This window comes from Typha angustifolia, chromosome 6 (genome assembly GCF_048772165.1).
Source record: "Typha angustifolia cultivar Huaian chromosome 6, ASM4877216v1, whole genome shotgun sequence".
Lineage (NCBI taxonomy): Eukaryota > Viridiplantae > Streptophyta > Magnoliopsida > Poales > Typhaceae > Typha > Typha angustifolia.
This window is the reverse complement of record NC_133244.1, coordinates 7,087,406-7,201,512: the sequence shown is the minus strand read 5'-3', so window position 1 is coordinate 7,201,512 and position 114,107 is coordinate 7,087,406. Positions and strand designations below refer to the sequence as shown.

General features: G+C 36.9%; 17 protein-coding genes and 2 non-coding genes across 30 annotated transcripts; 12 read left to right on the top strand and 7 right to left on the bottom strand.

The window, feature by feature from the left end:
* The first annotated feature begins 1,453 nt into the window (after positions 1-1,453).
* LOC140761758 (noroxomaritidine/norcraugsodine reductase-like) lies at positions 1,454-3,809 on the top strand. Its single transcript, XM_073099222.1, has 5 exons — positions 1,454-2,195; positions 2,317-2,524; positions 2,639-2,855; positions 2,959-3,065; positions 3,527-3,809. Exons 1-5 carry the CDS (start codon positions 2,116-2,118, stop codon positions 3,698-3,700), a joined length of 786 nt encoding a protein of 261 aa, XP_072955323.1. The 5' UTR covers positions 1,454-2,115; the 3' UTR covers positions 3,701-3,809.
* A 5,245-nt stretch (positions 3,810-9,054) lies between these two features.
* Positions 9,055-12,474, top strand: LOC140761755 (probable protein phosphatase 2C 24). The gene is made up of 4 exons (XM_073099219.1): positions 9,055-9,771; positions 9,847-10,185; positions 10,288-10,393; positions 11,882-12,474. The coding sequence occupies exons 1-4, from the start codon at positions 9,268-9,270 to the stop codon at positions 12,193-12,195; spliced, it is 1,263 nt and encodes a 420-aa protein (XP_072955320.1). The 5' UTR covers positions 9,055-9,267; the 3' UTR covers positions 12,196-12,474.
* Positions 12,475-15,363: 2,889 nt separating this feature from the next.
* On the bottom strand, positions 15,364-20,781 carry LOC140761756 (very-long-chain aldehyde decarbonylase GL1-8-like). The gene is made up of 7 exons (XM_073099220.1): positions 20,569-20,781; positions 19,137-19,274; positions 18,620-18,765; positions 18,226-18,345; positions 17,946-18,158; positions 17,776-17,856; positions 15,364-15,737 (listed from the first exon to the last, which is right to left on the bottom strand). Exons 1-7 carry the CDS (start codon positions 20,596-20,598, stop codon positions 15,671-15,673), a joined length of 795 nt encoding a protein of 264 aa, XP_072955321.1. The 5' UTR covers positions 20,599-20,781; the 3' UTR covers positions 15,364-15,670.
* A 4,129-nt stretch (positions 20,782-24,910) lies between these two features.
* LOC140761658 (protein HESO1) lies at positions 24,911-30,371 on the top strand. Of its 2 annotated transcripts, none has more exons than XM_073099084.1 (9): positions 24,911-25,290; positions 26,084-26,269; positions 27,698-27,859; positions 28,334-28,512; positions 28,590-28,685; positions 28,811-28,880; positions 29,140-29,270; positions 29,366-29,476; positions 29,623-30,371. In XM_073099084.1, the coding sequence occupies exons 2-9, from the start codon at positions 26,101-26,103 to the stop codon at positions 30,076-30,078; spliced, it is 1,374 nt and encodes a 457-aa protein (XP_072955185.1). In that variant the 5' UTR covers positions 24,911-25,290; positions 26,084-26,100; the 3' UTR covers positions 30,079-30,371. The 2 variants fall into 2 exon arrangements, with proteins under 2 accessions (XP_072955185.1, XP_072955184.1); XM_073099083.1 differs by having other exon boundaries at positions 24,913-25,189.
* Positions 30,372-31,310: 939 nt separating this feature from the next.
* Positions 31,311-31,471, bottom strand: LOC140761804 (U1 spliceosomal RNA). Its single transcript, XR_012104621.1, has one exon. It is a non-coding gene; the product is annotated as a U1 spliceosomal RNA (small nuclear RNA).
* Positions 31,472-31,948: 477 nt separating this feature from the next.
* On the bottom strand, positions 31,949-38,842 carry LOC140761521 (probable methyltransferase PMT11). Its single transcript, XM_073098881.1, has 9 exons — positions 38,039-38,842; positions 37,451-37,600; positions 37,089-37,359; positions 36,048-36,158; positions 35,573-35,732; positions 34,562-34,819; positions 32,979-33,101; positions 32,669-32,746; positions 31,949-32,434 (listed from the first exon to the last, which is right to left on the bottom strand). Exons 1-9 carry the CDS (start codon positions 38,732-38,734, stop codon positions 32,227-32,229), a joined length of 2,055 nt encoding a protein of 684 aa, XP_072954982.1. The 5' UTR covers positions 38,735-38,842; the 3' UTR covers positions 31,949-32,226.
* A 5,199-nt stretch (positions 38,843-44,041) lies between these two features.
* Positions 44,042-47,518, top strand: LOC140761414 (probable mannose-1-phosphate guanylyltransferase 1). The gene is made up of 5 exons (XM_073098724.1): positions 44,042-44,191; positions 45,319-45,449; positions 46,030-46,092; positions 46,204-46,443; positions 46,516-47,518. Exons 2-5 carry the CDS (start codon positions 45,339-45,341, stop codon positions 47,185-47,187), a joined length of 1,086 nt encoding a protein of 361 aa, XP_072954825.1. The 5' UTR covers positions 44,042-44,191; positions 45,319-45,338; the 3' UTR covers positions 47,188-47,518.
* A 1,871-nt stretch (positions 47,519-49,389) lies between these two features.
* Positions 49,390-56,898, top strand: LOC140761274 (NADPH-dependent aldo-keto reductase, chloroplastic-like). 3 transcript variants are annotated; one of them, XM_073098541.1, is made up of 8 exons: positions 49,390-49,578; positions 53,563-53,613; positions 54,396-54,472; positions 54,579-54,666; positions 55,540-55,648; positions 55,741-55,812; positions 55,962-56,170; positions 56,249-56,898. In XM_073098541.1, the coding sequence occupies exons 1-8, from the start codon at positions 49,468-49,470 to the stop codon at positions 56,330-56,332; spliced, it is 801 nt and encodes a 266-aa protein (XP_072954642.1). In that variant the 5' UTR covers positions 49,390-49,467; the 3' UTR covers positions 56,333-56,898. The 3 variants fall into 3 exon arrangements, with proteins under 3 accessions (XP_072954642.1, XP_072954641.1, XP_072954640.1); XM_073098540.1 differs by having other exon boundaries at positions 49,391-49,578; positions 55,878-56,170; XM_073098539.1 differs by having other exon boundaries at positions 49,392-49,578; positions 55,540-55,812; positions 55,871-56,170.
* Positions 56,899-58,045: 1,147 nt separating this feature from the next.
* LOC140760828 (NADPH-dependent aldo-keto reductase, chloroplastic-like) lies at positions 58,046-62,881 on the top strand. 2 transcript variants are annotated; one of them, XM_073097857.1, is made up of 7 exons: positions 58,046-58,387; positions 58,597-58,647; positions 59,809-59,885; positions 60,009-60,096; positions 61,118-61,390; positions 61,489-61,737; positions 62,336-62,881. In XM_073097857.1, the coding sequence occupies exons 1-7, from the start codon at positions 58,277-58,279 to the stop codon at positions 62,348-62,350; spliced, it is 864 nt and encodes a 287-aa protein (XP_072953958.1). In that variant the 5' UTR covers positions 58,046-58,276; the 3' UTR covers positions 62,351-62,881. The 2 variants fall into 2 exon arrangements, with proteins under 2 accessions (XP_072953958.1, XP_072953957.1); XM_073097856.1 differs by having other exon boundaries at positions 58,049-58,387; positions 62,331-62,875.
* A 252-nt stretch (positions 62,882-63,133) lies between these two features.
* On the bottom strand, positions 63,134-67,593 carry LOC140760829 (uncharacterized). The gene is made up of 7 exons (XM_073097858.1): positions 67,355-67,593; positions 67,132-67,171; positions 66,976-67,044; positions 66,290-66,449; positions 65,108-65,381; positions 64,128-64,372; positions 63,134-63,456 (listed from the first exon to the last, which is right to left on the bottom strand). The coding sequence occupies exons 1-6, from the start codon at positions 67,412-67,414 to the stop codon at positions 64,181-64,183; spliced, it is 795 nt and encodes a 264-aa protein (XP_072953959.1). The 5' UTR covers positions 67,415-67,593; the 3' UTR covers positions 63,134-63,456; positions 64,128-64,180.
* Positions 67,594-68,041: 448 nt separating this feature from the next.
* LOC140761118 (uracil phosphoribosyltransferase-like) lies at positions 68,042-72,342 on the top strand. Its single transcript, XM_073098316.1, has 11 exons — positions 68,042-68,373; positions 68,468-68,546; positions 68,790-68,848; positions 69,693-69,770; positions 69,865-69,946; positions 70,065-70,113; positions 71,111-71,172; positions 71,525-71,592; positions 71,674-71,729; positions 71,810-71,857; positions 72,020-72,342. Exons 1-11 carry the CDS (start codon positions 68,122-68,124, stop codon positions 72,069-72,071), a joined length of 885 nt encoding a protein of 294 aa, XP_072954417.1. The 5' UTR covers positions 68,042-68,121; the 3' UTR covers positions 72,072-72,342.
* LOC140761119 (PRA1 family protein A1-like) lies at positions 71,702-76,053 on the bottom strand. Of its 3 annotated transcripts, XR_012104544.1 has the most exons (9): positions 75,778-76,052; positions 75,494-75,534; positions 75,333-75,411; positions 74,297-74,383; positions 74,117-74,205; positions 73,948-74,019; positions 73,726-73,854; positions 72,992-73,075; positions 71,702-71,823 (listed from the first exon to the last, which is right to left on the bottom strand). XR_012104544.1 is itself a non-coding variant. In XM_073098317.1 (8 exons), exons 1-7 carry the CDS (start codon positions 75,933-75,935, stop codon positions 73,751-73,753), a joined length of 630 nt encoding a protein of 209 aa, XP_072954418.1. In that variant the 5' UTR covers positions 75,936-76,052; the 3' UTR covers positions 72,854-73,075; positions 73,726-73,750. The 3 variants fall into 3 exon arrangements, 2 of the variants coding, with proteins under 2 accessions (XP_072954418.1, XP_072954419.1); XM_073098317.1 differs by lacking the exon at positions 71,702-71,823 and having other exon boundaries at positions 72,854-73,075; XM_073098318.1 differs by lacking the exons at positions 71,702-71,823; positions 72,992-73,075 and adding an exon at positions 73,117-73,561 and having other exon boundaries at positions 75,778-76,053.
* Positions 76,054-76,509: 456 nt separating this feature from the next.
* On the bottom strand, positions 76,510-76,583 carry TRNAV-CAC (transfer RNA valine (anticodon CAC)). Its single transcript has one exon. It is a non-coding gene; the product is annotated as a tRNA-Val (tRNA).
* Positions 76,584-77,622: 1,039 nt separating this feature from the next.
* LOC140761214 (delta-1-pyrroline-5-carboxylate synthase 1-like) lies at positions 77,623-86,579 on the top strand. 2 transcript variants are annotated; one of them, XM_073098462.1, is made up of 21 exons: positions 77,623-77,914; positions 78,644-78,715; positions 78,829-78,932; positions 79,066-79,168; positions 79,284-79,445; positions 80,030-80,307; positions 81,038-81,188; positions 81,391-81,555; positions 81,737-81,814; positions 81,918-82,007; positions 82,178-82,264; positions 82,379-82,465; positions 82,541-82,637; positions 82,792-82,895; positions 83,551-83,626; positions 84,382-84,532; positions 84,718-84,786; positions 84,979-85,045; positions 85,122-85,192; positions 85,691-85,794; positions 85,912-86,256. In XM_073098462.1, exons 1-20 carry the CDS (start codon positions 77,855-77,857, stop codon positions 85,764-85,766), a joined length of 2,148 nt encoding a protein of 715 aa, XP_072954563.1. In that variant the 5' UTR covers positions 77,623-77,854; the 3' UTR covers positions 85,767-85,794; positions 85,912-86,256. The 2 variants fall into 2 exon arrangements, with proteins under 2 accessions (XP_072954563.1, XP_072954562.1); XM_073098461.1 differs by lacking the exon at positions 85,912-86,256 and adding an exon at positions 86,284-86,579 and having other exon boundaries at positions 77,625-77,914.
* Positions 86,580-86,959: 380 nt separating this feature from the next.
* Positions 86,960-89,637, bottom strand: LOC140761215 (transcription factor ILR3-like). Its single transcript, XM_073098463.1, has 5 exons — positions 89,245-89,637; positions 88,694-88,762; positions 88,192-88,269; positions 87,911-88,073; positions 86,960-87,416 (listed from the first exon to the last, which is right to left on the bottom strand). Exons 1-5 carry the CDS (start codon positions 89,355-89,357, stop codon positions 87,153-87,155), a joined length of 687 nt encoding a protein of 228 aa, XP_072954564.1. The 5' UTR covers positions 89,358-89,637; the 3' UTR covers positions 86,960-87,152.
* Positions 89,638-93,176: 3,539 nt separating this feature from the next.
* On the top strand, positions 93,177-98,450 carry LOC140761213 (putative receptor protein kinase ZmPK1). Of its 5 annotated transcripts, none has more exons than XM_073098460.1 (4): positions 93,177-93,295; positions 94,694-94,858; positions 94,949-95,601; positions 95,739-98,450. In XM_073098460.1, the coding sequence occupies exon 4, from the start codon at positions 95,739-95,741 to the stop codon at positions 98,142-98,144; it is 2,406 nt and encodes an 801-aa protein (XP_072954561.1). In that variant the 5' UTR covers positions 93,177-93,295; positions 94,694-94,858; positions 94,949-95,601; the 3' UTR covers positions 98,145-98,450. The 5 variants fall into 5 exon arrangements, with proteins under 5 accessions (XP_072954561.1, XP_072954560.1, XP_072954556.1 ...); XM_073098459.1 differs by having other exon boundaries at positions 95,733-98,450; XM_073098455.1 differs by having other exon boundaries at positions 94,949-98,450.
* A 318-nt stretch (positions 98,451-98,768) lies between these two features.
* On the top strand, positions 98,769-99,263 carry LOC140761270 (uncharacterized). Its single transcript, XM_073098534.1, has one exon. The coding sequence runs from the start codon at positions 98,769-98,771 to the stop codon at positions 99,261-99,263; it is 495 nt and encodes a 164-aa protein (XP_072954635.1).
* Positions 99,264-106,430: 7,167 nt separating this feature from the next.
* Positions 106,431-109,001, top strand: LOC140761586 (putative receptor protein kinase ZmPK1). The gene has a single exon (XM_073098982.1). The coding sequence runs from the start codon at positions 106,544-106,546 to the stop codon at positions 108,908-108,910; it is 2,367 nt and encodes a 788-aa protein (XP_072955083.1). The 5' UTR covers positions 106,431-106,543; the 3' UTR covers positions 108,911-109,001.
* Positions 109,002-110,744: 1,743 nt separating this feature from the next.
* On the top strand, positions 110,745-113,094 carry LOC140761268 (putative receptor protein kinase ZmPK1). The gene has a single exon (XM_073098529.1). It carries the CDS (start codon positions 110,745-110,747, stop codon positions 113,085-113,087), a length of 2,343 nt encoding a protein of 780 aa, XP_072954630.1. The 3' UTR covers positions 113,088-113,094.
* Positions 113,095-114,107: the final 1,013 nt, after the last annotated feature.

Below are 114,107 nucleotides of genomic sequence, written 5' to 3'. Positions count from 1 at the left end.
CCTCACCTACCCCACCCTCATTAATTACTTCACATTTCCCATCACATCACCTTCCCCATCATCAATTCCCCCACCCTCACCTTCACTCTCACCCTCATCCACCTGATCACCTTCATTCTTCCCTCCCCGTCGGTCTCCATCGGCAACGACGGCAAACCACCACCACGGCGCCACACCTTCCTCCGTCGTCGGCCTCCTCCTCCTCCTCCTCCGTCGTCGGCCTCCTCCTCCGTCGTCGGCCTCCTCCTCCGTCGTCGGCCTCCTCCTCCTCCTCCTCCTCCTCCTCCTCCGTCGTCGGCCTCCTCCATTCGTCTCCGACTCCTTCGGCAAGCCGCCGCCCACGTCACCACCGCCCACGTCGCCACCGCCTTATCCTCTAATCGAGCTCGGTTAGGCTCAGCTCGAGCTCGGCTCGGGTTGAGCTGAGCCGAGCCTGAGCAACATTGTGAGGCTCGAAACTAATTTCGAGCCGAGCCTGAGCTAGAGCCGGCTCGCTCAGGCTCGGCTCGTTTACACCCCTACCCTAGATTGAGTACCGCCAATTATTAATCTGGATATCACCATTTGGAGGCTATTGAAGATCAATTCTTAATTTTAGACAGAACATGTTGAATCATTCTCATCCATCTACATCCGATTTGTGAAAAACTACGTTTTGAGAGTCACCGAGACGAAAAAATCAACTTCAATGGTCACTGAGGTTTGAAAACCTATCACGAAAAGTAGTGTTTTGCAGTGTCTAACGAGCAAGGTCGGTACAGATTGAGTCGTGGGGATCGACGGGTGATCTATATGCTTCTTGTTAACTATTATAGGTTTTAGTGATTGATTTAGATCTGAGTTTGGATCCGTACTTTTTTTACCCAGTCGTGGGTTTTTCCAAGTAAAAACTTTTGTATTTTGCGATCGTCTTTTTCAAGCTTTATTTTTCGCATATTATTATCGATAACGTGTGATAGATCTCATATTTAAGAGCGTTTCTTACTTTTTCAATTAGTATAAGAGCATACCTAAAGATTGACGTAAATCTTAATTTTTTTCATCATTTATTAGAAAAAATATTAATACATCACTCACATTGTTATGTACATATATTTTTATTAAAGGATATGATATACATTATTAGTCGGTTATCAAACAACATCAAATTTTAAGTTATTTGATTATTTAGCATAATATTAGAGTCTAATATTAGTCTTACCATTTGAACATTATCTCAATGGCAATTTTGTGATGATAATTACTCTTATATGGATCGACTTTTAGTAATTATAACTTTAAAAATGGATACTACATCTAGACCTCTTGAACTGCAATTCGTTTCCATATACATCTTAATTTATTTTTCACGACATATTAACCCCCATAATTAGTGAAAACCTCTTACATACCCACTATGTTAGTTATCCGCTAAATATTTTTATTAAAAGCTAATGTGCGAATATTACATGATCAATTTTATGTCATGGAAAGATTATTTTACTCTAAAAAAAGGCATGACACCTTTTTTAAGGGAAAAAATAGAGAAGCTTTTAGATTAATTTTCACGAGCACAAAATGCTCCCTAAAACACGATCTAATGAATGAAGACTAAATACTAAATAAATTCAGAAAAAAGGAAAAACTTTGCTAAGACTTTAAAAGAAGAAAAGAATTCAGAGATCCTAATAATAATTCATACGGTAGAGTTCATGTGAGAAAGACAGAAGAAGAAGTCATGAGAGTTGGGCATCTACTAAAATAAGGGCAATTTACCCTAAGGGTGATTATGAACTATATCAACTATTAGGTTAAGTTAATTAGAAATAAATTCTCGCGAAATTACATTTTAAATCATTTGATTTCTTTATGTATTGAGATCCATCAACATCATTCCAAACTGGTAGGACTCCTCTCGTTATAACATTCAGCTTGAATTTTATTTCTGGTCAAAGCGGCTGGTCGTTGGTTTTGTTTGCTGACGATTTTGCACGACTCGACTGAACTTAGAAAATTTGTAGAAATGTGGGAAAACTTGGAAAAGTTTGTAGAAAAGTGGGACAAAACTTAGAAACGTACTATAAATTTTAGAGGCTAGGTAGAATAAAGTTACAGACAAAGAAGGAGGAGGAAGCCATGGAAAAGAACAGCAGAGCTCAGAGATGGTCTCTTGCCGGCATGACGGCTCTCGTCACCGGAGGCACCAAAGGAATCGGGTATTTTATTTTTCTTCTTTTTCTTTTGTCCCCCTCATTAATCTTATTATCATTCACAAGTGTTCATAGCAACATTAATCTTGTAATCGTTTATAAAAGACTAAGAGAAAAGAGATTGCAGGCATGCTATAGTTGAAGAGTTAGCAGGGCTTGGAGCTTCAGTCCACACTTGTTCACGGAACGAAGCAGAGCTGAAGAAATGTTTGCAGGAATGGGCAGATATGAATCTTGTTGTAACTGGATCAGTTTGCGATGTCTCCTCTCGAGCTGAGAGAGAGAGATTAATGGAGAGGGTCAGTTCCATTTTCCAAGGGAAGCTCACTATCCTAGTAAGTTTTTGGGTTATTAAAACTTCTTATATATTTAGATACTGTTACTAGACTCAATTTGCAAATTAGTTATAACAAGAGTGGCTCATTAAAACTTTGCCTCTCAATTTGTAGATTAATAACGCAGGAACTGGCATTGTAAAACCGGCTCTGGATTGTACTGCCGAAGAATACTCCTACTTAATGGCTACTAATTTGGAGTCTTCCTTCCATTTGAGCCAAATGGCTCATCCTCTTCTAAAGGCATCAGGAAGAGGAAGCATTGTGTTTATCTCCTCACTTGCAGGGGTAGTAGCAATAAAAAATATGTCCATTTACTCAGCAACCAAAGGCAGATACATAATTATTGATAGTATAGTTGCATTTTTTAAAATTTTTTTACAAAACATGATTAGCACAAAATTATAAGTCTCAACTTTGTGATGTTATTTCAGGAGCAATAAATCAACTCACAAAGAACTTTGCATGTGAATGGGCAGAAGATAACATTCGAACAAACTGCATAGCACCAGGTCCCATCACAACTCCGCTAATGAAGCCGGTAATATTCTCACTACAAATGTCATTAATAGAGATCGTTAATAATATTTATATTTTATATTATACACTAGTCCAATTATCAATTTATTCTTTGTATCTCTCTAATCAATCTAGTTTATATCAAATTAAAAGATATATATCATAATTTTATAAAAAAATATATATAATTTTCTCATCTTTTTTTTTACTTAATATTATATCAAAAATAATTATTGTACTCTTATTCTAAAATATTTGTGAATACAAGAATAATTATCCTAGAATAAATCTAGTATTTTGGTAAAATAAAATAGGAATTGATATTCTTATTTGAACTATATTCCATATATGAATGAAGCCTAGCTATTAGAAGAAACTGAGGGTAAAATAGTTTTAATCCAAAATAGAGTGGTTGAAACGTACTTAATCCTATAAATAAAATATCCTATGAGAATTTTAACTTTCTAACTTTTAAATTTACAGTCATTTGAAGATGAGGAGTTCAAAGCAAAAGAATTATCACGTATTCCTTTGGGGCGTGTCGGTGAAACAGAGGAGGTGGCGCCTCTTGCGGCTTTTCTTTGTATGCCGGTTGCTTCCTATATAAATGGTCAAATAATTTGCGTCGATGGTGGTCGATGCATTTTCGATTCCTAAAAAAGAAGTAATACGTGCAATTTGTAGCCTGAGTTGAGTTATCTATGACTCATAAATAAATAATGTAAGATTGAGCTATTTAATACTCTTAAATAAATTATATAAGATTATAGTATGCAAACTGTAGCCTCCACAAAGAATTAACTTAAAAATAAAATTATTACAAGAATGATTGAATTCACTGTAGTTAGATTTAGCAGATTATCACCGGTTTTTGATCAAATCGCATAGCTCGGACCGGACCCGATTTAGGCTTAGGCCCGGCCCGGCCCGTGCCCGAACTACCCATGAGCAGCACGGGCCAGTCCTTTGCTCACCTAACCCGGCTCGGAAGCCCGTCCGTTTGGCCCACAACTAGGCCCACCCGTTCTGCTATAGTATTTACCCATTCTGTTAAACTAAAAACTAAATAAAAAGTTGGTACTGTACAGTTTTATATTTTTCTTAAGCACACATTTAAATTTTTTTAATTTATTATTTTTTTTAAATGAAGGAACAGAAATATTTTTTTTAAATAAGCTAATAGTAAAAAAATTCTAAAAATGGCTAAAATGCGAGTTGGGCCAAATGATTGGTGGGTCGGGCTAGCTCGGCCTGATCGGCTAGTCCGATCTCTCACGGGCCAACGGGATAGACTATTCTAATCCGGCTTGAATCCGGCCTGACCCGAGTGATTGGTAGGTCGGGCCATGAACAAATACTTAAGCTCGATTGGCCGAAAAACCCGATCCGCCCGATGATCATATCTATCGGTTTTACTCGTCACACGTGCTACTTTTCAATATTATTCGGCTCCACCGATTAATCCGTTACTAGAGGATCTGCACGGACAATGGTATCTAAGCTCATGTCCACTTTAGAAATAATAAAAAAAATAATTCTAAAATACAATATCTTATTTCAGAATACTGGTTAAACATCATAATAGCAATCATAATATAATATAAATATTATTAATTAAAATTATATATTATACCCCGCACTAACTCATATCAATTTATCCTTGATTTGACTATAATCTCTCTTAAAAATCTTATTATAATTTATTATTTATCATTTATCTCTTTCAAATATCTTATCATAATTCATTACTCTTTTTTTCTCTCTTTTAAACATCTTATCAACATTCGATCATAGTTTATCTCTCCTCTCTACTCTCTCTCCTTTCTTATCATTTTTTAAAATTTTATACTAAATAAATAAAATCTAATTTAAACAGCATATATTAAATAATTTATTTCATAAAAATAAACACATTTTAAAAAGTATTACAATTATTAAATATTATTTTTGTAAATATAAATATTATAAAATTCTTACTATAGTATTTAATTGATATAATATTTATTTTATAAATTATCTTATTAATTAAATTATTTTATATGTATAAACTAATATTTTATCTAATTAAATATTAACTCATAGATAAAATAATGTATTTACTATTTAAACTATGTATTAATGTAATTAAATCTTTTAATAAAATAGAAAATTTGAGAAAAATATAATATAATATAATTAATAATCTCTTAAAATAAAACATATGAAAGTATAAATATTTTAATATTATTTCTGATTATTAAGAATATATGTTCCATGTTAATTAAATTTTTATATTTTTACTATTAAATATAATAATATTTAAAATATAACTTATTATTTTTGACTAGAAAATACGAATTATTAAATGTAACAAAAGACTAATATAAATAAACTAATATTTTAAAGCATTATATAGCACACAATACATAATTACGCTCTCGTATAAGAAAGAAAAGAAAGTTGTTGCTGCTCGGGTGCCATAAAGTGAACGGCAGAGAAGAGAGGTGGTAGTTTTTCCCTGAGAGAGCCTTCAAACGCCTTCAATTTTGGCAAGGAATGCCAGGCTCCATCCACGTGTTACTTGTTCAATTATTTCCTCGGACTTATTCAGACACGATATAGGCTTCCAAATTCTCATGAAAAAGCCCCAATGACTTACCAAATTACGTCCAAAATAATTTAGATGGTAGGTTCTGCAATGGGTTATCTAAATGGCAAAGATAATGCTAACAACTTTCAAATGGACATCTTTATGAAAAGAAAACATATACTTTGTAATATAATTATTAGAACCGAATCGGACCGAGCAAGTAGATTGATAAACTGATAAATGGACTATAAATTCGCCAAACCGACAGTTTAATTTGCGAAGCTTTGTTAACGATTAGATTGCTCATATTTGTAAAATTACATAATTATTGTTATTATTTGATGGGTGCTAGTATAAAAGTAAAATATGGTAATGATTGATATTGCTTGTTAAAATGTAACGCATTACATATGTACCAGCATACAATACATATGCATGTTTTTACTATAGTAATACGTGTTAGTAGATAGATAAAACATGATAATAATTTATATTGCTTGTTAAAATATAATGCATTACATACATACTAACTCCCGCCATAGTAATAAGCATGGTAGATAGATAAAGCATAATAATGATTGATATTGTTTATCATCCATTACATATGAACCAGCACATATTGCATATGTATGTTCTCACCATAGTAATAGGCGCCAGTAGATAAGTAAAACATGATAATAATTGATATTGTTTGTAAAAAATAATGCATTACATATGCATCAGCATATAATACATATAAATGCTCCTAACATAGTAATATGCGTCGATAAATAAGTAAAGCATGGTAATATTTAATATTGCTTGCCAAAAGATAATGTATTACATATGTACCAGCCTACAATGCATACTTACGCTCCGATTATAGTAATATTTGCTGGTAGGTGCGTAGAGCACAATAATGTAATATTTCACGTATGTATTGTATATTTATAATATTATAAGTTTTTCCATCATTTTATTAATTTTATATTACATCAAAAATAATTATTACATTCTTATTCCAGGTAAACATGAGAATAACTATTCCTAAAATACAATAATTATTCTAAAATAACAAATTATGTTTTGCTATTCCTATTATTTTTCCTATTCTAGATGCGAAGAGGGTCTAAAAATATTTAATATTTAGTCGTAATGAATCTCGAAAGTTCATGTACATTATCAAAACAAATCTTATATTATAAGACTATTAATTGTCAAGGGCCAATTATTAACGTAAGTGATTTGAGTTTCAATCCTTGTATGGATATGAAAACAACAGCAAAACAAAATTATTACAAGAATGATTGAATTGACTGTAGTTAGATTTAGCTATTATCGCCAGTTTTACTTGTCAAATTTAATTATGTAATATCCGGCCTGTAATTTAGGAGCTCTTGAATTATTAGAAAAAAAAACTGTGTTAACATACATGAGCTTATAATATGATGCGAACTGAGTCAGATCGGATCATATTAAAGGGAGATTAGACTCAATGGATTGAGTCTACTTATCTTATTTGGTTATTTGGTTTAGTTAGAGTCTTATCATATTAAGATTTTATTTAATTAGCTAAATACAGCGCGCAGTTTCAGAAAAATATTTAAGAATATTCTACACATATTTAAATAATATCCAAATAATATCAAACTAGTTGGATAAAGTAATCACGACTTCTCTAGATTCGGGATCTATTTTGACAAAACGAAGGGTTAATCCGAGAAGATAAGGAAGAGTAGTTTTGATGATTTGTTAGAGTTGTTTAATTTAGTTGATGAGTCCTAGGATGAGCCTCTATATATATGTGGAGGAAACCCTAACTAGAGTTGTATGAGGATGATTATCTTGTTATTAGAATTGACTTTAGCATTATCTCTTTATTTTTTAGTATCTAGCCACTGGCGCCCTCTCCCACCTCCCTTCTTTCATCGCCATTGAAGGGCTATCAAGCTAGGATATAAGTTTTAGAACCGTTGCGGATCAGATTAGACTGGTTCGTAACACAATATTTATATAAAAAGTATAAAAAGAGGAGTAGAAATTACACATAGCCCATGGTAAACAATGAAGGATCTTATTTATTTATTTTTTTATTATTTAAAAATTTGAAAGCTAGATATCGTCTAAATAAAAAGACCAACTCATTCAAATCCACTAAATTTCACTAAGTTTTAACTAAATAAGTTATGTGTATTGCTAAACTATTATTTTAAATTAAATATCGTCAAAATTTAATTTAAGACGTGGTGCTGCCGGTGAGCTATTAATTTATTAAATTATTAAATAATTTTTTCCATAATAATTAATTATAGTTAAAAGTCGATCCTATATTCACGATTAATTATTGGGTTAATTATTGGTAAGTTACCTACTATAATAGAGGTAATCAGTTTATCATTGATTTAACGCCCATACAAGTCACATGTATCGGTTCCTTTTCCTCGTGGGAGTCGGGAACGTGGCCTCCTAACCCAAAGCCACCGTCCAACTCGACTACACGCAAGCACGGGACACGTGTCGGATGCACCGTCCACCGACCGGCGACCGCTCCCTATTCCTCCAGCGTCAATGATGGCGAACTCCGCCTTTTACGTGTCCAAATTCACTTTCGCCTGACATATATATTATATAGAAAGTTTTCCTTTTGCACCCAATATTAATGTGTATATATTATTTAGATCTTATCCTTTAACTGTTTTATTTTTTTAATAATTTTTTAGATTACATTTTGTACTAATATAAAATCGTAAACTTTCTTATTTTAAACTTAACGAAAAAAAAGATAATTTCTATTAATAATAATAAATAAAGGTTCACTGGGTAATTTAATTTTAGACAAAACCAAAAACTAAAAGCAATTTATAATTCATCCTAATTAATAATATAAAAATATCATAATTTTCTCATTGTTTAAGCTATTTCTCAATTTTATGTAGATATTTAATTTTTCTACAACAAAAAGAATATTTTAGGAGATTTTATATATGTAAGAGGCCAAGTAAAGTTGCCCAAAAAGATTAATAAGAAGGTTTATATAAAAATTAAGCAATAGTTTCAGATGTAATAATTTTTTTGTTTAAATTTTTTTGTATTTCATTGAACATTCAAGGGGGTTTGAAATAAAAAATAGTGAACACAGGGTGTAGATTGAATAAGTGTGAAATGACAAATTCGCTTTAATATAAAAGCACCGCTTACAATTATCTGCAGCAATAAATGGCCACGTGTCATGAGCAGGGACTCTGATTAAGGAGGCCGTATACCTAACGCTAAAGCTTAATTAGTAGATTCCTTTCACCCATGGGCTTTCTCTAAAAAGATAATAATAGCAGATTCTTCCTCGAGGACCAGATCCACGTGTCCCGGCTCTTTGAGACGCACCTACACGTGTTGTTATATCAAGGGCGGGCAGTGGAACGGACGGCTCACTGCGATCGTGGAGCACGACATCTCACCTACTGTTCCTATCGAAGGGCTGCCCGTGACAGTGACGGGCAGCTGCCCGTTGGAGGTCCTTTCTGTTGCGTTGTCCACCTGACCATCGCTTCTCTTTCTCTCATCTCGCTTTCTCTTCCTTATTCTATCTTGGACGGCCACGAGGAGGTCTCGCCTTAACCCTAACGAAGCCATCGGCAGCGGAGGCGGAGGAATCCTAAGGTTTCTATTAGCTTCGGCGATGGCGGAAATATGTTGCGAAGGGGCGGAGACGACGGCGGCGGCCGTCACAGCGTGCGAGCTCGAACCGAGCTCGCGCTCAGGGAGGCGGCGCCGAATGGATCTCCGGCGGTTCAAGATCGCCGACAGCGTCGATGGTTCTTTGCCGGAAGTGGAACGGATTCGGAAGAGGAAGAGGGTGGAGTGTTCCGTGTCCGCTTCTCCGGCGGTGTTAGAGACGGGTCCCGTCGTCGGCGCCGGGAATGGGGGCGAGGATATTGGATCCAGGGAGGACAGATCGGGGTCTTGTCCGGATGCGAGCTCCGATTCGGAGCATCCGCAAGCGAGATCGGGTGGATCGGAAGAGTCGGATGGATGCCCGAGGTACGGAATGACATCGGTCTGCGGGCGGAGGAGGGAGATGGAGGACGCCGTCTCGATCCGACCCGATTTCCTTTGGGTCGGATCAGAGATCCCGGGGAAGCACCATTTTTTTGGCGTCTACGATGGCCACGGTTGCTCTCATGTAAGCCTTTCTTCACTCTCACTAGGTTTCTCTCTCTCCACTCCTTGCCTCTCTAACAGATGTTGGGATCTCTAGGTGGCGGTGTCGTGTCAAGATCGGATGCACGAGGTGGTGGCTGAGGAGATGGGGTCCAGTTCTCCGCCTTCGGAGCCATCGCAGGAGAGGTGGAAGGAGATGATGGAGAGAAGCTTCTTGCGGATGGACGCAGAGGCCTCGAGCTGGAATGGCACCGACGGCCGCCCAAACCCCGGCTGCCGGTGCGACCTCCGGCCGCCGACGAGGTGCGACCACGTGGGCTCCACCGCCGTCGTCGCCATCGTGGGCCCAACCCAGATTGTCGTCGCCAACTGCGGCGACTCGCGCGCCGTCCTTTCCCGCGGTGGCGCCGCCGTCCCGCTCTCGTCGGACCACAAGGTGGGCACTGGAGGGATCCAGTGGTTGCTAAAATCCAGCGCTCATATCTTATCTTTGTTTTGTTAGTTTTTTTGACTATTTTGCCCTCGGGTTTTGTCTCAGCCGGACCGGCCGGACGAGCTGGAGCGGATCCAATCGGCTGGGGGCCGAGTGATCTACTGGGACGGGCCGAGGGTTCTCGGCGTGCTCGCGATGTCGAGAGCCATCGGTGAGTTCCTCTCTTTCCAATACTGCTTAATTTGGGTTTTGTATTTGCGTAATTACTTCTCTAAAGACGATTATGCTGCGTTTGGAACTTGGAAGTGCAATTTTCCTTGTAGAATTTGTCCCATCTTATTCGTAGAAGAGGTGTGACTTGAGATAAATAGAGTGATAAAATTAGTTACAATATTTTTTATGACACTATTTTTCGTAGATTAAAATAGTTGCTCTCTTAAGTTTTGGTGATAGTCTTGTGCTGCAAATGATTTGCACTTAGTTATAGGAAAGTGGGAATTAATATAGAAAAAAAAACGTACTTAGTTTTATAAGTCTAATCTTGTTATTATCAAAAACAACTCTAAAAAACTTTTTTGTGCAAATAGCCGCTCTTTTAGCGACTTAGCTTTCAAAAATGCCAACTTTAAGATTACTTAGTTGGAACGAAAATGATAATTTAATTCATTCTCCCTTGATATACTTAGGGATGCAATAGAGCGAGTCTTAATTAATTCAAGCCAAACTTCGATCCTAATAAGCTTCAATTAAACTAAGCTGAATTTAGGTTTGAATTAAATTTAAAATAAAGCTTAATTCAAAAATATAAAGAATAGAAATATTTATGTATTAAAAAAGTAGGATAAGATCCAGCTAAACTCTTGTTTAGTTTGAGACTAAGTCCAAACTTAATTGGTTAGTCTTATTTAGTTACTTGGACCCAGGCAGATGATCTCTAAACTCAGGGCAAATAAGACCATATATAAATTAAATTTATAGTAAGTAATTTTTAGAATATTATATAGCATAATATAACTTATATATATATATATATATATATATTTTTTTTTTTTTTTTTTTTGAGTTTCGTCCTGTGTGTTTGATTGAAAGACTCATGATCAGTATAAATTATTTTTGAGCTTATTTTAAAAATCGAGCTCGGCTCAACTTATTTTTGAGCTTAGTGGAGTTGACTTATTTTTGAGCTTAGTGGAGTTGAGTAGGAGCCGCCAGCTTGATTATTTTGACATTCCGCCAGTTTGACTATTTTGACATCCCAAGTTGTACCGCCAGTTTGACTATTTTGATAGCCACCTTCTCAGATGATACGTTAAAGAAAACTTTCAACTTAATAATTCTCCGATTAAAATTTTCTACATAACCTGGATGAAAGTATAGTACACGGGAAGATGTTCACTAACTGGGCAAAATTACAATCTTGTATAGAATCTGTGATCAACAAAATTGAATCATTGAATTCCCTTAATTTTCTTCACCTTCGAATGTCTTTCGTCAGATTAAAAGATCAAGATCTTGAGAGATATACAGCAGCTTTAAGTCTTTTAAAGATATACATTGGTAAATATTTATTTATATATATATATATATATATATATATATATAGTACAATGTATACAAGATGCTTCAATTTTATTGGTCAGTGAAAATTGTAATTATTTTTCTTAATGGTTAAATTAATCCATTTAGTAAAACCAATCAGGGGATAGCTATCTGAAGCCGTACGTGATACCGGAGCCAGAGGTAACGGTGACGGAGAGGGAGGAGGGAGACGAGTGTCTGATACTAGCGAGCGACGGTCTGTGGGACGTCGTAACCAACGAGATGGCGTGCGACGTCGTTCGCATGTGCCTGCGGGGTTCCGCACAAGTGGGAGCCCGCGGCGAGGGGGGAGGACACGTGGACGGTGATAAGGCGTGCTCGGACGCGGCGATGCTGCTGACGAAGCTGGCGCTGGCGAGGCGGAGCGCGGATAACGTGAGCGTCGTTGTGATCGACCTCAGGAGAAATTTATAGCCTCATCATCCTCGGTCTCTCTCTCTCTCTCTCTCTTTATTATTATTTTTTTAATTTTAATTTTAATTTTTCTCTCGTCTCTTCTTATATTTCGAATTTATAATTTACCTTCTTAAGAGGAAGGAAAGCAAATGATGTGGAGTGAGCAGCTGTTGTTATGTGACGGTGACGCAAATATAGCGCGCAATATAAATTTAGCTACAGCTTGTAAGTGAACTGTTAAAAAGAGTTTTTTCTCTTCATATTATATAGTCTCAGAGGCCACAATGGCTCACATAATTTCTCGCTTTCTCCCGGGGAGTCATTAGAAGAAGAAAAAAATTTAATTCGTAAAGTTATTATTCAGGATCAAATTAGCAGTCAATTGTACAACTTAATTTATAATAATCTTGCTCGTTAGATTCTTTGTAATTTACTGATCTCTGTGGTTAGTTCTTTGAGGTGGGTTGATGCTATCGGCTCAGTAACTAAGATCCATGCTATATGAAAAGAAGATGAAATGTGTAGGTATCAGTTCAACACTCTCCAATAGGGACTCTTTCAAAGCTGTGATATGATAGTCTAAAACATATTCTAAAGAGATGTTGTAAGATGATATCTAAAATAGTCTCCGAATAATAATGAGTGAGATATGTGGTGTTAAATTGAATATATATATATATATATATACCTGTCTCAGAATATGATGTAAATGCCCCCACATCAATAACTCTCTAAATTGGACTGGGAAGACCTTGAGACAATATGATATAGATGCCCCCTTAGATAACTCTCTAAACTGGACCAAGAAGACTTAGCCTTCAAGTGCGTTTAAAAAAGAAAATTTAAAATTTTTAATGTTAAATTGTCGGACATTTAAAAATACTTAATAGACATGAAATTCTTTGTCGCATGCATTTGAACCATTTTTGAATGATTAGAACCGCATCTTAAAACTTTTGTTTTAAATATTTTTGCCCCTTTTTTTTTCTACACTTATGATAATGCAATCTAATGTATTTTTCTTTAATCATATTGGCAATTATATAAGCTAAATAATCTCCTCATTTTGTCATGTATGACAAAATAATAAATTTCTACACAAAATCTAGACCAATACTCCGCTCCTCACACGTTCGTAACAAAGCATTGCTAAGTGTTATTTGAGATCAAACTAAAACCTACACAACTTTATCAGAAACACCAACATGAAATGCATGTTTGGTATGCATACGCATGTAAAAATATTTAATCCCACAACTACTGGAAAGCTTCTACGCGTTTTTATAGTACAGTAATAAAGAAGGAAATCATGAGGAAAGCGTTGCATTTGATCCACATAAACATTTAAACAATGCAAGCTACCTCTCCAAATCATAATCGAAATTCAGAAATTTTTATAATACAAATATCTGAATTTTTCAACAAAAAAATCATTATAAAAAATTCCATTCCAAGCACTGCATCGTGGACTTCAAGAATCGTCGACATTTCAACAAATCAACTCACAAGATTTATATCTTTAAACGCAAAATATTTTCATGCAAAAAAGTATTTATGGTTGATGCATTTTCAAGACTTGGAATAATTTATGAAACGAGACTACACATACCATGTAGTTCACGGTCAAAAGATACATCGGTTCTCGCAAAGTACATAACTTCATATTATATTCTAGATAGTTTGTGCACACTAAGTAATCCAACAAAGTCAAAAGTGGTGTTTTATACTCTATTCTATAATAAACAGTTTAAAAAAAATAAAATTAAAAACCAACAAGACAGTCAATTTAGGTAGAGGATTCTACACTATAGTCAAACAATATTTAGTCCATCATCACACAAAATAGTGCCCATTGACACCATTTTAATAGGTAACGTTCTTCTTATGTAAGTATAAATTGCCTGAATTTACTAGACCAATACACAAAGTCTAGACCAATACTCCGCTCCCCACTGAAAATGACATTTATTGTCTCATTTTTATATCAGGATTTTCCGAAATCAGTCTTAGTCCATTATTCCCTAAGACTTCTCAACAATTTCACCATCCTAAGTAGTAACAACAGATGGTTTCCACTCGTTAACAATTGGGAGCCAAACTCTCTCATAAATGGATTTAAAAATCAAACTCTTATGCCGACTTTTTACTAAGAATAATTGGATGTAACAAATATGGGAGGTGTAATAATAAATTGTTCTTATTTGGGTAACTCTTTTGCGTTAAAGATCTCTCTATAGAGTTAGAGAACTAATGCTGCCTCCACCGGTTGACATCCGATCCAACCTAGTATATACTTTTGGTACTAAGTAAAAAATTATAACGTCCTAGAAGATGATCTATCACATGCTACTAATATAAATAATACAAAAAATAAAGTGTAAAACAAGCAATTGCAAACACAAGATATATACATGGAAATTTTTAACTTAGGCACAAGATCACACAGATCACGAATCAGGTCAATCACTAAAAATGAATGTACTAATTACAAAAAGCTTATGAATCACTCGTCAATAACTATATGATTTAATTCTCCCAACCTTAGATTGATGCTATCGTCATGTAACTATCAAGATGAAGATTCACACTATGAATAAAATAAAATACGTAGGAATCACATCAACAACCTCCATCGCGGACTCTCAAAGCCGTGAGATCTCCACAGATGTTCCAAAGAGATGCGGGCGTTTAAACGCCTTCAAGCGCATTCAAATGCACCCAAGTAAAAATTAATCTCTAAAAATTTCGATCACCAGTTGGAATCCCTTAAAATGCCAAGGGAGAATGCCTGGTTGGAATCCCTTAAAATGCCAAGGGAGAATGCCTGGTAGACATATCCTCTGTCATATCCTGCCATATGTATTCTAACCATCTCTGAGTTATTAAAACTGCATCTTAAAACTTTTTCTGTTTCTTCAAGTATCTTATCAATTTTCTCTTATCAATTTTCTCTTTACACTTGTGACAATACTCATACATAAAAGCTGAACTTTCTTACAAATTCAACTAATTTTGATCACATTGCCAACCTTATAGAATACATTTAGAAATATGAGTCAAACTCTCTCTTAAGATAATCATTGGTGGGAAGTCACAACTTCAGAAGGTTAGTCTTTCTTAATAAAATTTGCAAACAAGATCACCAGTATAAAACATACTTTTGCAAAAGCAAGAATTGCAAATGAATTAGTGCAAAGACCCATTGCAAAGCATCAATTATTCCGAGATTGAACATCACAATTATGTCTGGAGGTCAACCAGCACGCTAAAATATCATACACGAGAGCTTCTTATTGGCAGCTAATGCCAATTAAATCACAGTTCAAAGATACATTTGTCAGGTGAATGCAAGTAAAACCTCATCAAATAGTCAGGTTCTTGAATGCATTTTTTATACTACCCAAACGACACATATCAGGAGATTACATCAAACTCCTTGATGCTACCAGAATTGACTACAGATGTGAGAAAGACTAACAAAAGCTTTCCCAATTTACAACCGTTTACTTTCCTCCTCAAGAGCTTTCAGCTTGCGGTAGCCTTCATCTGTGCCAAATATCCTGATAAAGAAGAGGGGAAATAAGAATTATTTCACAAAAAAATCCTAATCAGACTATGAAATGAAATTACTGGTCCCTAAAACATATATTGCTACCAGTCTGCCAATATAAGGGAAAGTTCACTTGTCAAAGTGAGAAAATTTGATATATGGAATGATAAGACAAGCGAGCAGTGTCTAAGAATCCTTGGCAACTTTCTGCTGCTACCAGTATTCATAGTCAACAGAAAGACATGAAATTTCTATATAATGAATCCTCCTTTTACACCAACTAAAACTTCAAACCACTTCCAGGGCAACAAAGACCTACTTGGTTCCCATGTTTGAGATCCTTAGAGGAGAGATCCATAATAGATTAAAACATTGGAATACTCTTTTCCTGGCACACACATTTGAATACCATGTAAGGTATGAATGAAGTATAAGAACACAACCATACTCCATCGCATTCTCCAAAAGAGGACATGGTAGCACTAGGACCAGATAATCCAAGGTGCTACATGTCCCAAGGTCTCACTGTTGGCTCTGTAAATACCCTTGCAATAGCAGTGTTCTATGTCCGGAATAACTCAAGGTGCTATATCCCCTCATGAATCAATATCATAGAACAATTAAGGAGGTCAAATGCATCCTGCAGTTGTGATGTAATACTTGGCGTACAAGGCTTTAGGGTAAACCACAAAACAGAAAATTTCTAAAATAAGAGCTCCAAAATTGATCCAATCTTTTATTATTAGGTGGAAGTGACAGTTGAAGCATTTAATGCCCACTTAGATGGATAGTAAACTATATGCATCCTCTCTTGGATAATGATGGATTCACTTCATGTTTTCCTCACACATAATAATCTTGGAGATAAAGTAGAAGTTGATATGATCTAGGTCTGATCGGATCGAATCACGAGGACATTGAGTTCAATAGATCAGATTTATTTATTTTTTAATTAATTTACTATATAAGTCCTTAAGGCAAGTCTAGTTAGGTCATGTAGCTACTAAGGTAAGTACAATTAAGTCATATAAGATACTAAAGCAAGTTCTAGCTCGAGTCGTATAAGTCTTCATGACTAGTCTGAATATGACTTATTATACCTGACCTCTATATATAAAAGGACTGAGCTTCTTTGTTTAATTATCCAAACATCCAAACGTTAATAAATTATTTTAAATTGAGTTTATCTTAGGAGTAAGAGTAAGATAATCTAATAATAGAAATAAATTAATCATAGTCGTTTATTTTCCTAGGAATAGATCTAACTTAAAACCCTAATTCTACTTTCAAACCATAGCCACCATAACCTTTACGAGCCAGCTTACCTTACAACCGTCCACCATCCTCCAATGATCACTGCAACGTTAGATAATTATCAATCTGTCAAGTTCTAATATTTCTCTACTGTTTTAATTTTTTTTCTTTTCACTTCGACCTCGAATTCATATGAAACCAAAACCATTAGATACTTCCAAGGCTTCCTCCTATAAAAATATCATAATTTTTCTTAGGTCCTGATTGTTTCAAATCTGGTTTGTAACAAAAGCCCAAACAACTCCATAAATAGGAAAGCATTATGTAGAAGGTTGAAGAAAACTATGCCACATGTTCTTGCTAGAAACTATCTGTTAGTCCAAACTCATGGTCAAGTTACAAATAGTTGACTTAACCAATACGTGGAGTGTGACAATCTTCCCATAATTTTTCAAGACATCACATTGAATAAATACTTTCATACCTACTCATTATGATCTAAGAGAAGTAAACCTTTTGAAATGTGATCCACATCCTAAGGTGATGATAATCCAAGAGGTGGATGTTCTACATTTTGTCTTCCAGATATATCGTGGTAGAACCCAGTATTCAATCAAAACTTGGAGATGATAACATCATATATCATACCCTTAGAACACACTACACATAAATTATCTAGGGATCTATGTTTATCATGAGCAGTTTGTGGTGTCAAGCTTTCAGGAATTCCAATCTTTTGCTTCTTTAATTGGTTTATTAAGCTTAAAGAAGAACATAAATAAACCAATACTCACCAATCCATGTAGGTAAAAGTAGATGAGTAGTTCCCAGATTTGGTATAAAGCACACGATGATGGTAGTCATGAAACTCAGCACTGTAAGAGCAAACATCATGCCAAGTGATGATTTATACACAATATAGTTCCCCCAAGATAAGAAAAGTAAAGATAAGGTTGTGACTCACCCTCCATATAAAGGCAAGAAATTTGATGGACTCCACGGAAAGTGGTATCCACTGTGCGCCTCAACTGTTTCCAAGACTCTCAGTGCCATCCATAACCACAGCGTAAATAAGTGTGGGCCAGTAAGAGCAGGGCCAATGATGGTAGCGAAGCCAAGGAATAAGATCTCAGCAGGATGGGCATATTCCGATGTCAACCCAAAAGGTGTAGCATGTCTGCCGTTGTCCATCAAATCAGAGCAAAGAAGTAATAAATATCATTTGTAGAATCAATACGACTTACTCATGGTGAATACTGTGAATATGCTTGTATAGCCATTTTGTGTGCAGTATCCTGTGTCCCCAGTAGAAGACGAAATCTTCCACAATGAAGAAGAAAAGTATTTGAGATACAACAACAGTCCTGTAGACACAGATAAGTAAGACTAGCTTCAACAACATGGCAACATTTAAGAAAAATCTAAATCTGAAGTCGTCAAATTTGATTGACTTCTATGTTACCTAGGTCATGCATATTACAACTAGGGCACATAGACAGTATTATCTTTGATAAGTTTCTTCGAATGACTTTAGTTACATAAAAAACTTTGATAAAATAAAAAAGTTTTCAGCATGTATATGAAACTTGCAAAGGAATATAGATCTGAACGATTTATTAGAAGGAAATTGATTGGTACCAGGGTGGAAGTGGAAGACTGCTTTTCAGCCCCATGAATCTGAATGTGGGATAGGAAATTATCATGACGGGTAAGTTCACACAGAGATGGTACAGCATTAGACGCATAACACATCTATCTTGCGTAGCTGGGCTGTTACTTTTCTTCTGCAAAGAGACATATGTTGTTTGTTGAGTTATGTGCGTGTCAAGCAAAGTATCTGTGAAAAGGATTCAAATTATGACTGCTAAACATTAAATTAGATTAGAGGGATTCACTAGCTTTAGATAGGAAAAAAAAATATTAGCTGAGAATTTGTTTGCAGTCAGCAACTATAGTAGTAGTGAACACTAATTCATAGTAAAAAGTTCATAACAGTTTCCTAATTTAATAACGTTCAGAGTAGTTTGGCCATTATTTATACATTTAGCTACTTTTATCATATAGAAGAAGATCAAGGTAAGAACATGCGTGAACAGAAAGTGCATATTCTTAATTTTGAAACCTAGATTTGATTGAGCAGTTGGATTGGGCATACCTGGATTTTGTACTTGCTGAAAAGCCCAAACCTCTCAAAGAACAAAGATGGAAGGCCAGACAAGAAGAACACACTTTCATGAAGTAAAAATGTGATCACAGTCGCCAGTTGAAATTCACTAAAATGAGTGATAAGATACTGCAACAACAGAAATATAGGATCATGTCATCTAAAAGAAGTATGGAGAAAACTAAATTTAATATTTTTTTGAAACAGTAAATTTATTCTACAGGGTTATAACTTGTTCCTCCGCTCCATTTTATGGAGTATATTAATGAACTAATCAAGCCTACGCAGAAACATACTCTGATATTAGTTTTTGTCAAAGTAATGATATTCACCTCCTTGTCAAGATAAATTTCCTAATCTAAGATGGCAAAGTGCTGCAATCAGAAGAACATGTGTTAAAGATTCTTTTGAAAAAAAAAAAAAAAAATCTGAGGGACCAGGTTGCATGTGATATGATTCTCAGCACCCAAAGTTTTAGACGGCTTGGGATCTTTATTCGTTGGAACTAAAGAGGGCTCTATCTTAGCAACAGGACAGATATTTAAACTATTATTTTGCTGATCGTTTAATACTAACGCAGGTTAGGCCTGAAGGGGCTAAAAAGAAAAGAAAAAAAAAACTACACTACTACAAGCTCCCTAGGGTGATCCAGTACCTTAGCAATATTATGAACAGGCTTAATATATCTTTATATCCTAATAGCTATAGATACTTCAGTTTATAGAAAAAACTTGTAAAGCCACATTAGCCTACAGATAGTAATACTCAATTACGGCAAGATTTGACAACATTATTTGGACCTTCTAAGTACAGTCAAAGATGGTCACATGTGAAAGGATAAAAAGTGGAAAGAATTATATCATCCAAACTAACCACGACGGAAAAATGCTGATAACCTAGCCCAAAGTGGGAAAACTTTCCGATGCACTTCAGATTGGCATGATGTGTTAACAGAATAAACGATTAGGTTTCAACTGGGTGGAACTTATATTCCACTTATTATACTATATAACAGGCTTAAACAATAGCGAATCTAAATCTTCAAAAAGAAATTGCTCCCAACCATCATAGATCATTATCTAAAATAGAATCCATGATTTTTTTTTTCTCGAATCCATCAGCAATGCATGCAGATGATTCGTAAAAAACCTCAGGTAAATACTACTAATCTACACGACAAGCACATATTAAATGGCTAGAATTGCCCCAAACACCTCAAGAAGACGTCGAATACTCATATCAATCAACGTCAGAATCTACACTAACATAAACAACACCGCATTCCTCGAAATAACGGAAAAGAAACCAGGAAAGAAGCATCATTGTAGTTAATCCACATTGCCTAGTGGTGGATCGGAAGGAACGCAAGAGAAGAGCTAGCAATTTGGCGGAAGGAGAGGAGCGAGAGCGGAGATGGTAATACCTGCCATCCGGATTCGAGGAGAGACGCCATGGATGGAGAAGAGGAAGTCGATGACTGGATCGGAGTCGAGCTCTCAGTTCCGCGATCGGGAAGAAGAGATTTGTGGAGGAGGAGCTGGGAGACGAACGCGAGGGCTTACGACCCGACGAGTGCCGATCTTACAAAGGGGTCGAAGTAGCCAGTCTGTCGTTTGGCAGTTATTGGGATTTCGTAAGTGGAGTCCAACATTGTGCTTTAAAAAATGTACCAAGACGAACTTCAATAGGGATGATTTTGAGGAAAATGATCCAAAATAGTTTCAACCATAAAAGTTATGTTTACAAAATTGCCACCACAAAATATACTAATTACCACTACATCCTTCGTAATAACATTATTTTACACAGTAGTTTAGTTATAAAATATATATTAACTTTCATAATTATATTTTAAAAATATTGCATTAAAATTAGGAATAATTTTAATTAAACCTTCTAAGAAAATGTATACTTTTATATACACTCATCAAAATTTCTTTAGATCCTAAATTATTAAAATCTATAGCCAGCTAATAGAAATGATGGAAATATATAAATCTCTCTCTATATTAATAAAAAATAGGGAGTTGTTAGTAATAGCAACAAGACTAATGTTGATAACCTTAATACCCATAATCTAAGGATAAAATCGATCAACTTTTGTAAAGTAAGTAGGTACCATTTTTTATAATTAAGAAGATTATATGATCAACTTTAATTCTAAAATAATTTGACAGTTTGATGGCTCGACTCAATGAATTGATGATGCAATTAACTTAAAAAAAGTAGCTCGATAGTGCGACGATTTAGAGCCCAGCGATGTATAGACTTAAAATCTACTGAGCAATTTAATATATTGGCTAATGTTAGATGATTCTATATATCTAAGTAGGATTGATTATTTGTCCGATCCACGTATAGCCTTTGGACATTTGAATAATTTAAAAAAAAAATCTGACAACTAAAGGGTGAAAAGGACATTTGGGTAAGTAGTTGGGTAATCTCAGTAACTCTCAGAAGGAATCTTTTCGGGGCCGGGCTCGTCTTAACCGTATCGTCACAGTTAGGACGCGTCGTCTTGCACAGTGCTGTGGATGGGATGCGATTCTTTTCGGGCTTTGCGTTGTCTTCCTCGTCCCTCGCTGTCACTAGTAGCCAAGTGTACCCGTGGAGCATCTCGGTGGGTCCCACGGCGTGAGGAGTTGTGAGTTCGATGATTTAGTCTGTTTCTGATAGCCCAAATTTTCACATAATTATATGAGAATTAGCTCCTTTTTTTTTTTTTCCTAAAGAGCATTTAAGGAGAGAGAAATTCCTATGTTTTGATGAGTTTTTCAAAGAAATATTTTTATAGGAAAAGATCATTTCCTAAGGAAAAACAATTACTCATTTCCAATCTCTCACTGTCTCTCTCTCTCTCCCTTTTTCTTTTTATTTTAAATAAAGCAGCTTCATTGAGCCAACAAAGATGCTGTGCTCCCCTACACTTTGGGTGCCAATGCACCAGAGGAGTCCCAGCAAGAATGTTTACAAAACTTTGGGGCTAACTGGTCGCCTCGCCTCCATACATAGCTTTGAAAGACCAACCTCCCCCTAGTTAGCTAATTGGTTGCTTTCCTTGGGTACATATAAAACTCTAGCATCCCTCGTCCCCTTAAAAAATCTAAGACAATCAATTGTCACTTTCTAAATATGCCAGGGAACCACAGCTTCTCCTCGTAGGATTTTCGCCAACTCTGAGTCAATCTCTATTAGCACCTAGTTCTTAAGCACAAGCCTTTGCAACTAGGGCGGACTCAGAATGCACAGGGTCCCAACACGCACCTAACAGCATGTCGGTCTTATCTCTAAGGATTACAATTTCTTCGGCCTACGCGAAGTCCGTCCTAAACGAGCTATTTGTGTTTAGTTTCATCCATCCCGTCTCCGACGCCTATCATTTGTTGTTGTGCCGGTGTTCTGTGCCGCCCTTCTCTTTGACCTTGGTTTCAAACTCCGCAACCTTTTTCCAACTCTTAGCCTAACAGCATCACCTCCTCCTCCTCCTTCTACTACTATCTCTTTTTTTACTTTTATTTTTTCCTTCAAAATTTTTTGAATTATGAACATCATATATTAAAGAGATTTTTATAAATCATATCCTATATTTTTATTTTATTATTCGTACTCGTCTTTGAAGATTTTATAATTTAACATTTTATTTTTTTTTCTTGTAGTTTTTATTTAACACTCAGATATTATTTTAACTAACTAATGTCGATCAAATTACTAAAATATCTTAATCATTCCCTCTCATTTTTTATATTTGCAAGATAGAGGTAAAGATAGTGGGAACATAGCGCCCCAATTGGCCTAAGACTATACAAAGAAAGCTAAGAAGCCTACAATAGTAGAAGATAGGTGGACAAGGGTAAACTGGACTGTACGAGTGTAGGATGGGTGAAGTTGAACTCAGATGGAGCCGATACTAACAAGGCATACCAAGAAGGTTCAAGGGCAACTAAGGAATGAGAAGGGGATTCTCGTGCAAGCTGCATGGAAGCCTTTGCATAAGTTTGGGCGATCCACTTGGACCTTAGTTTGGTCAAGAATAACCGTAAGCTGATGTTAGAGACCACCACTCCAAGGAAGTTATTAGAATTCTACGTAGTAAGTCATCTGTCCGTGGAAAATCATGAACATAGTAGATGAGTGTTTAAAGATGTTGAGATACTTTATTAGTTTTCGTATGGTACATGTGTACAGGGAGGGTAATCGGATGGTTGATTGGGAGAAATCTCCTCTAGGACTACTATTGGGCATAACTATCTAATAACCCCAGGTCTTTGTAATGTCCTTTTGTGTGATACTTCAACTGTCCTAAGCGGCTAAGGTACACCTCAGCTGAACACAGCTCGTCTTCCAAAAAAAAGAAACAAAAAGAATTATGCGACCACCTGGTTTTCATAGAAAAGAAAACATTGATCACTGTTGGTGATTTTTGGTGCATCCGACCGGCTCCACTTTGGAGCAGAATTCCTATGGACCATACTAAATCTTTGTGAGATTTTTTTATCTTAAAACTCCCTAAGTTTTGCTATATATTGTCATTCATACTTTTTTACCATATTGATATTTATCAAACCCTATATTTTGTTTTTAATGTCTTGTCAATTATCATATAGATGAATTACATTAACTATACATACATATATATACAATGACCTAAGTACCTTGATTAGTTTATTAAAATTAAAATAAAAGTATGAATAATTATACTAACGACTTCCTAACTAAGCTCAAATTATAAATATTTTAGGTATTTAAAATTTTAATCTTTTAAAAATAACATAATATTTTCTATTCCATTAGCTACTATTACGTGGATATTTAATTATGGTTAATTTAGCCCGTAAGATAATTGAGGTCATATTAGGCCCATCATTGACTAATCAAGCCTAACTCAAACCCAGTTGAGTCCTGTCTCAAAGCCCGTTGAGCTTCTACTGTGAGATTCGTGAGCACAGTGAGCCCCCCCTTATGCAAAATATTTAAAATGCTCGGGGTCTTTTTTATGACATCCTCTTTATGATATATTATATTCATATTGCCCCTGTCATTAGGATATATCCGCGGAGCCACATTTTGTTTTCAGAAGGGGCAAATAAACATATTCATTATATAATTTTAATAATTCCAAGTAAGTTACAAAAATTCATAGCCATAGCCCCTGCACGTTGGTATATAAGAAGTATATAAATGTGAACCCCATGTAGAACAAATTAGGGGTGAAAATGGGTCGGATTGCGCTATCCGATCCGATTCGGAAAGAATTTTTGAAAAAAATTCAGATACAGATTCATACGGGTCAGATATATTTTTCGGATTTAGATACAGATATCGGATATCCGTTTACTCGCATATTTTTTTTGAATGATTTATAGTTTTTAGTTTGCTTATTTAAATAATAAATATTAATATTATTACTAATAATATGTTATATATTATTTATAGAGATTAATTTCTCTAATTTTACATATTTAATATATAAAATTTTTTATTTATTGTAAAACTCTTAATATTTTTATGTTAATTATATCTAAATAAAATATTATAATTCTTTTAAATTCAATCAATATCCGTTTAAAATCCAATCCTCTATCCGAAAATTATCCGTATCCATTTAGTTGATATATGATTTTATATTTTATATTTTATTATCCGTCTAATATCTATAATTCATATTGGAACTAAAAATATAAGTTGAGCACAGTATATGTACCCTTTTTTTTGTGGAACAATCGTCGTGGAGTCCACGTCGCCATCAGATAGATAGATGTAATAGTAAGAGGTACCAAGTAGCACATGGCCGAGGCGAGGCCGAGAGAAGAAACGAGGGTATCCTTCGCCACGAAGTCTCACGACATATAAAGAACTCCGTGCAAAGGAACAAAAGGCGCACTCAGCGCGCGAAAAAGGAAGGCAATTGGACGCGAGCGAGTCAACTTTTGGTCTTCCTACGAGACTAACTACAAGCCCACTCAGGCCGGAGAGCGAAGTAGATTGAAGAGCATTCATCCCAATCGAAAAGAACTTCCCCACCGATCTCTTCCGGGAATTTCTCCGTACTATCTCCTTCTAGTCGATTAATACTCGTTATCTTCTCGTTTCCTAATCTTTGTTCTACCTTTCTTTGAGCATTGCATCTTGGATTAGTTCTTGACAGGTCAATCCGCTGTTCCTTTTTTTTTTTTTAAAGAGAAATTAGGGCTTTTATACTTTCTGGTTCTTTGTTGTTCCGAGGTCTGCTCTTGCTGTATAGATGGATTATTTATCGTTAATGTGACCTAAACTAGGGTTTTAGCGTAGGTATTCTTGTTGAAATTGTCGTTGGTATTCTTGTTGAAATTGTTCTTCTTGAATTCTGCATATGGATTTTATAGTCAATTTTGATTGATATCTTCATATCTTTTACAATGGGAGAAAGAACTATTTGACTTGAAGATGTGAGCTGCCTTATTAGTAAAGTGTAAACCACATGCAAACATTTTTATGGAGTGTAGGAAAAATACGAGCTTCAGAAGAGGAGTTAATGATGTTTTCACAAAATTAAACAAATATCTAGAATAAAATTTTAACTTATAACAGGGAATCTCTGCTTGTCATTATCAGGTTATGAGTGTCTCACCCATGAGATGTACTTCTAAACACGTTAAATTTTATTTCACCCACGCTAGGTGGACTTAGTAGATAATTTCAATGTTTTTGTGATTTTTCCAGAACTGTGTTCATTATAATGTGCTGAAGTTGGATCTTGTAGATGGCATCTTCAGAGCAAAATCAGCTTGCTTTTTAGTCGTAAAGAACACATGGAACACAAAGATTTTGAAAGATTGAGCACAATTTCAAAATTTTCGAGGAAATTAGGCCTTGTTATCATCATCACCTCTCACTAGCTTATCTAGTAATATCTTTCCCTGAGCTCACTGCTAATCTACTTGCTTGTTCCTTTTAAGCAGCTAAAGTTTTTGGCGTGATGGACTACTATTACTCTAGATCTACCAAGGGGGTTACAAATTATACATTGGAGCTTTGTCTTAGAGAGATCCTCTCTTTCATTAAACCCATGGAAGTTGATCAAGTAAAACGAGTAAACACCATTAATGAGCTTGCAGCTTCCATAGGATCCATTGCTACCTTCAGAGGTAAATGATTCTCATAGATTGATGTTATTTATTCTTTCTTCTTTTGCGTGCTAAAAGCAGTGTTTGCTCTTGCTTACCTTGAGACTCGCTAACTCGGTGCATTTTAGTGTTCAACAGCAATAACATATTCCCTTCAGTTATATAATTGCTTTCAAAGATTAGTTACATTTTTGGTGGCATTAAAAATATTTGTGGATTAATTACATAGTAAACACACTGGCACAGTAAGCTGTTTACTTCACATGAAAAGAAAGTTGAATTCTTAATATACTTATGCATAGTAACATATTTACCATTTGATAAAATGAATGTAGCTGAATTGGATGACAGTTCTATTTTTCTCATTAGGCAGACAATTTTTTCATGGAAATGAGAAATATTAAACCTTCGGTTAGCAGTCACAAACATATAGATGCCTAAGGCTAAGGTTCACTCCCTTAATAGTTTGGTCATCCTGCTTCTGCCAATGATGTAGGGGCTAGTAACTTGACGCAAAATGTTTATTTTAGAGTCATAATTAATCACTGGGAGTCTCTTTTTTTCTTTTTCTTTTTTTTTCTTTTTTTTTCTCTTTGCTCTCTTTATTGTGTTCTTTCTCTCTCCTGGTAGTTCCTTGCAGTCAGCCTTTTTCTAACCTTTTTTGAAGACCAAAGCCCAAATCGACCATATCTGGAAGGCTTACAAGTTACAACCCTAATATTTTTTCTAAACCCAAGAATTCCATTTTACTGTTTTTTGACACAAGACCATGAAGAGAGCTCACTATGGGATCAGACTTGATAACTCCAAGCTTGATCGCCACCTTTTTTTGGTGCTTTGATATAGCCTAATCTGATCAGTCCCCAGATAACCTATTTGGCATACTTAATTCCTATTTTCACATCTTTCAACCCTAAGCTGTAGAAGAAGTTAACTCAGATCTACATCCAATTTCAGATCTTATTGACCACTAGAACCTGCCAAACTAAGACCTACACATCCACATCCAACCTGATAGCAAGTCCTAAGCCTTCTTGGGCCAATCCTATAGGTTAGTTTTGTAAACTCTCTGACTTCCTTCTTATGAACTGCTTTTATGAGTTTTTCTCCTTTTCACTTTTCTAATAGTGCAGGAGACAGTCAAGGCTGCGATATCCAGTGGATTGATCCTTGTTGGAACTTGGAAGTGAAGAACCAAGACTATATTCTGCTAGTTGTTTTATGTCAATTTGGTATCAGAGTTTGTTGTCCTGCATTAATTTGGTATAAACATTTGCAAGCTACTGACAGTCACATCAACATTCTTTCGTTGTCATTTAGGATTCATCTAATGTACATTAGAATTGATGACCTTTTCTTTTGTTGTTTATTAGATTGAAGCCTAATACTTAAAATAAATGAAGTAGGAATATTGAGACCATTTGATGAGGACATCTAATTACTGAACAGGTGCTGCTGTCAAGCCATTTGGATCTTATGTTTCGGAACTCTATAGCAAATGGGGTGATTTGGATATTTCAATCAATCTTCCTAGTACTTTGCAGTCGTCTCCAAATAGGAGACTTAAGCAAAATGTACTACGAGAGCTAATGAAATATTTGCGAAAGAGAGGTACTCTATTAATATTGCTCACTTCAAGTTATAATTAAACTAATAACAATTTTTTGTGTTTAGTTCTGTCCTATACAACCTCTAGAGTTACTCTTCTGATTTCTTTCTTGTTTCCTACCTTTCTGTTGTCAATCAAAGTCGTATGTCTTTTATAAGGCATAAATTGTCTGTACGGAAGGAAAAAAGCTCTCTGTATTGAATGTCTAGTACAACATAGCATGCAAGAGCTGCTTAGTTGAATAGTGAGATCAATTCTCAACTTATGTGCCTTCATGTGGCAAAAAGACATGTTCATTTAATTGTTGTCATAGTCAGACTGAGAATGTGAGAGGTTTTGAATGACAGGTATGAAGACGTCTCTCGTTATCAGAAATCATCAACCCAATCTTTGGAATCTTTTTTTTTTTAAAAAAATAAAAATCTTCCGGCATATAGCTTCAGGAGGTGAATTATCTCCATTTCTTCTGTATTCAGGTGTGGCTTATGGTATCCAGTTCATACCTAATGCAAGAGTTCCATTGCTAATATACAAAAGTGTTGTCTATGACATTTCTTGTGATATCTCCATCAATAACCATCTGGGTCGTATCAAGTCAAAAATCCTCCATTGGATCACTGAATTAGATGAGCGCTTTGGTGACATGGTTTTATTGGTTAGTTTAATTAATTCCATGATGATCCTCTACATTATCTCTATTATGTATATAGAATAATTTAGTGCCCCTTGCAGATAAAGGAATGGGCTAAAGCGCAAGAAATCAATAATCCAAAGTCAGGGACTTTGAACTCATACTCTCTCTGCTTGCTTGTTATCTTCCATTTCCAGGTTTTCTGATAATTGCTTCATCTGAGAACTTGGGATCCCTTTAAAATTTTCAATTGAAACTTCACAACAACTGCAAGCTATATTTGTTGCCTCTAACTTCCATCTTTTTTTAACACTTTTTCCAGACATGTGTTCCTGCAATTTTACCTCCTCTTCGGGAGATTTATGAAGGGAACATTGTTGATGATGTGACTGGTACACTATTAATGCTTCGCCTTCTCATGCAATTCTTTGCCAAATGTGCACTCGTATCTCTGTTTATGTGTGCACTCGTGCACACCAACATAAGCAACTATGCACACATGCATGCGCACATAAAATATATCCACAACGTGTATTTAGGTGTCGATACATGTACACATACTTATAGCCTTTATGTCAGTTACTTTGGGTTATGTTGGTTTCTCATCAGTGATTGTCGGTAGTCTGTATGTTCCTGGCCATTTTTATGCAGAACCAAGTATCATTAACAGGAGACAGATTAAGGATATTTGCACTGCAAATATAAGGAGGTTTAAGTCCCGAGTTTCCAGAGAAAGAAATAAGAGCTCTCTTTTTGATCTTCTCGTATCTTTCTTTGCTAAGGTAACTAAGATAATTATGCTGCTGAATTGATTTTGTTACATTACTGTGTAGACATGCTTACAAGGATTATGGATTCTTTCTTATGGCCTACACAGTTCACCGTACTTCCGGCTCACTTTTCAGAGAGAGCCATATGCACCTACACTGGTCGATGGGAAGACATCAGTAGAAATCCTCGTTGGACAGCAAAACCTCATGCTATTCTGGTAAGACCTTCCCTCAAACCTATTGAAAAGAACGCCAGGAACACTTCACGTTAACATCTCTATTGGTGTGTGGATCAATTTGAAAGTTGTGTTCGTAGGGTGACTTGTCAATCTAACTGCTGTTGATAATATGTAACCTTTGTTAGGTTGAAGATCCATTTGAACGGCCAGGTAATGCCGCAAGAGCAGTTGGCTTGAGAGAGCTTGGCAGAATCTGTAATGCATTTAACAATGCATATCTGAAACTCTATCATCCTGAGCACTTGGATAAGAAATCTCTGCTTGCTATCCTAACTAGGCCGAGCATCTACTCGCAACTTAGCACAAAGGGAAGCAACCGGCATAATCCACCTGTTGGAAATTTGGATTATGTAACTCATCAACGAGTTGAAACTTTGAGTCATATAACCCACGAGCATCTTCCTTGCGTTGGAACCCTGCGTCATGTCACGGTTAAGCCAATTCATGACCAGTTTCATGACATGCTGAAGCTGGACGAGCGACATCGAGCTTCATCATCATCCTCTTTTACTTCGCAAAGCCAAGGAGTCACGGATACTCGAGGGAAGCATTTGTGGGTACCAAGGCATTCAAACAGATGATAGGTGTGTATGAAAGTATTGCTACCTTCATCTGCTTTATTGGTTAAACACAGCTGTGCTAATAATGGTTTTGAGAACATGTATTATTTAGAGTTTTTGACCATTCTAGGTATGCCGTCCAAACATCGTAACTTCCAAATTTATTTAGAGGACTAGTCGATGTCATATAAGCATACCTAGGAAGATCACTCTAGAGAGATTTTGTTCAACAAAATCACTCTGTTAGTATATTTTAGCACCTATAGTAAATAAATGTTGTATAAATTGCTGATTTATTGAGTGGTTTATAGATATATTATACCTTGTTATTTACATGTCCCAAAGTTGCTTAGGGAAAAAAAATTTTCTATCAAATAAAAACACAAAGTAAGGAAGCAATTCTAATATACATGTAGACAATATTTTATACAGTATCCAAATAGACTAGAAGGCACCTAGTTCCGTAAACGTTTGGAATACGGCATCCACGTAAATTAGATGACACCTAATTTCATAAATAGGTTTGGAACTCATTTGTTTAGATATAATGTTTGATAAGCAGACTTAAAATAGACACGAATTCCTTGTATATACCAACATATCATCATTGGCTGATACAGTGTCGACAGCTTCAAAGTTATATTTTTAAGTTAATATTTTCTATATATAAAAGAGCTGAAAACTCAACTAAGACTTTCATCCTGATCAGAAGTCCTATTGGTTGAGTTCCGAAAAATGATATTAGCTAGTTCATATGAGGTATGGGGATATATTTTGAATTGTTTCCCAGTTTCACGTAGATCGCCACAATCCTTATTTATTTTTCATAAAACATTTAACTCTTTAAAGTATGGCAAATCTCTAAAAATGCACCTTCTATTAAATTTCTTTTTAAACAAAAATAATTTATGAGTACTACATGATTAATGTTAGACCTCTAAAGACCATTTTATTTTTATTTTCTAAAAAAGAATATAATTAAGAGCCAAATAACTATTTTATAGTTTCTATAATTTAAAGACCATTTTATTTTTGCTTTTCTATAGTTTCGACCGACCTACCTTTGGACGTGTATAAGTCATAAGATTTCATAAGACTCGACTTGCTATTTAAACCTTTTTAATTACCCGAACCCAGGCCGTTGAAATAATCAGAATAATTATTATTCTATAGAGAGTTTTAAGTAACTACACCCATAGTCCGTAAGATATGAAGGGCTCCGTTTATAAAGGGTTTATAGTTTTAAGAATTGGTAGGGGCCGCGCATGGCGCGTACCCCCTCTACCACAAATTATGACGTCCACTCTCCCACTTGGGGAGATGGTAAGCCAGCGCTCCTCCCAAGTGCAATGGAGGCCGCTGACCTAGGACATGAGCCTTATTGATCGCCCATCGACCCCGTCCAGGTAAGTATGAAATAACGTTGCCCCAGAGCCCTCTTTTATAGACGCCAAATTGTCCCATTACTCTTCCATATACCGATGTGGGACTAAACTGCCTTCCCATTATGGTCACTATACACGCGGCGATTATTTGGTCAAGTGGATTGATTATAAACGAGTTGGATCGATTGCCTCTTTTGTTTTCCGATTCACCACACCGGATTAGGTGGATAGATGTAGTCAGAGATTTGGGATTTATTTGCCGGTCGATCGTTGGTTCAGAAACCACATTTGATGCCTAGTAAGCATAACGTCATTTGTACGCAACCATCTGTAAACTACGTTAACTTGTGACGATAAAAGGTAATCAGGATAAAATTTCCCCATGATAAAATTACCACGTCTCGTTCGATCAGATGTCTCTGCTTAAATAGTTCCAATGAAAAGAATCTGAAACACAGTTTACATAAACTAATGGAGACCAAAAACATCAAGACCACAACACTATCTTCAAATAAAATCCTAGGATCTTTTAGTGCCATTACTAATGTACAAGAAAATAATCCAAACAGTCTTCTTTTGTCGTAAGACAAGATATTAGTAAATTTATGATGGAACAAATGGTCTAACTATGAATTTGAATTGTATTCCTAGCTGCTATACAACAATGTTGGCACCTTCTGCACAAGCTATATTGGCATTGATACTCCAGTAATTCCCAGACAACGGTTATATGTCCTCAAGGCAACCTGGGCTTCGCCCAGGGAGGAAAAATTTTAAGACGAGCCTACGATTGCACCATCTGTTTCTCACCCATCAAAATCTTTCTGCTTGCAAACGGCCCTTCAGATGTGTCACGTACATCTGTCCTCCATCCCATGGCCTTGGTGATCTCTCTGATATCATAGATGATGGATTTCGTGTCACGGATGTAAGCCCTGCCACCAGGTCTTAACATGCGATCCATCTCTAGCAAGATGCTTGAGATGTTGCACCTGAAAAGAGGAACAAGCACGCCAACTTGAGTTCATTTTCCAAGGAGATCATCAATCATGGGAATAGTCACCATTCATGAACCATGTCACCAAATTGAATACATCCGAGAAATTTATTTAATGATTCAAATATGAAAATTTTGATTCTGAAATAATAACTGAAACTCTGAAAGCAATAGATTGAAAACAGTAAATTAATTAAGGTAGATCAGCTCAATATGAAAGGAAAAATACCTATTTTGCTCCTTTGAGAAGAGGCCAAATGCATGCAACAGATCATAAGTTCTTGGATACGTATCAAATGGTTCACACCTGCCCAATTAGTGGAAGGAAGAAGTCCAGTCATTATACAACAAATCAAGAAAATAAACAATTGTTCAATAATGCAGATAATACATCAAACCAATGTAAAAGAAGATTGTTATAATCAGGTGTGCAGGCACTAAAAAAATGAAGTTCGATTGTCAAATTACATACCTGACAATCAAACCAGGGAAAAATAAAATATTGTAATCTGAAGTACACTAAGGTGAATATACTGTACCAGTCATGAGTCACGCCAATAAGTCCACGGTCATATATTACAGGCAATGTGTTTGGTTCGCTTATTGGGACAACATTCATCACCCAACAATCGATCTGTTGATCAATTAATGCAGATGCAAACCTATCACCAGAAAGATGACAAAAAATTAATACAAATTACCAGAACTACATGACAGGGTAAATTATACTTGGGTACATGTAACTAACTGTAAGAATGAAAAGATTCTTTTCTTTCTAATCAAGAAAACAAACAGCACAAGGAAACTCTAAACGCAAGAAAGTCACCATAGTATATAAGAGAGTATTAGCAACCTTATAAATATAATTGCTACACTATCATAACATTAAATGGCGTCATATGTGAAGAAAGCAATATAAAGTCATCATCTTTACAGTCAAAGAATTCTTCCACATCTTGACTTACAGCAGAACATTAAGTTTCCATTCCCATTAGCTAATACTTTGGTTCAAATCCTCAATCTTGTGTGGAAAATACTTTCTTTGATGCTCAATGAGTTACTGTCTAGATAATTTGAGGTCATTAAAAAAATGTCACAGTTAGATAATCAGATAGACAGTGCAAAACTTTGTTTCTCTACAAGCATAAAAATGAAATCTTGAACACGAATTGTTATACCACTTAACAGAAAATATCATAAAGAAAACTAAAAGGGTTCCTCAAATATTTATACTATTGGTACCGCTTCAGATTGCATCCCGCTCCAATTTGGGAAACTACAAGAGTTGTTTAATGTTGCCCCTCCTATTAAAATGCTATACATATGCAAGATACAAAATGAGTTTATTTAACTTTACATCGAAATTCTAGGACAAGCTAGAGCATCATATCAACTATAAACAGTAGAAGTCCAACTTTTAGCAGAGGAAATGAATAGAAACTCTAACCATTCTGTTTTCCATGCCACTAAGATATGGACACTATAAAATTAATGAAGTGTTTCTAATCATCCTTTTCAAGTATGTGATATCTAATTAAAAGAAAAATCAGAATACACAAAAGTGCCTTAGGATTTCTGATGTCTGACACACACATATGTTCATTTCTTAAGTTCATCTTTACTAAATCAGTATTGTAAAAAAAATTCTATGTTCTTCATCCAGGCCTGAAAGAAGGATTCTTCATGAGTGACAGTTTTCTGTTTCTTGTATACCCTACCAAATTCTCGAAAAAAAAAACTTATGAAGATCTTCATTATCCCTCTAAAAATAAAATAAACTTTTAATCGTCCAAAAACTGACAGAAAACAAAACAAAAATTGGAACCATGAGTTCTAGTGTGCGTTTCTAATTTTTCCTAGAACATAAAAGTTAACAAAATACTCTATAGCTACCTACATAGAAATGTTCTTATTGTGTCGTATGACTATATGAAAATTAGTTGTTTTTGTGTTCTAACTTGTTCTCATTTTCTAAAAACTTTGAAAATACAGTAGCTGTTACCCTTTCTCAGGTTCAACAGAAGCCTCATACAGAGGAAAAAAGGACCTTCCTGCCACATGTCCTGATGACCCTCCAAATGGACTGATACAACAAGTGAAGTAACTTAAGGAAGTAACTTACCCTCCAAATCCAGCCCTCATGTCCATGACATTCCGCAATTTCATTTTTTTCCAATGGAAAACGCGAATATAGCTTGCAATGATGTCATTCCAAAATCTCGTTTCTGCCTTGAAAAGCTCATTTTTCGCAATGAAAGCATCCATTTCAACACCTTGAAGCCTCTTTGGTGGTTCATTCAGGCGAGAAGGCCACAGTGCAACATTTAATCCGTCTCCATTATCAGGTAGTCTGCTGATACATGCTTTTAGATTAATATACCTGCAGAAAGCCAGAGCAACTTAGTAACCAAGGAAAGAAGCTTGAAGAACAGAATAACTATAAAACCAGGAAATTTGGTTACAAAGCACACTCAAATCCTTAATTAATTTTCAGAATCTTACAAATAAGCTCCTAATGCACAAAGAAGCCACTGTAATAGAGAACACAGAGGAATACAGAGTTCATAGCTTAACCATAATTTTCAAATTCCTTAACCAACTTTTGATGTGAAATTTGAATTTCATTCATTTCATAACTCTTACAAAAGTTTAACCTTTCAAAAGGACATTTTTCATTGTTGACAAGGAAATAAAAATTATTAAGCTTGTTTCAAGCACAAATTTTGATACCATAAAATTTTCTCAATTGCTTAAAATCTGTATGGACCTAGATACTATAACACATGATTGAAACCATTTTTGGTAGAAGATATAATGACATAACTTTTTCAACCCGGCACTTCAAGATCTGCATATTCTTTAAGATGACATCATCTACAGACAGTACAAGGAAGATTAGTTAAGCTACGAAAGAATAGCAATACGAATGAGCTCAAAGGCAAGTGCTTAAAAATCATATAATGTGTTAATGATGAAAATCAAATAATAATGCACATATAAATCTTCTAAGTTCTCTTCATTGTCAAAAGAATTGTAATTTTTCAGGAGAAAGAGATTGATACACCGGAATGCATATGATAAAAGGCATTCTTGCACTGATTAGCAGTACACGAAGGAAGGATCTTGAAGCTACCAGACATTGTTGGGATCATCCTCTGCATCACAAAGCGGTGGTTGGACTCCCGAATCACGACTAAAATAGCAAGTGTTGTTAAACGGTTTCCTCCATATGGCAATGTAGCCCTCTTTCTTGACAAGCTCCCAGCACATTCGAGAAGTGAGGTCCTCCATTTCTATGCATAAGTATGTCTATCAGCAGCAATTCTAGAGAAAGCGTATGAAAAGAAACACTATTATCTTCATCAAAAAAACCTTAGATTGATATTGAAAACTGAAAGTTGTTCTACTATTAGAAATAATGCTTACCAACCACAGTTATCCATGTTAATTTCTCTATAACTCTAAATGAAGAGAAAATTCAATTTGGCTATAATATTGTTCCACTTTAAAAGACTACTTCTCTACAATTTGACCCACCTTAAAAGCAATAAATAGATAGACTTATAGAAGAAACAATAATAATGGTTCGAGTGCTATTAACTAAGCACCTTTCCATGCCTCCTGTTGGCTCTCTTCATGCTTGTAAACAGGTTGCGCTGCCCAAGCAAAATAACCTCCAGCTCTGAGCATTCTGTTAATCTCTAGAAGCAGAATCCCATCTTCATCACAAATAAGAATTATTCAGTTGTAGAATCAGAAAATTAAGAAGCCATAATAAAATCTCGTCAAGCTTCTGATGAAGAAAGAAATGAAACAGCCATATGTTGAAATACTTGGTATGGTTTTGTCAATATCTGACAACTGGATTTTCCAAGTGTAAAAAGAAAATAGATAAGAGTAAATTTAGGAGCACCAGGATACTAATTTGGGGAACCCCTTACAAAATTTTAATTATGAGGAACAAGTTCCTATCTTTCTAAGACAAACCCCTAACAAACATTTGGCTAGTTTAATACTGAAGATGACTACAACCCTGTGGAGGTAAAGAGAAGGGAAAAGGCCAAGTTTGAAGCAGGATGAGTCTAAGTGTATATTGTGCTAAATGCTAACAGGACTTGTTAGCAAACAAGCATTTTATTTCCTTTGGAATTCAACCAATCAAGGCAAATGTGAAGGCCACTCAGAAGCTCAACAACTCCCAGAATCTCTTGTGCTGAATCCAATGAAACAGAACAACTAAAAAAACATTTATTGGGACATAGCTAAAAAGTGCAACAGGACTACACTCTAGATTGGTCACAGATCTTTTCTCTACGTAGAGTACCAGAATGTGTATGAGGAAAATTCAAGACCTCATTAGTTGAAATATGTTCTCGCATATGAAAGTAAAGCTTGCAAATTATTTTTCCAGATAAACTCCAAAAAATGTCATGCATAAAATTTGACAAGATCATGTTATCCAACTCATGAAATAGCAAGTAATGCATCTTTTCTGATAGTCTGGGAACAAGAGTCAAAGAAGGTGAATGTTAAATAGAGTAGTTAGACATTTGAGGCTCAGCATCACATGCATGCTTATTGGTGAACTCCGCATGGTAATGCAAGAATTACTGAAATTAGTTAACCTCAATATGTGAGGAGAAGGATACCATCACGGGTCCAATTAATTCGGCAGCGTGAGCAATGAATTAAATCGAATGCCTGGCTGGGATACAATAACCGGCGTGTTGCAAACGCTGCTACCATCGCCGGAACACCACGTTCAAGAGCAAACTGGATCTGGTTCTCATGTACATCCTTTGGAGCAATTGACAAGGTCAACACATTCCGTGAAAGTAAGAAAGCACCAAAACTTGCTACCCCACATCCAACATCAAGGACAACTCTAGTATGAGAACCAAATGCAATATCTGGAACCATCTTTTTTTTTTAAAAAAAAAAACTGCAGTTAGAAATATATACCAGCAGAGATGACTGAGACCATGATACTGGCAATGTAGAGGTAGGATACCTGAGAAATCTGGTCCAAATATTGATCTGCTCCATGGATAAACTGGGTTCCCCCTCCAGGAAATGTAAATTTATCTTTAATCCTTGTGATCCAATTTTGCCCTCCTTTATCTTCGACCAATCGCGTATGAGGTACATTGTTAAACCATACCTGAAGTAAGAGCACGCAACTATTAGAATCTTTTAATGGGATAAAACAAGAAGGAATTGAGTCAGAAAGAAAAGAAAATCATGGAACAGTAATCCAGATTTTAAACCAACTTGAGATCTCAATTTTGTTTTGCCATGCTTGCCTATAGCTAGCATCTCACTCTTTTGTCGAGGACGCCATCTCTGAAATTTCTTCTATTTCCTCTTCTCATCTTTTCAGCCCTAACACATCATATTTTGACTCATCATCAATGTGTTACAACTGACTATATTCCAACCAAGATTCAGAGATCAAGAATCGATCAGGTTAAGTGTACTTCAGCCCACCAACTCATCACAAGGTTTAATCACCAACAATACCACATTTAGCATGTGACACTTTAAATACATAATCACTAATAATTCTTAAGAAATATAAAGAAATCAAAGATCTGCAAACCTCATTTCTACTTCTCGGCCACGGGATCGGGGTCTTGTACCCCTTCGGCGCCGGAACTAAGCAATCCAACCCTTTCCCTTCCCCAGGGCAGTGCCGCTCAAACCTCTCCCCCTTCTCCGTCGACCTGAGCTTCTTGATCTCCTCCTCGTTATCCAAACACGGTATGTACTCTCTCATGCTCTCCGGACACATCCCAAACTGCTTCACCCTATACCGAACCCTATCCCTGACCTCTCCACCACTCATCTCGTTTGCCGGGATGCCATCGTCGACGCTCTCCCCCAGATCTGAATCCAATGGCCCCGGATCAAAGTCTTCCCGCATCGCCCCGCTCTCATCGACGATCCCAAACCTCTCCGGCGGCGGCGGAGGTGGAGGCGGAGGTGGCGGAGGCGGAGGCGGAGGAGGAGAAGGTGGTGGAATCGCGTCGGGAGGGGGAGAAAAGAGGAGCTTCTCATTAGAGTCGGAGATGAGAGAAGAGAGGTTAAAAGTGAGGTTAGAATTTGGGGAAATGGCGATGGAGGAAGAGGAGGTGGAGGAAGAGGAGGAGGAAGAGAAGAATACAAGATGGGGGGTGGCGTCGGACCAGTGCTTGCCGAGGAAGAAGGCGGCGACGCAGGCGAAGGCGATGACGAGTGCGCGGACGAGGAGAGGGGTCTTAAAGAAGCCGGGGAACAAGTCGGCGACGGGTTTCATGGTTTCTTAATTCGCAAATCAATTCCTCTGCCGATGTCAGTGAGGAGGGAGAAAGATGGGAATGAGTTCGGGATGGAAACGGGAAGGGAGCAGGAAAACTACGAGTGACACCATAGCAGTGGAGTGAAATTTGCATTAAAAACCCTGCATTTAAGATAATGTACGTTTAGCACCTTGCACTTTTTGCCATTTACGAATCACTCCTTATTTCGTACAATTACTTAAAAACACAGCCTGGGCAATAAGATGGCATGCCAAAGTTATGGATATCATCCTTGTGGATAAAGACTAAAATTTATGATATACCTAAGGAGTTCTTCCTTCAATTTCATCTAATTTATAAATCTATTAATCTAGGTGTTCATGCGTTACTTTTTCTAATTGTTTCTCTCATCTTGTTCACAGAGACTCTGCTCTGGGTTGCTATCAGGATGAAGGTACGATTTGACTTCAAGAACATCGATTTCTAATCGAGAATATCTTTTCCGATAATTGCAGGTGCCTATCCGAGATCATTGTTGGAATTCAAAGTTTTTCAATCTGATCACCATCTGCCCTTGTTTGGATTCATATTTCAGATGTCAGCACAATTGTTGGTGAGATAGAAAATGATAGAAATATAGCTATTAGAAGCTTCTGCAGCAGGTATGGTGCCCATGGTTTTCTGCTTCAAAACTTTCTTCTTGTGTATAATTCAATGACTAATTTGGATATCTCATACTTATAAGGGTAATTCATAAAGATCAAGTTTTGTATGATATGAACTTCGACTGTTAGCTTCTCAACTACTCCATTTTGGTGAAATTTAACATCAGAGTAGCCCCGTCTCAGTGGCATTGCTTCTTGGCAATAGAATGCAAGATTAAACCACAAAGACATCTGCTCATATTATAAGAAATAGGGATAAAACCAAAAAATCAACACAAGAAGTTGGAACTTTTCATGAGTTCTTATTGCAGCCAAACATCTTGACTAAAAAATGTATGGCTTCTGCCATTAGAAGCTTTCCCTAATACAATATAAGCTTCCTTTTATGTATTAGTTTTCTACTTCAGTTAGGACAATCATGAAGGGTCCAGTTCTAGTATCACTCTAGCAAGGATTAACACTTGCATTTAATTCTATATATGTAGTTCATAGACTTAAGTATGTCAGCAATGTAACATCAATAGAGTCAAAGAGCCATATATATATATATATATATAAGTAGAATCCTACTAATAGTTGATTGCCCAAATATCTTATGAGATCATTGATGGTATGACATCTCAACAGTGACTGACATTGCCTTTTGAAGAATATATGACAGCTCATTAATATAATCATAGACCCAATTGGATGTTTCTGACATAGTTGAGCTAAAGCCAGTATGAACCTTTTAAAATGTCATAAAAGATTGAGTGGATAAGCTTCAGATTATGCAGGATATATACTACAGTAGTCCTAGTTTGTTCCAGTTGCCACCTTAGGACAATCCGCTGGTAGTACTTCCACAAATGCACATAAGAATCTGACCACTGTTGCTATCTGGGTAGAGATTCGACTTATTGTAGCAAATGTCTGAGCTTCTTTATGTCAGGATAAGTTTCAGCATTATCTTACAGCAAGATTGAGAAGAAGTAACATAATCTAAGAAGCTATAAAATGGTATGCTAATTTTTGCCATTGAAGCCCACAAAATTATAATCAATTCTTGGATTATCTCATCATATTCTAAGACAGTTTGCTTTACTGCAGATGAAAGGAACTTCTACCATCAATTCCAGAAACACCAAATTTTATACTAATCTAATCCTAGGAGTTAGTGGTGACGAGGTTGTGAGTTTGGTGTGGCCTAATACTTCCATCCGATTACGCCATCATAACACATATCATTTGGAGTAGGTAAGATGTCATAGTTTTCATAGCCCTTCTAAGATTTGTTCTACTTTTGCGTTGAAGTCTAAATCTCCCTCCCTTCAGATGTTATTATACTCATCACTCCACGCCATCTCTACCTCAAACTCCCACTCTTTTTAAACCAATCACTCTCCCACCTTCTCAAGCATCAACCATTAAGCCTCTCTTCACTATATCTCTCTCAAGCCTTTTGTGTTCAAAATGGAAGGTCTCATTCCATTTATATATAGAGCCATAGTCCAGTACAGAAAAAGTAAGCAAATTCCTCTAGGAAGTCTGTTGTTCAATGAGTCGCCGCCGCCGGCTTTCTACGTTCATTTGCCGGGTGATTCCGGGAGACACCGGTCGGCAGAGACCCACTTCATTTCTTCGCCGTCGAACTCCACAAAGGCTAGTACCGGACTGCAGTAGATTGCAAAGGTGATCAAGGTTGATGTCTATGGCTTAGCGTAGAGTTTGTGATGGAAAAGTTTAAGGAATTGTGAATGGTTTGGTTTACTTTAATTTCCTCAATTCAATAAGGTATGGGTCTTCTAAAGGAGGCCTGCTCTGTTGTGCTGGTGCTGTACTGCTGTGTAATGTTTCAGGTATTGGAGAAGAATTTTAGAAGAAGAAAATTACATACGACACCCTACATTTGAAGATTTTATTAATCAATCCCTTCCTTTTCAGTATTTACAAATTGACCCTCTCTTTTCTCAAAAATAGCCGCAAAATGCCCTGGCCCAGAGTTCTAAGTTCTAACTCCTCCTCGTTGGGCTGAGAAGCTCTAGCCCAAGTGCATGACATAGGCCAATTTAGGGTCCAATTCCCTTCTGAACTAAAGCTTATTTGATAGAAAACTAAGAATAAGAGTAAAACAATTTCATGACTAAGAAGAAATTGAACACAAGTCAATTTTTGAATCTATCTGCATTATAAGATAAGAAGAGGGCTTCTATTTCGTTCTAGATGAAGAAAAAAAAAACCAAAGATAATTAGATGGAATTATATACACATGTATCATCGTATTGTATCATATCACATCATATCTTATCATATCATATTATATCTTATCATATCATGGTATACTAAGGAAGGAAGTTACATCTCCAACTGGTGTTGAGTCTGTTGACCAAGCTCCTACCTTGACTCAAATTATTGCAACACTAATGCATGTAGTTTTCAATCTACCATTATTTTGAACTCAAAAGAAAGAGCCCCATTATAGTCTAATGATCAATTCCAGCTGATCTATGATAAAAATTATAGGTTTAATTTTTCATAAATATTAAACATTAATGAAAGTTTAATTAATCAGTACTAGAAGGCTAGGAGAAGAGTCCAAACTTGGATGGAGGCAAAGATCCATGTGATTCTCGTGCTCATCTTGGAGGTACTAAATGAGACAAACTCTTGTATGATTAGATCCAAAATCATCTGAATAATAAATTACCATATCATGATAAAGAGATATTATTGTGACATTTCAACTTAGAACATTTCATTAGGTAACTTTAAACGTTAAATAGCTTTTGATTCATCACATTAAAGAAGTAGGGACACTTGTTATCGTTGGGATACATAATTCACGTGTAGATGGGACCCAGTCCACGTGGAGTCGGAACGGATGACGATGATATGGTACAACTGAGAACGGGTAAAAGTTCTTTTTATGGACTAATGAAAAAAAATTAATTTCTTATTCATAACATATTATATATTATTAGTAAGACCAACGAGTCCAATACCGTGAGCAGCCTAACTTGAAATAGACAGCAGAGAAAAGAGGAAAAAAATAAAAATTAAAAAGACACGCTAACTGTTATAGAAGGAGAAGCGTTTAAAAAAGGGTTTGACTATAATTTGCGAATTAGAGAGGATTAATTTACAAATCCACCTTCTCTGCACAGGCCACTGTCCCAAAAAGTGAGTTTAATTTAAATAAATAAATTTTAATATTTTGAATGATAAATTAGTTTAACATAATTCATAGTTAGGTCCTCTGCTATAATATTAAATTAACTAATCAACTATTCTATAAACTTAAGCTATTAAATAATAATATATTTTCTCTAGCATATAGCTAACGGTATATCCTAGATTCTCTTTCGAGTCGATCCCACTTGTGCTAAATTTGTCAAAATAAATAAATAAAAGGATTAAAATGGTAACCCATGGCTCTCTCTCTCTCTCTTGGCTATACCCGCTAATAAGGCAATAGAATAATTGAACACCGGTGGTCCAAAGCTAAATTACCGCAGTTGAACACCCTATCACTGGCAAACTTCAAATTATTAATAGAGAGGTCATCCTACTCAAACGCCAAAATTATTAGAAGTGCGAACTAGTCTAATTCCAACCTGTAAAGCTACACATAATTAACTTTATCATGCACATAATCTTACTCTCTATTCGTTTCAGAACGTGGAAAGCAAGAGCATCCTAAGTGCCTCCAAGTTCCTATCACGTATAATGGAGCATATATAATTATCTTCTTTATTCGAAAGTACATTTTGCCGAATAACTGAATGAACTCTCGGCATTTGGTACATTATCCTCAATGAGTAAACATCATGTGTTCCATCTCGAGCAGTTATAAATTGTCACACAAAAAAAGTTAGAAAAGATAATACTAAAAAAAGAGTGTTTTTATAAGTGTTAACTTATGCGTAGGATGCACCGAGTGGTAGGTTTATAGCTGACTATTTAATTTAAATTATAATTTTTTTTATTATATTTCCATGTTACTACTGTATAGTACCCAAAGGGCACTATCGTCCTAAAAGTGTCAATTTAGCTGGGTTTAAAGGCCAGTTTGTGATTGATAAATATGCGTGATCCACGAACAGCGTTCAGCAGTCATTGACCAACCATTCATTTTTAAAACAATTTTATCAAACTTCGCGATGCAAAATAGCGCGGAGACTTTAATTCCGGCGGAAGTGAACCGGTTTCTTGAACCGCAGAAAGCGATTAAAGAAAACCGGATCCAACGTAACCACGAAAATTCGCACACCGGACCCCCCCCCCCCCGTCCTTCGTGGCGAATGACACGCCGAGGACACGGTGTCTTGTAAAGGATCCGCTGCTTTAGTCCGAACAGCGAAACTTTGGCTATATATATATATGTACCAACAATTTGTAATTAGTATAATAATCACCGTCTTCTCAAATATTTGCAACTTGAATATTAATCTTAATATTTACGAGAGAATTCGAACGCGTAACCTCAGCATCATCCTCTTATCTTTTATCAGCATGTGAAGAAAGCGTTCGTCTAGGTGTCGTACCTCTTACCCCTGGCATCACTCGTGCAGACGTGGGAGTTCACGCTATCGAGTTCAGCCTGTTTTTAAGGAAACAGCGGATCCTTTTAGTCGTACATATTCGAAGAGTAGATATAAATTTCGGGAAAAAGAAGAGTTTAAGTTAAAATCCCACTGTGGCGGGGCCTATAAAAAGGGCCAGAGATCTCCCACCGGTTCGTTGAGCTTAAAAGATTAGGTAGTCTTCCTTCCCCATTCGAAGAAGGAATCCCTCTCTCTCTCCTGTGCTTGAATCTGTTCCAATTTCTCGGTAATATTCCTAAGTCTCCCTCAAATCCTTGCTCTCTGTCTTCTATTTCGCTAGATCTGGCTTCCCTGGAGTTTTTGGATTTTTTTTTTCGTTTAATCTGATCCTTGTGCAGATCGTTTTCGGTTTCTTCCTCGGAAATTTGGTTAATTTGCTGGATTTGTTAACCGGTTCGTCGTCGAACATTCTTGGGTTAGGGTTTTGCATCTGTGGGATGGTGCTTTCAAGTTTAGACTTGGATCGATCTGGTGTAAAAAAGTGTGGTTCTCTTTTTTATTTTTTCTGTATGTTTGTTTTAAAACTAAATTATTTCCTAGTCTATGTCTGATGCTTATAGAAAAAGATTAAGTTTTTGGCACCCTTTTACCTTATATAAGTTTAGGTAAAATGCATCTATTCTGAAATTCGAACTTTGGCTGGGTTCGTGTCCCTTGCTTGAGTTTAGGATGAGAGCTTTAAATAATTTTGGCACTTTCTGTTGACTAATTGCAGATAGTAATTTAATTCTCTGTTATTATTATTATTTTTTGATTTAGAGGATTAAGCATGCAAAAATTTTGTTTTGCTTAATTGTAATGTATCTTTATATAATTGTTATATATAATTATCACTGGAAAGTCGTTGCGGTCATTGATCAGTGATTTTACCTTTATCAGTAAAAAAGGATGTAAACTAGTACACAAATTTCTCTTTCACTATCAAATTAATGGTTTGTCTTCTCCAATTGAGGAAGCCAGCCTGTACTTGCTAGAAATTTTAGTCCAATACAGCTAGTATATAAGGACAATTGCATCTTTAACCGTACCAGTCTTTATGTGTTATAGGACACTTGTTGGGATATTGTGCACTTTTCTGTGCTTGCTTGATCACAGCTTTAAATCAGCATGGTTTTCTTGTTTCTATTCCAAGGCACTGTGATACTTATCTCTTCACTGCTGAGAGGAGATTTCCAAACTTGGGTTGACACCAGGCTGATGCTTTTGCTTCCTTTGTGAACAAGTTGATTTCCTTATTTATAGTTGTCAGAATCCATCTCTGTGAATGATTTTTTTCTCTTCTAGTGCATGATGGGATATAAGCATGGATTATTGTGAATTTTCTTTTACTTATATATTCCATATGATCTGTAGGAAGAAGGGAGGTATTTACCATGAAGGCTCTAATTCTTGTTGGAGGATTTGGTACACGCCTTCGGCCTCTGACACTTAGTGTGCCGAAGCCACTGGTTGATTTTGGTAACAAACCCATGATCCTGCATCAGGTATATGATCCCTTTCCTCATGCGTGTGATATAAAGAATAGGAAAAATGAATTTCATCATATTGTACAGTATGTATAGTTAACTATGACCTTAGTAATTTCACCTACAATTAGTCTTGTCCCTTTTTGGGATAGTCATTAAAAAGCTACAGTCCTCATTCTGAAAGATGAACAAGATGTTACAATCATTCCATATCGACCAAGGAAATTATTGTAGCCATTTTCATGCCCCATATATTTGGTTATCATCTTCTTTTCTTTTGAATTATTTGATGGTAAACAGGAAATTACACTTATTCTTGATAATTTAGAACCATGTGAATCCTTGTTATTTCTTTCTTTATTCGAATCTGATTCCTATATAGTGTATGCTTTGGTAGGTGGACGCCTCATAGGTTTTTCATAGCTCTGGCTGCATGTTAGTCTGGAATTGCTTCCTTTCAAAAAGAAAAATAATACATGCGGTCATCACAATTGAAATAATGATTTGTGTAGCTTGTCTCTAATTCACACTATAACTATGAAGAACTTCTTGACATTAAGTTTAATATTCTAACCGAGAATCTAACTTGTCTGAGCAGATTGAGGCTTTGAAAGAAGTTGGGGTGACTGAAGTTGTTCTGGCCATCAATTACCAACCTGAGGTAAAAGAGCTGTTTTCCTGCATTTCAAGTTCTTTTCATATTTCAGTAGTTTAATAAATTATTTCTGCATAAGATCTGTGTAACATTATTGAGATTCTTCTGATCTTTCAGGTCATGCTTACCTTTTTGAAGGACTTCGAGAGTAAGCTTGGTATCAAGATAACCTGTTCTCAAGAAACCGAGCCACTAGGGACTGCTGGTCCGCTGGCTCTAGCCAGAGACAAGCTTATAGATAGTTCTGGTGAACCTTTCTTTGTTCTCAACAGTGATGTTATTAGCGAATACCCATTTGCAGAACTTGTAAAGTTTCACAAGTCACATGGTGGAGAGGCTACAATTATGGTAACAAAGGTAAGGTCTTAATCTTTGTATTGCTTTGTTCCATGATCATTTCATATGCGAGCTGACCATCTTCTCTGACAGGTAGATGAGCCATCCAAGTATGGTGTCGTGGTTATGGAGGAGGAAACTGGAAAGGTAGATAGATTTGTCGAGAAACCAAAAGTATTTGTGGGCAACAAGATTAATGCTGGAATTTACTTGTTGAATCCATCTGTCCTAGACCGGATTGAACTGAAACCCACTTCTATTGAGAAAGAGGTTTTCCCTAAAATTGCAGCAGATCGAAAGCTCTTTGGTATGGTATTACCTGGGTTTTGGATGGATATTGGTCAGCCAAAGGACTACATTACTGGCCTGAGGCTTTATCTAGATTCCCTTCGGAAGAAATCATCCTCCAAGTTAGCTGCCGGTCCACAAATTGTGGGCAATGTCTTGGTGCATGAAAGTGCTGTGATCGGAGAAGGATGTCTGATTGGGCCAGATGTCGCTATTGGACCTGGTTGCGTGGTGGAATCCGGAGTAAGGCTGTCAAGGTGCACAGTGATGCGAGGTGCACGCATTAAGAAGCACTCATGCATTTCCAGCAGTATCATCGGATGGCACTCCACCGTTGGGCAATGGGCTCGAGTTGAGAACATGACCATCCTTGGGGAGGACGTGCATGTGGGTGATGAGATATATAGCAACGGAGGTGTTGTCCTCCCTCACAAGGAGATTAAGTCTAGCATCCTGAAGCCTGAGATTGTCATGTGACCTTGGAGATCTGAATCAATTAAAATGTGCATTAGGATATCACATTATGCATCTTGTGGGTGTTATGTTTCCTCTTCTGTATGCAAGTATAATCAGTTTGACGTCCTTCATTCAGTTGCATTATGCATGCTAGCTTTTAGCCGTGTGCTCATGGAAGTAAATTTATAGTCAGGTTTGTAGATAGGAGAGTAGCGTGTGCCTAGACATCGAAAGTTGTTGTTGTACTTTGTACTAGTTATTTTGGAACCGCCATTCCATTTCTTGTTCTCTTCCCCTGCTGCAAATGTAATAAAATACAAAGGCTGAATGCAAGCTCTTGTTCGCTGCTAAATGATTGTTTATTTCTTCTCTCGAAGGTATGGACTGAGTAATAAGCTATGAGCTACTTTCTTAGCGGTCTCTATTGAAGTCTTTCCCCATTCTCTCACGTTAACTCTCTTCTACTCTCCCTTCTTTATCTCTCCCTCTGCTACTTTTTCTCTACTTTTGAATTGCTCTGTGGTCATATTCCCTGTACTTCCAAGCCGCCACTAGGGGTACAATAGGAGACTTAGGTTGTCCAGTGGAAAAAGTTCTAGAGTTTTTGGCTATCAAGCATTTAATAGTTTGCAAAGTTGGAAGTGCCTCTTACACTTGGCTTGGTGGTTAGATGTGCATACACTTCGGAAAGAGACAGGAATTAATTTGGGGACGGGGATTCAAGATGCAGCTAGCTAGTTTGAATTCTGCTTGTGCTTTCAAAACACAAGGATAGCGATGGGAATAGAAATTATAATCAATAACTGTATGGTGTCTCTATTCCCAGCCCTTTATTTCTACTTGGTGATTGCGGAGGTGATCCTCCTCCAATTCCTTCCAGCCTCTCCTCGTTCCATTTCTCGCGTGGATAAAAACGACAACCTGTGGATATCCCTGGCTTTACCCATTCCACGGATAAGAGCCTCCAAAGGTAAGACATGATGCACTTTTCTCCACGGTGGACAGCAGTTATAACGTACGAAGGACGGAAGTGATAAAGTGGATAGAGGCCTACCACGTCATCCCCATGAGGTCTGAATTTCTGATACGCGAATATTAAAGCAAGGTATATATATATATATATATATATACATTGATAAATGAGTTAATTTTTTTTTGAAATACATATAGTACCTCAGTAAAAAATCTTATCAAATATCAATTTTATCACACAAATGGGGAGTTAAAACTTACGTCTTATATTATTAGCTGGACCAATGAATATAATGTCAATCTAAGAAAGAGATACATAGTTATTTTATTCTTAAAGAAAGAAAAGATAAACTTTTCCCTTAAAAATCCAATTGATAAGATAAGTAGTCGATCATGAATTTCTTATAGCCATCAGACTTTATACGCGGTCGTACAAACGACCATTTTAGTGGCGGCAAACTTTCTTGTCCTAATCACATCATTTTCACATCTCAAGCTAATTAAAGGATAAGTTATAGCCAAGAAATTTTCTTTTTATATTCCATGTCAGTGTCTAGTTATCTATCAGTGTAGCGTTGCAAGGCTTCCACCTATATCTTTAGACTCCTCACTGTTCGTGGATCGAGCATGGGTTGCATTACGTCCTCCACGTTATTTGCTTAGGATTCTAATTATTTTATATCAACATATTTAATAGATTCTTTTTTTCATACTTTCTTCTCGTCTCATCGTATTGTGTTAAATTTATAACTTTATTAGAGCTGTAATTTATAATTTCATTATATTCCGAAATAATTAGGCTTGGAACCTAATTAGCGAGTGATGTGATAATTTCCAAGTTACTACTGAAACCCTTGAAGCAGATTTTAAGGTTGGATTATTAATGAAATTCGCTGATTGAATCTAAGACTCAAATTGTGGAACAATATTTAAGGCCAAATTGTAAGTTTTTTTTTTGGTAATTTTAGTTTTATTTTTTCAAAGTAATAAAGTATTCTTTCTTTTATTAGCTGCTGTTTGGTGAACTCAAATATAATTTTGATACGTTAAAAATTTAATCCCTATGAGAGGATATAAATAATTAAAAAAAAAGGAAAAATGATAAATTTTCCCAAAAATTTTGCTCGGTTGTATGATTGATGAGAGCGAAAGACAATGATTGGATTGTGATTTCCAACAATTAGAGTGTGAGTAATGATAAATGCAAAAAATAAGGTGTTATTTGCAAAGTTTCCAAAAATTTTAGAACGCCCTGCTGCTTGTACGAATTTACTTTACTCTTCGATTCTTCCACCAGTTTTGATCCATTTACTTCTTCTCCTCGTCGGAATGGCTTACTCTTTTACTCTCTACACCGGCGCCGAGATCCCCTCGGTGGGCCTCGGTACGTGGCAATCCGAGCCAGGCGTCGTGGGAAATGCCGTTGAAACCGCCATCAAGGTCCTGAAATCTTCATCTCTCTCCGCTCCTTTCGTTTCGTATTCACATTGTTAAGATATCTCAATGTATCTGGGTTTTGACGCCCGCTGCTTATTCTTCGCGTATTATTGTTTAACATTCTTGCGGTTGTTTGGAATTTCACATTTGATCTCCCCATTCCTCCTTTACCTTGTTTCTCTCGTACATCTTTAATTCATAATCTTAATTTGAAATCACGACGAGTTCTATTCTTTCTTATATGTACGGTTTACTTTTAATAGATTTAGTGAGAAATGTGATATGTATACCATCTAATGATGTACGCTAAACTCTTGCAACCTTTTATCAAAATTTAGCTGGAATATACTGAACTAGGAACCGTTCGGTTTTGTGTATTTTTAGATGTTGCATCTGACCTTTAAATGAGAAACCAAATAGACTTAACTTAGCACTTAGAAATGCTAAATTATATTTAAGGAGGGAAGATCTGTTATGAACCAGATCTGGGCCGATCTAGACATAAGAAAATTATGAAAATTTAAATAGAGATAGCCTCGTTAGTTAGGATTCTAATGGCTCTAGTGAGATAGGTCAGAAAGGGCCTAATGGTAAATATCTGACGTTGTGGCGGTCATCGGAGGGTAGCGGAAGACCAATGATGGTGGTGCATGGCCATATTGTAGAGTGGTTGTTGGAGGTAGAAGATGGCTAGGGTTTGAAAGCCTTGAAGGATCTACGGCTATGATCTACCCCTAAAAAGGTAAAGACGATCTAATAGCTACAATGAAATGGTAAATATGATAATAAGAAAATAATTAGACTCAATTAATTCTCAATACTTGGATACTTGGATTCTTCCATGATTAACAATAAGCCCTACCCTCTATATATAGAGGTGGGATACAATGAGTCCTACTCGGATTTTGCCCTAAAGACTGATACGATTCGAATTAAAACTTGCCTTAAAGACTTACATAACTTAATTGGACTTGTCTTAAAAGGCTTACTTGATTTAATTAGACTTGCCTTAAGAGTTGTCTTGACTCATTTGGACTTGTCTTAATTAGACTTATCTTAAGGGCTGTCATGACTTATTTTGATTTGTCTTAATAGCTCACCTGACTAAACTAAACTCGACTTAACTTTACTTGACTTAACATATGTGGTCGGATCGCAACAAGATCAGGCTCAAAAAAATAATTTGATTCAGATTGTGAATCAACTTGATTTGCTGGAGGAGGAGAGAAACCTTAATAGAGGGGAAGTGAAGAGTAGAGAAGCTGATGTGTTACTATTACAATAACCACATACGCAAGAGGAGCTAAAGTGGCAGCAGAGATCTAGGCAATTGTGGTTAATCGAAGGTGATATCAATACTTGTTATTACCATAATGTTGCAAATGGTAGGAGGAGAAATAATATATTTTTGAATTCAGATTGAAAGGGAATAGTCTACTGATCTCAGGAAAATTAGTGACCTCATTACTAATTATTATGAACAGTTATTTGGGACTGAGTAATTGGAGATTGACTATGATTGGTGATCTCTTAGTTGATAATAGACTTTTGGACAAAGCTACGACTTCATTTATTCCCTTTAGTGAGGAGGAAATTCATCATACTGTTTTTGTACGGTGGAAAACAAGGCTCCTGGGCAAGGTGGATTTGATATGTTCTTTCATCATTTTTGGGACGTAGTTAAAAATAAGATTTTGGCTATGTTCAATGCTTTTTATACTGGAGAGTGCAACTTGTATAGACTGAGGTGGGGCTAGCAGAATTGAAAATTTTCAATTTATCAGTTTATTAAATTACAGTTATAAAATAATCACGAAAGCTTTGACAAATTGTCAGGTAGTTGATGATCTAATACTTTGTTATCAGAGTGCATTTATTAAAAGTAGATATATTATGTACATAATTTTGAAAAGATCTCTTTGGTATATTTAGGAACAAACAAAGAGAAAGAAATGGAGTTAGCTGCTCTTTTGAATTGTAAGATGGAGTTGCCGATCAAGTATCTGGTCTCCCACATGATAGTTGAGAAAAAAAGATTGGAAACTTGTCATTGAAAAAGTGAAAATGAGACTCACTGGATGGAAAAGAAAACTGCTATCTTTAAGTGGCGGTATCACTCTTATTAATTTTGTATGGAGTGTAGTTCCTTAATGCTTTCTTTCCTTCTTTAATATGTCGATTTAAATGTGCAAGAGAATTAATAAGTTGAGAAGAATTTTCTGTGGCATGGCACTGTGGATAATAAGAAAGGTTACGCTTTGGTTAATTAGAATAATATGTGCAAGAGAAAAGAGTATGGTGTCATAGAGATTGTAAGTTTGCAGGAATTGAATAGCTTATTATTGGCTAAATGGTGGTGGAGACTGCTAAATTTAGATAATCATATATGGGCTTCAGTTGTTATACAAAGATACTATTCAAAAAAAAAAATCATTGGTAGAATTTCTTCGTTTTAGAAGGGGGTTCTTCAGAATGAAACAATTTTTAAGGTTGGGATGCAGTGGGAGGCCACAATGGTAAAAAAAAATTTAAGTTTTGGAAATACATTTAGGTGGAGTGTTATCTAGCTGTCAGATTTTTTTCAGCTGTTTCAGATTGTGTGGGATAATGAGGTTATTGTGAATGATATGTGGACTGAGAGAAGATGCTAGAATCTGAAGTATAGAAGGATGCTCTCTTAAAATTTGTTAATAGAGGAGCAGTAGTTGATTAACTTTGTGACAGAAAATTGCAGTTAGGATGACAGAGGAGCTGATAGAGTTAAATGGAGGTTTGAGAAAAATGGGATCTTCATTACAAAGTCTTTGTATATATTCTTAAACAAAAGGTATGATCTCGAAAGGTCTACTAAAAATTTGGTACATGAAGATTCCTTTAAAAGTTAGAGATTTTTTTTTGGTTAGTATATAATAATAGAATGCTGGCCAAAGATAATTTGATTAAAATAGGTTGGACTAGAGGTTCTGATTGTATATTTTGTTCAGGGGACGAATCAGTGGATCATTTATTTGAGGTGCAATATGGAGGACATGTGCTAAGGCAAATAAAAAAGAGATGTGTGAATTAATAACAATATAAAGCATGTGAAAGATTAGTTCAGAATGAATAATTTGAAGTTGGGAAGATAAAAAAAAAGGTGGCAATTTATTTAGCTAAGTGCTTTGTTGTGGAGTCCTTGATTGGAAAGGAAACATCTTAATAACTGTGCCAAATCCAGTAAAACATTCTCGCATAAGGTAACATCCTTGTTACCGTGCTGGTTAGTATCCACCCGCCCGAGCTGTTAGCAGATAAAACTCTGCTCAAGAAATTAATTGGTGTTACTTTGTACTGCATGATTGGATGTTTTTCATTTAGATGTTTGTGGGTGTTTACATAGGTTGATACTGCTAGTGCTTGCATGTTTTGGTTTAGATAGGTTGATGATGTTTGGAGAACCTTTTGTTTTGGGCTCCATATATTGTGACAGGGTATTGATTTTGAGCTTGTGGTGAATTTTGGTGGAAGGTTGCCACTAATTAAGTTTTAATAAAACATAGGCTACGGCTTGCTTATTTAAAAGCAGAAAATGCTAAATTATAATATTTATAAAATAATGACTGATTTTCATATCACACATGAGATGCATATATGCAGTTTCTTCAATTGCAGGAAACCAATAACTCCTAAGCTGCTTAAAAACTGGTTGAAATGGTATCAGTTGTCGAAATTCTTTAGAAGATTCCTGTAACCCGTTACCTGGCCTTCTCTTCTTGTCAGAAGATTTCCAAGAGTTCTAAAAATAATCCTAAACAAAATGCATGACAATTGCAAACTAGATCTTGGTGCTTTGGTATCCGCATTCCAGAGATGGCTTTTTGTCTTAAGATACCTATGTAGAGTACTTTAAACTTTTCTTATGAGTTATCATGTGATTATTTGTTCAAATAGTTTTTGTGGGAATTCTTTAGTATGAACTAAAAGGTTGTTTCTTGTACTTTTGTGCAGGCTGGTTACCGACATATTGATTGTGCTCAATTGTATGGGAATGAGGAGGAGGTAAATGATTTAGCTCAAGCTTTTGATGACAAGATTGCACGCTTCGACATGTTAAAAAGATACTACTCCATTATCTGAGCACGTTATGTTGACCCTATATATGTGAAAGCTGCAGCTGTATGAGGATGATACTGAAAAATATGCTAACTTTTGGTGGCTTGTTAAGGGGTAGTAGGCAGCTTTAAAGTATTGCTATGGTCTTTAGTGGTATCAAAAGAAATTTGCTTAGTATGGTTATTTTCTATGAAGAGCAAGGTTTTAAGCATGAATCATTTTTGTTGCGTGCAGTCAAATCTGTTGATAAACCGTCCAATCAAAAGCAAGTTTTCAATCATTTTGAATAATACTGTTTTGTTACTGGATCTAGAAGGCCCAAGATTACTGGGGTAGGGATATTCTCTTTTGATGCGCTTGTACACTGCAACTAGTAAATGAACTTTTACAGATAAAGCATCTCATTTATCATTTAACAAAGAAATGTAAGAGGTATAAAGTTGAGACAAATGACATATCCAACATTGTGTGTGTGGAGTTCTTTTGACCTTTTATACATGGTTTATGGATAGGCTGAGAAAGGGTTATTCATTTCCATAATTTCTTGTAATCATATCTTTTCTGAGATAATAATTTCTGGTTTAGATGCTTCATGCATGGCCTACAGTTTCCATGCAATAAGGACCTTTCAAATGCATCCTTTTTGCCCAAATGGACCTTAATTAATTCAATGATTGGAATGTCACATATTTGCAATCCTGTGATCCTCTTTCTTATGGTGCTTGCAGATCGGTTTTACTCTAAAGAAGCTTCTCAGTGATGGTGTAGTGAAGCGTGAAGATCTTTTTATTACCTCCAAATTATGGTTGGTTTCTTTTGGGATCTAAACTACTATATTCTTTATGCAGTCATGATTATATATATATATATGCTACTTTCTATTGATAACATGGCGACAATAAATTTTACAGGTGCAGCGATCACTCACCAGAAGATGTGCCGGTGGCAATGGATTTAACTTTGAGTAACTTGCAGCTAGACTACGTAGATCTTTACCTTGTAAGTTTCTGTAATAGTATTATTCTGTTCCATCTTCTGGAATATTTCAATTATTGTTTCTTTTTTCTACTCGTGACCACTATCGACTGCTTTCTGCTGTTCTTGCATCCATTTTTCTTTTCGTTGGGGTTGCATTCACCCCTATGTTTTCATCCTTTGTTTCTTGCTCTTTGTTAGTGCAATTGTGGAAGAGAATTGATGCAAAACATGGTGGGGAGGCGAAAGTGGAAAAAAAAAACAAGAGATAGAGGAGGGATGAGATTTTACACCTCTACTCTTAAAAATAATTTTAGACCTTCTTCACTAGAGAGAACAATTAAAAATTTTCAATAATCTAAAAAAAAATACAATGGATATATATATAGACCTACAATTAAAAAAATAATAATAAATAAATAAATTATAAATATCACGTAATAAATAAATTCGACCATAATTAAATTCCCATCAAATGTCGACACCTTCTGCGCTGGTATACGCCATTTGTTCTATCAGTGATGTCCACGTCAAGAGTGTTAACCATGGTTCTATACCCATTCTTGTGTAAACATAAGCACTTGGAATGTGCTGCTTTGACTTATAATCTCTGATGGATAATAAAAATTGGGTTGCTCTGTCGACTGAGCTACTGTCAGCATTGCATACAAAGAAGTATATGAATTCTGGGCTTTAGTTATTGCCTTCTGTGGTGCTCGTAGACTGCATCTTTGTGGTGCAATAATCTCTATTAATCTGCTGCTTTGGTGAGTATTAACTATTCAAATTTACTGAAGGCCCTGTACCTAAGAGATCTATTTTTTTTTTCTTTTAAAGATTTTAAATTAAGTTCTTTCACATCGGTTTAGTTACTGACAGTGCTACTATTAATTGAAGATCCATTGGCCTTTTCGGGTCAATAAGGGAAGTATTTGCTGCCCTGAAAACTCTGTCCCGCTTGATTTACCTGGCACATGGGGAGCAATGGAAAAACTGTATGAATCTGGTAAAGCTCATGCCATTGGTGTCAGCAATTTTTCTTGCAAGAAATTGGAGGATTTGCTTGCTATAGCACTTGTGCCTCCCGCTGTCAACCAGGTGGAATGCCATCCTGTTTGGCAACAGGCGAAGCTCTATGCATTGTGTCAGTCAAAGAATATTCATCTCTCAGTAAGTTTTTCAAGTCATTTCCAATGTTTCCTATGTTGCCTATTCAATAGTTCCTCAGCTTTCAGTGTTCACTCGTGTTGATTATTCTCTCATGGGCTTGTCACGGGCATATTCACCACTGGGATCACCCGGGACACCATGGATGAAAGGTAGTGATGCCATCAATAATGGAGTTGTCAACTCAATTGCAAAGAAGTTAGGCAAAACTCCCGCGCAAGTCGCTCTACGTTGGGGGCTTCAGATGGGCCACAGTGTGCTTCCTAAGAGCACAAATGAAGCAAGGATAAAAGAAAATATAGATCTATTTAATTGGTCCATCCCAGAAGACTTACTCTCCAAATTCTCTGAAATCAAACAGGCAAGTAGCCCACGTTTCATTTAATGCCCTACTGCATAGTAAAATTTTCTTACATACGTTCTGGTTTCTGATATATAGGCTAGGCTATTTCGAGCAGACTTTCTTACTCACCCTGAAGGCATTTACAAAAGTGTGGAGGAGATCTGGGATGGGGAAATCTAAGCAGTGCTTATCTTCTTCCAGTTATAGGTTTGGTATTTGATGATAAATCAAGTATCCTTCTCGTACATTACGTTCTTCGTCTCCTTTTACGAATCTTGTTTCACAAAATTGTTGTTGATATGTACTGCTTTGTCCATTACTTATTTCACTTTGTTAGCGATGCTGATAAAAGCACCTCCTTCGTATGATGCATAATATAGCTAAATTTTGTTAATTCTTATGTGACATTCCATTACCTTATTTTATTTGATACTATTGCTGAGGTATTTATAGCTTGCAAACTGTCATTGGCGATGATCAACTGATTCCACTTCCCAAGAACAATAACTTCTTGTTGGTCGATTTCAGTTGTGTGCTATATGTTTTGCCTCGTATCCTTACGTCTCCCACTGCAGAAGATCCCTGTAGCAGAGTAACCAGCAATTCTGTGTACCTCTAAGTTTGATACTGTGTTTCCATTTGCAATGCTGTTTAAAATAGCTCAAATGTTGGAGCTTTTGCTGAAGAGCACAGCTCCCTTTATCTCTGTATCAACTACACTATTATAATATTTAAAAATTAATGAATCTGTAAAGCCTACTGTTCTTTCCCTTAAATGATTATTATTAGATTTGTATTTATAATAGGAAATAAAATATAGATACAATTTGTTATTCGTAAGTGAGGAACAATAAACAGAAACCAGATATCCAACAATATATCCAAAACCCAACTCGATATATCGGGTTTGACCTCGATAATCATACCCGATTAGTCATCTAAATCAGGTAACCATCTAAGTTACATCTTGATATAATTAGGGCATCAAGCACGTAATACATATGCAGGTATTGAAGCGAAATATAAGACTGAGGGGACAGTGCATCGGTACCAAAATAAACCTCTTTTTTTAATATTTTTAATAAAAGATAAATTTTATTAGAAAAAAGTCAGAGCCAAATACATCTCTCTAGCTAAAATAGTTTGAAACTGGGGTAATTCTAAGCCATCCCAACAAAAATTAGAGTTGATATATTTATAGTAAAATACCAGCCAGTGAGCTGCTTGATTGACTTCACAGTATACATGACATAATTTAAAATTTATAAATTGTCATATCAGATGTTTACGGTCTTCAATTAATCCTCTTAACCTCCACATGCTTGTCTTTTGGTTGATTAATTGAACCAGAAGTTGAGAATTAGTCCCCACAACAATGCTCCTAAGTCTAATGTCCTTTGCCTTAGATTAGACTAGGGCTTCCCGTAAAACTTATGCTTCACTATGTGATACTTCAATGCCTTTGCTTGGGCCTCCACCTGCTATCACGACACAAGCATTACAGTCTCTAAAAATCCACCCCCACCCCCCTGTGCCACTGTGAATGTCAAAAGCCACGTCAACATTAATTTTGCAGACATTCAGACTGGGGGGAGCCACAAAATGCCAAGTTCTTTTGTCCTTCTTTTCCTCTGTTAGCAGCAGTATAACATTATCATTCTCCTCCAAATATGATAATTAGAAACAAATTCATTTCTATATAATTAGAAACAAAGAGTTCGCAATAACCACAAGATTAAAATTTTCTTTTTATCCTTATTAAGATTATCAAAATCGTAAATCCAGTTTCCCATAATCTAATTTTCATTAAAAGGAGAATGCATACCCAAAACCATCCTGATAAGATCTCAAGGGTCCATAAGGGGATGCTAGACGTTTCCACGTCTTTGCTACACATGTTGCATATGGAATGTGTTAAAAGTGCCATGGTTATAAAGTCTCTCTCTCTCTCTCTCTCTCTTAACTCAGGCAACACGACGGAAAGACACGGTGGCAAAGAGACTTAAAATCCCAGCGCAGTCGGCGTCGTACGGAACCGTCTACCTACTCGTGTCGTTATAGTTCTCTCGAGCATCTCGCTCCTCCGTTCTCCGCTTTGTTCTCCAAGAAAGCAAGCAGTTCGAGATGGCGAGGCATTTTATTCTCAATACCGGAGCTAAGATTCCTTCCGTTGGCCTCGGCACTTATAGCATCGATCCCGATGTCGTCGGGGATGCAATTATCGCGGTTGTTAAGGTGGTGGTCTCTCTCTTTTCCAAAGATTTCATCTTTTTTTTTTAATTAAATTAAAAAAATGGGGGTTTTTGATCCGATTGTCGAATATGTGATATTGATGAGATAAGAGTATGCATCGTCTCATCGTGAATTCTTCAAATATGTAGTTGTTGAAAATATTCTTCGTGGCTATGATCTATGAGACTCTCGTTATCTTTGTATTGATGCAGGCTGGTTACCGTCATATAGATTGTGCTCGGATGTACGGGAATGAGAAGGAGGTAATTGCAATTATCGATGCTTTGGATGATATTGGTGGATACTTGAGTAATTTGTATGTGATTTATCACGCTTATTAGCTTTCGAAAGAATCATAAGAAGATGTCTTTATCGAATTGGCATAAATGATCGGTTATAGTGTTAGTTTTTCTCAACTCTTAGAGAGATCATTTGCATGAATTAGCACGTAGGTGGATTCACGTCATTTTTTCCATTCTGCCAGTAAAGCGTACATCTAATTAACCACTTAATTACTTACAAAGCATAATATTCTCAACACTTAATTTTTTTTTTCCCATTCTGCCAGTTAAGCGTACAACTAACAGAGCATATTATCTCTGACAAAGAAGCTAAGCAACGGGACTCTTGAATTAGTTCCTTTTTCAGTGATTATGTATCCCTTCTTGCTTTTTGGATTTTAATGAGAGTATAGAAGATCAGGAAAATATGAGTACATCAAGCTAAATAAGGGAAATCAGGTATGCGTTTTGTTAGTTTATTTTGCATTCATTAATTAAGAAAGAAGAACTTTTATGAAGGGAGATGCCAACAGAAGAATGAAGGTAGGCGCTACTTAATTGTAGCAATAAGAAGATCTTCATTCTGGGGAAGTGTGATTTTGAGTAATCTTCAGTCATCACAGAGGATTCAGAATGATGAATTCAATTTCACATGTTGTTATTATGTATACTGAAGCTTTTGGGACAGAATAATGATGTAGAATTTACAAGTGGATAATTATCTTGATATTATTTGCTTTTTAATAAATGAACTTTGTGCGGATAGAGCATTCCTGTTCATCCTTGAATGAACAAGGGTGTGACAGCATCAGTAAAATGAACCTGGCAACATAATGACACTGAAAATTGGGTTTGGGCAATTTGATTACTTTTGGTGATCTAAATATGCACTATGGGTATGAGTAGTTATATATTTCTTGCTTAATAGTTCAATAGATTTACAGTTTGAAATTTGGCTTGCAAAATCATATGGCCTACTTTCTATAGTTTCAAGTGGTTCTTTTGAGGAAAAGGGGATTTCTTCTGAAGAAAAATTACTTCCTCCTTGCATTCTGCAAATTGATCCTGTTGATTTAATTTTATAATAGAATATGATTAAGTCGACGCTGTTATAATGAATTATCTGTATGACTATATCCATAGATTGGTGTCGCTCTAAAGAAGTTATTTGATGATGGTTTAGTCAAGCGTGAAGATTTATTTATCACTTCTAAGCTATGGTGAGCATCTCCCTTAGTCCACTGCTGCATATTAGGCACTTGGACAATGCTTCAAAAGCATCCAGCTTCTCTGCTAATCATTCTTCTTTCTATATTCTTAGCAAAGTGGCAACAATTTTTCAGGTGCACTGATCTAGCCCCAGAAGATGTACCTGTTGCACTGGACTCAACTTTGACAGATTTACAGCTAGATTATGTAGATCTTTATCTTGTAAGTCAACGTCAACGACTGTTAAGTTTGATGTCTCTCACAGTTTTCTTTTTTGATCTCAAGTTAGCAGGAGTGTTATCTACCTCTTTTCATTTATATGTGTGTGCATGTTTGTATTCTCTCCCTGTGTGAATAACTAGATTTGAAATACCGACAGACAAAAGTTGACATTCTTTGAAAAGATTCTACCCATGAATGAATAGCTTCAAATGATGGATTAATAGATTATCTAGAATCATATCTTTTACTTTTCTGAATGGCTTGACTATTGATATGTAAATGCTTTTGAAATATGGAAAACTTGATGATGGATCAAGAAGTTTGATATCTGTTAATGTTGTTAACTACAAGGTAGGAGTATCCAAGTTACATGTTTCCCTAGGAACATTAAGCTTTCCTCTGTAGAGTTTGCACTTGTGAGTGTGTTCTCGAAGTAAGTGGTTGCCTTTAAACCTAAAGCTCATTTACCATACCATACTCCAATGTGCTGTTATCAAGTCTCTCTTTGCACCTCATCCCTTAACTTCTCTTGTTTACACCACATACTAAATCAATCTTAGTGCAACCTGCTCAAAGACCCAAATTCTGAAAATTCTACTTGATTCAGGTATCACAGAAATGTTTGTCTTCAGCAAGAAGCCTACAGTGCTGACGTGACCATGGTTGCTTAAGAAATACCTACTTAAAATTAGTAACCATGATTGCCTAATGACGCCATTTGGAATTAATAAATTTATTTCCTAGGCCTGTATGTTTTTGATTAATCGCCTGCTCAACCTGCCATCCATAATGAAATACATAACTATAACTATTCTGTAAATAGTGTATCAAGATAAGACAATATGATCTTGCTGAGGTTTGTTTTGCATATATAAAAAAATGCAATCTATATGGCATAGTATTCTTATCAACTGTGGGGTGATTCTCCGAGCTAGATGGTACCTATAAAACTATTGGACTAGTTGGTGTAGTCAGGTTTTCACTTATTTTTAAAGCCGATCATTTTAAGCATTTGTTGAAGGTTCATTGGCCCTTTCGGGTCAAGAAGGGAACTAGCATCAGTCCTGAGAATTTTGTCCAGCTTGATATACCTGCCACCTGGGAAGCAATGGAAAAGTTGTATGATTCCCAAAAAGCTCGTGCAATTGGAGTGAGTAACTTTTCTTCCAAAAAGTTGGGAGATTTGCTTGCTATAGCACGCATCCCTCCAGCTGTTAATCAGGTGGAATGCCACCCTTGTTGGAATCAAACTAAGCTTCACACATTTTGTCAATCTAAGGGCGTTCTTCTCTCAGTAAGTTTTGAAACTCATACTGCACGAATGTCATTCAGTAACTTTTCCTCATTTTGCATGTTCTAATTGTTGAAACCTTGTATTGTCACTTTTCACAGGCATACTCACCATTAGGTTCACCAGGATCATCTAAGATCAGAACCAGCATCCTTACAAATCCAATTGTGAAAATGGTAGCAGATAAACTGGACAAAACTCCTGCACAGATTGCTTTACGCTGGGGACTTCAAATGGGCCATATTGTCCTTCCTAAGAGCACAAAAGAATCAAGGATGAAGGAAAACATTGAACTGTTTGATTGGTCTATTCCTGAAGAGTTGTTTGTTAAGTTCTCTGAAATTGAACAGGTAAGTAGCCCAATTCTGTCAGTGTCAGACTTGATTGGAATAAATTTGACTCCCACATTCAATTTAATAGCAGTGATAGCAAACTACAAACCACATAATGTAGCAGTTTATTCTTTTAAGTGTTTCCCTTCTCCTAGTATAGGAACACTTAATATAAAGTACCTTGTAACCAATGAGATAGTATTTAGTTGGTTAAAGGGCTTGTGTTGTATAAAGGTTTCGGGATTCAAATCTTAGCAACATCAGTAGTTAGTAGGCAGCAAGTTTTCACTTCTCTAATAAATATTATATATATATATATATTTCTGAATAAATTTCTAGAATCATTATAACTTTTTATGATATTAGATGTAATATTCTGAATATTTGTATTATCAGGGGTTATGCTAATTTCTTCTTCACAAATCAAATGTGCTTATCTCTCTTTAATCTCTCTGAGTGAACAATATAGCAATTACTGTGTTTGAGATGTTGGCTGAAAGTACTTGTTCTCATCTTGTATGGTCTGCATTTTGATTTCAAAGATTGCAAATAGAAAAACAGACGTTCTTTGTAAATTGTTTCCGAGACATAATTTGGTTTGTGATTGACAGGTTAGGCTAATCAGAGGTGATCCTTTTGTTCACCCTGAAAGCATTTATAAGAGCCACGACGAGCTCTGGGATGGTGAAATTTAAGCAGCTATCACAGTTATTTTGCCATTGGATGGGTGATACTTACTCTGCCAGCATCATTACATTTCTGTCGTTCTTATCACTATCCTATATGGGTCTCACTGATCATGTGCAATTGGCTGCAGAAAGGCTGCTTTCAAGAAAGTTCTTTGTTTTTTCTATGCAGAAACCAGGTCTTTCTGATGCCTTTTTAAGAACTGTGGAATCCTGAGATTTGAATGAGAACCGTTCAGTTTTCAATACGGAGCTCTATGTTTTAGGCCCTACCATAGCCAATAATCCATACAACTGATGCATTTCTGGAACTAGCTTGATAGATTCATCTTGATTATGACAGGTTTGATCTGTTAAAGCAAGGGACAGAATTGTTGGACTCATATACTTGATAATTTATTTTTCTTCTTCTTTGTGCAAAGAACGGTATTATTCAACCTTTGTTAAGCATTCAATTAAATCATAGTTAAAAGATGTCTGATCGAATTCTTAATTCGTATAGCATTTTTCCTCCGGAAAAGTTGCCTTTCACTGACTAACCATTAGCGAGGAAGGAGTGGTCCAAATGGATTTGTAATTTTATCCACTGTTATGGCATATACGATCCAAATAATACCAACCTCTTTATCAGCTGTGGAAGTTACGCACACATATATGTAAATAATCGGTAGAGAAAAGAGCACGCGGTGAGTACTCCATGGAATATAATTTCTAAGAAAAATATCAGGTAATATCAATCAAAGGTTTTCTTATAGATGGAAACAAACGGCAACATTCCAGCAAAAAGAAAAGTACAAAGCTCCAAAACTCATCAACAGAAACGTTAAAGTTCATCTTGCATGATTAATGGCTCAATGCACACGATATCAGAAACAGCAGACACAAGCAACTTGAAAATTATTCCAGCACGACTTCATATAGCATTTTACAGACTCGCCATCATCTCGTGGCCAATCTTCCGGGTCACTATGTCAACTAAAACACATCACCTGATATTGTCAAATAGTGTCTCAGGGGAATGATGTAAAACACGTATAACCTCCAGATTCATCTGTAGAAAGACAAGCTAAAGACCATCAGCCAATATTGAATTAACACATACAAAATTTCTTGGTTATCTTTTACTCCATGTGATCTATTCATAGATATCTTTATAAAATACACCGTGTTATTCTCAGGTAGTATCACAATAATAACAGCAATGTGCTTGAAGATGCTAGTGCCTTTTACAGACCCTAAACTAACAAAATTAACATCTGCAAAAGTTTAAAATCAAAAGAGAAATAATTTATCAAAAAGTCTTCTTTCATTCCTTTCTAGGACTTGAACTTAATGAAATGACTTTCACCGCACCGTACAGTTTGTCAAAAAAAAGATGATATATGTGCAATTAGCTCAGGTGATTCAAAACCGCTGACATATGTGGAATTCCAGTTTGACTCTAGACATAGCCTATATTAAACCTAGATTTCTCATATTTGAGTAGTAGCAAGAAAGTCTACAAAGGGTTGCTATTTTCCATTAGTTATGATTCTCACATCTTCAACACATTTGAAGTTACTGGATCCTTCAATTATTAGCATTTCTCATTTTCCTCAGATGTAGACATGTAGTGCATCCATATTCTAAAGAAACATAACATGTCATGGCTCATGAAATAAACTGACAGATTAAAGACTACATTAAGTGCAGATTATGACATTATGTTATTCTGAAGCGTACCTATATACCTACAGATCAGAAGCTGCATCTGAGCTAACATTTCCCATGCCACCTTAAGCGAAAAAGAAAATCTTTATGAAAAGAGCTAAAGTAAATTGCAACACCAGGGCACTGACAACTAAAGCCACCATATCAGTGCCCTCAGTGTAGGCCTTTAAGTTCAGTGCAATGAACCAAGATGAAGCAGAGCCGGCAAGAAGTATGATGATCCAGCGGAAGATCTCAACAGGAACAATCAACAACAACTGCAGTATGGTTTGAAAGATCTCTAGTTAGCTGATGATAAAAAAGTTCCTTGTCCACATGAAAGATAATCAGCATAGTGCAACGGATGGTGTATGTTATATTGCAATTTCATTTCAAACAAGGTAAATTTCCACTACTCATTGAAATTTGTCACTAAAACTGGAAAGAGAAAGAAAAGTTGCCATAAAATACTTAAACAGACTAACAGAGTAAGATGAAATGGTTGTCAGGCATCTTATACTAATCAAACTTTGATTAACTGAGTTCATTTTGACCCACCAGATATTGATATCACAACAGCGAGAGGAGCAGGATCTGATCATGGTAAAACAAAAACTTGGCATAATTCAGGTGAGATCTACTTGAGTTCCTAGATACAAATAACTTATGAAGAAAGGTGTAGTAGGCAAAAACAATGACAGAAAAACTTCACAAATCCAAGAAGCATTTATCCTTTCTAAATCATACTGCTTTACACTCAACAAGTTTCTCCAACCTTGATCACATTATTTTGGGATTTGCAAATGGAAAGGATCAAGTAGAGGAATTTCTCAACCACCATCATCATCTCCAACATATGTTTTAGTTAGTAATGCCCAAAAACATGCATCTTGACTTGCTCATTTTCTGTCAAACATTAGATAATAAGGCCAAAGAAAAAGGATAGTGATGACTGTCCATTCCCTAGTTGCTCATTTTATATGGACAAAGCAAGAATGGCAAAAGATACTCACGGAGCTTGGAATAAAGATGAACAGAGAATAGCCCCACATACACCAAAGACGCACGAGACTTGCAGGAGATCCAAAATACTGAAGCAAGAAGTAAAATATAGCAGGTACAGCGATAGCATATCCATATATGACACATGCTGCCCAATTTACATAGTTGACATCAAAGTTCCAGGAATAGTTTGGATCACTTCTTTTTTGCATCAAATAAGTGGCAGAATTTCCAAAGGCAGAAAGCACGAATATCAACGTAGTAGATATCCAAACAAGGCCATATCTGTGAATGTTCCTATAGTTAGTCATCTAACTGATGCAATAAAGCACCAAAACAAGATTGTCAGAAATTTAGCAAGTAAATAAAGATAAAGTTATTGATAACTCCCAGTTAACCAATTAAACAAATATAATATATGTCAAATCCTCCATGTGCAAGTTAATAAATAATAATCCAGTACATCATGTAAAATCTAGATTGAAAAGGTACACACACATATGACAATGCTAAGAATATCATGATAATACATGTTAACGTTGATTCATAAGCATCCATTATCTCATAGAAGAGAAAACACAATACTGTAAACTGCACCTGTTTCAAGTCTTTACTTTGCTTGAAAGTTATGACCTCATGCAGTATCACAGGAAGCAAATGTCAATCTTCTGAGAATTACAAGTCCAGTTATGTTAAGGTGGTTCAATATGCATATTAAAGATAAGACACCGATCAGCAAATAGCTAAACCATGTAAAAAGTAAATGGTCTTCTGAAGTGCTTCCTAAGTGGAGATAACTTTAATTATCTGCATCGATGATAATGTCAAACCAAAGAAGGCCAAATCTTGCATTCAAATATAGTAGTTCAGCTGGACTTCAGATTTTGCAAGAAGAAAGTTAAGCAAAAGTTGTTTAATTGACATAATATGATAGATTATTGTATCTAATTCTCCTTTAGTTTCATTCAAGTACTTAAACTAGAAGACGAAAAAAAATTGAAGGAAGATTAAGATCCTGAACATCCAATTACCAGGTGAAATACTTGCTAATTTGTTGTGAAAAAAACAGTCACAAAGAGTGGAAGTTAGGATAAAAGAAAAGAAAGCTAACACCCATATATAGGAATTGTTGGTACCTATATCTTCAGAGAAGAAAAGAAGCCAGCAATAAATTACAATAAGGAACAACTTACAAATCAGGATTGCTGTCAATCTTCCTGAAAAAACCATCCATGGGATACACTGAACAGATGAGTCTATCAACCACGATATCAGTGTCAACATTGAAATATGGGCTGTACGATGAAACACTAAAGAATCCTTTCCAATTTGTTGTGGTTTGTGCATCTCCATCTGTAATAACAGTAGAAACTTGCATATGAACAATAGGTACTGAAAATAACAGTAGCAACTAGATAACCATTATCCTATCATTTTGAATCGCCACAACAGCCAACAAAAGTTTCTCCATTTGATTCTTGAAGCTGAAAGAAGTAAATAAGACAATAGCAAACTAACCAATTTTTTTTGGAATAAAGTTAGGATAGGCTACATAGACCAGACTGCAATTTCAGTGGAAAATAACATGACAAACAAGGTTTCTGAGAAGGAAATAAGTCGTCTAACCAAGCATAAAGAAGGAAATTTTAGATATAATGTTCAACTCAAACTAATTTAACACCATCAGGCTCTATCACTGTTGTAAAATCCTATTAGCTCACCTTGAATAAATGTTGTGACATATGATAATCTAACCTTATGTAGTAAGGAACTGGTTATCAGAAATTTTGCAGGTTTCATCTTGACTTATACTTCACATGCCTAACACAATCAGCATTCCCAAAATCAAAATATGAACTAAAAATAACATTGCAATTACCAGCTGGACTTCCAGGTGTTTGATAACCTCCATTAGTGGGCGGAAAGATTTGCAAATTGGATGTCGACGCTGCGCAAATAGAAAACAAATATTAAAACAATTCAAGTAATTTCTATGAAACTTTACGAACAGAGCAGATTCGAGTCAGCTAATCACCGTCGCTAGCAGTGGGCCTTTTCTCTTCAGGAACCGCAGCCTATCCAAAAATCACATCAAGAAAGTCAACCCTAAGTAGATTTTAATGCAAAAGAGCATCCAGCAAGCAATTCATACGATTTAAAGCAAGATCAAAGAGGCAATTGGATACATCAGCAACTTAAGTACAAGAGAATTCGAGCTTCCATTAATGACGAAATGGGAGAAAGGGGAAAGATCGTACCGGAACAGAACCTAGCAAATGGCTGGTGGGAAGACTGGTGTAACCTTCCTCCATTGGCATCGTAATCTAAGCACTACAAAAGCTAGATCGCCATGTTTGGATCCCAATTCCAAGCCAAATCGGAGCCTTTCGTCTTTCCCAATAAACCCTATTTCGGAAGAGAGCTCTGGGATCTCTATGTAGAGTCGTAGACCGGTCCTCCCGACGTGCAAAGTACGATGAGATTTTTAGTTGGGTATTCTTCTTTGGTTTTTTTTTTTCATGTACACCCTTTTAATATCTTATTTATGTAAATACTCCTATAAAAACAGATATTTTTACGTTTTTTAAGTGGATAACTCTTGGGAAAAAAACCTCCTAAAAATTTGTATTTTTTTATCTGGACACCACTCAAATTAATTGCACTAAATTAATTAATTTAACTATAAAATGATAAAACACTCTCTTTTTTATGCATATTTATAATTTTGTCCGTAAGTTATTGAGTTATCAAAAAAATATATATATATATAAAATTATATAAGAAACTTTCGACGGTTATGCAGGTAAAGAAAAAAATAATTTTACTTAATTTCATCACCATTTTTCATATATGCCCCTGATTTTTTTTTATCGCATACATTCCTAAATCAAAATGAATTGGGCCAGCCCGGCCTGTTAACACCCTTTATTGTACAGAAACCACTTGCATCGATCTCCTCCCCGGATTGCAGTTACTTTTGTCACTTCCCAAATCCCACCTCTCTCTCTCTCTCCGGATTATTCCGATGGCGGCAGCATTGAGATCACTGCATCGCCCTCCCGATACGCCGCAATTATCGGCGACGCTTTCCCCCCGTCACCCCCTTATCTCATCCATAAGTATTCCCGCAATTAACCCACGGTTCTCTCTTATCTCAAACCCTAACAAGCTCGCCATTTCTCCCAAACCCAAGTCGACGACCGCGTGGCGAAGAGAAACACTCGCCGCCGCCGCCGCCGTAATGGATTCGAATGACGTTTCGGATGATAGGATGCTGGTAGGCAATCTACATTCTTATGCCATCGTTGGATTTGGTGGATATTTTTTTTTAATCTCTTTTGTTCTTATTTTAGTTTGATATTGGAGTGTAGGTTATGGTTCCGCCGCATCCGTTGATCAAGCATTGGATCTCTGTTCTTAGGAACGAGCAGACTCCTTGTACTATTTTTAGTAAGTGGCTCATTTGACTACGATGTGCTCGATAGATTTAGTTCGTGAAAACGTGCAGGATTGGCCTATATTTAATATGTTTAGTTTCTTGTGCATGCCTTTTGTTGTCGTTGTTGTAATGTTAACTTCTCTTTTTTAGATATTTCGAATCCATGAGCAGATGTTAGTGTTCTCATCTCAATCTTTACTTCAGTGCGAGATTACTAGTTCTTTGTTATGAACATCTTTTTATTTTTATTGTAGAGAATGCGATGGCAGAGCTCGGGAGATTGCTCATATACGAAGCTTCAAGAGACTGGTTGGTGAGTTGGATTTACCCTATAGGCACTCATCTCGTTGACATTATTGTAACTGTTAGTATTGTGGTGTATGATTTGGGTATACATTTGCTGATATTTTTAATAAGGATTGAAACTTATATAATATGAGTTCGACCTACGGCAGCATCTAACCTACAATGCACGAAAAGAAGTATTCTGTACTCCAAGCAAGACAATGATCCAAGCAAATCACTTGCATTATCTAGCATGAAGCTTTTGATGGTTTAACTACATACTAGTTATCAAGATCAACAAATAGGCACCTATCCAATAGGAAGATGCTATATTTAGTAGGGAAATAATATTTCCTTACACAAAAATTGAGGCGACAATGGCAATCATTTCCTGTTTGAAAAAAAATCTCATTCTGAAATCTGTATGTGTAAATGGACTGATTGGCCCGCTGATCTTAGGGCCATATTTCTTTGTACAAAGATCGGTTGGCAATCATATCTATGATCTGGAAGATATATTTACCGAAGAGTTCTTGATCAGTCAGTTTCTGAAAAAAATTAATTATCTTAAATGAGTAGCTGGCCTAGCATCTATATAACAACTAACTGTTGTCCTTTCCCCTTGCTCGAAATAAAGCTGAGTGGTATATAGTTGAGAAATGCTAGAATTTCTCTGAAACCTTATAATCTTAATCACTATTTACCAACATCTTATTTTGTTTTCATATTTTTGACAGAATTGGTATCTTGTTGGATCCCATCTGGATGGGAGGCTCATGCATTTGGATGCCCTTGTTACAGAATTAGTAGCTTGATTGTTATATCTTTCTGATTTTTGACTGTCAATTAATGTGATTCTTAAATACTTGCAGCCTACAATAACTGGAGAGATTCAGTCGCCGATGGGGGTTGCTAATGTTGAATTTATTGATCCACGGGAGCCTGTGGCGGTATGCTATACTCATCATTGTTGAGCAATAGAGTGTAGACAATTCATTCAGGATATCGATAAAGTCCATTGTTAATTGTTCTTTCACCTAGCAGATTGTTCCCATATTGAGAGCTGGTCTTGCTTTAGCTGAACATGCTGGATCTGTTTTGCCTGCAACCAGAACATACCACTTGGGTAAGCATTGATCCATCATTGGCTGAAATGAGAATGAAAAATTTTGTGCACTTTCAAGCTGTGTAGTTGAGATAGACATTTTCCGCTATAGTAACATTTCCTTTTCATGTAAATGAAGGCATGCGTAGGGATGAGACAACACTGCAACCATCTGTATATTTGAACAAGTGCGTCCTTATCTTATTGTGTTTTCTTATGTATCCAGAAGTCTAGGCATTTTTATCTATTTTGTTATGGTTCTTTTTCCCCGCCTATTTTGGTATAATTAGTTCAGTATGATAAAATCTTGGTAGCTGTTCTTGATACCTCTGTGTACAACTACTATATATATTAGAAAATCAAAAGGATTTTATGTTGATCTTGGTTTTGGTAACTGTGCCTTAGTTATAGGTGTGTACCATGGATATTGGATGAATTTGACTAGCCTTATTCATTATATGGATTGAAAACCAAAACTTTGAATCTTAACCATTTCGTCTATGCTGACCAACAGCCATTTCATCTTTTGTGTAAGTTTTGTAGATTTGGCTGCTTATGTCTTATAAAATGTTGTAAGTTGTTCTTGGATTTCCATGCTTAATAGTTAATAGTTACTTCTTTTGTCCTTTAAGATGATAATATCCTAAATAATACCATAAATGAACTCTGTGTGAATTGTTGCAGACTGACTTTTCTTATTTGTTTAAACTGAAGGCGTTTGGTCATATGTAATACTTACCTTGGTGGCATCGAGTAACTGAAAACATGAAACGTAATAAAAACTATTTGATTCATGTTGGATTTCTTCTTCAGTTACTGAATACTGATAATGTCTGATTTTATGCAACTTCTTTCCACAGATTTTGCTTAGGTTTTAATTCAAGAATCGATTACAGTTTGTTCATGGACTTTTGGGAATCTCTGTTTGCTAACTTGAAGAGACTACTTAGTTAAAAAAATTTAAGTATAAAATACAGAGTTAGACAGTGCTGCAATCTTTTTGCTGGCAGGAGTTGCTGAATGCTAGTTATATTTTGGTGATTGGATTATCTTTAGCTTTACTATTCCTATCTGCAAGTAGAAAAAGTTATGATCTCTGTACATGCTTGCGTCTTGAAATCTGTGGATCATGTTTACCAATGTATGAAAGTGTGCTAAATGATATTTTCTACCTGTCAAGTGCAGCTTACCTGAAAAGTTTCCAGAGGGATCTCGTGTTCTAGTTGTTGATCCTATGCTCGCAACTGGTAATGCCTTCATGAAATTAAATCCTTGGTTAACTCAAATATTTAGCTTGCCTCGATACTTTCATCAATAAGCGCATTTTGACTTTGAGTCTTAAGGAGAATGCCACTTGCCATTTCAAAGCAGATATATCTCTGCTGCCATTTGGTGTCTCTCTAAGTCAGCAGTTATAGGTTCTGTTCATTTTGTTAAATAAAATGTTGATTTTACGAAAGGTCAAACTAGGAGGGGAAAAACTCTTTCTTGATCGACATTTATATAACCAGCTTCCTGTCAATTATATTGTACAGTTCAACTTAATCCGCATTATCAAATTTACCAATTGGTCTCCTCCGTGCTTAACCTCTATTTTAGGTGGTACAATTGTTGCCGCAATTGACTTGTTGAAGGAGCGTGGAGTTGACAACAAGCAAATAAAAGTTGTCAGTGGCCTTAAACTTTATCCTTCCGTTTTTTCTGTCTTCAACTTCAGCTAGCTTAAATCTAAATGTCTGCTCATGCAGATATCTGCTGTTGCTGCACCTCCAGCTCTTCAGAAGCTGGGAAAGAAGTTCCAGGGGTGAGTGGAGTGGAGGTACATTTCTTCCCGAATCACTACATTGTTTTTGCTAACTAATTCCTGTCCTGCTTTCTTCTCAGGCTTCATGTTTACACTGGAATGATAGATCCAATAGTGAATGAGAAAGGGTAATGTTCTGATAATCCATAGCATAACTCATGCATATGAAAGTTAATCTATACATCGATGCACACACAGTAACAAGTAACCACTACATGTAGGAATTATGCATTGGCATCCACATTTATTATGGTTGGTTCCACGCCTGCACTAACTACCTGTGTTATCAGGTTCATAGTACCAGGTTTAGGAGACGCTGGTGACCGCAGCTTTGATACCTGATACTAATGCCCTTTCTTTAAAATCTTGCTATTACAACCGTCCGATTAGTGCTGTTTTATGTTGAGTTCATCTTCCATGTGGCGGCCTTTTTGAGAATTAGTTGTTCCTATACTTGGCAACTTTGTAAGGTTGCCAGCTTTGTATCTAATCATTTAAGAAGGTTGTTCATATTCTAGTAAATTCAGAACACTTGGTATGAGGAGACCTAATACTTGTATCTTATTTCTTCTGGTAGAAATTCACAAGCAACTTTATACTGCTGATTTGCTTAGATGTCATGCTCTGCAACTGTTATGTACCAATTTAATATTGATGTGCTGACCTGAATTTTTTGAAAATTAAATAGTAACTACAAACAAAGTCCTCTTAAACAAGCGGTGTCCAATTTTTTACGATCTTAAGCAAGTCATTCCAGTAGTGTGCGTGGGAATATAATTAGATTTCAGTTGCATAGCATACTCTGCAGACCCATGGTGTTGGTGGGCTACTTATCTTATTGTAATTATATCTTGGAGGTCATTGCATCAAGACTCAGGATGATGTGCAACCCGAACGAGGGCAAAAATCAGTAAATTCCCACCAAACAAATCCCTTTGAATAAAGAGAGACCAAAAAGGATTCCTGATACCTCAGGATCCAACCAGATCTACACTCAATCACATATCCCTAATCACATGGTGCAAATACTTATAGGAGAGTTTGATTGCATCCTCACCTATGCATTTGGACATATTGAAAGCAGGGTAATTCGCTCATGTAATAATCCTTGGGAAATCAAGTCGTGTGCAATCATGAATCATCATTGAACTTGAACTTACTACTTAATCACAATCTTTACTAGTATAGAGTTGAAAAGTTCAGCAATTGACAATTGATTGCTATCATTCCGCATACAAGAGCTGAAGAAGTAGCATATCAACCTGAAAAGAATGATAACTTCTGCGTCTCATGATACTCCAGCAAATTACGATTTATCATGTATACCACAATTTTCAAGTACATCCCTGAAAAAGAAAAAGTATCATTAATATTATATGACGAGGAGTCCTCTCTTGTAGATATAAAGACCTATATGAGCACAAAAAAGGCCAAGAATTTCATATTAAATACTCGACGGACCTAATATCAACAACACATAAGCTTGTTGAAAAACACACGCACAAAGACAATCAATTTTGTGGTACAATAAGCCTAGGTAGATCTAACTATCAGTATATGAATCTAAACTCTCAAGATGGTAAATCACACTGGCTCCACAATGAGCCTCCAAATGCATTGGCTTTGGAATGACCAAGGTCGCCTCACATTCTTCTCACTTGATCCACCCAAATCAGACATAATCCCAAACTCACATATAATCAAATTCCCTAAATCCCACTGTTTTATTTTCCACAATCAGCCAAACATTTAAAACTTTACTTCTGAAGTAGCCACATGTCACAGAAGATGTAGCAAATGTCCAACTGACCCATTCATGATGCTGAAAATTACTGTAATTGACATAAAGGGATCATAATTAGAAAAGGCTATGATGCCTCAAACATACTCAAAAAGCCTGCCAAAGGGACATGTCTCAGACATGATTCATCCACAGTATTTTCATATTATAGGAGTATGTACATTAAAATAAAGAGTCAGGGTGAGAGCTACTTACAAGATATAACTTCAGAAGGATATCACTACAGTTCACTGTAATTGCGCCATACTGCTCGAAACTCCTCTCTAAATGTGTTCAAACGTGCTTTCAAATTTGGCGTTCTAAAGCTGGCATGAAGCAGAGTTGCTGCAGGAAAGAAAAGGAATAACACAAGAATGTATCAAAACTTAAAAAAATATTAAAGTTAATCTAATAAGAAAAATGCACTTTTTTCCATACCGAGCAGACCAATAACAAGTGCCCAAAGAACAGTCAGAAGGCTACAGGAGGTCAACCAGACAATACAACTAGCTGTCCACGATCCATCACAAGTCAGTTCTTTTCTTATTCAGTAACTAATAAGGACTTCCTGTAAACTGTTAGAATCAAAATGTGGTAATAGGATAACCTGCAGAAAATATCAAGACAAACACCCAACGAGGTCGTCCACATATGTAAATAGCCCGTCTGGTAGCTGGCCGTCCACGAATAACAGGCCTGATTACAATGATGCCATTAGCAAATTTAGTTAGTGCCATCATGCAAAACATGTGCAGCAAGTAGATCAATCAAAAAATAAGCATCTCACACTATAGGTGGCCTCATCTTTGCAGCTAAATGTGGAGAAAACTGTCTGACAGTCCTTGTAACTTTCTCATTGAAAGTAACTGCAAAGCTGTGCAATACAAACTTCAAGAAACATAGGTGGGAAATAATTACAAGCATTCATTCAACCAGATATAATACAACAGAGCAATGAAACAAGCACTGTATCCAACATCATCATTCAAAACTGCTTTTTAAGAGTTCAGGGAAATGGGGAATAATTAGGAGTCATGGATCACTAATAAAAACAACTTAACAATCAATGTTCATGGATATGAAGGTTAGAATATTTCATAAGAATATTACTAATAACTTCCTCCATCAATTACTTCAATAGATTTCTCACTTGACTTGTCCTAATGTCATGCTTCCTCAACGGTTGTGTGCCACATCTCAGGGGTGTTATATCTGTATGTGCTGCTTGCTCCCAGTCTTGTTTACAATGCTCTAAGACAATTTATCATCTTGACCAGTACTGCAGCACATGTACAATTTCCAACAAATTTCCTAGAGTAGAGATCATAATAGACCTAATAGCCACACAAACATAATTTCTCCTGGATTGCTAATAATTGTATTAGTGCAGTCTATAATAACAAAAAAGTAAAATAAAAATGATAGTATGTATGTTGAGCTAAATTCCCCTGATGGACACATCAGATACTGCGATTGAAAGAAACATAAGATACGTTGCTATACAGCTCATAGTCAGATTGTGAATAATCGCCAGTAGAGGTCAAACTTCTTCTAATTTGTGAACGTGAGTAAATTCCAAACAGACAGAAAATATATGAGAAAGCTTGTATTTTACTTTACCAACTATATAGAAGTGAAGCCATCAAAGTTTTAGTTGCTTACAGATGAACATCAATTCATACTAAATATCGACCAGTAAGTTTGTATAACAGGTAAGGAGTTTCCCATATCATTAGCAAAAATCAAGTTTCACTCAGAACCCTAAATTTCTAACAACATTAACACAGCATCATCCTAAAGCAATGAAACTAAAAAAAGATTACCTGTCATTTAGGAATGCAATACTAAGTCCTGTCAACATAGCTGCAACAATAGCAAGTGGCCTCCGAAGAAATCCCAACCCTGCAGAAGAAAGCATATCTAAGCTACCAAGCTAAAAACAATCAACGCTATACCACTAAGAACGCATTGACGATCAACATACCTAGAATAAATACGACCATGATGAAATAGTTCGTCCTGTAGCTGCAACAAAGAGACCAAAAGAACTAATAATTATAAATAATAACAATAATAACTAGTAGACATCTCGGAAATGCTATATTCTGCTTCAAAATTCTTCAATTCTAGCATTACATATATGCGCAACAATTTCTGTAATAAACCCAATTTATTGGCAGATCGGCGCATACTCCGTGAGTTACACGACAAATTAATACGAGAATTGGTCCACAAGGTGAAGAGTTAGATGAATCTTGTCGTACTCACTAGTAGAGATTGCATTTGAGGCGGCTGTTCCATTTGGAATATGATCTCGGGGCGGTGAATCGGGAGAAGAACTCGGAGATCGGGCGCGGTGGAGTGGACCAATCAACTTCGCGAAGGGCGTCGATCAAATCCTCGGTCGTCACGTTGCCCCAATCCATCTCGATCTCGTCTCCAGTAATCTCTCGCTCGAACCCTAGGAAATGGTGCTAGTTATGATAGATTATTTCCCCGTCTCGAAGACGTTTGCGAGGAAAGCTACCTATATTTCTCGTCCGTAGAAGGATACGATATATCCTACAATGTCTATATGGCGAAATTTTTAAAAGAAGCCCTCGAACTATATTTCATTTTTATATTTAACCTTTTTATGACACTCATAATAATATAAAAACTTTTGGAACGTCCTTTCTGTTAATTTAATTTGTTAAAAATATAAAAAATAAAGATAATAAATAATAATTATAAATATAAAGTTTTTTCTGGTCACATGATTACTTTAAAATGCTCTGAAAAATTATTTTACTTTTATTTAAAAGGTTAAAATTAAATAAATATTTAATTTTTTTAAGTTCGTCATAAAGAAATGAAGGAATTACGTAATTAAAGATGTCAAATTATTATAGCAATAAATCATAGGTACATGAAGATGTGCAAAGCTTTAAGAATTCTACTAGGTGTTTAGTAAAGAAAATTAATAAAAGGGTAAATATTAATGCGAGTTAAAACATTAATTGTCTGAGCCCGGGTTCGAACCGGGGACCTCTAGTGTGTGAGACTAGCGTGATAACCAACTACACCACCCAGACTGTTTGAAGATTTTATATTTAACATTTAAAATTTTTATTTTCTGCATGGATCTCTTTTACAGTTAAAATAACCGTCAGAATTTACATAATTTAGACATAAAAAATAATAAAACTATCCTTATTATAATTTTCATAAAATTTCTTAATATTTCTTTATTAAATTATTGGGACTTTAACTTGAAAAATAACCCGGCGACATATTTGTTGAAAGGTATACATATAAATACTAATTTAGAATAACATAAAAATAAACAAGAGATTTTTTAAAAAATATACATGCAAAAAAATAACCTAAATAAACTTTGTACTAGTTGAGGTTTTCTTTATTGTTGATCGATTCCACTGTGCAGGCATGGACAACAAAACTTTTTGACCTAATCTATCATAAGAGCCGTTGGCTAGCAGATTAGCATCACTAATTAGATATTATATTCTAATTATTTTAAATCAAATAATAAATATATTTATGCTTCCCGAGAAGAGAGGGTTTATTGTATTGTCTGAATATTCCTTAAATATTCTAAAGAATGGCTGTTAAATTGATAAATATATCTATCTAAGATGACCAAATAACCTTCTTTTTGAAGTTTATAATACTTATAACTCTCTAAACTGTTGCCTTTATTTTTATTTTTTGATGCACATGGCCCTCCAAAGTAATAAAAATATCTCTCAACCTCATAATAGTATTTAATGGAAAACATTAAAGTATTATTTCACTGTTAAATTTTCTGTAAAATAAAAATTAGTCGCATAATATTTACATAATACTTTTTAATAGACAAATCAAATAAATAAATAATAGAGAGAATTTTTAGAGATTTTATTTATTGTCAAGAGGGTCGGTGTGTAAAATAAATAAATTAATAAGCTTTATATAAAAATGGGCAGCATTCCAAGTGATCTATGTGTAATTATCGTTAAAAAAAATCCTATATTTAACAAGTTTTTAATGACATCATATATATATATATATATATATATATATTCTTACTCGGTTACTCTGAATTCCAGGAATCGAGTCACGGGCTCATTGGTAAAAAAAGAAAGAGAAAAAACCCCTTCTTTGGCCTTTTGTGGGGGAGAAAACGAGAAAGTGATCAGTCTCGTTGGATATCGAGATCCGTAACCATCTCTTTGATTTGTACTCACCTGCGAGCAGCCCAAGGCCCCAAACTCCGTGCGCTAGCGCTCTCCTTAGCCGTCACTCCTCTTCTTTGTAAACCAGGGAGATAAACAAGACAGAGAAGGAGAGTAGAGAGGCGAGACGAATGTCCGCCATGGATCCAACTCGAGCTTTTGTCAAAGATGTGAAACGAATTGTTATTAAAGTGCGGTTCTGTATCTCTCTACTTCCTGCTTATTTCTCATGAGTTCGTAGATTTCTTCTTCGTTTTGTTTTTTCCCTCCCTGAAGATTTAGTTCGTTCTGCTACTTACTTGACACTAAAGGCCGGATTTTTTTTTCTTTTGAAATAGCTAGCTTTCTTTAAGAATTTGGTTCTTTTATTTGATGTTGCCAATGTTGCAGGGTTATTGCAAGTAACTGCACTAATTTCTCCTCGTTTCTTTTCGTGCTGTTGTGCTTGATGAATTTTTAGGTGCAATGGAACTAGGAAATATGTGCTATGTTATTTACTTCTTTTTTTTCTAATTTATGCTGAAATGGGGTTTAATCTGCTAAATTTGGGATAAGAAGAGAAGATTTTGATTGCGATCAAATTGATTTACGTTTCTTTCTTTATTTATATTATTTGTTCCAGATTTAAATGTGATTTGATGTTCTAATAGACAACATGCGGGGAAAGAAGCTTGAGAGCTACTTAGGAAATACATTGATTAACTTTGGATCCATTTTGATCTATTTTTATTTAAATGCGATTTGATGTTCTAATAGACAACATGCGGGGAAAGAAGCTTGAGAGCTACTTAGGAAATACATTGATTAACCTTGGATCCATTTTGAACTATTTTTTTCTCCATTAGGAACCATTTGCGCGTAATTGAATATTTATCATCGACATATTTGGCAAATAATCTGTTGTTTTTTATGACGCATAGGTGGGGACAGCTGTTGTAACTAGAACAGAGGGAAGACTGGCTCTTGGGAGACTTGGAGCTCTATGTGAGCAGGTATTCGCCAGAAAGAAAAAATTCTAGTGTTTTTAGAGATTCTTTTCAAGATCCTGCTTTTAATTACAGGATTGAATCTTTTAGTTTTCTCCTAATTAGGATGAAATATGCAGGTTAAAGAACTAAATTCTCGAGGCTTTGAGGTAATTTTGGTTACTTCAGGTGCTGTTGGTGTTGGACGACAGAGGCTTCGATATAGGAGACTTCTCAATAGCAGGTTCAGCACTTTTATTTTTTCTTCCTATTACAAAAGCTAACGTTTGCAAGAACTTGAGTTCATACATGAGAGAAGGCTTTCTTGATATTTATAAATTTTCTTGCTAAACCTATAAAACTGTGAACTGCTCCAGCTTCGCTGATCTGCAAAAGCCACAACTAGAGCTTGATGGAAAGGCATCTGCTGCTGTCGGTCAGAGTGGCTTAATGGCTCTTTATGATACCTTATTTAGTCAGGTTCTCTTTGTGGTTTCTTTTCATATTTCAAAAGATTCTTCCCTAGGATATAATGTGTATTTTAGTACGTCTCCTTAACTTCTCATATATCCCTTATGTGCAATTTGCAATGCAGCTTGATGTGACATCCTCTCAACTTCTTGTGACTGATAGTGATTTCAAGGATTCAGAATTTAGGAGGCAGCTTTCTGATACTGTTAATTCACTGTTAGGCCTTAGAGTTATTCCTGTCTTCAATGAGAATGATGCAATCAGTACTAGAAAAGCCCCATATGAGGTATGTTGTTTGTGATCCTTTGTATGATCTGTGGATCATGTGGACTTGTAGTTAGCTCTGTACTTTCTGAATGGCAATTGACAGCTGAAAAACATTGTTATACATTTTGCATCTGTTGTCTGATAGGTCCTTGTAATTATACACAAACTATGGTAGTAGCACAAGTCTTAAGCTACAAACTATCATGTTTTATTATGCATGCTGCAGCTTATTCTGCCGTATATCAGTCATCAATACTAAATCTTTTTATGCACCTATGAATCAATGATTTGCTTAGTTTCTTATGCATGCCGCAACTTATTCTACTAGTAAGTATGACAAGCTTCACGCTCTTAGTAAAAAAAATCAATCCCATAATCATAAGATTTGTGAAGTGCTAGCAATGAAAAGGGTTGTTGTATCTATTATTTGGATTAATCAATAATAGAGTTCCTTCTAAGAGATTGTCGAGTAACATTTTTGAGCTGCTTGCTGGTTTCTGACTTGCCACTGTATAACTGTCCACTTTCTGAGCTGCTTGTTGGTTGTCTTTTGGACCATTTCAGGATTCTTCTACTTTACCTGATAGCTAGTCCAATTTGCAGGATTCCTCTGGCATCTTCTGGGATAATGATAGCTTAGCAGCTCTATTGGCCCTGGAATTAAAAGCTGATCTTCTTGTTCTGCTCAGTGATGTGGAGGGTCTGTACAGTGGTCCACCTAGTGACCCGCAATCAAAAATTATACACACATACATAAAAGAAAAACATCAAGGAGAGATAACTTTTGGAGACAAGTCCAGGGTTGGAAGAGGAGGTATGACTGCAAAAGTGAAGGCTGCAGTCTATGCTGCATCTGCAGGCACTCCTGTTGTTATCACAAGGTGCCTTAACATCTTCTCCATTGTGAATCTTGCAAACCATATTTCATGACAGTTGTTTGTATTTAATAATACATACATGCAACATGTAATATGGCATGCTGTTAGGCCTAAAGTTACCTTCTAACTCCAGTCCGTCTTACTATTCATTCTTTTTAACCATCTGAAATATAAACATATATACACAATTCAAAGTTTGATATTTCTCAAAAAATTTAACATTAAAGTTTCTAGACATCTCATATATACTAATGCTAGTGTTGAAATCTGGAACATTTGTTAAACTTATCAATAAATAGTAGCTACAGTTAAAAAATATATTCCTGATTTTACTATTAGTAAGAGTTCACATTTCTCATTGGTCATGCGACAATCTTCATCGTATGCTTATTTGCATTGGGTAGTCTGACTTATAGTTTGGTTGCATGAATTGCATCTGCTGCATTGATACGCAGAAGCAGAAGCACTGGAAGTCGGTCTGCATATTGATAATAAGGCTGGCTTCATTTGCTAGAGATATCAATGTGTGATAAATGTGGCCTTGAGATGTTAATGAACCGAAATTTGTTTTAGTCCTCATTCTGAAGTTGCAGTATGTGCAAACTTTATGTCCTAGAGAATTAAAACCTTGGTTAATCATCAAGAAAATTAACTGCTATCTATTCAATCAGCTAGATGTTGTTTCCTGTTGTGGTGAAGTAGGCTAACCTTGTTTTTGCTTTTGCTATTTAAGTGGTTTTGCCACTGATAGCATCATAAAAGTACTTCAAGGAGAGAGAATTGGCACCCTTTTCCATCAGGACGCAAATTCATGGACATTACCTAAGGAAACTAGTGCACGTGAGATGGCTGTTTCAGCAAGAGAATGTTCCAGGCGACTCCAGGTATAGTTCATGAGGTTAAACTGCTGGTATGACATACTCCTTCATCCGACAACTCTTTTGCAATAGTTCATACATTGTTCACTGTTAGCTATTTAGAATCATATCTCCTTTTAATTATTGTTTAACCAGTAAAATAAGAATACTTGGATACAGCTGTTGGATGTCTAGCCTGATTCTTTAGCAATCTTTTTCCCTGTGGTAGAGCATTTCATCTGAGGAGCGCAAGAAAATATTGTTGAACATTGCCGATTCCCTAGAGGCAAATGAGAGATTAATTAGAACTGAAAATGAGGCTGATGTTGCCGCTGCCCAACAAGCTGGATATGAAAAATCTCTCATATCTAGATTAACTTTGAAGCCAGGAAAGGTAAGCCGTCATATTTATATCCTAATTTAGTTTTTGGCATGACTTCCCCTAATCTACTGCTGCTAAGTGTAAGTGGCCATGAGTGGCCATGGAGAAGAACTTATTTGTACTCCACCCTATATATTTCTGCTTTGGTATTTCATTTCATGTCCAACTCAATTTGTTCTTCAACTATTGGCAGATATCAAGCCTTGCAAATTCAATTCGTGTACTTGCTAACATGGATGACCCCATAGGACAGATAATGAATAGAACAGAGGTCAGGGCTCAGGGATCTAGGTTGAAATGTTTTGAAGTGGAACTATAACATTCTAAATCTGTTTATCATCGTGAAATTGTTTTTCATTACCTTGGTTATTCAGCTTGCGGATGAGCTAATCCTGGAAAAGACATCATGCCCCTTGGGTGTTCTGTTGATTGTGTTTGAGTCCCGACCTGATGCATTAGTTCAGGTAAAATAGAGTATCTTCTGTTGAATATTCTGCCCATTTTAATCTGTATATTTATTATCTTGAGGAATGAGTTACCTCCTTTTCAAAAATCCTACTCCTTAGTCCTTTCTAATAGTCATAGTACATCTCTCTCTCTCTCATTTTTGTCATATTTCGGCATTATGGTACAGATTGCATCTTTAGCAGTTCGAAGTGGGAATGGTCTTCTTCTGAAAGGCGGAAAGGAAGCCATGAGGTCAAATGCAATACTCCACAAGGTTTAAATCTTAAAGCCAATTTCACTTATTGTACATAGTAACATAGCTCAAACTTTGTCTGTTACCCTCACAATCTTCTGAATATTATTTGTGGTTTCCATTCTCTCTATCTAGGTCATTACTGGGGCCATTCCAGGCACTGTAGGTGACAAGCTTATTGGTCTTGTGACATCAAGAGATGAAATTCCAGATTTGTTAAAAGTAAGCCGGTATTCTTTTGATGACTATATATTACCAAAATTGCAGAATTTGAATGCATAGTATGATTATCTGCAGCTTGATGATGTGATTGATCTTGTTATCCCAAGAGGAAGCAATAAGCTTGTCTCTCAAATCAAGGCATCAACTAAAATTCCTGTTCTAGGTCATTCAGGTAAGAGGAATTATTCTCACAAATGATATGTCTATTCACCACTTGAACCTTAATTTGTACCATTGCAATATGCTATCCTTTCCCTTTTCTCTTTTGGGCTGCATTTAAAAACTTGAAGTGAAAGTTGACTGAAGTAGCTGAGTCTGCTTTCCAGATGGCATTTGTCATGTTTACATCGACAAATCAGCTGATATGGATATGGCAAAACGCATTGTATTGGATGCAAAAATTGATTATCCTGCAGCGTGCAATGCTATGGTACTTCTCCTGGTCACACTCTAGGGAGATGAAATTTTTTTTTTAAACATATTTATGGCAGTTTGATTTATGGTTTACCTCATCCTTTCATGATATAGGCTTTTGAATTTTCCTTCAATCTTGTAAGAGACAAAATAACCCTGATATTTTTTCTCCATATTTAGTCTTGTCCTAGCTATATCACCTTGAATTTTTGGATAAGAGATACCTCCACTATAGAGTTGTCAATGGGCAGGGCTAGCTTGATTGGCCCGGAGCCTGATCAGAGAAATCCGCCATAGATCTAGGTTGCTGTGAAGTTGGACCAGCTTGCCCAAAAATTGATAGGTTGGCAAATACTAGGTCAGGCATAGAAATGGTATGGCCTTGTCCAGCCTAACTGATGTGAAGTATTAAATTAATAATGGGATGTTGAGCTTGTACAAGACACTTGAGCCTGGCCAAGCTTAACCAAATCATGAACCTCTGAATCAGGGTCTAGCCTTGCCACTAAGCTCCTTACCCTTTGGTACTTCTGTCATAGTTGCAATTCAATATTGATTTTCCTTTGTCCTTTTCCCTAGATTACATCACATGCAGGTGACACAAAATATATTAACTATACTGTTGAGTGTCCTCCCTCAGATCTTAGTTGGTAATGTTCTGATATGTACAGGAAACACTTCTCATTCATAAGAATCTGCTGAAGACAGAGAGCTTTAATGACATACTTTTGGAGCTCAAAACAGAAGGTTTGATTTGCACCTTTTGTGCTTTAAAGTTTATATCATTAACAAATGCTGTAATAGGCAGATGTCCACTGCAAAGTTTGCTGTTAAACAGTAAAGTTATCTTTCTTATATAGCATAAAAGTTTGACACATCAAAATTCAATGGATCATAAAAGGTTTGTATCTTCTGTATGTTGTATGCAGTTTTCATGGACTGTAGATGATAACTAATGCATGCATCATCACACTGGAAGTGATGTTAATTGTGGGTGGAAGGGTTCAAAAAGTTCTTTAGATGTCAGAGTTGATTGTATGTTGATCAAAGTAATTTTGAATATCTAAAAGAAAGAAATCCTGTGCTCGAGGACTAACCACTCAATATGCATTAACATATTTGGAGTAGGATTGAAGTTCTGCATCGATTTTCTAAAGTTTTGACTTCAAGGATTGCAACTTTACAGTAAACATTTGAAACATCTTTCTTTCTTGTTTGTAATTTTTCAAGGCTTCTTTTTTTTTTCATTTTTAGCATGCTTTCGATGTTCACTCTGCAATTAGATTCAGTGAAATTGAAATGAAGTTTTGCATGATTTATTTTTCTGCCTTTGCATCTTGGCTACAAGTACAATAATAAAAACATGCATGTGTGAGTGTGTGTGCATATGCATTGTATAGGTTCAATCCCTACAGCATACAAGCAAGAGTTCACAACCAGACAGCATTTGCTAACAACTTTAATTTCTCTTCGTTCCTTTTCCCATCCAAATCCTGTTGCAGGAGTTGCTCTTTATGCTGGACCCAGAGCAAGTGATGAATTGGGTATTCCTAGGGCAGAATCATTTCATCATGAGTATAACTCAATGGCTTGTACAATCGAAATTGTTGATGATGTACATGCTGCAGTCAACCATATACTTCGTTATGGGAGGTATGCCTAGAACATCTTCAGGTTTTATACTTTTATCTTCTAACATAGTTTAGATAAAGCTATGCTTGGATTTGTTGGTTACTGTCATCTGTAAGACAGGGAAATAAGCAACATTTTATTATTATGTGCAAGATCTAGGTACTACAGTGCAGAGTTATATAATTTAGTTCTTTGGTTACTTTCAGTGCACATACTGATTGCATAGTTGCAGAGGATCTTGAGGTTGCAGGGGTCTTCCTTCATCAAGTTGACAGGTAATTGACTTCTGCATCTTTTTAGAATTTCAATATGCGAGAAGAGGTTGACTTCCTATTTTATAATGATAAATGGAGCTGCAGAGTTTCATCTCTTCAACTAGCTCTTCATTTTGTTTCTTCCATTTATACTTTTATTCCTGTTGAGATAAGAAATATGTGAATGAATTCTCTGTTATTTAATACCAACAGTGCTGCTGTATTTCATAATGCAAGCACAAGGTTCTGTGATGGTGCTCGTTTTGGACTAGGTGCAGAGGTATGTTCTTTGGCTCCACATATCCTAGTGTGCCATTTACTCCATTTGCTAATATTATCTCTCATGGCTTGACTAGGTTGGCATAAGTACAAGTAGGATTCATGCTCGAGGCCCTGTTGGTGTTGAAGGATTGCTAACGACTCGATGGTAAATCTACTTTCCTTACATGGTGATGCGGTAATTTGTGCTACCATGTCAGTGCTTCTTCCACAGCCATTACATTCGGAGCAGCAAATATAGATTAATTGACTTTTACTATTTACTAAATAATACAGAAAAGAAGTGATGACTAAAAGTTGAATTCAACAGTCATGGAGTGAATCCAACTAATTGGAAAGAGCTTAAATGAACTACTTTTTACTATGAATGTCTTGAAAATGAAAATCTGGAACATATTTCTGATCTGTCCTTTGTCATAACCGTTGATTTTACTTTTCGAGAAGTCCTAGTGCATGTAACTCACATCTCAAGACATTCATAGTAACGACATATTGATGAGCATAGGAACCCCAAGGGTTGACATAAACACATACATATAATATAACAATAATTAGCCTTCGTCTACATGATTTTCTCAATTGTTGATGCCTAGTACATTTCCTCCTCTGTTGATTATCTGAATTATGTGATGTTCATTTTTTGTAGGGTCTTAAGAGGTAGTGGACAAGTGGTGAATGGTGACAAAGGGGTCTTGTACACCCACAAAAATCTTCCGCTGTGATAGGAATCAAATCTCTTTGAATCAGATGGTAATTATTTTCTTAAGCTTTATGCTTCCAAATACCATTAGTGACTGTTTCATGTAGCTTTTTATCTGTACTGTGATATACTAGACCTACATTACTTAGTTTAGTTGCTTTTTGCAGACATGGCTTGCTCATCTCAACAACTACATATTACAGAAAATTCCATGTAAACAATCTCCAAACTTAAGTAAAACTTGGATATGTACTTCCAATTGTATATTCATCCACCCTTTCTTGTTTTAAGTGGTAGTTCTTAGTAAATATGTTGTATGTTCAACTAGAAGGCTCCATTTTTCTTCTGAAACTGTCATTTATCCACAATCAAACTTCTGGTTACTTGTGCTCTTTTCTATGCTTCATTAGAAAAACTGTGATAAAAGATAGGACCAACATAGCTGAAAAATGCTGGAGAAAAGGAAGATTGACTTTTAATGCCTATTATCTGCTTGGTTTTGGATTACGTAGACGTTATCTTTCATCTTCTACTTTCAGGCAAAGGGCTGAGGGTTTATTTAGCTGTGGACATGAGAAGGCTGTGGTTCATAATTGATACAAGTGAAAGATATGAATTTCCAAAACATCTATGTTCCGTTCAGTGGAAGTTCATCAAAATTATTGGTTTCTTCAGTCTAGTAGCAATTTTGCTCTTATAGCTTGACCTTTATTACTGAACAAGATTACCTTCTTCAGGTAACTAGTCAATGATGTCCCAAACCTTTTGTTTGTTGCACTATTTATGCTAAGTAGCTCTATAAGATCTGACAAATTAAACTTTTTTGCCTCCACAAGTTCTGGATGAGACTTCTTATGAATGATTTACCTATGTTAATTTTTTTTTCATCTGGGTTGGATCAACCCTTGTATATAGTACATTTGATTTAACAATTCGACGAGTTTGTGATAACTGGAAGATGTTGGCATGATGTTACGATGGGATTGAGAACTGAGGGTCTGATTTATTGACTGTTTACAATTACTAATATAGTCGGATTTAAAGCATTTCCTTGCTTTAGGAGATAGTTCTCAAGTAAAAAGAAAACAATTTAAAAAAAAATTATTACTCTCTTTTACTCTTCAGGAAAGTCTGAAGCAATGTGGTGATACTTGTGAAGCTTTTGTTGCAAAGTTGCTAAGAGAAAAGCATACTAAATGCAGCCTAATCACCAGCGACTAAAACTTCCTCCTTCATTTACTTAGCTGGTATAAATGATGTCTACATTGCACCATAAATCCCGAAGCTTGATCGGGTTTTGGCAATATTTAGCCATAACAACAAACAGCTTACAAAGTGATATTTAGGAAATGATATCAGTAAAGAGCAAATTGAGCGTTTTGGGCAAAGGGATGGTGAGGGAGGAGAACTATGCAACAGGAGGCCAAAACACAGGATCCTTGGATGTGTCAAGAGCAGCTGGAGGTATCCACTGCAAGAAACTTGGTGGGGGATAGTTGGTATATGGTGTGGATTTGTTGGATGCAGCAAAGGGTGCAGCATAAAAGGTGGCAGCAGCAGCTGGGTGAGCGACAAACTGCGGCGAAAAGCTAACGCCCTTCAACATTTGTTCTATCCTCTCCTTTTCAGACTTGAGCCTCACCTTTTCATCTCTAAGTTCTGACTTCTCTGCCTGCATACAAGACCAATTAAACCAGAGTTATGAGCAGATGTTTGAACAAACTCGTAGCTGAGGTGCGGTTTTGTAATTTGATCTCAAGTTTTCAGTTACAGGCTGCATTCATGTCAGATAGGTAATCTAGTTTCCGGTGGAAAAACAAACTGTCTATAACTCTATCTTCAGGATTTCAAGTCAATGATAGAAATAGAGTGCCAGTTCTGGAAAAGTTCCACAGTTCAATTTGGTCAATGAGCGTGTCTGATTATCAAAAGAGGAAACCGCAATCTCATAATAAAAAAAACTCTCAGAATTTTGGATGAAATATATGCCGTGGAAACAGAAGCTCACAAGGCAAATCTATTGATCAAAATGATTAAAGGAATGAAGATGCAACTATGAATAGACAGCAGGATCAGACTTTGCTACTTAAAACCTGACCAATTTTAAACTCAGCTTTTGGGACGTCAAAATGGCGTCATGCATACAATCTCTAGTAAAGGTTTTACCTTGAGGCCTTTTATAGCATCTTGAAGTGTTTCATTTGATTTCTTAAGCTTCTGAGCTTCAGCTCGTAACTGGTTCAAAAGCCGAGCCGCATCACTAAGAATGGCAACTTTGTCAGCCTTCGGAGGCTTCCCAGGATCCACAATGGAGCTTAGCTCAACAAACCTGGAGAAAACATCACCAGTTAGGAGTTAAATATACAAAGCTGTTACAAATAATTTCCAATATTAGCCCATATATAAGTCAACAGAACGCCAGACAGGGCATGATGCATAAAACATGCCTTTCATTAAGTTTGTCCCGTCGCAATTTTTCACGACAAGCCTTTGAACCTGGCGCAGCACACGACTCTGGGCGGGTTCTGCAGAATAATATGTTAGACAGATCCATTATCCTCCCAAAAAATGGGTACTCTTTTTGATGAAATTGATGTAAGTGATGGCATCACAGTGAAGAAAATAGATCAGTAATTGCTCTTGGGCACATCAATGAAAAAAGAAAAGAAAACACAGCTGAAATATATCAACTAGAAATATCTGTGGTAGAACATGATCCACAGTTCAATTTTCTAAAATGGACATCACAGGGAATGTGAGAGCAAGTGGTCAGTACTCGGATATAATTCAGCTCGCCTATACATGCTCTGTACAAAGGAAAAGGAAAAGGAAATGCCTCTACGGTAAGTTAACCAGAGCTATTCTTACGCAAAACTAGTAACCAGATGCGTTGCTCTTTGCAGGAATTTTGAGTTACATGAGAATTAACAAGGAGAGATGTCTATTTACCGTTTCTTGTTGCAAGAATTTTCTTGGCAGTTATCATCCTTTTGGGAAACATCAAAACCAAAGATCACGCTGTCAAGGAAACAATTAAATGCGTTAAATATATTAATTGGGATAAAAATATTTCAGACAGCGGAACTTTGATAGAAAACACTGCTGAATCGAGGTTTTAAATACCGAGATAAAGTGCATGCCTACTTCAACAGTTCAATTTTTTTTTTTTCTATTTTCGCATGTTCTTCTCCTCTTCAAGCATGACAAAGAGGAAGAAAGTTCATCAGCTATGTAACACAAATCGCTGAAAGAATCATTTCAAATCAAGAAGAAGAAGAAATACTCTTGACAAAATTCACACCGTAATCCAATAACTCCAATTGGAAACTGTTAAGAAAATGTCTATCGACACAATAGTAGCTCATAAACCTTTCGATTAGCCAATTCAACAAACAGAAAAAGATCATAGAACACGAGTAACATTTTTCCAACGTTTAAAGGAAGAGGAATTTACCAACTTAATTAAGATAAAGAACATGAGAAGGAGAAAAAAGAATCACCTCGAGGTGGGATCGTCCACAATCTGCGGTGCGGGTGCCCAGATGAACTCCGATCCCTGGATCTCCTCCACCAGCCCATAATCCAAAAGCCATCCATTTTGAACAGAGCTCATCTTCAGGGAGAGTTGGATCCAAACTAAAACCAAAACAACCACGCGAACCAAAGCAGGATCTAGAGCACAATCCAAGAAGGAAGGCAAAGGAAAGCTCTAATAGGACGGGCGGTAAAGGGATCGCGGGGAAGGCACGAGCTGGATTAGGACATTGCTTAATGTCGGGACATCGGTCTCATTCTTTCCGAAAAAGGGATGCCATTTTCGTGTTTCTCTTCTAGAGGGATGGATTGAGACCGAACAGTGATGGATCAAGAATCCGTCCGTGCTGCTCACGCGATTTTGTTTATTTAATTACTTTATTGCTTTTGGAGATCACACTGTTGCGGAGTCAAGGCCTTTCCATTGCTCCCCCCCACTGGAGGAGAGGCAATAGCTTTGGGCGTGACCATTTCTTCCGCCGGAACAAGGTAAGGTTATCGTGATCCCCCATATGATCATATTTATTGATGATTTACACTTTGCTTTTAACAGAGGGTTGAGATGTCTTTCTATTCTTTTAAATCCGCATAAGAAATTGTTATGGGATTTGATTTCAGTTTATAGTGGTTCGAAACATAAGTCATAGAGCAAGACATTCCTGATGTTATTAGGAGGCAAAAGTAATAGATAAATAGATTTTTACCCCATTAAAGTGCAATCAAAATTTAATATATTTAGTATATCTTTATTATTTAAATTTTAATTCGTATTATTTCAGGTGTATTAAAAAGTTTTTTGTCTCATGAAATATATAAACTCAATCTATAATTTAATCAAATACGATGAAAAAAAAATAACAATTATATTTTAATCAAGAGCATATAACTTTTTTTATAAATTTAATCTAGATTATGGGGAGTAATCCTGGATAAATCCTGAGGGAGGAGCATAAGCTAATTCCATATTGCAAGGCAACACAACTCATCATCTAGAATCGATGAGCTCACGTTGGCATCGAGATGGTGTCATAATGAGTTCATTCTGCATTACCAAGTGTAGCCATAGCAGGATGGCAGAACCCCAAATTGAATCCTCTACGTTTTCTCTCCCCCTGCGGCTCACCCAAGATGCCTATCACTATCCTACCCGAGTGAAGGAAGGCCGCATACTTTAATTTATTTTTATTTTATTTTAATGATGGTTAGAGTCCAGATTTAAATAAGACTAAGCAGCTCTCGTGATGCGACTAATTAGTAGTTTAGCTAAGATTACATCTTTAATTAATCCTTTTAACTCTTGGAGATGGGAAGGGTCGCTTGCCCTTTGGCTCTCAAGCGTCACCAAAGGCGAAGACTGGAATCTATTCTCTCGTGGGGAGGGAGTAATGGGGGGGGGGGGGGGGGGGGGGGGGGGGGGGGTCTGGGCTGGACGGCCTAACTTTATAATTTGACTTCAACCGAAGGTCCAAAGTGCATGTCAGCTTCTTTTAACCTAAAAGGTGGCAATAATTATTTTTGTTAGTATATTCCCCAACTTAAGCAACACATGATTGAGTTTGTGTTCAAACTAGGCGTACTAGTTATACTTATTTATCCAGATAGGTTATCCCTTAAATTTATCATTTAAAGATATTTAACATATGATTGATTCCGTTTATGATTCTTCTGGCATTATGATCTTTATTTTTAGAATTATATCTCAGTCGACTTTTTATGGCTACACTGCGTGTGCTTGAGGTAAAAGTTTTATATAAATTCTTTATAAGAGGTGAACAAAATTTAGGGTGCTAATTATAAATTTCTCTAATGTTTAGCCTATAGAGAGAGTTTTAATCATTGGTTGTGGCGTGAGATCATAAAAGACCAATTAAAATGTGAAAGAAAAAAGAGACTGCTCTAAAGTTGGGATGAGATGCCCCACGTGCATTCTGGATCCCTTCGCCGACAACTATGTAGCAGATATCCACTTTGAAGTCGGTGAAGCCTTTTCAGTTGCAGCAGAATTCGGCATGTAGGTGCAAATTTTGAGTTTTTACTTAGAAAAGTAATCTTTTTGCAGTACGATACTGTTTAAACTATTTCTAAGGCTATTACAATTTTTACCAGCGCAGTGCATTACTGTCTTAAATAGCAATTTAAACTGAGTTAATCAACACCAATTCTAACTCAGTCGGAAGTCGGGAAATTTGAGGATTTCGTCACCGTGTTCTTATTGAAATCGCAAAATGAGTATGTCGTCAAACGGGGTCGTTGGAAGTCATGAAGCCGGTACCCGTCTCTGTTTCGTCGCCGACATTAGTAATCTCTCGTCTCCGAGCCTCCTTTTTTCCCGGCGCCACCCTCTTCCGCGTCCCGATATCTCTCTCTCATCGCTCTTCCAGGTATCCAAGGAAAACCCTAATTTTACAATCCGTTGTCGATTCCTATCAGTTGGTCGTTACTTCTCTTCTCTATCTGATATCTTCCTATTAGCTATTCTGCGGGATGTCAGAATTCGTCGATTATTTTGGAGTCCTCTTCATCTCTAAGTTGTACTCTAGCCCTCATTATAATAGTCCATCTTAGATACCAAGATTGGTGTAATTGAAACGTTTTATTGTACTAATCATGTTGTTGAGATGCAAAAAGAGGGTAAAAAATCTGGATTTGCGTCAATTTAGGTGCAGGGCAATACACTTTGCACCGTAAAGATTAGTTTCCAACCAAAGCTCTTGATTATTTTTATTTTATTTTTTTTTGGTGAAAACACCATGGACAGGATAGTCTAGAACAACGAAATTAAAATCTTGTGATGACTAATGCATTTAGAAACCTTAAAAGGATCCATGTTTATTGAAGTAATCTTGTTAATATCAACAATTTATCACTAATACACGTCTGCAGACTTGTAGTGCATTCACATTAGTTTTTCTATTTTCTTTTATTAGGGCCTTGGTTTGGTGATGGGAAGTCTTTTTCATGGATATTTAATGTCATTTGTGATTCTTCTGGACAGTCAGCATCCAGTTCAAATGCCTCGAGAATTCGGAGCTCAGGTACTATACTCTATATTGTATCTACCATTGGCGTGATATTTGTTGCCAGACAAGTCTGCAGATGAGCAGAACCGCTTTGCAAATAATTGCAATATGTCATCTTCATGTCATTAATGGCATTGAAAGTGTGATATATAATATCACTATGAATGAAAGAAAAGACTTGAGCTTTGCGTGGAAGATGTTACTCTATGTAGTAGCTATCGATGATATGTATGGAAAACGACTAACAAGAGAGTTCGGAGAGATTTTTGTTTGAATGAACTGCAGCACATGTGCAATTTGAACAACAGAGACGCCTTGTGTCAACAAAGTTTCGCTACAAGGTATTTGACAAGAGAAACAGACCTGTAATCGCAAGTAATGTGGAAATTTGCACTCAAGGCAGACTTACCTCTTCTCCTTATATGTATACAGCACCAGATGATTGCATAGTCTGCTCTCTTACTGTACAAAGCCATGAAGAACAACCTCAACCTTCTGTTACTCGTACTTTTGCTTCCTCCCTTTGCATCTCCAGCACCAGATCTTCTCTCTCTGTGGAGGATGACTCTGACATCCTAGTAAGTCGAGTATGATCGTAGAAGCAAGTTACAAATTGACAAAAGATTGTGAAGTATAAACTAGATATTAAATCGTGACGTGCTTATGAACCATAAAAGAGCTCTAAATTGCAAATGGGTCAACTCGAAAACAGGAGGAGCTAAGCTTTCTCATCTCGATTCTTAGCTCGGGCCAAGATCGACTTCATGCTTCCTGCGTTCGGCTCATTGAGATCCCTAATTTTTATAGGCCTGGTCCAGATCAAAGCCCGATATGATCCGGCTCGGATGTCGTCTCAACTTGAGGATCCGACCCGTAGTCTCGGTTCATCAACGATAAATCTGCACCGAAAGCTACACCAATGCCGGGTATAGCTCAGGTGGACAAAGAAGATCCACGAAGCGGCGTTTCCCCTCTCGATTGCCCTCTTCCCTCGCATGTGAGTAAGAATCGTCTCTCTCCATCCCACCATGAATTTTCTTTTTTTCCCTCTTTGAGGTATTCAATGAATTCTTATGATCCTAATTGTTATTGGCTTTATTCTTGATCTATATTAGTTGGCAAATACTTCCCTATCCCAACCAAGTTCCCAATCTAGATAGAACGTTTATTATAGCGGGGAAGATCTCTCTCTCTCTCTCTCTCTCTCTCTAATCTACCGAATAACTTTTCATCCCTTAGCTCAGAGCTTTGGCTTCTCTATCTTCAAATATATTACGTTCCCCACTTCCTTTTGGGTACATTACTCCATAATATTATCAAGATTAAGTAACAACTAGCAAAGTTGAAGTACATTAAACTGGCGATTTGATCATGTCGTCGTGGACCTTAAGAAGAGAGAGAGTTGGGCTTAGTTTTTCTTATCTCTCATATTTGGAATACTTCCATTGCAAACGTTAGTGGCACAGTATGGAGCATCTGTACGAATGGGCAAAAAAAATATCCCGGTACGGAAATTTGTAGGTTCCATCGTTCAAATATGCATAGTTTATGTTTGAATAGGATTCGTATTTACTTTTTTCATGTTAGAGCCAGGTTTATTTGTTTAGAGTTCTAGTCTGATTTTTTTCATAGTTGTTTTAGATTAAAAGTTATATTTTTCAGAATTTGTTTTAAATTTATAGCATAGTAAAAAAAAACCCTATAAACATGCATTAAAGTCTTGTGTTAGAAGCAAACTAACACTTTTCTCTATATACACCTTAAACTTTTTTTATCTATATAGATCTCCTGAACTTAAAAAAAGAAAAAGTGTTACTATATGGATTCTCTGCATTTTCTCAATAAGGGGTCTATGTGGATAAAATAAAGTTTAGGAGAAATACATAAAAAATGATAATTGTTCATGGTATAAATAAAATTAACCCTTGTAAAAATGGTGTCTCAAATTGAGTTGTGTTGTGAGGCAAGAAAGATATTGCTAGATTTGTATTTTGAGCTAAAAGTTGCCTACTTTGGATTGATAAGCTAGTTAAATACAGAAGGAACTGGTTGAATTTATGATAGCTTGAAGGATATACTACTTGCATTGCTTAGCGTGTAGGTTGATGTCAGCCTAACTAGCCTTTCTGGAGTTACCAAAGATGCTGAACAATTTCATTTTATGAGCTTCAAAATATAGTATATATAGTGTTAAATTAAAAACCAATATAAACAAAAGGTTTTTTTTTTTGGCTTTCCTCTTTTCTTTCTACTAAAGGTTGAGAAAATCTGTTTTAACATTTACTAATTGAAGTGTATGTTAAGAGGCTATTATAATCTATGGAAAAAAATATTTTATGAGATTCATAAACTAAAAGCTACATTTATATATCTCACCTTATACACATCGATGCAGTTTTCTTTTCAATACATGACCGCCCGTTATAGTTTCAATTTGGACGATAGATGGGAAAGAAGAGAAGATGGTGCTGAGTAGGTTAGATACTGTCTGATCTCCAGATTGAATGGCCAGTTCAATTGCTCGCAGTGGAGTAAACACCAGACTGGCCTATGTGTCCAGGTTCTTTCATCTGATTACAGAGTCACCTTTTATGCAACAGTTCATATAGTTTCCTCTAATCAAGAAATGTATATTGCTATTTCTTACCAGCAAAAAAAAAAAAAAAGGAACAGGAGATCTTAGGCAGCGATTTTGTCAAGTGCAAGATAAGAGAATGCAATTCAATGAACAACCATCTCTGTTGATGTAGAAGAATTACTCCTAGTTGCAATTACATATGACTTGACAATCGTACAATATTGCAGTCACGGGCTGCAGACAAGTGCCCAACTTGGCAAATTATGGTGATATCTACTGGCGTCCTTTCCGGGTAAGCTTGATAATGTGATATTTAGGACCCACTATAACTGATTCGAATGGAAGCAAAGACTGAAGGTTTGCGTGGAAAATGTACGCTATGTAGTCTTAGAGTCATGGGGGGCTATTCTTTGACTGGGCACCACACAATTATTGTAGACCTGGACCGAGATTTTGATTTTTTTGTCTTCCCAATTTGTTCGTGTGGTTTGGTTCAGAGGATTTAAGATGTGTCTATTGATCGTATATTGTTCATATGTGAACACAAACAGATCCCAAGCTTTTTATTTTTCTCATCACTATAAATGGGATGTCTATGGCTGAGAAAAGTCGAGATCTCAAGAGAAGGAATAAAGGCATATAGACATATAGTTATATTTCCGGGCAGCATTTGTTCAATTTAGTAACGTCTCTCCGGGCATCGACGGAGTTGTCTTCAATGATGGGTAAGTCCTCGTCCTTTCTGTTGGAAGTCAATTCCGGTTTTCACAAGAAAGAGATTTGCAACAACGAAAGGTAACGTGGCATTTTTGCGCGTACTTTGTTGATTCATTCCGCTTATACATTTATTATCCAGCACCAGATGATTGCATGGTCTGCTCTTTTACTATACCAAGCAATGAAGAACAACCTCAACCTTCTGTTGCTCCTACTTTTGCTTCCTCCCTTTGCATCTCCAGCACCACGGAGCTCGTTATCAAGAGGGTCCTCTCTCTCTGTGGAGGATGATTCTGACATCCTAGTATCCCCAAACCAATCCTTCACATGTGGCTTCTACAAGGTTGGCTCAAATGCTTACACCTTCTCAATTTGGTTCTCTAACTCGGCCAACAAGACCACTGCATGGACTGCGAACCGGGACCGCCCGGTAAACGGCGTAGGTTCAAGATTCACATTCAGCAAGGATGGGACAGTGGTGCTATCAGACGTAGATGGCGCCGTCGTGTGGAACACGAATACGAGCTCGACTCAGGCGGAGCAAGTGCAGCTTCTGGACTCCGGCAATCTTGTAGTGAATGATCGTAACGGTAATATTCTATGGCAAAGCTTTGATTCTCCTACTGATACTCTTCTTCCGACCCAACCAATTACAAAGAACATTAAATTGGTGTCCCCGATTGCGAAGGGAACACTCTCCTCAGGCAATTTTATCTTTTATTTCGACAATGACAATGTCCTGAGGCTGATATATGATGGACCTGAGATTTCCAGCATATATTGGCCCAATCCCGATAGCGTTAATGTATTTCAAAATGGTAGAACAGACTACAATAGCAGCCGATATGCCATCCTCAATGAGGAGGGACAGTTTGTTTCAAGTGATAGATTAGCATTCAATGCCTCTGATATGGGTCCTGGGATTTTAAGAAGACTGACTTTGGATTATGATGGCAATCTTAGGTTGTATAGCTTAAATAGATTGACAGGAATGTGGCATGTGTCGTGGGATGCTCTTCCGAAGCTCTGCGATGTTCATGGCCTGTGTGGTAAGAATGGCATCTGTGTTTATACAGAATCAAAGACGATGTGCTCATGCCCTCCTAGTTATGAATTTAGTGATCCAAGTGACCAGAGCAAAGGTTGCAAGCGCAAGGTCAACATCAGTTGTGACAGAACTGAACAGCTAACATTCATAGAGCTCCCTCACACGGACTTCTGGGGCTTTGATCTCAATTATACTCCCTCCATATCGTTCCATGATTGCTGGAAGCTTTGCAGGGAGGACTGTTCTTGTGAAGCTGCGCACTACAGAAGTGGTGATTGTTATACCAAGAGTGTTCTCTTTAATGGAAAGACCTCTCCAGATGTCTCTGGCAGCGTGTACTTTAAAGTTTCCACCCGTATGAGAACCTCTGGGATCCCTATTCCTCAAGTTCATGAGCTGGTCTGTAATTCTAGTGAAGTTGATACTCCAGGGTCTTCTCACATATTTAAGAGCAGTAGTTGGACGAAATGGACCTACTTTTATGGGTTCATATCAGCATTCGGCTTGATTGAGATCTTCTTTGTTGCATCAGGATGGTGGTTCTCTTTCAGGAGACAAGAGAACCCAACATTGCTGGAAGAAGGTTACAGGATGATATCAAGCCAATTCAGGAGGTTCACATACAAAGAGCTGAAGAAGGCAACTGGCAATTTCAACAATGAGATAGGGACTGGAAGCTCAGGGGCAGTTTATAAGGGGGTCTTGGATGATATGAGGGACGTCGCGGTGAAGAAGTTGGAAGATGTGACCCAAGGAGATGAAGAATTCTGGGCTGAACTGAGCATCATAGGGAGAATTTATCAAATGAACCTAGTGAGAATGTTTGGGTTCTGCTCTGAAGGCTCACACAAGCTCTTGGTATCAGAGTACGTGGAGAATGGTTCGTTGGACAAGCACCTCTTCAACAGACACAGCACAAATAGAGTTCTTGATTGGAATGAGAGATTCAAGATTGCAGTTGGGGTGGCAAAAGGGCTAGCTTATCTTCATCATGAGTGCCTTGAGTGGGTCATCCACTGTGATGTGAAGCCTGAGAACATCCTCCTAGATAGTGACTTCGAACCCAAGATTGCAGACTTTGGGTTGGCCAAACTGTCGAAGAGAGGCGGCGTTGGCTCTAGCATCTCTCAGATTCGAGGAACGAGGGGTTACATGGCTCCTGAATGGACTACAAACGTCCCAATCACTGTAAAGGTTGATGTCTACAGTTATGGAGTAGTCCTTCTAGAGCTAGTGAAGGGGGAAAGGATTTCAGATTGGTTGATAGAAGAGGAGAAGGAATTCTATGCACACTTGAAAAGTCTTGTCATGACAGTGAATGCAAAAGAAGAGATAGAAGAGTGTCAGATAAGTGGTATTGTTGATCAGAGTTTGAACGGCCAGTTCAATTACAGGCAAGCAATGGTGATGGTTGAGATAGCAGTTTCTTGCTTAGAGGAAGAGAGGAACAAAAGGCCGGACATGGATGCTATTGTCCAGATGCTCCTCTCACGTGATGATTAGCACAGCTGATCCCTTGGCAATATAATAGGAAGCCACCAGTATTTTCCCAATAAAATTATGGTCTCTTTGTCCATGGTATGTACCGTTTGCATGCACTATTACAATGTAAAATGAGGGTGTCTAGTGCTGTTAGTCTACTTCGTGCTGATGCCCATTAATTCTGTGTTTAAAGGTGTTAATGTAGGAACTCCATTTGTTTAGGTTATTAGTAAACCTCATAATTGTTGGAAAGAAATATTGAAATCAGATTTAGTTCCAACTTGTTGGAAAGAAATATTGAAAATATATTTGGTTCCAACTTAAGAAGGGGGAGTGTTGGAAAGAAATATCAAAATCAAGAAAGAAGTTTCAGAATCAGATTTTATTACTATTATTGTTGATTTGGTTAATCTGTTTGTTATTTACTTTCCTTGTATATAGCAATACTATCCTAATGTGTTGGATAGACAAGCTTAATTATAGGAGAGATTGTTGTAATCTCCTCCTATTTATGTACTTGATTCATGTTAGTGAGATACACAATTCCTTTATTCTAATCCTTTTACATGGTATCAGAGCTAGAACCCTAGCAACCAAGTTCTATTGCAGTCATATTCTATTCCATCGAAACCTTCATTACCCTCAATGGCTGAAGATAATCATTCTTCTTCTCATGGTGTTGTTCTACCAAATCCATCAAAGGTAGGGAAAGAAAAATCCCCTACAGATCTCTCCAATCCTTACTTCATCCATCCTTCCGATCATTCTGGATTGGTTCTCGTTTCTAAGCCTCTCAATGGAGATAACTACTCCAGTTGGAAAAGATCCATGATTCGAGCCTCGAATACAAGAAATAAGCTCGGATTCATCAATGGGTCTATCTTAGCTCCTTCAGAAGCAGATGATCCTGAAGGTCATGCCATTTGGTCAAGATGTAATGACATTATCCATTCTTGGATAGTCAACACCTGTGATCCAGAAATTGCTGACAGTGTGAATTTTTATTCCACTGCCAGAGAAGTTTGGGAGGACCTCGATACCCGATTCTCTCAGGGCAATCTAGCCCGCATATTTGAGATCCAACGGGACATCGTCCTTCACAAGCAAGAAACCACCTCTGTCTCCACCTATTACACTTGATTGAAAACCCTATGGGACGAGCTAGGGATGCATTTTGAAAACCACAATCGGAGCAACAAAAGGTAATGCAATTTCTAATGGGTTTGAATGAATCTTACAGTGCAGTCCGCGGTCAAATCCTCTTGATGAAACCTTCCCCCTCGGTTCGCGAAGCATACTCCTTCATTGCTCAAGAGGAGAAACAACGCCATCTAGGAGTTGCTTCCGCCTCCACTGAGCCGACCTCGGTTGCTGCCATGGCTGTCCGCAAGCTTTATCCACCATCACCGGGGAAGAACGAGAGGAGCGATCGTCCTGATTCTAATCACAGACGTAATGGACCCGGTTCTGAAAAGATGCGACCCCACTGCACCTATTGTGATGCCGATGGACATTGGGTCCAAAAGTGTTACAAATTACATGGCTACCCCCCTGGCCATCCAAAGGCTAAGTCCAATCCGGGCTCAGGTTCTGCTCGGCCCAATTACTCTGCAGTCAACCAGGCGAGCTGTGAAGAAGGTGGACCCAACACCACATTCACAGAGGCCCAATTAAAACAGATTATGGAACTTCTCAATAATCAAGCAGAAGGTACCCTTAATCTTAAGGCAAATGCGGTCACAAAACCAGGTTTGTCTCAATTAGCTCGTCGAAATTGGATTATCGATAGTGGTGCAACAAATCATATCACCTCATCATCAAAAATACTGCATAAAGACAAAGGTTGCTCGTTATCACCCGTATTATTACCTAGTGGAGAGAAGGCCAAAACTATTGCTAAAGGATCTATGCCTTTGAATTCTGTCTATAAATTGCATGATGTGTTATCTGTTCCTACATTCAAAGTTGATTTGTTGTCAGTAGGGCGATTGACAAAAGGTTTAAATTGTTCAGTGATATTTTTCCCTTATTGGTGCATTTTGCAGGATCTGGATACGAGGAAGATGATTGGTTTGGGTGAAATGCGTGACGGACTCTATTATCTGGTGGCATTAGGAGCAGGAAAGTCTACCACTAAACAAGCCACGTACTCAAACCAACCAACATGCAATCTCACTATCTCACCTACCGACCTTTGGCACAACCGCTTAGGGCATGTATCATCTTCCCGTTTGAATTTTATTGCCCAAAATTTCTTAAATTTTTCTGCTAATTCCAATAAATCTTGCTCTATTTGTCCACTTGCCAAACAAAGTCGTTTACCTTTTAATGTCAGTAATACTTCCTCTATTAAACCATTTGATGTTATTCATTGTGATATTTGGGGTCGCTATCGATATCCTTCCTTTTCTGGTTCTCATTATTTTCTCACCATTGTCGACGATTTTTCACGTTTTACTTGGATATTTTTGATGCGACATAAAGATGAAACACAAGTGCTTTTAAAACGTTTTTTCAGTTATGTTTCTACTCAATTTGAAACTCGCATCAAAACTGTTCGAAGTGATAATGGTGGCGAATTTATCTCTCTTCGTTCTTTTTTTCAAGATAACGGTGTTATTTTTCAACATTCTTGCGTATACACACCTCAACAAAATGGGGTTGTGGAACGCAAACACCGTCACATTCTTCAAGTAGCAAGAGCATTAAAATTTCAAGCTAATCTTCCTTCCCAATTTTGAGGAGAATGTGCTCTTACTGCTGTTCATATCATTAATCGGCTACCTTCCCCAATTTTAGCCGACAAGACACCATTTGAGCTTCTTTACTCAAAACCTCCTACTTTTTCCCATCTACGAGTTTTTGGTTGCTTGGCTTATGCCACAAACATTCATACCTCTCATAAATTTGACTGCCGAGCTACACCTTCCATTTTCATTGGATACCCGATAGGTCAAAAAGGTTACAAACTTTTTGATTTATTAACACAAAAAATTTTCACAAGTAGAGATGTCCATTTTAAAGAAGATATTTTTCCTTATTCTCCAAATAATACCTATTCTCTACCCTTTCCTTTGATCCAAACAACAAGCCCATCAAAGGGAGATGATACAAGTCCCATAAGCCCATATGATCATTCTTTTGAACCCAACTCAACCACATTACCATCATTTGAACCTAACCCAACCACCTCACCACCCTCCATCGCAACTCTACCACCACCATCACACATACAACCACCTGAAATTCGTTCACACATGAACCTTCTCCCCTCTACTTCCTCCCTGCCACCACCACCTTGCCATACTACCACTATTCCCTCTACCGGAACACCCAATCCACCACCACCAACCAATATTCCTCTCCGTCGCTCCACTCGACAATCTAATCCACCTGTGAGGTTCAACGATTACCTCTGCTCTACCGTCACGCATCCTCCCTCTGATCCAGTCACCTCCTCCTCTCCAGATTCGCGCAAAGGGACAAGGTACCCACTGATCAATTACCTTTCTTATCATCGCTATACACCTGCACACAAATCGTTTATTGCTTCTATCAGTCAAGAGCGAGAGCCGACCTCTTACAATGAAGCTATCACCAACCCTCAATGGCATGATGCAATGAAACTTGAGTTAGATGCTCTTGCTGCCAACGGCACATGGAGTCTGACATCTCTTCCAGCTGGCAAGAAACCCATAGGATGTTGGTGGGTTTACAAGATCAAACGTCGCTCTGATGGCACAATAGAGCGACATAAGGCGCGCTTGGTTGCTCAAGGATTCACCCAAATGGAGGGCATCGACTACCATGAGACTTTCTCTCCCACAGCAAAAATTATTTCTGTTCGCTGTCTTCTTGCCTTAGCTGCTGCCAGAGGCTGGCCACTTCATCAGTTTGATGTCCACAATGCATTCCTCCACGGTGACCTGACTGAAGAAATTTACATGTCTCCACCACCAGGGCTTCGGAGACAGGGGGAGGAACATCTCGTCTGTCGTCTACACAAATCGCTCTATGGATTGAAGCAAGCCTCCCGCCAGTGGTTTTCAAAGTTTTCTTCTGTCATCACTTCCGCTGGCTTTATACAATCACGAGCTGACTACTCCCTCTTCACCGAAAAGAAAGGCAAGTCCTTTACCATTCTCCTAATTTATGTCGACGACATTTTGATCATTGGAAATGATCCAAACAGAATTGATGCCATCAAGAAGCATTTGCATAAAAATTTCAATCTTAAAGACCTTGGCGAGTTGAAATATTTTCTAGGAATAGAAATCTCTGCATCTAGAAATGAGATTTTTATGTCACAGAGAAAATATGCATTAGAAATAATCAAAGATGCAGGTCTATTAAATGCTGCTCCAGTGGACACTCCTATGGAAAGAGGCTTAAAACTGTCAGATAAAGATGAATTGCTTAAAGATCCAGGCAAATATAGAAGATTGGTGGGCCGCCTGATATATTTGACAGTTTCAAGACCTGATATCACTTATTCTGTTCATGTCTTGAGTAGATTCATGCATCAACCTAGAAGACATCATATGGAGGCAGCCTTACGCGTTGTTCGATATCTAAAGGGTGCCCCAGGTCAAAGTCTATTCTTTTCTTCAAAAAATGATTTAAAATTGCGGGCCTACTGTGATTCAGATTGGGGAAGTTGTCCTCTCACTAGACGGTCCACTATAGGGTATTATGTGTTCCTTGGGTCCTCACTAATTTCATGGAAATCAAAACGGCAGAAGACTGTATCATTATCTTCAGCCGAAGCGGAATACCGCGCAATGACAAGAGCTTGCTGTGAGTTAACATGCTTCGGTGCCTATTAGGAGACTTAGGCCTTATTCACCATGGACCTGCTTCCTTATATTGTGACAACAAAGCCGCTCTCCATATAGCAGCAAACCCAGTCTTTCATGAACGCACAAGGCACATAGAAATGGACTGTCACTATATTCGAGACAAGATTCAAGATGGTTCAATAATTACTAAGCATATTGGCTCAGCAAATCAATTGGCAGATCTGTTAACTAAACCTTTGGGAAAGGAAATATTTATACCTATGGTACGCAAGTTGGGCGTGCAAGATATCCACTCTCCAACTTGAGGGGGAGTGTTGGAAAGAAATATTGAAATCAGATTTGGTTCCAACTTGTTGGAAAGAAATATTGAAAATATATTTGGTTCCAACTTAAGAAGGGGGAGTGTTGGAAAGAAATATCAAAATCAGGAAAGAAGTTTCAGAATCAGATTTTATTACTATTATTGTTGATTTGGTTAATCTGTTTGTTATTTATTTTCCTTGTATATAGCAATACTATCCTAATGTGTTGGATAGACAAGTTTAATTATAGGAGAGATTGTTGTAATCTCCTCCTATTTATGTACTTGATTCATGTTAGTGAGATACACAATTCTCTTATTCTAATCCTTTTACAATAATGACTTCTGCCTATCGACTATTAGTAAACCTGGGACATTGGGGTTGTCTTCTGAAAAGGCGAACTTGATAACCAGCCTAACCCCTACAACATTAGTTGTAGAAGTTAAAGCATTAGCCACTACTCTCAAGTAATGGTGCATATTCAACAAACTAGATGTTACAATAAGTAAGTCGAGTGTGATCATAGAAGCAAGTTACAAATTGACAAAAGATTGTGAAATATAAACTAGATATTACGTGCTTATGAGCCATAAAAGAGCTCTAAATTGCAAATGGGTCAACTCGAAAACAGGAGGAGCTAGCCTTTCTCAGCTCCATTCTTATCTCGGGTCAAGATCGACTTTGTGCTCCCTGTGTTCGGCTCATTGAGATCCCTAATTTTTATAGGCCTGGTCCAGATCAAAGACTGATATGATCCGGCTCAGATGTGGTCTCAACTTGAGGATCCGACCCGTAGTCTCAGTTCATCAACGACGTATTCAGCAACGGAAGCTACACAAACGCCGGATTCAGCTCAGGTGGACAAAGAAGATCCAGGAAGCGGCTTTTCCCCTCTCGATCGCTCTCTCCCTCGCGAGAGACTCGTCTCTGTGCCACCATGAAAATTTTCTCTCTTGAGGTATCCAAGAAATTAGCTCTTATGATCGTTGTTGTTATTTCATCTAAATTTTATATGGCTTCATTCTTGATCTATATTAGTTGGCAAATACTTCCCTATCCCAATCAAGTTCCGGATAATATTCCATTCCTTGGCTCAGAGCTTTGGCTTCGCTATTCTTCGAATATGTTACGTTCCCCACTTCTTTTTGGTACATTCCTCCATAGTATTATCAAGATCAAGTAACAGCTAGCAAAGTTGAAGTACATTAAAATGGCGATTTGATCATGTCGTCGTGGACCTGAGAGAGAGAGAGAGTTTGGGCTTAGTCTTTCTCTGTCTCTCATATTTGGATTACTTTCATTTGCAAAGTTAGTGACACAGTATGGAGCATCTGTACGAATGGACAAAAAATATGCTGGAACGGAAATTTTTGGGTTCCATCATTCAAACATTATGTTCGAATAGGATTCAAATTTACTTCTTTCAAGTTAGAGTCAGGTTTACCTTTTCAATTCTAGTCTGATGTCTTTTCATAGTTGTTTTGGATTAAAAGTTATATTTCCCTCTTTTCCTTCTACTAAATGTTGAGTGAATGTGTTTTAATATTTACTTAATTAAAGTAGATGTTAAGAGGCTGCATGCAAGTCTATTTCTTTTTATACTTCAGCTTAGATACATCGATGCAGTTTTCTTTTCACCGCCCGTTAGAGCTTCAATTTGGACGATAGATGGGGAAGAAGAGAAGATGGTGCTGAGAAGGTTAGATACCGTCTGATCTCCATATTGAATGGGCTGTTCTTCAATTGCTTGCAGGCAGCAATCAATGTAATAACTTAAGTTTTTAGATTAATTAGTGAGTTAATATAGTATCAGAGCCAAAGATTACGAGTTCGAATCCTATCATGCACACCTTTACTTGAAAATATAAAACTACATCCATTTAAATTAAATTCACTTCTTGGACCGATCAAAATTATTCAGCTCAAATAAAAATCACCGTTTTCTAACAACTTAAGCTAATCTCAGTGTTTACTATATTGCTCATTCTTACTAGCCCAGAAAGAAAAAATGAAATAGGGGATCACAAGCAAAAATAGTAGAATGTTAGATTTTTGACAATAAACAGCCTCTCTATTGATGTAGCAGAATTACTCTTAGTTGCAATTACATATGATCAGTGGAAGCAAATGTCATATTTTGTAATTAGTAATTTGGTAACCAATGTGAATAAAACTCTTTTAGCTTCCCTTTGTTCTTCATACTAAATATTGAGAGAATGTGTTTTAATATTTAATTCATTAAAGTGAATATGAAGATGTTACATTTGAGTCTATTTCAGTTCTTGAAGAAGATATTTCATTAGATTCATAATCTAGAAAGTGATTTTTTATATTACACATTAAAAATTCGAAAGGCAATATAGACAATATTTTTTTGAAATCAAAACTGTCAAGTATGATATATAAGAGCAACACACAAACAGAAATAACCAAATTAGTTAAATGTCACAGCAAATTTGATATTTAAAAATTATATTTTAAAAAACAAAAACAAAACAAAAAAAAAAAAAAATATATATATATATATATATATATATATATATATTCATTAAAAAATATCATTCCGTTAACTTAAAGTTAATCTGATTTATTTTTTCAAACTTATAACAAAAAAACAAGATCAATTTAAACAGCTGAAAAAATAGGTTTTGTTGAAACATAAATAACGGGGGAAAAGAAAAAGAGGAGCCGAAATTAAAGTTTAGAATTAATCTATTCTAATCACGATCTCGCCTAGTATGCTTAGGAAATTATTAAAATTTGATGACTATGTCAATAATGTCATCATCTCCCGCTTAGCTTGATGGCGTGAGACACCTAATACCACCATGGCTCGCCCACGGGTTTTCCTTAAAAAAGACAAGAATACAACCATGACTGATGCGACTGCAAGAAAAGACTCGACGTTTGGGTGGAAAATGGACTCAACGTAGTCGCCGTGGTTGGGGATATCGACTTTGGGGAGACTTTATTTCTTCCAAATTGTTCTTGTGTTTTGCTTCAGAATATTTATTTTGTGCATTTGATCATAACCAGAACCGAAGCTTTCATTTTCTCGTCACTGTGATTTCAAAGAAGGAATTTTTTATTAAAAGAAATAGAAGCTTAATAAGGCATTTTTGAAAACAGAGTCTCCCGGCGGCGTCAACGCTGTCTCTCTCCAATGATAGTGATAGTGATGGGTATGCCCTGTCCTGTCTGTTTAACAATAAGTAAACTGGAATATTTACGAAGACCCATCTCTCGTCTTCGTTGGTTATCCTTACATTTATTCAGCACCGGATGGTTGCGCAGTCTGCTTCTCTCGCTGCACAACGCCATGAAGAACAACCTCAGCCTTACATTCCTCATCCTTTTGTTTCCTGCCTTTGCATCTCCAGCACCACGGAGCTCGTTAAGAAGAGGGTCTTCTCTCTCTGTGGAGGATGACTCTGACATCCTAGTCTCGCCGAACCATATCTTCAAATGTGGGTTCTACAGGGTTGGCTTAAATGCTTACACCTTCTCAGTCTGGTTCTCTCACTCGGCCGAAAATACCACTGCATGGACCGCGAACAGGGACCGCCCAGTAAACGGTGTAGGTTCAAGATTCACCTTCGGCAAGGATAGCAGAGTGGTGCTATCAGATGTGGATGGTGCCATTGTTTGGAGCACGAATACAAACTCCACTCGGGCGGAGCAAGTGCAGCTTCTGGACTCGGGCAATCTTGTAGTAAGGGATCCTAACGGTAAGATTCTATGGCAAAGCTTTGAATCTCCTACCGATACTCTTCTTCCCACGCAACCGTTCACTAAGAACATTAAGTTGGTGTCCTCGATTGGGAAGGGTTCACTCTTCTCAGGCTATTTTATCCTTTATTTCGACAATGATAATGTCTTGAGGCTGATGTATGATGGACCTGATATTTCCAGCATATATTGGCCCAATCCCGAATTAGGTATATTTCAAAATGGTAGAACAGATTACAATAGCAGCCGACATGCCATCCTCAATGAGGAGGGACAGTTTGTTTCAAGTGATAGATTAGCATTCAATGCCTCTGATATGGGTCTTAGGATTGCAAGAAGACTTACTATGGATTATGATGGCAATCTTAGGTTGTATAGCTTAGAATCAACAGGAATGTGGCGCGTGTCATGGGATGCTATTCCCAGGCTCTGCTTAGTTCATGGCCTGTGTGGCAAGAATGGCATCTGTGTGTATACAGAATCGAAGATAATGTGCTTGTGCCCTCCTGGTTATGAATTTAGTGATCCAAGTGACTGGAAAAAAGGTTGCAAGCGCAAATTCAACATCAGCTGTGACAGAAATGAGCAACTAACATTCATAAAGCTACCGCTGACTGACTTCTGGGGCTTTGATAGTAATCATACTACCTCCGTATCGTTCGATGATTGCTGGAAGCTTTGCAGGGAGGACTGTTCTTGCGAAGGTATGCACTACAGAAGTGGTGATTGTTATACCAAGAGTGCTCTCTTCAATGGGAAGTCCTCTCCAGATACCCCTGATGGCATGTACATTAAAGTTCCCACACGTATTAGAATCTCTGAGTTCCCTACTTCTCAAGTTCATGAGCTGGTCTGTAATTCTAGTGAAGTTGACACTGCAGGGCCTTCTCGCATATTTAGGAGCAGCAATTGGAGGACGAAATGGGCCTACTTTTATGGGTTCACAGCAGCATTCGGCTTGATCGAGATCTTCTTTTTTGCGTCAGGATGGTGGTTCACTTTCAGGAGACAAGCGAACCCAACATTGCTGGAAGAAGGCTACAAGATGATATCGAACCAATTTAGGAGGTTCACATACAAAGAGCTGAAGAAGGCAACTGGCAATTTCAACAATGAGATAGGGACTGGAAGCTCAGGGGCAGTTTATAAGGGGGTCTTGGATGATATGAGGGACGTCGCGGTGAAGAAATTGGAAGATGTGACCCAAGGAGATGAAGAATTCTGGGCTGAACTGAGCATGATAGGGAGAATTTATCAAATGAACCTAGTGAGAATATTTGGGTTCTGCTCTGAAGGCCCACACAAGCTCTTGGTATCAGAGTACGTGGAGAATGGTTCGTTGGACAAGCACCTCTTCAACAGACACAGCACAAGTAGAGTGCTTGATTGGAAGGAGAGATTCAAGATTGCAGTTGGGGTGGCAAAAGGGCTAGCTTACCTTCATCATGAGTGCCTTGAGTGGGTCATCCACTGTGATGTGAAGCCTGAGAACATCCTCCTAGATAGTGACTTCGAACCCAAGATTGCAGACTTTGGGTTGGCCAAATTGTTGAAGAGAGACGGCGTTGGCTCTAGCATCTCGCAGATTCGAGGAACAAGGGGTTACATGGCTCCTGAATGGACTTCAAACGTCCCAATCACTGCGAAGGTCGATGTCTACAGTTATGGAGTAGTCCTTCTAGAGCTAGTGAAGGGGGAAAGGATCTCAGATTGGTTGATAGAGGAGGAGAAGGAATTCTATGCACACTTGAAAAGTCTTGTCATGACAGTGAATGCAAAAGAAGAGATAGAAGAGTGTCGGATAAGTGGTATTGTTGATCAGAGTTTGAATGGTCAGTTCAATTACAGGCAAGCAATGATGATGGTTGAGATAGCAGTTTCTTGCCTAGAGGAAGAGAGAAACAAAAGGCCGGACATGGATGCTATTGTCCAGATGCTCCTCTCACATGACGTTTAATAAATTATAATGCTGAATCTGCCTATGATATGTATTATGTACCCCTGCCTGTATCGTTGCAATAAAAAATAAGACTACCATGTGGTCAGTCTATTCGGTGCTGATGCTCATACGTGTGTGTGTGTGTGCGCGCGTGCTAATCTTGTAAGGATGGTCCAAGTGTGCTATTTGATATAATATATTAATCGTGCGAATCTCGCAACCTAATCGTGTTCCCTTAAATTAATTATGTTTCATCTTGATATGCACAATAAATACGTTGATAATCATACAGATCAACCGCATCTAAGTTAAATTATAATTTAAGACTTAAAAAAAAATCTACGTGAGTAAAAGTTGACTGACTAATATAAAAATAAATGATTTTCGTCAAAAATGAAATAAAATATAATTTTAGGAAATTCATATATTTACTTCTTCTATTGTAAGAAGAGATCCTTTTATTTTTACTTAGTCGTATCTTTTTAATTACATATTATACATTATATATTTATTATTAATACCCCTTATTTCTTCATATATTTTTAATAGATAAAAGAAATCTTATCAGATGGTCTAACTACTGACTACATGCGAAAATCTAATGTCCGAGATGACCTAGGCCGAATAAATCTTAGTTGGATTTGGGCCCAACCCGAGGATCCGACCCGTAACATTGCATCGTTAACGATATCAACGATAAACTCTGCCTGTAAAGCTATCCAGCGCTGGCTTTAATTCAGGTGGACGAATATCTCTGCGGAGCCCTTTCCCCGTTCTTCTCCCTGCCACCATTAAAATTTCCCCTTTTCTAGGTATTCAAGAAACTCTTTTTCTTATGATCCTGGTTGCTGTTTAATTTAATTCTGTGGGTTTGGTCCTGATTCCTTTATTGAATATCAATGCATGGCATTCAGTTCGATACAGTCGAGCATTTATTAGGTTCTCTTGTTGTCATTTTTCTCCTTTTTCATTATTATTGGTGGCAGGGAGAAGAATTTTTTTGAGCTTTCTCTATCTTTGACTTGCTCTCTAGTCTAGTCAACCGCCCTATTCTTGGAAAGGAGGCTGCTAATGATGATAGTGATAATTGACTGATCTAAGGCGCTTTTGATTTGATTGGGAATAAAGACGGGAATATTCTTTTGGTGCAGTTGCTGATTTCTTTTGTCTGGTCAAGGGATTAATTGGTGAATTTTACAAAAAAAAGAGTGTGATGGCATGCATGAGCATTTTGTCATATCTATAACACTGAACATGGACACCAGGTGAGATCTAGAGTGGCTTCAACTGAAAGAGGGCAGTGAAATATAAGTTATGCTCTAAAGATGGGTCTCTTCCATAGAAGCTCTTGAAATTTTTGTCGGTTTTTATTTTGAAGATGAATATAATGAGTCTAGAGTTTCTAGTGAAAATTTTCTTTTCTGGAATCCGGACTTTAGTTATTCAGGCATGCCAATTCGCTCATGCGATCTGAAACTAGAGATTGATTGAAGATGTATGTGGCCCTCTAAGGATGCAAATGTAGACACAACCAGAAGCCAAGCTTTATTTCCTACATTGAATAGTGAGTAGTTAACACTTATTGACATATTAAAGGAAAAAATCGAGATTATGGTCAAGATGCACAGGCATAAGAAAGAGAGAGATACTCTTCACCTATATTTTACTAAAATTATGGGGACATCGGACATCCTCATCTGTTTTGCCGGTTCAAAGAATTGAAAAGTTGAATTAAGAAACGTTGAAGTCTTGCAAGGAAGCAGGAGTGCAGGACCACTACCTTTCTTCTCCCTTGTCTCTCCTTGTTATATACAGCACCATAAGATGTCTTCTCTACTTACAGTACCAAGCAATGAAGAACCATCTCAGCCTTCTTCTCCTCATCCTTTTGCTTCCTCCTCTTGCATCTACAGAACCGCTGAGCTCATTAACTCGAGGTTCTTCTCTCTCTGTGGAGGATGAGTCTGCCATCCTCGTCTCACCAAACCAGTCCTTCACATGCGGCTTCTACAAGGTTGGCTCAAATGCCTACACCTTCTCAATATGGTTTTCTAAATCGGCAAACCGGACCACTGCATGGACTGCAAACCGCGACTATCCAGTAAATGGCCTGGGATCAAGATTCACCTTCAGCAAGGACGGTAGAGTGGTGCTAGCAGATGTCGATGGCACTATCGTGTGGAGCACGAATACAAATTCAACTCAGGCTGAGAAAGTGCAGCTTCTGGACTCGGGCAATCTTGTGGTGAGTGATCCGAATGGTACTACTCTATGGCAAAGCTTTGATTCTCCTACTGATACTCTTCTTCCATTGCAACCATTCACTAAGAACACTAAGTTGGTGTCTCAAATTGCAAAGGGGTCACTCTTTTCAGGCTATTTTATCTTTTATTTCGACAACGACAATGTACTAAGGCTGATGTATGATGGACCTGAGGTTTCCAGCATATATTGGCCCGATCCTGATAAAAATATATGGCAAAATCATAGAACAGATTACAATAGCAGCAGATATGCCATCCTTAATAAGGAGGGACGGTTTGCTTCAAGTGATAGATTGTTATTCAATGCCTCTGATATGGGTCCTGGGATTGCAAGAAGACTTACTCTGGATTATGATGGCAATCTTAGGTTGTATAGCTTAAATGAATCGACAGGAATGTGGGGCATATCGTGGGAAGCTATAACAAAGCTCTGTGTAATTCATGGTCTCTGTGGTAGGAATGGCATTTGTAAGCACACAGAGTCGAAGATTACGTGTTCATGTCCTCCTTATTATGAACTTACTGATCCCACTGACTGGAGAAAAGGTTGCAAGCGCATGTTCAACTTCAGCTGTGACAGACCTGAGCAGTTAAGATTCATAGAGCTTCCTCATTCTGATTACTGGGGCTTTGATCGGAAGTATAATTCCTCTGTGTCGCTCCGTTATTGCTGGAACCTTTGTAAGGAGGACTGCAATTGTAAAGCCTTTCACTACAGAAGCGGTTCTTGTTTTACCAAGATCCTTCTCTTTAATGGGAGGACATCAATAGATACTCCCGGTAGCATATATTTAAAAGTTCCCAACAGCTTTAAGATCCCTAAGTTCCCTGCTCATGCTAGTGAAGTGGAAACTGGAGGTTCTTCTCATGTATACAAGAGAAAGAGTGGGAGGACAACGTGGGTCTACTTGTATTTGTTCGTATCAGCTTTTGGCTTGATTGAAGTCGTATTTGTTGCATCAGGATGGTGGTTTATCTTCAGGAGAGAAGAGAAACCAACATTGCTGGAAGAAGGCTATAAGGTGATATCCAGCCAGTTCAGGAAATTCACATACAGAGAGTTGAAGAGGGGAACTGGAGATTTTGAGGATGAGATCGGCACAGGAGGCTCGGGAGCAGTTTATAAGGGGGTCTTGGATGATAAGAGGGTGGTTGCAGTGAAGAAGTTAGAAGGTGTGTTCCAAGGAGATGCAGAATTCTGGGCAGAACTGAGCATCATAGGGAGAATTTACCACATGAATCTAGTTAGAATGTTTGGATTCTGTTCTGAGGGCTCACATAAGCTCTTAGTTTGCGAGTACATGGAGAATGGTTCGTTGGACAAGCACCTCTTCAATAGACACACCATAAGTAGAGTGCTTAGCTGGAAGGAGAGATTCAAGATTGCAGTTGGGGTGGCAAAAGGTCTAGCTTATCTTCATCATGAGTGCCTTGAGTGGGTCATCCACTGCGATCTGAAGCCCGAGAACATTCTCCTGGACACTGACTTTGAACCCAAGATTGCGGACTTTGGATTGGCAAAGCTGTCAAAGAGAGATGGAGCTGGCTCAAGTGTCTCCCGAGTTCGAGGTACAAGAGGTTACATGGCTCCTGAGTGGACTTCAAAGCTCCCTATCACTGGGAAGGTTGACGTGTATAGTTACGGAGTGGTGCTCCTAGAGATAGTGAAGGGTGACAGGGTCTCAGACTTGATGATGCATGATGAGAAGTTCAAGGCACAGTTGAAAAGGATCATTAGGACTGCGAACGCTAATGGGGAGGTAGAAGAATCTTGGGTCAGTGGTTTTGTTGATGCTAGGTTGAGTGGCCAGTTTGACAGCAAGCAGGCGGAGGTAATGGTAGAGATAGCAGCCTCTTGCTTGGAGGAAGAAAGGAGTAGAAGGCCAGCCATGGATTCTATTCTCCAGATGCTCCTTTTGCTTGATGATTAACATGCTAATGCCCCATTTGTCCATCACATGTAATCTCGTGTACGTTATTACAATTTACAATTTACTGAATATATTACAAAAGTTTAAACTCCATCTCAACTTACTTTCTTATACCTTAAACTTAAGAATGCAGCTTATTTAGCTTAATTTTAACTTTTTCTTCTTGTGATTTAATCCGATTTACACGGTTTGCTTCTATATAGGGACGAAGACCTTATCAATGGCCAAATTTTATTTCAAATATGGTATATTTTTATAGAATAATTAAGGTTTTTTTTTAATTTCAGTCAAAAGTTGACTAACGGCTATAATTTAATCCGGATAACAGGATGGTTAAGTATTAAGTTTGAAATATGTGAGGTAAGTTAAAAGTCAAGACAAACAGCGGGCAGAAAATTGTAGTTTCTCCTATATTGGTTGTTACTTTTCCAGTCATGATTCATTTTTATAGATTTGACCAGACCGAGTCGGGTTCGAGCCTGTCTGCATCACTTAGGCTGCTAAAGTTCTACCCCCTGGTTTGTGTATGTATTGACCGTTTGATTATAAATTATAATCGCGTGTGAACGTTTAATTAACGAGTTTCTTCCGTGGCACCGACCGACCGACACATTTGCATATATATATACACACACACACTACAATTTTGAGGTCCTACGTTGAAGGCGGCTATCATAGCTGATTTGAAAGTCTTATTAAGAGGACGAGCTGGAAATTTCTGCCATCTAGGACTGCAGTGGATCAACACCAATAACGATATATATATATATATATATATATATGGCCAATAGTACAAGGGTTAGAGCTGTAATTATACATATATATTATTCCGTGCAAAGATTCAAGTGCTACAATCTTGACCTTGAGCCGTTACGACAAAAAGTTACGCATGCTGATCTCTCTAGCAACAAACAAACATAGAAGTCCAAACATAACATAACCAACTTTGCTAGCTAATTCTAAAGATACGGCGGCAGCGGTTGAGGTAGATACTGCGGCGGAGAGGGACAGTAAGGAGCT

Bases quoted from the DNA above. Each gene is read 5' to 3' on its own strand.
- LOC140761758 (XM_073099222.1), top strand. From the start codon at position 2,116: ATGGAAAAGAACAGCAGAGCTCAGAGATGGTCTCTTGCCGGCATGACG. The intron at 2,196-2,316 runs GTATTTTATTTT...AAGAGATTGCAG, and splicing joins GGAGGCACCAAAGGAATCGG to GCATGCTATAGTTGAAGAGT. The intron at 2,525-2,638 runs GTAAGTTTTTGG...CTCAATTTGTAG, and splicing joins AAGGGAAGCTCACTATCCTA to ATTAATAACGCAGGAACTGG.
- LOC140761755 (XM_073099219.1), top strand. From the start codon at position 9,268: ATGGCGGAAATATGTTGCGAAGGGGCGGAGACGACGGCGGCGGCCGTC. The intron at 9,772-9,846 runs GTAAGCCTTTCT...TGGGATCTCTAG, and splicing joins ATGGCCACGGTTGCTCTCAT to GTGGCGGTGTCGTGTCAAGA. The intron at 10,186-10,287 runs GTGGGCACTGGA...GTTTTGTCTCAG, and splicing joins CGCTCTCGTCGGACCACAAG to CCGGACCGGCCGGACGAGCT.
- LOC140761756 (XM_073099220.1), bottom strand. From the start codon at position 20,598: ATGGCGTCTCTCCTCGAATCCGGATGGCAG. The intron at 18,766-19,136 runs GTATGCCCAATC...GTCTCTTTGCAG, and splicing joins TCAGCAAGTACAAAATCCAG to AAGAAAAGTAACAGCCCAGC. The intron at 17,857-17,945 runs GTGAGTCACAAC...TTGCTCTTACAG, and splicing joins TTCTTGCCTTTATATGGAGG to TGCTGAGTTTCATGACTACC.
- LOC140761658 (XM_073099084.1), top strand. From the start codon at position 26,101: ATGGACTACTATTACTCTAGATCTACCAAGGGGGTTACAAATTATACA. The intron at 27,860-28,333 runs GTACTCTATTAA...TTCTGTATTCAG, and splicing joins GAAATATTTGCGAAAGAGAG to GTGTGGCTTATGGTATCCAG. The intron at 29,271-29,365 runs GTAACTAAGATA...TGGCCTACACAG, and splicing joins TCGTATCTTTCTTTGCTAAG to TTCACCGTACTTCCGGCTCA.
- LOC140761521 (XM_073098881.1), bottom strand. From the start codon at position 38,734: ATGAAACCCGTCGCCGACTTGTTCCCCGGCTTCTTTAAGACCCCTCTC. The intron at 35,733-36,047 runs GTGCTTAGTTAA...ACTTATGCATAG, and splicing joins CCAACAGGAGGCATGGAAAG to AAATGGAGGACCTCACTTCT. The intron at 33,102-34,561 runs GTAAGTTACTTC...TTCTGGTGATAG, and splicing joins ATGAGGGCTGGATTTGGAGG to GTTTGCATCTGCATTAATTG.
- LOC140761414 (XM_073098724.1), top strand. From the start codon at position 45,339: ATGAAGGCTCTAATTCTTGTTGGAGGATTTGGTACACGCCTTCGGCCT. The intron at 46,093-46,203 runs GTAAAAGAGCTG...CTGATCTTTCAG, and splicing joins CCATCAATTACCAACCTGAG to GTCATGCTTACCTTTTTGAA. The intron at 46,444-46,515 runs GTAAGGTCTTAA...CTTCTCTGACAG, and splicing joins CTACAATTATGGTAACAAAG to GTAGATGAGCCATCCAAGTA.
- LOC140761274 (XM_073098539.1), top strand. From the start codon at position 49,468: ATGGCTTACTCTTTTACTCTCTACACCGGCGCCGAGATCCCCTCGGTG. The intron at 54,667-55,539 runs GTAAGTTTCTGT...TATTAATTGAAG, and splicing joins ACTACGTAGATCTTTACCTT to ATCCATTGGCCTTTTCGGGT. The intron at 55,813-55,870 runs GTAAGTTTTTCA...ATAGTTCCTCAG, and splicing joins CAAAGAATATTCATCTCTCA to CTTTCAGTGTTCACTCGTGT.
- LOC140760828 (XM_073097856.1), top strand. From the start codon at position 58,277: ATGGCGAGGCATTTTATTCTCAATACCGGAGCTAAGATTCCTTCCGTT. The intron at 59,886-60,008 runs GTGAGCATCTCC...ACAATTTTTCAG, and splicing joins TTTATCACTTCTAAGCTATG to GTGCACTGATCTAGCCCCAG. The intron at 61,738-62,330 runs GTAAGTAGCCCA...TGTGATTGACAG, and splicing joins AGTTCTCTGAAATTGAACAG to GTTAGGCTAATCAGAGGTGA.
- LOC140760829 (XM_073097858.1), bottom strand. From the start codon at position 67,414: ATGCCAATGGAGGAAGGTTACACCAGTCTTCCCACCAGCCATTTGCTA. The intron at 65,382-66,289 runs GTAAGTTGTTCC...GAACATTCACAG, and splicing joins ATTGACAGCAATCCTGATTT to ATATGGCCTTGTTTGGATAT. The intron at 64,373-65,107 runs GTGAGTATCTTT...ACCATACTGCAG, and splicing joins TCATCTTTATTCCAAGCTCC to TTGTTGTTGATTGTTCCTGT.
- LOC140761118 (XM_073098316.1), top strand. From the start codon at position 68,122: ATGGCGGCAGCATTGAGATCACTGCATCGCCCTCCCGATACGCCGCAA. The intron at 69,947-70,064 runs GTAAGCATTGAT...ATGTAAATGAAG, and splicing joins AACCAGAACATACCACTTGG to GCATGCGTAGGGATGAGACA. The intron at 71,730-71,809 runs GTGAGTGGAGTG...CTTTCTTCTCAG, and splicing joins CTGGGAAAGAAGTTCCAGGG to GCTTCATGTTTACACTGGAA.
- LOC140761119 (XM_073098318.1), bottom strand. From the start codon at position 75,935: ATGGATTGGGGCAACGTGACGACCGAGGATTTGATCGACGCCCTTCGC. The intron at 75,412-75,493 runs GTATGTTGATCG...TTTCTTCTGCAG, and splicing joins CATGGTCGTATTTATTCTAG to GGTTGGGATTTCTTCGGAGG. The intron at 73,855-73,947 runs GTATGGAAAAAA...TCTTTCCTGCAG, and splicing joins ACTTGTTATTGGTCTGCTCG to CAACTCTGCTTCATGCCAGC.
- LOC140761214 (XM_073098461.1), top strand. From the start codon at position 77,855: ATGTCCGCCATGGATCCAACTCGAGCTTTTGTCAAAGATGTGAAACGA. The intron at 78,716-78,828 runs GTATTCGCCAGA...TGAAATATGCAG, and splicing joins TTGGAGCTCTATGTGAGCAG to GTTAAAGAACTAAATTCTCG. The intron at 81,815-81,917 runs GTCAGGGCTCAG...TTGGTTATTCAG, and splicing joins AGATAATGAATAGAACAGAG to CTTGCGGATGAGCTAATCCT.
- LOC140761215 (XM_073098463.1), bottom strand. From the start codon at position 89,357: ATGAGCTCTGTTCAAAATGGATGGCTTTTGGATTATGGGCTGGTGGAG. The intron at 88,763-89,244 runs GTGATTCTTTTT...TTTCCTTGACAG, and splicing joins GTGGACGATCCCACCTCGAG to CGTGATCTTTGGTTTTGATG. The intron at 87,417-87,910 runs GTAAAACCTTTA...TCTTGTATGCAG, and splicing joins ATGCTATAAAAGGCCTCAAG to GCAGAGAAGTCAGAACTTAG.
- LOC140761213 (XM_073098460.1), top strand. From the start codon at position 95,739: ATGATTGCATGGTCTGCTCTTTTACTATACCAAGCAATGAAGAACAAC.
- LOC140761270 (XM_073098534.1), top strand. From the start codon at position 98,769: ATGGCTGAAGATAATCATTCTTCTTCTCATGGTGTTGTTCTACCAAAT.
- LOC140761586 (XM_073098982.1), top strand. From the start codon at position 106,544: ATGAAGAACAACCTCAGCCTTACATTCCTCATCCTTTTGTTTCCTGCC.
- LOC140761268 (XM_073098529.1), top strand. From the start codon at position 110,745: ATGAAGAACCATCTCAGCCTTCTTCTCCTCATCCTTTTGCTTCCTCCT.